Source organism: Lineus longissimus, chromosome 3 (genome assembly GCF_910592395.1).
Source record: "Lineus longissimus chromosome 3, tnLinLong1.2, whole genome shotgun sequence".
Lineage (NCBI taxonomy): Eukaryota > Metazoa > Nemertea > Pilidiophora > Heteronemertea > Lineidae > Lineus > Lineus longissimus.
This window is the reverse complement of record NC_088310.1, coordinates 17676227-17820405: the sequence shown is the minus strand read 5'-3', so window position 1 is coordinate 17820405 and position 144179 is coordinate 17676227. Positions and strand designations below refer to the sequence as shown.

Sequence of the window (144179 nt, the reverse complement as noted above, 5' to 3'; positions counted from 1 at the left end):
TTAATTAATTGGAGATTAACTCGAGCCATAAAATGAGTCAAACCATATTATGATCAGCTGCAGCCTAATCCTGCTGAATCAATAATAATAATCAGGACCTATACAATCGATGCACCGCCATGGGACCCAAACAGTAAACATTAATAATTCACACAGGAAACAAATGGCTCTTTTAATATGCACTCATTGCAAAATATGATTTATTGATCCCGATGTGTGGGTGCTCATACATTTCATGTCTGTTTCTGACCACGTTGCTCCATGAAATTGTCATTGTGACTTTGTTTTAACACCTCACAATGATTTGTCTCCAAACATAAAAGAAGACACGTAATTAAAGGGGTAGAACGTTTATATTTTACTGGTGGTTCAGGAAAATAGAAATGCAGTTATACACAATGCTGAAGTGCAGTTTTTATACTCATCCAGTCTTAAAGGGGGACTATAGGCAGGAGGAGAGGAGCTAATATGGCCATCTTCAAGTGACTAGTATACACAGTAAGGCCCTTGGTCATGTCAGTCACAGCACAAAATATATTCCTCGCACTAAGCGTGAATCCTTTCGACCTACTGTGAGATGTGAGAGACCCCTATTGGCGGCTTTGTGTAACTTTATCTTGCCTGCCTAGCTGCTGCCTATACTGTCCCTTTAAGGAATAGAGAAACAGGTCATCTGCAGGCCTCTCCAGAGATATCTGAGAGGAACAACACTAAGAAGGCGCCAAGCACTTCACGGAAGACCAACACATCCTCTCTTCTTGATGCGTTCAATATCCATACTTGTCATTCAAGCTTGTCTTCCCATCACCGCTCTGATCTGAAATGAAAAAGACACAAAGATTATTCAGAAAATTAGATTATTACAGCACATGTACAGAAGCACCTCTATTAGCAGACACCTTTCTATAAAGGACAACCTCTCTATTAAGGACACTAGTTTTGGTCCCAAATTGGTTGTTTCTATTCAATTTGACCTCTCTAATCAGAACACCTCTCTATTAAGGACAAACTTGTAAGTCCCGAGGGCGTCCTTAATAGAGAGGTTCTACTGTACATGTATATTGTAAGGCAGAACATACAGAGACTTGGACTTAGGAGGGACGCACCCTTAGGAGTATTGAACTGAACACAATTGTGTCCACTCTTCAAAGACTTGAAGCTCTTGTTGTGACATGGTTGATGACAAGTCCTCTACCGATGAATTCTTTCAAGTTTGATGTTCTGCTGCTGTAAGCTGCTGGCAGACGACTAGGCTTGGCCACTGACAACTTCTGCCCTACAAATTTAGCACCAGGCATCTGGGTAATCTATGATCAAGCTTGAAGCTTTTAAGCATGAAGCTAACATAGCTTCATGGTTCAAGTAAAGTGCAATCAAAGTACAAAAGAACCTGCCAATGCAGACATGTTCACCATGAGGACAATCTTGCCATACATGTACTCACAACATCTACCTAATTAGTTTGACAATTGCAATTCGTTTTGGTCGGAAGGGTGTCCTTCATAGAGAGGTTCTTCACAATGGATAAAGCCAGTTATTCAACATATCTCATTTGTGTATGAACAGTTTAAACTGGGGCATGCATTGGGACAGTGAAGAGATTTTATGAATACTGTTTCCACAGGCCACCTGAAGGAATGGATCAGCTTAAAACTAAAGGACAGTTTTATAGTCCCATTTGATAACAGACCTATTTTCAACCCTAGCTAGCGAACAGTCCCAGAAGGACATTGTCAACAGTTTAAGCCAATATTTACGTACAAGGCCTTTATAGAATTTTAGGGGGTGGGATGGGCTAATGTTCAGTCCTTTTCACATGATCACCATGCAGACCCCTGGAGTCCAGATTTGTAGATGGTGGAAAAGGACCCTATATCTCACCTTTTGGTGGCATCCATACAGCGTAGTCTGGGTCAGATTCGTCATACTCGACGGCAGGTTTTGATTTCTTCTTCTCAATTTTCTGAAAGAATCAAGACAAAAGTCTGATTAATGTAGATAAAATGTATATAGATATAACAGTATATTGGAAAATTTGTTTGATTCCAGCTCCAGCATATCTTCAAGGACCTTTGTAGCTTCAGCAGCCATCTCAAAGTTTGTGATCATCTGACGGTTTGATTTCAAAGTAGCTGAGGAATAGGAGACAGGAACACATTACAGTGGCCCTTTATAGCAGACACCTCCCTACTAAAGACACCGTTTCTACTAGGGACACTGAATTTGGTCCCAAATTGGTCAATTCCACTATATTTGACCTCTGTAAGTGTAATCAGGACACTTCAGAATCTGTCACGCCCGAGGGTGTCCTTAAATAGAGAGGTTCTACTTTGCCACTGAATTTAAGACAAGTTACCAGTGCCTTTGTCTTTGTGAGGACTCAATGCTCGCTATAAATATTATGTAAAGTGTCGTTGATCAAACTTCGAGGAGTCTACCTAATTTTGAATTCTTATTTCTTGCACTATATTCTGTTCTTTCTACTGCATTTTATTTAAAAACAGTAGTCTAGAGTAGGCCTGACATAATTTTCTTTCCACATTCGATTTATTCGAAATATCAAGGCCCCGATTGTATTAGGTTAAGCTGCCATTAGCCACCATTGAATGCTATTTTGGCTTTAACCACCCGTGAAGCTGTTTTTTTTTCGTTCTTACAATCTACTAAACTTCCAGCACCACATCATCGATTCAATTTTATTGCTATTACTATTTATTGTGGTGATCTTGTACCCATGCCACCAGCGACCCATTACCGGGTACAACATTAACAGCCATTCCCTAGTGATGGGCTATTCATGCCATTGAAAATTCACTGAAGTTACGCACCACCAAGCAGGTGAACTAATACAATAAACGAGTATCGGTGAATGAATAACATCATGACATTTGAGATTATTTGGTAAGGGCGAATACATTTTCAATCGATTGACTAACTACGTGTTTGGTTGAACTGATTGTCCCATCTCATCTCTTGTGGCTATGAACTATTGGCACAACTGTGTCAAAGTCACTTGGCCTTGTTGTAAGAAACTTTGCCTTGATTTGATCAACATTTTCAAACAAATGTGACCCGCTCTACCAAAACTAGGCGCTTGTCGCATCTGAACTTGGCAGGTTGATACGGACTTGTTGTTCATTTCCCTATTGTACACCTTTTGTGAAATGTGACCAAATCAGTTTGTAATAGATTTCACAAAAGGTCTACAATAGGGAAATGAACAACAAGTCCGTATCAACCTGTCGAGTTCAGATGCGACAAGCGCCTAGTTTTGGTAGAGCGAGTCACAAATGCCAAGATGATGACATCTTAAACTGAAATGGTACAACATTCCCCTTGGGGCCGAGACCCCAATGCCTACTAGTAAACGTTTGACACAAGTGGTGAGATAGGAGAATCATGTCAACCAATGTCATGAACTACTTATGCAACTGTGTCAAAGTCTGCTTGATCTTGTTATATGAAACCTTGCCTTTGATTTGATCAACATTTTCAGACAAATGCCAAGATATTGAAGTGGTATAACATTCCCCTTTGGAGCTGACACCTCAATGCCTACTAGTAAACGTTTGACACAAGTGGTGAGATAGGAGAATCATGTCAACCAATGTCATGAACTACTTATGAAATCGTGTCAAAGTCTCCTTCATTTATCATATTAAACTTTGATCAACATTATCAGACCACTGCCAAGTTTATGATGTAGGACATTTAAAGGGTACAACATTCCCCTCTGGAGCTGACAACCCAATCCCTATTAGTAAACAACCGAGTCAAAACACGTCCAGTCGAACCTCTCTATTAAGGACACCCTCGGGACTGACAAGTGCTGTCCTCATTACAGAGGTGTCCTGATTAGAGAGGTCAAATTGAATGGAAACAACCAATTTGGGACGTAAAGTAGTGCCCTTAATAGAGAGGTTGTCCTTAATAGGGAGGTGTCCGCTAAGGGAGGTTCCACTGTACTTCGGACCAGAGGTACTATAGGCCCTGTAATCAATATTGGACATGTCTCGCACAGCGAAACCAGGCGCATGGCGCACAGAAGATGAGCCTAAAGGACACCAGGAGATAAAGGAAGAAATTGATGTACTCAGATTTCACAAGGGGAGACAACAGTGAATTGACCAACAAGTTCGTCTCAGCCTGTCAAGGTTAAAGCAACTTGAGCCTGGGTTGTTGTGATAGGTCACATATTATTTTAAGATAGGCCTACTCCTGTTCCTGTTCCTGATGACGAAGATGCGCGATTACAAAACGATTATGTGAACCTGTCTGTCACCTGTCACTTTGTTAGATCACACAAATTAAAAACCTCCCTGTGATAATTTCCACCTCAGGTGTGACTTTCATGCATGTTATGACTAGAAAAGTGGACTAGAGGAGGAAAATGTTTAACCCGTTGGAACTCTGTCTTGGCCAAAATGAATATACAGTAGAACCTCTGTATTGAAGACACCCTGGGGACTGACCAGCGCTGTCCTTAATGGAGAGGTGTCCTGATTAGGGAGGTCAAACTGAATGGAAACAACCAATTTGGGACCAAAAGTAGTGACCGTAATAGAGAGGTTGTCCTTAATAGAGAGGTGTCCGCTAAGGGAGGTTCCACTGTAGTAATATGACAAGAGGAAAAGGGAAACACGTAACTTCCCAAAGGGCTCCACAAACAAACAATTTCTGCTATGGCGACCTGTGATGTAGTCATGGCAACTTAACGATCAGGATAGGAAAGAGGGTGCTGATTGGTCATGTCATAATCAATCATCATGTTGTGATGGTAACGTTGCAAATCACAGCAACAGAAATCGTACGTTTGCAAAGCGCTTAGACCATCCTTCTAAATGGCTTGAAATATGTTATCATCTGTCATATTTTGACAAGCACTCACTTAAATCATCCACTTGTTCACTTTGGTTAAGGTAAGGTCACGATAAAACCGCATAAACTATGATATGATAACCTGATTCTATTCAAACCAGTGTTTGATGCCATAACCTTGATCGGCATAAAAGGTATCATGACCCAGGTGGATTTGATAAGATTGTCAACACCTTATGACGCAGAATGATAGTAAGAAAATTTATACACATTAATAATTAGTTTATACAATGCACACATAACAAGGTAAAATAAGGATATGTAACACATCCATAAATAAATAATTAACACAAAATAATATGTTATATACATGTGGTTACATATTCTAAAAGGTAATGTAACATTGTTTTCAATACAAAATGCATCAAGACTTGTAGCTGCAATGGCTTTGGTGATGCAATTTCGGTTGGTATAAAAATAAAGGCAACAATGTAGTTCAAAGTGTTTTAAAATGTTTCCAAATGACCGAACACATTTTTTTTAAAGCACCCTCGAAAATGGCTAATTCTTTTGACCAAATAGTTCTGTTGTAGTATCAGTGTTCTTTTCCAAGGCAAAGGCCTAATTTCTGGACCACAATGCCTAAATGATGATGATGAAGGGATCTAATCATAAAACTCAACCATCATTGCTGCTGAATTTGTTTTGACCCTCAGTCAACCAGTTTCACTCAGTTTGAAAATAATAAACTAAATCTGGGGCTGAACCATACAGACTATCTCGGGACATCTGCCATCCCAGTAGAGAGGGGTTTAGAGGGTGATGAGCTACTTAGTAACATCTTAAACCCTTTAAGCTTAAAAGAGGTAACATCTGCCCCTGGGCCCAAGACAACTGTCCGCTAGTACTTAGTAGGCAGGAGAAATACCAAGACTCAGTACTAGAATTTATCAGTGCTGCCTTCTACCTGAAACTAGTGAATTTAAAATCAAGTCACACCTACCTTATCCATTCCTGGGATCAACGTTCTTTTCAATGCATTGGATGGCTTTAGTTCTGGCTTCTTGCCTGAAAGAGAAGTCGCAGGGGAGATGTGATATAATAATATAATAATAATAATGAGTCTTTTATATAGCGCAATTTCGTGACACTATAGTTCTCGCTCAAAGCGCTTTGGGATATCATATTAATACCCCGGTCTCCACAGAAATCAATCAGGGGTTTCAAGGAGCAACCAGAAGGTGCTCACTTGAACTCGACCAGTAGGGGAACTAAGCAGTGACTCGGCCGGGAGTCGAACCCACAACCTCCTGATCATGAGGCCGACTCTCTTCCACTGCGCTACCGCTGATCACTATTGATAAATTTATCAGCTGGTTGGGCGGTACCCATGGACAACAGAGCAAGGCTACAATTTTAGTGCTCTTTTCCTGCCTTATGGTTGTGACTTTGTCCTCAAAGGACCAAGTTAGTATATGTGGAAATTAAAATCAAACGCCACCATGGAATCTCTTCCTATGCAACACTGAAATGATGAGGATGACTTATTTAAGGCCTTACCACCGCACTAGCTGGTATCTGTACTAGAATTGGACTGGGAGAGTGGTGCGAAAACGTAGGCTCAAAACAGAAGTTTTGCCAAAGGTTACTGGCAAAAGTTTTAGCCCTATCTGACAATCTCGATTTTGGAAAACATCCTCCAAAAACTCACCTAAATACAATATTTTACTTTTCTTCATGGATGGCGAGGAATCCATTTCAGTGACAGGGGCAGGTGATATGTCTTTTTTCATTGTGGTGTTTTCTGCTTCTTTGTCAGATTCTTTCTTCATCTTGGCATCGTCTGCTTGTTTGATAGGTTCTTCATCTGGGTCTGATTCTTCATCTTCTTCTACGACGCTGTCACTCTCTGGTACAGCCGACACTTCTAGCTTTGGTGGTCCCTATCAAAATGAGGAGGTTGTTCAAGTTAGGGCTGAGTATTTATCAACAACAGGTTTACATTTCTCTTCTGTGTCGATGTTGGTAAGCTCAGTCAGTGGCAGCGACAATCATCATGTCATGATGTTGTTATCGTAGGTCACTGCAACTAAAATTGCTTGTTTGCATGGCGCTTCAGCGAATTCTCTGAAGATTGATGATGGGGTTCAGTTTTTCTCTTACTTACTTTTGGGGTAAAATATCATACTATTTTAGAAAAATATTATACTATTTTAGAAAAAAATCATACTATTTTAGAAATAAATCTATGACAGTGGCAAAAGAAAAAAGCAATAAGCGAGATGGAAGTGATCACAAATCACTTGGATCAAAGAGATGCCTCATAAGGTGGTTGCTGATCACAGAGAATGGGTAATTGGTGAGATGGAAGTCAATAAACACAACTCACTAAGATCACGGAAGGGCACAATTAGGGGATATGGGTAATTGGTGAGATGGAAGTCAATAAATACATCTCACCAAGATCAGAGATGGGCACAATTAGGGGGGTGATAATTGGTGAGATGGAAGTCAATAAACACATCTCACCAAGATCAGAGATGGGCACAATTAGGGGGGTGATAATTGGTGAGATGGAAGTCAATAAATACATCTCACCAAGATCAGAGATGGGCACAATTAGGGGGTGATAATTGGTGAGATGGAAGTCAATAAACACATCTCACCAAGATCAGAGATGGGCACAATTAGGAGGTGGTAATTGGTGAGATGGAAGTCAATAAACACAACTCACTAATATCATGGAAGGGCACAATTAAGGGATATGGGTAATTGGTGAGATGGAAGTCAATAAACACATCTCACCAAGATCAGAGATGGGCACAATTAGGAGGTGGTAATTGGTGAGATGGAAGTCAATAAACACAACTCACTAAGATCAAAGCACAATTAGGGGTGGGTGATCAAAGGGAAAGGGTAATTGGTGAGATGGAAGCTCATGCCGACTGAACTCAAGTTTCACTCCGGTACAAAAAAGACATTTTCTACATGAAACTTATTTGATCAAAAGCATGAAATATAGTTTAACATGTTTAAGACACTCCTCAGAATGAGTCAGAATGGTCATCGGTTCAAAGAGATGATGTCCCAATCTATGGAATTTCAATTGAAATCTCCCTCTGAAGCCAAATGCTAGGTTAATTTCAGTCCATATAAAACTGCCTATGAAAGGAAAAGAGTGACGAGGATTGGTATTGCTCTCAAAACTGAACAATAGTTACAAAAGAATGGGAAATAAAACTATTTTATGGGGTTATATGGACATGACTGGCATCTTTTTCATCATCATCATCATCATCATCATCATCATCATCAGTCGTTGCTTCATGTCCCTTCTGGGACTTTGCCGCCTAAGTACGGGTTCACTGTAATGAGTAGTTGTGCGAATTTGTGGTGGTGTGGCGTAATGTTAAATATTTACAGATATACAGCTATTTACAATACATGCAATACATCCAGTGTCCTTAGAGCTCCTCTAACGATTTAGTCTTATCCATGTGACCTTTTCAACTCTTATTGCAGAAATTTAAAGTCTTTTACTAGGAGTTTGGCGATACACATTTATATGCAACAATATTACCACGCATAAGTGTCCTTAATCCCTGCCCAGAATCCGTCGAGCCTTTTTTTGAATGACTCAACTGAAGGTGCCATCACAACATTTTTTGAGAGAAAAAATCCTTGAAAACTAGCAAATCTCAGAGTAGCTTTTCTCACCTTAAAGATAAAGATCTGATAAAATGCTTCAATACAGCAAGTGACTGGAGATATTTTCAAAATTTCACATAGATCATGATACGTAACTCTTATAAAAAATAAAGGAGATTTGAGTAAAAACAAAAAAAGGTCAAGCGACGTCTCGCGCAAATCATGACATCAGTTGTACTTATTTAACGTGTGCGTTTCAGAGGAAATGAACTAGCATGTTGAAATGAAAAAACCTTTCAATTAAACATTTTTAGAGGATTTTTTTTGATAATGTCAAAAAAATATGGAAAATCTTGCCAGTTCAAGTGACCAAATTCATCTAATTAGCACAAGAACAAAGGAGCTGTGATAATTAGTGAGTAGTGATCACTGAACACTTCTCACTAATATCAAAGGATGTTCTAATTAGAAGCAATTAAGATTGAACATTTATTTAATTGCTGAGAACGTTTCAGAGAACACTGTTCAAAATTTAATTGAATATTTTGAAATTAAGCAATCGACCAATGAGAGAGCATGAGATAATTGCCTGACCAATCAAATTGCTTGATTTCCAAGAAACCATCATCAGCTGTCAAAATGTCACTATAAAAGCAAAAGAATTGAGTGAAATTTCATACCAGCTTCCAGTTATCTGACAAGTGACAACCAACGACAAATCAAGAACCAAATTCTGCCAAGATGTCTACTCACAGCCAGATGATGAAATCGCTGACCCAGCTCGTCACTCACTCATCCGACTGGTCTGCAGACCATCTTCCAGTCTTAGCCAGTTTATCTGCGGAACCTCAAGACACAAGTCCAAGCAGCCCAAAGTCACCACTACCAGCCTTTCAAATCTTCCTGAATCCGTCGAGTCCAACCTTTCAAGACTGGTTTGAAGATGAGATCCGCAGCCCAGAAACCCCAGAGACGAACCTGGAGGACTTGGAAGCGATACTAGCCACACCAGAACCCAAAGCACCGATTCTTCTTGATGACAGTGGTTACTCCTCCCCAGCAGTTCAAGCCAAAACCATAACGCTAGAGCCTGCCTCTCTACACATCCTCATCCCAGAACCAAACACCAGTTCATTAGATGGCCCGGCCTGTACTTCAGTCCAGAGAAATTACGAGCCAGTTGCTGAAATTGTACCTGAGAGCCAACAGCCACCATCATCATCTACAGTCATCGGTCGCTTCTCCCAGGACCCAAACTTCCAAGAGCTGCACGACACGCTAATGAACGCCTGCCAGGGCGAGCCTGAACCAGTTACGTTGATCCAAAGCCAGGGTGAATCCACAACGGAACTCTCAATCCGAACGTCTGCTCTATCCATGCAGTTGACGTCACTTGAAGCACAAGTGGGACAGGTTGCTACTGATCTCCACAACTTCTACAAGTTCCAGATGTCAGGGCTAGAATCCGAACGCTTTCGAGAACTCTACATGACGCCTTGGAACAAAATCCTGATCAACGCATATTACGATAACTTACAGCACGAATTGATAAACCGAATTACGATAAGTGTCGACGTACTCGAAATGAAAATGTCACAGTGTCGTGAGATGAAACGCAAACGAGAAGACGAGCCCCAGACTTCATCGAAGAGACGTCGGCCGGTATTTTCCGCTCACGCTACCGCAGTACTGAACGAATGGTACAATGCAAACGTCAACAATCCTTATCCAACGCAAGAGAGTGTCAGCGTTCTGAGTCATGTCACGGCAATCTCACAAAATCAAGTCAAAAAGTGGCTCGCCAACAAACGTACGCGGAGTAACAATACGACTAAGAAAGACTAAGTAACGATGCAAAGAACATTGTAAACCAACACGCTACGCTCTTTTCAGCCTTCTGTGACATTTGTTTTGAGATTTTCTTGTGCTATGGAATATCTGTTGTAAAAGTGCTAAGATTAAACGCTTTCTGAGGTTGTTTTCTTTGAAAGTGTATGAATGATCTGCATTGACACCCACGGTGCTTTTCTGAAGCAACTCAATCTTGTGCTAATTTTTATAGCGTCTGCTGTAAATATTGTTATAATTGGTCATTTGTATCAAGTCGTAAACATGCTGTATATATAATAAATAAATATGTTTGAATAAAACAGTTATGATAGAATATACTTGTTGCTTTCCTCATTGGTAGAATAGAACAGGTTAGTGTTCATAGACAAGAGTTTATACTCACAACTGGTCCTACTTTCCTTGGGCCTGGTCCAGTGGGTCCTTTCATCTTGCCAAACATCGGTAAAGGTTTATGGGCAGTTGGAGCAGTGGATGAACCAGAGGATGGTGGCACTTTCTTTACATCTGATCTGTTAACAAGAAACAAACTCTTTGAAGTGGTATCATACGACTAGCCTCAAGTTCCTGACTCTAAAGAGAGATCAGTAGCAAATATTTTAAATCCACAAACCAAGGTCATGTCCCCTGTCTTTGGTAGGTGACATGTGTCTATATTTCCAAGAGTTGGCAGTCAAGTCTGTCCCAAAGTTTTGAATGTGGCCAACAATTGCATAATGACAGTCAGCGCAAAGCATTTAGACTGTGTAACATGGCGCTCTGAATAATACGATTATAAACTACAAAACGCATAAAAACTGGCCAATTGTATTTATAATTGCAGAGAGATCACTCTCATGATTCAAAACGCCATAGCATAATCCTGCAGACTGACCAACCTTGTACGAGATGAGTTTGCAGTGGGTAATTTGGTTTGGAAGATGGTGATACTTGACTTACTTGACTAACTGGGGCAATGATGCTGGCTTAGCGACATTGACAAGCCTTGTCAGTTTCTGTTCCTCCTGTTTGAGTTCAAACAAACGAGCTTTGAGCTTCATCCTCATGCTCTTGTCCATGGCACCTGACTTGATGGACGACATGTAGGCATCTAGGTCATCTGCCTCATCAGACTCTTGCTGTAAGGCATCTGAAGGGAACAGAGAATAACATGTACATGTGCTTGGTCTGTCATATGCGTGAGGGTGTGGAAGGGGGTTCAGCTGATGAGCTTTAACTAATCCTGCAATTTCTTCATCATTCTGACATTGGCTTGCAATCAAATATTTGTCTTGCTGTTATGAGCAGGTTGGTCTACGGTCGAAGTTTGTTCCCAATCCCAATATTAGTAGCTGGGGCAAGACATGGCGACTAGAGTGGGTAACTGTTGACCCACAAGTTCAACTACAGCAGAGATTCACTTGATCAACAATGCACATACCTTTTCTGGCCTTTTCCAGTTGGCGTTCTATAGACATGATCTCTACTTGAATGGAATTCAATTTCTCTACCTGCAAATAAACAAAGGACACACGCTTTAGTAGCAAATGTTATGCATTGAAAAGTTAGGCTAGTTCTTTCTTCGTTTTTCCCCCAATACTTTTCTTCTTCAAAATTACTCTCCACAGTTTCAAGACAAACACATCACATACAGAATCTATGTTTGCTGGACATACATTTGACACACATGGAACGACTTCCAGTAACCAGGAGGAAAGAAAGATTCAAGTCACAACCTAGAGACGAAGTCACAATCTCGAGACAAAGGCACAACCTTGAGACGAAGACGTGACGGAAAGGTCCACCCAAATCAAATACACCCATCTTACCAAAGTTTCATACGTCTCCACGGCAGACTCATGTTTGCCCGCTTTCTTCATTCTCTCCATTCTCTTCTTCTCTATCGTTCCCGTACGATCCAGGAACGTATCTTCATCACTATCGTAGTAATCGTCATCCGCCCAATTCCTAGCCTTCTTTTTGTGACTCTCTGGAAAAGAGAAACAAGCATTAAGTTAAGACAGTACTGTAAACCCAGAAGTTTTTGCCGCGGTTCTGTGAAATTGCAACACTTGCATACTTTAAACTAAGCGTTTTGACAAACTAGATATTCTTTTTTTGGGCCATAAATTTTTGCGATTATCTTCAGACAGAAAAAAGCAAAAATAATAGGAATGCAAATATTACCAGGGTTACAGTTTGTCTCTCCAACATTGCACACTGTCAACAATGGGATACATTCAGGAATCTTTCAAATATTGTTGTATAGTAATTGTAAAACCTTTCTCATGAGTAGCACTGTAATGTGTAATTCTTGGAATTAAGTGTGCGGGATTATTGGAATTGGGTTTAGATAAGATACCGGTGGATAATCGTGGAAAATTCCCACGGTCTACTTTTAATCCTGGATTCTCCCCAGCATGATCAATTACGTGATCAATTACGTCAGCATTGATGCGGCTCCTCATTGGATGGAGACGCATCAACGTTGCCCCCTGATTGGTGCAGACAAAGCTGCGCATGGATACAAAACAGCTGTCCGCACGCTCTCGGCAGAGAGAGAGAGAGAGAGAGGTAGAGAGAGTCCCGAGTATTTCTAATCATGTGCACGAATCGTCATCCCGACGAATTTTATCAATTATGACTTTGGTGTGTATAATTTTGTGAAGCAGTGTTAGAATAAAGGATCCGGATGTTAGAAGGCAAATTCAGCTTCTTACTTTTATAACCTGTGGAAATACGACAATATCAGCTACTTGAATTCTCTGTACGTACCATGTGTAGACTTCCTTAATTCTCCCATTCTGTCCAAGATCCTGCAAGCCTCTAAAGCACACTGTACCACAGCCTCCTTTTTCTTTCCACTCACAACTGCCTCAGCAAAGATGGGCTCCCCAGTTGGAGAGTCAACTGGGAGTCTAAAGATTAGAAAGAAAATCTTATGATTGGACATGAAATTAAGTAAATAAGTGTCAGTATCTCATTAAATTTAAATTCTTCTCCTTAAAACTTTGGTACTGTCGGATTTGAAAGTTCTGATTCTTTTCAGAATTGCCCTTTCTCCGACTGAACCATTCGCACACAAAAGCCGTAGTTTGCCCCCCCCCCCAGGAGATAGTTGTTGTGCAGAATTTAACTTACTCCACTTTGCAGTGTTGCTTCCCAAAGCCTGCTTCAATGAACTCATACTGTGGTATATCGAATCCTTCTCTTTCAAAATAACCTCTCAGGGCTTTCTTAGGGTCTTCAAGGTACAAGTTTTCATTTACGGGAGTTTCCACTGCAAATGGATTCTCTGCGTCAACTTCCCGCGCTTCCTCCATGTCTGAAAATACAATCGTTCAATATTTAGACATAGAACTTCCAGAAATTTCCCAATGCAAGGAAAGATTTGTTGGTGAAACACAAGCAGAAAGTTAAGATTTCCTCCTTGTATGAAAGACATTATCACAAATGTGACTCGCTCTACCAAAACGAGGCGCTTGTCGCATCTGAACTCGACAGGTTGATACGGACTTGTTGTTCATTTCCCTATTGTAGACCTTTTGTGAAATCTATTACAAACTGATTTGGTCACATTTCACAAAAGGTCTACAAAAGGGAAATGAACAACAAGTCCGTATCAACCTGTCAAGTTCAGATGCGACAAGCGCCTAGTTTTGGTAGAGCGGGTCACAAATGTCATTGTCTGGAACAACCAGGACTCCACGCAAATGATGAACTCGTGTTTACCCATAAACAATGGTGAAGACAAGAAGTTTCATAGGCAATTTACATTCAAATTTTTGTTCCTCCTGATCAACTGTCTGCTGGACAAAACGGGTCTCAAATATTCCATGCAGCACCTACACTGAAGACAACCTATTCACCCCAGTATCAAGTCCTACTTACCAATTCCCCAAGAACAAGACGTATCCTGTTTAAGGATTGTTTCCTTTCGTTCTCTCTCCTCCATCTCAGCTTGTCTCAGAACCTGAGCTTCCATCTTCTGTTTCTCTCTCTGTTCTTTCATCTCAGTTATCGATAGCGCTGCCTCTTCATCCTGGTCTTCTGAAGGACCCTGAAAAGCAATGGATAAAGGTAGAGAACAATTTTAATCTGAACTTTAGATTCTGAAGACTATTTCTAACAAGTGGGAGACAATATTGCAGGCCTACACTGGGATGACTCACAGACCGTCCCAACATTATGCACTCCATTTTCCATGAGATATCAGGCTTGTAAGTTATCCCCAGAATTCCTAAGAGAAGTTATTATCAAAGAAAACTATTCATTAATCATATCACAAGACTAACCTGTAATATGAAAAGTCTGCTGCTGCCTCCAAATTTCAGAACATGCCCAACTCTGACACGGAAGTATTCGCGAGGTTTTACTTTGTTCTTGTTTATCCATGTTCCATGCGTACTATCCAAGTCATACAAATACCAGCCAATTTCATGAAGACTGTTCTTTTTTGCACAATACTGCACAATAGCATGATATCGTGATAAGGAAGGATGTTCCATTGTGACATCACAACTGGGAAGTCGGCCAAAAACAAAAAAGGATTTTACTTGCAAGTCAACATCGTCTATTATTGTACCATTTTTCAACACTTCAAATCTGTAATCTCCTGTTTCACAAAGTCCTCCCCAAACTGGCTCCTTATACGGCAAACAAATTGAATTCTGTTTTAGCTGCTCTGCAGGTGAAAGACTAGACATTATTTGCTTGCGTTCTTTTTTCGGTTCCTCCTGTTTTGCATTCTTGTTGGCAACATTAATGTCTTTATCAGTTTCGTGTGACACTGCAGATCTTTGATCACTGCTTTTCCTTTTCTGTTCATCAGCTTTACCTGCCAACACATCTTGTACTTTTTTGTCGACCTTTTTGAAACCAGGCCTTGGTCCAAACATCATAACTGGCTTTTTAAATCCGGGATTAGTTGTGTTAGCGTCATGAAGTGCAATTGGTTCAAAAGTGCCAACGGCTGGAGTGGCTTGTACAGGATCAGTAACCATATCCACACTGCCAGGTGTGGCTCCTTTCATGCCATCTTCAGAACCTAAGCCTGCTGTGGAGCCAGCAGCAGCAGCAGTGGCAGTGCCTGTGCCGGCACAGCCTCTGGCATCCGATTCTGAATGGGGTTCAATTTCAACATCAGTTTTTGGGCCAACATTCTCCGATGCTACCTCAATGTTCAAACCTTTGTCCACAGGAATATTTTCCAAACTGGTTGCAACGTGTTGTTGATCCATTATTGAAAATTTAACCAACAGTGAACGTAAAAAAACAGAGTTTTATGTCGAAAAACTAGAAGAAAACGTTTTGGCTTCCATTACGATTCCCTTATAACAATGACAAAATATTGTTCATTAAAATCTAAAGATTTCTCAATATTCTGCCTCCCAAGTGAGGAATATAAATTGAAATTTCTAATAAAGTATATACTTTTTACCAAAAATGTAGGAAACTATGACAAAATTAATAAATGTGAGAACTTTTCTCTAGTATCATAAGCGGCACTAACCACATGTGGAAAAATAAAAACTCCACATGGATTCTGATAAAATGAAGCGTAAATATGATCAATTCAAGCCAAATCCTCATTCGACTAGTCCAAAAGTTGGAAGAAGTCGTTCCTATGTTGGAGACCCAAAACTTGTTTCAAGGGTTCACCAGGTACGGTTGATAATGTCCTTCAATTGCAGCCACCCACTGACTTTTGACTCTGACACTAGTGACAGGGTGTCCCAAAATGATTTGGTGGTGTCTTCATCTGAGGTCTCATGGCAGTGCAGTGATAGCGAAGTGCAGTAGGTTTGACTTTGTCTTTCTATAAAACATATTGGAAACTTTGGTGACGGTCGGCTGCCGTCCTCGAGCCACACCAAACCCTCTGCACGGATCCATTATACCACGCTGTCTTAAGTGGGACTGTAAACATAGTGAGTCCTTGACAGGTAGTGTGCCTCACTGCGAAGTGACAGTAGGCCTCGACCTTATCCATTGACTAATGTGTAACCATGCTAGTTGTGGGAGCTCAATCATATGAGTGGGTAACTGAGTTGTCTCAAACTTCCTGCATTGTATGGTATCAGTATCTTGTAAAAAGGTAAGTCTATGATTTTCTGGTTACGAGATTGAGAGAAACTGACATTAGGCTAATATAAAGTCTGCTTGTCTGTTGTAGTGATAACTATTTTCTTTTGTTTCAGTACCTTAAGGCAAATCAACAGAAGAAAGTCATCTCTGTCCCTCAGATGGCCTCAGATCTTCAGAGACAGTATAAGTAAGTTTTATCTGTCTGAGGTGAAAGACAGATTCACTAGGTCAATATACCCAATAGGCATCCAACCCTAGTGGCATAGTAGTGCTTATGAATCTAATAAGGAAATGGTATTTTTATGTAGTTCTAAAACCTAAAATCATCCTCATCATTGCTGTGTTACACGGAATGAGATTCTGTGGTGTTTGATTATGATTTCCACTTGTCCCAATTCTTTTGAGGACAAAGTCACAACCAGAATGATGTGATAATTTTACTCAAAATCTAGTGTCTCTCTGTTGCAGTGAGTACGGAAGGAAGAAACAGAATGCATTCAAGAAATTGGTAGAAAAGGGTAATCATTTTGTTTCGAGTCTATATTCCCTTCATTGAAATACAGTGGAACCTCCCTTAGCGGACACCTCTCTATTAAGGACTCTAGTTTTGGTCCCAAATTGGTTGTTTTCATTCAGTTTGACCTCTGTAATCTGGACACCTCTCTATTAAGGACAGCACTTGTCAGTCCTAAGGGTTTCCTATAGAGAGGCTCTACTGTACTTAGTAAGTTAGAGGCAGCACATCTTTCTAGTTGAATTCAAAGTCATAACTTCTTTGCTTTCTAGCATATGAGGTAGCAGTTGAAAAGATTCAGAAGCCAGTCGGTGATAGTGCCGTGCGACTTGAAGATGACTATTTGGCAAAAAAAAGAAAGACAGATGAGGAAGGGTAGGTCTGCCAAAAACATTGATCTGCAATTCTTCCACATTATCTGCAGTTCTCACTTATTTTCACTGATTCTTCAAGTATTGGCTAATCCCGCCATTATGAAACTTTTCTGTTGGTCCTACTTTGTCTATACTGCTGTGAAGCTATCCCCATGTTCTTTTCAATTTGCAGAGGCAGTGACAGTGACTCAGGCAGCCCAAGTTTCTCATCGGACAATGAGAATTATGTCGCTTTTGAGGTAAGTTGGTGTGGTGCAGAGCCGAATTCAATGCTGATTTTGTTGCCCTCTCAGAAAGGCAAGCTGATTTATATCATTAAAGCTGGTGAAAACCACTGTAGTCAACTAGAAAACTAAGTACATAGTACAATAGTAAACATTTTCATCACCCCATGTGAATTACACCAAAAACCTAGGCAAGCTGATTTATATCATTAAAGCTTGTCAAAACCTCCCTGTAGTCAACTAGAAATCTTAGTGCAATGTACAATGGTAAACATTTTCATTACCCCATGTGAATTACACCAAAAACCTACTTGGCCTATTACTTCATAGCAATAGGTTTTTACTTACACCTCATGACTTCAAAATCTTTCATTTCATACCTGCACTATTACTCAATTGTCTGTTTTCATTTCTTTTCCTCCAGGATAAGAATACAGTGAACAACATGATGACTAATTTATACACTATTTTCATTTCTTTTCCTCCAGGATAAGAATACAGTGAACAACGTGATGACTAATTTATACACTATTTTCATTTCTTTTCCTCCAGGATAAGAATACAGTGAACAACATGATGACTAATTTATACACTATTTTCATTTCTTTTCCTCCAGGATAAGAATACAGTGAACAACGTGATGACTAATTTATACACTATTTTCATTTCTTTTCCTCCAGGATAAGAATACAGTGAACAACATGATGACTAATTTATACAACAAGGCACCGAAAAAACTGCAGCAGCAGGGTTCCCAATCGCCCAGACCACAAGACCAACAGAAGCCAGTCTCGGCCAGGGATGATAGGGGATCTAGAGGTGCATGGGCACTATCTGAGGGTCCAACTCGACCTCTTTTTGTGATAGACAAAACACCGACGCCTGTTGTAGATCTAACTGCTGATGAAAGTGACGAGGTGAAATCTTTGTCGAGAGGAGAAGCTGACTCGAATAGCGATTGTATGAGTGGCAGAGGAACACTTGGTCAAGATGAGAGGAGAGGGGACACGAGTATTAGCCAAGCTGGTTGTGACAGTGGCGTGTCGAAACCTGTGATTGGTGAAAGTGGTGCTAATACGACGGTTCCATCGAGTACGCTAGAGTCAAGGGAAGCTACACCGGAGCCAGCTCAAAAAAAAAAGAAATCGACCAAAACTCCAAAGAAGATCAGAAGAATACGAGAAGAAGAAGAGGATGGGAAGAAGAAAGGTATGGGAATTTCTAAAACGTGGCGCATGTCTGAAATAAGAAAGGCACCCCAGAATTTGTAATGTTTGATTATGAATTTTATCCGTGTCAAATCAGTCCTTCAAGGACAAAGTCACACCTAGAATGCCAGTAAAACGTCAGTTTAACCTATTATCTTTTAGGTCCCGATATACAGAAATCTACAGTAACATTTGCAGACATTGGTGGAAATGAAGACACACTAACTGTAAGTAGCATGCTTTCCTAATTTATCGCGACATAAGACTTGATCAGAACTACATGTCTATCTATTATGTGATGATTTAGTTGATGTGGAAAAATTTTGTTCTGAATTGATATCCTTGTGACAGAGCTACCAGTGTGTACGTCATTGGCGCTACATGTATTTGCTGTGCTTATGCTGGTAAACGTCTGTATAAACAGTGTTGTACATCATTGAAAGAGTTAAAGGTATTGCATTATTTACTTGCAGGAAATATGCAAACTTTTGGTTCATATGAAACATCCTGAGGTCTATCAGCGATTAGGTGTGATCCCACCGCGAGGTTTCCTCCTACATGGTCCACCAGGATGTGGTAAAACACTGCTAGCTCATGCTATAGCTGGGGTAAGTTCATTCAGGTTGTGATGTTACAGTTATGTTTATAACTAATGTCTTGTAAGGGAGTTTGATGTGAAGCCTGGGCTCTTCTGTAGTGTCTCAATGTTCCTCACAAAAGCATTAAAATATGGGCCTACCTGGGAACAGGATTTGGGGCGTCCAAAACCATACGTCGTCATTATTATTGAAAAAATTAGTCCGTGTCACCACCACAGTGAGTTTGTGACAAGGTCATGCAGGTGGCAGAGTGAATGGGCAAAAAGTTCTAAAGGTTCTTAGGGTCTAAAGTTCGAGTCGAGTCTTCAGGAGTCCAGTCCAATTATCCATGCACAAAATTTGCCTCATAATCAGAATGTGTACGCTTATGTTTTAGGAACTTGAACTGCCATTTATCAAAATTGCTGCTACAGAAGTTGTGTCTGGGGTATCGGGAGAATCTGAAGAAAAGGTGCGAGAATTATTTGAGAAAGCTGCACTGTCTGCTCCGTGTATATTGTTTCTCGATGAGATAGACGCCATTACCCCAAAGAGAGAAACGGCCTCCAAAGATATGGAGCGGAGGATAGTGTCACAGCTGCTTTCGTGCATGGACGGTGAGTAGTGTTGCATTTCTGCGTAAGAGTTCAGATTCAAAAGCCGGCAAGCGTCATTCTGAAATTGACACGACTTAGGTGAAGTGTTAAGCTCACATTAACCCGAAACAGAATACCAAACCGTTTTATTGTGAATCCGAAAAATTCTATTGAAACTCAAGTAATAAGACATTGGGTGATATGAATAAAGACTAGCAAATGCTTTTACTTCAATTTTGTACAGAAAGGCCTAGTGTAAATATACATGGAGTTTTAGATAAAAGCATTTGCTAGTCTTTATTCATATCACCCATTGCCTTTAATTCAAAAACCATTGGGAGTCATGGCAGGAAGGTTTACTCAAAAAGTCGTGAAGTTGATTTAGAGGATTTTTTATCGAGAACAAACAAATGTGATTTGTGATATGTGTTGGCTATGATATATTTTGTCTCAGCTAATGAAAAGACCTTGCTCTTGATATGTCAGATAGTGAAATAAAACCAGAAAATCTCAATGAGGCTTTGATGTTTTTCAGATCTGAGCAGTAAAACAGACTCGCATGTGTTGGTCATTGGTGCAACGAACCGTCCAGATTCCTTAGATCCTGCCCTGAGAAGGGCTGGGAGGTTCGACAGGGAGATTTCTCTTGGAATTCCTGATGAGTCGGCGAGGAAAAGGTGAGGATTCAAGTATGCAGTCGAACATCTCTATTCAGGACACCCCTGGGACTGACGAATGCTGTCCTTACTAGAGAGGTGTCCTGTGAACATAGGTCAAATTGTGTTGAAGCAAGCAATTTGGGACCAAAATCACTGTCCCTAATAGAGATGGTGTCCTGCTGAGAGAGGTGTCTGCTAAGGGAAGTTCTTCTGTATATAGAGAATAACTTAGTTAAGATACTTAAGTGTTGATATGATTAGTAGCCTGGGAATCGATCTTGTTTCAACTAACAACAAGTAGTTAGGTGTTATCAAAGAGGAACATGAGATTTCCTTTAAACTTGACATAAAACTTAGTCCTCACATTTTTTTGTCGGGCAAGTCACTTGACCTGGGTGTCTTCGAATGAAGTCTGAAACTTTTCATTCATCTTTTCAGGATCCTAGAAGTACTGTGCAGAGACCTCCAGCTTTCTGATGGGTTTGACTTCTTATACCTTGCGAGGAATTCTCCGGGGTTTGTTGGGGCCGATCTGAGTGCATTGGCACGTGATGCTGCTATGACTGCGGTGAGCAGGTGAGGAAGCATGTCCCAAAATTCAGGAAATGAAAAGAGATTTTGGTTTTACAGCATTAACTCAGTGCAATAATTTTGTCCTATTGGGCTTAAAACTCCAGCGGTTGGATCAAAATATTAGATTCATTGGTGTGTGTGCTGCTAAAAATACATTTCCATATGGTGAGTTGGTATATAAAGTCTTCTTTCAATGGTGACAGATGTAAATAAGTTACTGGTGTAATTTCCGTTGTCAAAGGATAAAGCAGTACTCCTTTGGCAGGAGTAATACCTCATCAAGAAAATAAAAATAAAAATAATCAGCAACAAGTTTTCTATCAAAGTTATTTGATTTACTTCTTTGCCAGGGTGTTCAATGACTTACACCAACAACAAGTTCGACAAGAGGTTGAAAAGCCTGCTGTTGAAGATGGTGCACAAATGGAGACGTCTGTGACTGAAGGTCAGGCTGAAGCTGAAGCAGTGGAAAGCACATCTGAGTCATTACCCTGTGAGAAGGAAGAGGTGAAGGAGAGCACTCTTAAATCAGGTGAGCTGTTCTTGTGCTTGTGAAGTTGACAAAACCATGATACTTTAGTGTTTCTGGTGCTTATAGTTTGGAGTGCGAGTGTCTGTAGGTTATATTAGGCTGAAGCTCACTTCTGACCCTATTACCCAGCAAGGAGGAAGAGGTGAAGGAGAGCTCTCTTAAATCAGGTGAGCTGTTCTTGTGCTTGTAAAGTTGACAACACCATAATACTCAAGTGTTTCTGGTGCTTATAGTTTGGAGTGCGAGTGTCTGTAGGTTATATTAGGCTGAAGCTCACTTCTGACCCTATTACTCAGCAAGGAGGAAGAGGTGAAGGAGAGCTCTCTTAAATCAGGTGAACTGACTTTTGCTGAGAATTGTGGAGTTGATAAGTGTTTCACCATGATCCTATGATGGTCTATTGTTTATAGTTTTGTTGGTGAAGATATTGCAATACTCAATCTGGTTTCTGTTATCTGTACATAATGTAAGTTTCCGTCATTAAGTGAATTTGTAGCTGATGATGCTATAATTATTTCCTTGCCCTCATTGCAGTGCTCCATTGGTTGAAGGACCAGCCTCCACTAACTGATGAGCAGCTGGAGAGCCTGTCTATCAGCATGGACGATTTCCAGGTAAGTTCGCTTAAAATATAAATTTCTGTCTCAAATGAGAGTGATATGGCTAGGTAAAAGTGTCTCATGCAAGAAGGCAAATGGGGAGTTCCTGAAAACATTTGTTTGGAGTAAAATTTGCTATTTTTGTCTTATACTGGTTTTGTATCCACCTCTGCAACCTCATCCTAGCTCATGGTTTCACTCCGAGGTGTTGCATCAGTGATGTCTTCATATCATATGCATCAGCACGGTCAGTCACATCTGACTAGATTAGCAACAATGTGCTGGATGAATTTGAAAACGTAGCAGATTCTGAATGTTTCCCCTTGTGATCCCAGGAAGCCCTGAAGCATGTACAGCCGTCGGCAAAGAGAGAGGGATTTGCCACCATTCCTGATGTGACGTGGGATGATATTGGTGCTCTAAGTGATGTCAGGGAGGAACTGGAAATATCCATCCTTGTAAGATTTCAATTACGCTTCGACTCAAGTAATTAGACCCTAAATATGGATAGATCACGTCACAAGGTCATGATATGGTTAACTGATTCATGAAGTTTGATTTGGCCGTAGTGGGCAGTATTGCTAGAGCTGCCTGATATTATAGATGAATTCAGTAGGTTTCCGCTGCCAAATGTCTCCTGGCCCAAATGATCGATGAAGCAAAATCGTTGGTCTCAGACATTGCCCACACTATAGGAGTAGGCCCTGGTGTAAGTTTTTTTAATTCAAGTTTCCAAGTTTTCTATGATATTCTCCCATTTTTTCAGGCTCCAGTGCGCCATCCAGATGAGTTCAAGGCGCTTGGGTTGACCAATCCCCCAGGTATACTTCTGGCCGGTCCTCCTGGCTGTGGAAAGACACTTCTAGCAAAGGTTGGTCTGAATTTTATCAATTTTCAGAATATTTAAGTAGTTGATGTTCGCTGAGGTTTCCCATGGTACAAATTAGTTATATGCTGTATCTAAAGGAAGATTATATGTGTACCCCAACGCATACTGGTTTTTGCGTCACCTCGTAGCCTAGTGGTGAACACCGTTAGCCTGGGTTCGATTCGTTCAATTCTTCGGAGAACACATATTTGTATCTCGTGATGTTCCAGCGTGGATTTCAAGGATATAAAATTCCTTGCCCTGCCCTTTGGAGTCTTTCATATGAGACCTAAAACCAAGGTTCCCCGTACGTGTGTGTCTATGCGAGGGCAGGCTAGAGATCCCACACAAGGGTAAATAAATTTAAGCTGAAACTAAAGAGGCAGCTCTGATGTATCAGCTGATTTAGAAAGTTATTCTGATAACATTTCTCATTCATCTCTTATTTCAGGCTGTGGCGAATGAGTCGGGAATCAACTTCATATCAGTCAAGGGCCCGGAATTACTCAACATGGTGAGTTTGGAATCCGCTAGTTAAAGAAGATTGTAGATTGTGACTGATTGATAAAGGTAAAACCTGACCGAAATTCAAAGAATGACAGCCTAGAAACATCTTATTTGCTCCCATAGACAATTTAATGGTTATTCTTACAATATTAATTTCTTTTTCAGTATGTTGGTGAAAGTGAGAGAGCGGTGAGACAGGTCTTCCAAAGGGCCAGGAACTCCTCTCCATGCGTCATATTCTTTGACGAGTTGGATGCACTCTGTCCCAAGAGATCACATTCGGGTGAAAGTGGTGCTAGCGTCCGAGTGGTGAACCAGTTGTTGACGGAGATGGATGGCCTTGAGGCAAGGAAACAAGTATTCATCATGGGAGCCACCAATAGACCTGGTAAGACCATGCCAATCTTGAAATTCAGTCGTTCTCTGAATATCTAAACTGACAAAGATGGATAAGTTTTCGTATAATGATTGTAAATTCAAATGGGCTAAAGGTGTGGTACCTCATCCAACCCCCAACTTTTTGTTTGATCATCTCCCTGGTTGTCCTTGTTGTGCTGTACCCTCAGTTTCTGGGCTGTCTGAGGGGTGCAGTGGAGACATCAGCACCTGTTGGCTCTCGGGCGCTGAGTTCGATTCCCGGTTGGTTCTGGTATACTCCTGTGGTAGAGAGGGTGACACTCCAATAGTTTAGGTTTCTTGTGAGGTCTCCACAGTTTCTTCTTACTTGACATTACAAATCGCCGAATATCATATACAGAGCCAACAATGACCTGTTGACGGTCGGATCTCAACTCAGAGACTTTTTTAGAGTACCCTCAGTTTCATCGCTGAGCTCTCTACGTTCTGTTTTTCAGACATCATTGATCCCGCTGTGATGAGGCCTGGCCGTCTCGATAAGATCCTCTATGTAGGCCTGCCAAATGCTGTTGATAGAGTAGCTATACTCAGAACCATTACTAAGGTTAATAGCTACCATATTATTTTAGATCTTAATTTGGATGAAAGATTGGGTTTTTTTGTGAGCGTTACAAACTCAGACACACTGATGCATGTATATTTAGCATGAGCAGGGTATCAAGTGTCCAATAGTTCAATCAGCTCTGTTGAATATTTGACTGAAAGTCACAAAAAGTTGCAGCATTTGAGGCCAAGACTCTCTAGGTCTTGCCAAATCACGAGTTACATTTTATCAGATTGGAAGTAGTCTCCTGTTATCTTTTGCTTTGGAAATATAGTGGTGTTGCAATCAATATATAGGCAAGTCGTGCATGTTGAGCTTGGCCGATCGCGCATATCTGACTTGGCCTACTTTCCTTAGGTCAGACAAAATTTCGCATTATAAAGTATATTCTCTTTTGTAGAATCGAACGAAGCCTAGCTTGTGCGATGATGTTGACCTGGAGCAGATTGGAAATGATGAAAGATGTCAAGGACTTACGTAAGTTTCCAGATAACAATGGCACATATTAGTCGTTTATGTTTCCTTTCATCCTTTGTAGACAGATTATTTGTACCAACTGACAGAAGGCATATTGTATGATAAGCAGCTTCAATCTTTGCTGCTGCGACTGAACTTGGGACCTTGTTCGTGGTGTTGCAGCTTGTCCACCTTCATGATTTTGAGGGCTATGCTGGCGGGAGTTCTACTGGCAGATAAAACCATGCCAGATGGCTCAGGAGTAGACTTCAGACTTCAGCCAGCCTCCTGGTCCTCCAGGTTAGGGGTAGTGTGTGAAAATGGGTTTATACTCACTGCAGTCCTGGTGTTCCTGCTCCTATCCTTTGGGCCGGCCTGTGTTGCTTGTCTCCTTAACTTCCTACCCTTGGTATAAAGTTTACTCCTCCAGAGAATATATTAGTTGTCTACTTGACTCCATTACACAAACTGAACTGACCAACTAGCAAAGTCCACCTGTTGGTTCTCTGTAAAACTACACTAGTCTCACCACTTGGACTCAGGTGGTACTACTAAAAATTAACTGAATATGTTCCAATAACAGTGTGTAGTACAAACATTCCTGCCATGTAAAAACCAATCACCACAACAGAAGCGTCCTCATGGACAGTCTATGCTTCAGAGGGAGCCATTGGGTCAAGTGAGAGAGAAATAGCAACTAATATCATCAATCCAATGAGATAATGCCTTTCTCAATCAACTTGTCCTTCATTAGGGCTACATTGTCACAAGCAGCGTTTACTAGTCTGAAAACTGATGCGTCTTCTCTTTACCTTCCAGTGGTGCAGACTTGGCTGCTTTGGTTCGTGAAGCATCGGTCACTGCCCTGAAGGAGTTCCTAGGAGGCGAGGCCAAGTCGATTGGGAAACCGGTGCAAGTCACTAAACATCACTTTGATGTTGCCTTCAGTAAAGTCAAGCCGTCAGTCTCAGAAAAGGTAAGAGGAAGCCATTCTCTGATCTAACTTGTACAGTAGAACCTCACTAATAAGAACACCCTTGGGACAAAGGAATGGTGTGCTTAAAAGAGATGCGTCCTCATTACAGAGGTCAAATTGAATGCAAATGATCGATTGACCAGACCAAAATTAGTTTCCTGTAAAGAGGGTGTGTGCTGCTAGCCAGAGGTATCCATTAAGGGTGGTTTCATTGTATTAAATAATTCAATAGCGATATCTTCCAGGCGGGTGTGGTGCAAAAGGAAACTCAGTGAAAAAGGGAAATTTATGAAAGAAAAGTTCTATAAATTTCTCCTTTATTTTCAGGACCAGTTGATCTATAAAAGTATGAAAGAAAGAATGTCCAACAGATGATCTTCAAATGAGTAGCTGCTGTCTCAAGTATCGCGATTTCATATTTTTTGTATAAAAAATCTCAATAAATTATTATTTTTCAATTGACGTTATCCATTTGATTAGTTAAACACTCACCCAGTAATATAATCTAATTTCACCTCCCCCTATGTCCCATCATATGGGGACATCCAGTTCCAGTGATAATAGTGAGGACGCTACCCAGATTTTACACACATTGGGCGATATGAATAAAGACGAGCAAATGCTTTTATCTAAAACTCCATGTTCATTTACACTGGGCCTTTCTGTACAAAATTGAAGTAAAAGCATTTGCTGGACTTTATTCATATCAGCCAATATAAAGAAGTCTTGACGATAGTCGATAATGGCATAAGTCAAGCTAAGGAAGTTGTGTCTTCAGGGACATGGTTTCTAAAATGCGGTAAAGCAATTATGACGGCAGTGACTCCTACTAAAAGATCCAATTCTGTGAACGGACAGTTGTGAATCCCTCCATTGTGGCTTGTCTCTTGAATTCATTTTTTGACCACGATTGTGACTGTCTCTGAAGATGATTACAAGGAACTCCAATAATACCTTGGCATTACCCAACACTGGCAACCCTCTGGTATCTGGTATCTCCTGACGCATTTACCACCTAAAGAATTCCAGGCCGGCGCGAAGAGATTTCGTAAAGGAATAACAACTTCAGTGTCCTAAAACATTGCATCTGCTATATTTTTCTAAAAAAAGTTCACAAAATGCTTTTAGATAACAAAGAAAAATGTTCTTTTTGCAATGACGTTACAACCGTTCGACTTTAAAATGGTGTTTTATAATCAGAGATGCCAAAGATCTGTTAGCATCTAAAGCCAGGGTTGTGGCTATTGCTGTCAAAGCCAAAAACAAAATGGCAGTTACATGTACTTTTTGGATATCCTTTGTCACTGTTCAAACTGATTCACAGTCCATGTCCTCTCCAGTGTTCTGTAGGCTTTGTGTCCGTAGAGTGTTAGATTGTGACCTTTTCCTTGTTCCGTCTTCACTAGTGACCTTGTAACTGCCACACGGAAAAATGAACCTTTGTTTGGTCGATATTAGACATTCCAAGGGTTTCCGCCAGGATTAAATTTGAGGGGGAACAAAAAAAAAAAAAATTTAATTTTTTTTTTTTTTTTTAATTTTTTTTTTCTTAAAAAGGGTATATGACCCATCCAGAGACGTTTTTTGGCCCTAAAACCGCTACAATTGGCTCCCAAATGCTCTTATTTTACATATCAAATCATGAAAATTACTCATTTGACAGTAAAACAAACTTTAGTGCTTAAAATTAAGGGGGGGATATCCCCCTTGAAATATTTTAGGGGGGGATGAATCCCCCCATCCCCCCTCTGGCGGAAACCCTGTTCCCATTGGTTGTACCAGGGAACATGCTATGGAGACCATGAAAGCAACACCACAAGATCAAAAGAGAACGGCCTATGTGATGGATACACAGCCTAATAAAACAAGAAGCCCAGGAACTTCATCTTTCAAAACTCGCCCACTGGAGTCATTCATAGTCATAAAATTAACTACAGTGGAACCTCCTGTAGCGGACACCTCACTATTAAGGACAACCTCTCATTTAAGGACACTGGGTTTGGTCCCAAATTGGTCGTTTTCATTCAACTTGACCTCTCAGCACTTGTCAGTCCCGAGCGTGTCCTTAATAGAGATGTTCTACTGTACATGTACCACCCTTATTCGCATGGCAGTCATAATAGTTTCTTGGTCTTCCACCCAAAAAAATGTTTGAAAACGGATCTAATCCTGGACTATCTAGGTGTGTGTTGTTCCATCATGCGCAGTGGAGCGAGTATCTTGCTGTGGTTCGTCTCAATTATTCGTCCATTGGCAACCATCTCGTCCAGAATCATGTAGATCTTCTCGCAATGGCAGATTATCTGCAATCTTATTAAGGAATCTCAACATGGTATGATATTAATCAGGTTGTCATGCTGATCATGTGATTTATGATAAACCTATGGTTCTCATGATGGGCCTGATCATGATATAATCCTCAGTTGCACATACAAGGGACATGCTTTCATCTTAGGAACCATGTTTCACTCCTTGTGGTTTCTGCCCATTATGAAATTTGTGAGACGAGTAGCCCAGGACGACACTCATAACGGCAGAGACATGTATTCATCAACGACCGGAAGTGTGGCACAGTCACATAGAGCTTATCAAAATGTCAAGTTGTGGTAAATACATGGCTGGGATGGACCAAAGTGGAATTAATTCTCAATCTGTGGTTGATTCTTAATCTACAGAGTCAGGCCATCACAGAAATATGCTTTTTGATAATATATTTAAGAAAATGTGGTCTCACTGGTCAGTTTAGAACTTGTACTTTGACAGGGCCATATCAATGCGCCAGTGAAGTTTTGATGGATATGGTGTACGGAAATCTCTTTTTCTCAGGCAATCGGTATTGGAATGTTTTTAAACTTTATTATGCTATTGGCAAAGGGTTCTTCTTGACACATATAAAATTTTGTGCAGATTGATTGGTCCAATGTGTACTTTTTTTACCAACACTTATGCACAACAATGTACATGTAATGTACACAGGTTTTAATAGAGGTCTCTGGCCAGAAACCAGATCACCCAAGGGTTGGTTACATTTTTCGTTCCAACCACTAAGACTAGGACAACATTTTTCGTTCCAACCACTAAGACTAGGACAACATTTTTCGTTCCAACCACTAAGACTAGGACAACATTTTTCGTTCCAACCACTAAGACTAGGACAACATTTTTCGTTCCAACCACTAAGACTAGGACAACATTTTTCGTTCCAACCACTAAGACTAGGACAACTACCGCATAAGACGAAGACAGGTTAAGGTACCACTTCTCAGCAAATCAGGATCTTGGGAGTATGTATCAATTGAGAGCATATCCAGGAAATGTTTTCTCTTTCGAATTGAACTTTTAAGGATACGTCTTGCTCACACTGAAAAAAATAGAATAAGGTTACAATTACTAAGTTGGCTTGCAAGGAATTACATTGGGCTAGCTTACATCCAAGATTCTAATAAAGGTTACCAAGATATTAATGTCAAAAGTGACCTAAAGGAAATGCAACTTTGATGTTACAGTAAACAATAGCACATGCAAGAATTTGAGAGGTTGTCTTCCTTGAAAATTTGTGAGCTTCTCCTCATTGTGAGTTCATTCATAAAGGGTGTGTTCTCAGGAAGCAACAGTCGCCACAGTCTAAATTATGTAGGCCCTAGTGGTCTTTGAGAAATACTTACAACTTTCTCAAAATATTTATCCAAAGTTTCCACAACAAGATGGATGAATTCTAGTATACCCAACTCATTCTAAAAAGACAATAACATTTTAAAGATAGAAATGTGACGTGAAAAGCATAAAATAATATGTTCAATGTGTTTGAACTTTGAGCATTGATCATTACCTCCTTGAGATATCAACAACTAACCCTCCTTGATCCCATCATTCTGCCTCCCCCCTCCCCCTAAGACTTTGACATTGCTTAGACTTTCAAAGCTTTATGCTAGAGGGAATATGAGGTGGTTTGAAACCATGGGCATCTGGATGCAACTCTTGGAGACCTACACCTAATAGCATTCCGCGACGTTACTACTTATAGCTCACAATGTCATTTGAATAAAATCTTGATGACGTTTTAGTCACGTGACAGTCGGACATCGACACTTATTTCTACGCATTTGAGCTTATTTCAAAGTCAATTATCTTTGACCCTGCATTGTTTTTAGCATGAATGATACCATAGAGTCAGAGAGAGAAATATTCAGAACAATTATGTAGTATTTCCAACACTCGGACATGTGCCAGATTGAATCTAACTGCCCTAGTTAGAAAGCCTGAATCCATTACAAAACCGCATGTTTGTCCGACATTGCCTGTAATTCAGCGATGGGGAAATAGAGGGCAGGAGCTGCAGTGACGTCATCTTCGCGGAATGCTATTAACAAACCCTCTGCAATCTCATTTCAAGACCAATTCTTTACCTCTTCTTCATCCACTCCAATGATGAAGAACAATGTGGCATAGCGTCTGTAGATCAGCTTGAAGTTCCTGTACTCCACAAATGAACACTGAAAAGGGAATAAGAGAATTATAAACTTCAATTAAAACATTACCACCAAGAAACTTAACATTCTCTCATTGTAGGTCTCTTTAAACTTAGTAACAGAACAATTACATATTGTGCGTATAGTAACTATAGAGTAGTATGAGGCATTGGAAGGCCAGGCCTCCATGGAAGGCTGAAGCGTGACACTTGACCTGAACGGGGTCTTAACCTGACAGATCTCTATAAACATTTAACTTAGTGATCTGCATTGAGAAGACGAGCATAGAATGACAACTGAGTGAGAACATATATATAAAAGACAACATCAAGAGCAGCTATCCAAATGTATCAATGATGACTGAATTTGAATGCATCATGGGCTTGGCCGTAGGCCGGCCTTGACTACACTACAGGATCCTGAAGCCTAGTTAGCGGGATTATCAGGCTAAACAATGGGATAAGTACAAGTACCCTTTTCATAGCACACCTTTTCTGGCTTATCCCCTTGTTTAGCCCAATAATCCCACTAACTAGGCTTCAGGGGCCTGTGACTATACTTAGAAGACGTTAGACTAGAGCCGATAGTGACGATATTTTCTTCACACCTGATTGTCCCCTCTTGTCAAACATCTTCTTATCACTTCTCCTTCCAGCACGTCCTTGTCATCCTTTGTAGTTGGCTCATAGTACTGACCAACCCTTACTTGTCCCTGCTTATTCACAAGAAGGATAAATTTGATCATCCCTTGGCTTAATTGTCTCTAATTGATTGACAGGGAGCACCTGTCAATTAAATTAGTCTGCTAGAAAATGACAAAAATGGCCCTCTATCAAAAGGAGAGTTCCAAAAATAATTACTGCTGGTGTTTCAGACGATTACATGGGCTTTTGAGTGGTTCAGGGTGTCTATTTCAAGGCTATGCCACTGTACACACACGTATATCAGTGCAGAAATAGTGACTCATGCACAAGCAGAAGCTGAAAGTCTGAATATTGATGAAAAGACGACATTAGTACATTATCATTTTCCTAATGACGTCATGCTAGCTTGTAGCGCCCTCTATAGAAATTTGTTAATGGCGGCCATGTCAAGAAAATTTTCGAGATGATGGACGACGGTTCTTCTAATCACGGCGGCGGGCTTGGCCCTGGATCGGGTGGATTAGGACTAAGTGGTAAAATGATACATGATGAACAACAGTTACAGCGGACACACTATTCTATGCCCGGAATATTGCACTTTTTACAGACTGAATGGGCCCGTTTTGAGATGGAAAGATCGCAGTGGGAAGTGGAAAGAGCAGAATTACAGGTATTTTTGGTTGTTTTCTATGCATTTTACAAACTATACAATCTCATAACAGATATTTAGCCATGGCTGAGTATTCATTCGAAACCCGGCATCGACCACAATACAGGATCAGCCCTTGAATGCGGCCAGAATTCATAACAAACGTGCCTAAATGGAAAGAATTTTTATGCCAGGCAAAAGTATGTCCGCCATATTGAATTCAAGATGGCGACCTTGAATACATCGCCTTGTTTTATGCGTCACTAGCAGTGTTTTTGTTTCGATATCGCACCTAGTAAAACGCCTTGATTGATGCAAATATTTCATCACATTCTGGAAGAGGTAATCATGATTTTCCACCGAGGATTTTAATGCATTTATCATGTTTCTAGGTGTATTGTTTGTTAGAAGTTCAGTGTGAGTGGGTGAAAAAGTCAACAACAAGCCAGTCTCACTGTCTCTTGAGTCATGTCTGCAACTGCTACACCACAAGAACCAAAGCTAAAGTATTGACTCTGGTGGTTTTATATGGCCTTGTTTCAGCAGCTGCCATGGTGAAACATGTTGTCGATCATCAAATTATGTGCTGATGCCAGATAATAGTATATAACGAGAAGATCTACAAGTACAACAACTGATGAAACTGCGCAAATTCAAGTTTCAAGGCTTGGTGAATGCTGACAATGTAACGTCGCATGTCATGCGATACATCACCTCAGGAATCTGACAAGCCTTTTTGACAAAGACGAATCGGAGCCAAACAAACAAACCAAATGCACACACTCGGAACACGTCAAAAGGCCTAAGCCGACTTCAGACAATGCCATAAGCCACTGTGGCCCTTTGTTCCAGGTGAAATGTATGACTGTCACTTAGACTGATGTGTTCTGAGCGTGCGCCTTTGGCTTTGTTTTGTTTTGGCTCTGGTTTGTTTGTCAAAACCTTTCTTCCATCAAGCCATCTTGCTTGGGACCTACATGTACAATGTATCTTCTCTTGCCACTGTAGTTCAGGTTATATCTGAATAAGTGCAGTCTACAGTTTTACTGTGACAGACAATGTATTGAATACCATGGTAATTATCACAATCAAGAGCTGTCACAATTGCATCTAGAGCGAGTGTTGAATCATAATTGTAGACTACCAGCTGTCAGGCAGTCCCTGTTATCAGCGGTGACCTTGGCTCTCCCAACTATAGTATGAGGCCTAAGCCGACTTCCCAACTATAGTATAGTTCAACCATCCTGAACAGAAGCTTGCTTGTGACAAGGGTACTTGTTGGGGCCTGGGGTTGCTGTACTTGTGCATGTATATTGTAAACCCCTTTGATTTTACAAGCCAGTAATGTAGCAATTTTCTCATAACAAATTCAGCTGGACCTCATGTTACAGATGTGGTTTCAGAGGCAAATTGTATTATTGCTGACATTCAGATCTTGAAACTTAGGGTGACCAGTGACCTGCATTTATGTATTGGCTACAATTTTATGGCCTGGATGGTTGGGAATGCTATATTTGCAGAGGGTCCACCACACCAATTCAAAGTCCACAAAGATTTAGTAGACTCCCCTGGTGTATTTTCAAAAGTTTGTTTACCTTACATGAAGCGCACCTACTTACACATGGTCTTTATTGGGGCACGTATTTGGTTGGATTAACATTGGGGCAACTTTGTGTTGTGTTGTGGTTTAGTTGAGTGGTAGTTAGTACATAAACCATTCAACTGCATACCAAGTGAGTTGAACTGCGTAGTGCATGTATATATTAATTGATTGGGCTAATATGCTATGCTGTTCACATCACGCAATGAACATAAGGCTGCATATCCATCTACAAGGTGGCCCAGAAATATCTTCCCTCACACAATGGATACACAATAGAATTCCATTGTGCAAGGGAAAATAATTTTGGGCCACCCTGTAGAATGTTCCCTCGGGCAGTTTTTCCCTTTTCTGTGTTCACTTGTTACCTTGTGGCAAGCCACGCTCCAAACGCTTTTGAACGTACCATGTAATTGAGACAATGGAAACAATATCGCAAGTCCGCAAGTTGAAGGGAACAGTCTATGGATATGCAGCTTAATGTCGCTAGGGCTAAAATACTACCAGACCCTGTGGCAATCGCTTGGCACCTCGTGCAGTTGTTCGGTTTTGTCTTGACCGTTCAAATGGTCTCAGCATGATAATCAACCATGATGTATCTGTTGTCGGCAATGTTTTCACCCCTGGAGGGGATGACCTCGGATAACATGACTTGGTCTTGCGCAATTATTACCAGGACTTGAATTGGTCAGGTGCCGCTTGTATGTAGGCCTACCAATTAGAATTCAAGATTCAGTCACGGACATCATATTAATCATGGGTTACGATGTATTTAATTCATGAACACTAAGACATTGAGCTTTTCACTTAAAAGTGAGCAGAATGACAAAAGTATTAAAAACATCTGTACCAATTGTTAGGTCACCTCCCAACAAGAGAATCAATTTGATTTTTCGTTTGCTGAGCTAAATTGTAACTGATGCTACATGTACATACCTGGAGCTCTTGAAAAGTTTTAAAAATAATTACCTATTTTACATATTTTATAGACCTCCCTTTGGGTTCCGAATTAGTGTTTGAAAGTCGTCTTTAATTTAATTGTTGCCACCAATTAAATAAAGATGCGGGGCTGAAAATGTTGCCAGCCTATTTTGTTCCAGGTCTGAGTGAGCTGTAAACTTGGATTGTGGCCAATGTTCTCGCTATATTCATTGGTAGCCTATAGTATGATTGACATGATTGATGATGTTCGTACATGTGCAACCTTGGGCCGGGTTTTGCTTTCACAGAAGTAGCCAAGACCTGCGAACGTAGTGTTCTCACAACTGAACAAGGTTGGCATTGTAATACTCTCAACATTCTCTGTTCCCATCACGTTTCAGCTGACCTTTTCATAAGGGATCTTGCATTCTGAACGTCAGTTGCCGCGCTGAGGTTTTCCCTGCCTGGCTCACTCTGCCCTTAAAGAAACGAAAGTGAAATGATGTAGTTGAGTCCAAATGTGAGGGTCCTTTTACTCTAATTTATTAGTCTAATTGCTGCATTGTCGGTGAAAAAAGTGGTAAATTGTCAATCCACAGAAGTGTTCTTTGGATGGAGTCACTGTGCTTCATAGACTCAGGTGCAAGAGCAGAAAAAGTTGAGGGCATTTCGCCTGCGTTCAGCAAAGGTGTGGAAGCGTCTTGAACTTGTCTGATAGTAAAATAAGACATTCAGCGTAGCTTGGCGCCTGGCCAGGTATATCTGTATCTCTATGAATGATCAATCTCTAACCAGGTGCTTTGGCAGAAAATGTCATGCTCTGTATTCTGGTCGAGCAGGTATGCCAGGCTAAATGCTAGCTTGTCCATACAGAAATAAACCTGGATTACTAACTCTGAACTCCTACTCTCGCATTGAAGAATTACTAACGGTATCGCAAGATTCCAGACCTGTCCGCTCTGGCGTGTAGTTTGTTCAGGGAAATCTACTCGATTCACCTTTTGCTGTGGTTAGTTCATCTTCTATTTGCCAGAGGCTGCTCCTTGTCCTCTTCCTGGCCAGACGAGCATTTTTGCGTGCCACTATGGTTTCACAACTATTTGGAATCAAATTCTGTGTCCAGAGAAAGTCTCGGGTTAGGTCATTTCAACAGGCCTGCTTGAAGTTGTCAGTCCTGGATCTTCTGCTCCAGGTCCAAGTACTGCCTACCCATTTTGTGTACTTCATACTCATAGCATCGTGGTTGGTCAGGGATGTGAGTCTGACTTGCTCCGGTGAAGGCAGCCTCTGAAGGTTGTCTGAGGCTTGTGCTGTGGAACCAGTGCTAATATATCTACCTGAGATCATCGTGGTATCCATGAACATTCAACTTACATAGGACTTACCACATATTTGCATTGAGTCTGGTATCTATGTATGTACAAATCATATCTCTCTCTGAAAATAAAAATCTTCCCAGCAAAGCTGTACTTAGTACTTGATACTAGGCTTTATATACTACTGTGGCAGTCGAAACGAGAGAAGCTTGGGGTACAGTCTTAAACATTGGCTAATTAGCGGAGCAATTGACAAGGGTTCATGCAAAATGAAATATTTTTTTAATAAGTGAAAGGAAGACAGCCTTAGATATCTGTTTGTGATTACGCATGTGTCAGTCAGTGCATTGCAATACAAGGGGACTTGTGCCGAGCTGTTCAGGAATGGCACCATGACAACCAGAAGACTGTCGACTGCTCGATACGTTGAAGGCAACCAGTTGCCGCTACTCTTCTGTCATGTCTGTGATACAAAAAACAGAAACTCCTCCTCGCTTTTCACTATTTGGACTGGCAGGATGCTTCATGAAATTGCCGCTAACCCATCGCATTATGCCCTGTAGTTTCAAGGGCTGAAGTGGTTATATATTGGCAACCTGGCTGATGCACCTTTTGTAAAATTAGTTTGAGGACAGTTTGTTTTAAAAGTGCATGATACAATGGAACCTCCCATAACGGACACCTTTCTATTAAGGACAACCTCTCTATTAAGGACACTCGTTTTGGTCCCAAATTGGTCATTTCCATTCAATTTGACCTCTCTAATCACGACACCTCTCTATTAAGGACAGCACCAGTCAGTCCAAAGGGTGTCCTTAATAGAGAGGTTCAACTGTAATATATGGAAGAGAATTTCGTTGCATATGTTTATTTGATGTCAGTTGTAAAAAGTAAGTTGTCACAAGTTTTTCTCGTAACATCTTTTGCTTTTTGTTGCGATATTTGAGTGGGGGCGATTCTGGCTACCCAGGTTGACATTCATCGCATCAGTGTGCCGTTGTGCTACTTCCAGCATTGTACAGGCCCTTCTAAAGTACAGTGGTATGTGCACGGTAGTGCAAACTTCATGTAGGCCTGCTCCCTCTTCACTTCCATTTGACTTCAGAACACCTGCCTAAGCCAAACAGGTCCCCCTCCACCCTGCGAACCACCAGCAATATTTCACTGTACCGCAGCATCCTTCCAACAATCATCAGCTGCCCGCTTTGTTATTGTTTCCAATAATCCAATTTATAGATCTGGCTTCTTCTATATATAGGGTCGACCCCCATGGCTAGCCATCAATGATACATAGCCGGGATGAATCATTCACTCGATGTGTGGACCTCTCTGCATTCTGTTGTGCATGAGCAGCCGTACTACAACCTTGGCTGTTTGTATTCCATGTACATTGCATGCACAGTAGCAATGTGCCATATCTTTTGTTTCCTTTGATCTGTGGCTCTTAATTTGCGATCCATAATTCTCTGATCACATGGTTTTAGATGTAGCATCAGGATGCGGTCATTTGATCTGCATCAGTCATCAGTGTAACTGTTCAAGTATACATGCACACTCGTTTGAAAAACATTTTACGGAGAAGTGGATTGATTTATAAAGATTTAAGGTTTCATTATCACAGGTTGAAGGACCAAGACCTGTGCTCTCATTTTGGCGGGAGGGGGGAATGTGATAGGGACAGTGATGCTGAAAGGGTGGATGTCGTCCTGGGTGCTGACAAATGGTACCCAGGTGCCAGATCGACTGGACAATAAGCACCCTGGGTGCCATTACACTAGACAAACAGCACCCAGCTTCTTCTACACTTTTTCTATACCTATAACCGAGGTTGGCCCCACGCTCACGGAGGTCACTTGTCACGATAACCATCATTTTGCAAGATGGCGACCGTCCCTGTTTCCAACCGCGCTCTAAAAACCTTTCTTTCATCAATTCCATCTTATTCAAACGGGGTATTCGTCTCTAAGGGGAGAGAGATAAAGAACCTATAGGCCTAAACATGTTTTTTTCTGTTTATCTGTTCTTTTTATTTCGCGCACTGCTAATGCCGCAAGTACCACGGCGCGAGATAAAACGAGATTGCAAGAAACGTCCTCGTCCCTAAGATCTGTAAGCCAGGCAAAAAGAAGCTGGGTGCTATTTGTCTAGTGTAATAGCATCCAGGGTGCTTATTGTCCAGTCGATCTCGAACCTGGGTACCATTTGTCGGCACCCAGGACGACATCCACCCTTTCAGCGACAGTGATCTGCATGATCTGGGTGAACTTTGAAAATTACCACATTCTCATAAATATGTTCCGTTCCGTATGTAGAGAGATATCACTGACGTTTGTGTGCTTTCAGACAATGACATTACTGAAGTCCTCTGTATTGATCATCACGTCCTGCCAGAACGCTCCGAGTTGGTTCATTTCACCTGTGGGACTGCTTGTCGACGTTTCTCGTTCTTTGCCAATAGTGTGAATGAGAGATTCAACGAGTATGCTGAGTGTTCTTCATCAAGAAGTTTTGACATTTCGTTTTGTTCATTGAACTCTTCTCAATCAATTATGAAAATATCTCCCAAATATGAATAAAGGAGATAATTAAAATTGCATGAATGAATGAGAATGTGATTGTTTTGTTTGAACATACACATGTAACAAAAATTATACTAAATTTCCGTGTATCTTATTGCCCTTTGGTTGTTTTGTGTGGACATTTTTTTAAAGTGTACATAGGATTGGAAAGAACTGTTCTTTCAATCAGCTTGAAGTCCTCTCTAGTTGGTGTGTATGTAAGTTTATTCACATAGATACATTTATTGTTATGTTCTCATGGCATGTTGACTGTTGCAGGTCACAGTGAGAGAAATTACTCTTTTGCAGAATGCTTTCCTTTCAGTTGTCTATTTCAGCACATTTATGATTGCCATTCAGTTGTCTATTTCAGCACATTTATGCTTACCGTTCAGTTGTCTATTTCAGCACATTTATTCTTACCATACAGTTGTCTATTTCAGCACATTTATGCTTACCGTTCAGTTGTCTATTTCAGCACATTTATGCTTACCGTTCAGTTGTCTATTTCAGCACATTTATGCTTACCGTTCAGTTGTCTATTTCAGCACATTTATGCTTACCGTTCAGTTGTCTATTTCAGCACGTTTATGCTTACCGTTCAGTTGTCTATTTCAGCACGTTTATGCTTACCGTTCAGTTGTCTATTTCAGCACATTTATGCTCACTGTTCAGTTGTCTATTTCAGCACATTTATGCTTACCGTTCAGTTGTCTATTTCAGCACATTTATGCTTACCGTTCTCCTCCTTTTTCTTCCTCAGGCACGGATAGCATTCTTACAAGGTGAACGAAAGGGACAAGAGAATTTAAAACAAGATTTGGTTAGGAGGATAAAAATGTTAGAATTCGCTTTAAAACAAGAAAGGTGAGTGTGCCATCGCTCTCAGTGGTGAAGTTTGCTGGATTATATGGATACTTGAAACCGTGAGACTCAGAAACGGCTTGGGTAATCCCTCAATTGCTGAATTGTGTCTTTTGGAGCATAAAACTTGGCCCAGAATCCTTAATTTTGAAATTCTTAACTTACAATGTAAAAACATTTAGTTCAGATCTTGTCAAGAAACTCTAGCTCAGCCCTACCTCAGTACCTGGTTTGACTACAAAAACCCTGATGTACGGAAGTGCCGACAGACTTGGAAGCATAATATGTTGGCAATGCAGCGATATGTACTGTCATCCTGTGCGCAGATTAACAGCTTTTACAAAATCAATTGTATAATCTATAGATTTTCACGGATGACTGAACTTGGTAAATCCAATATCGAACAGCGTGGTTAGCAGCCAGCACGTTATCGATTGGGATCTGTGAAAAAGCTGTCGATGCCAATGGACCATAGGCCATGCATGTGTCGAGTCGACTAGAGCTGCCTCTGTAGTGAATTGGCCATGACTGATGGGCTTGTTTAAAATACATGGTTATCTGTAGCAGTCCATCATATCAGTTAGTTGCAGTCCATCATCGGGCTGTTGGAGTGGCACAATGGTAACATTAGCGCCTGTCACCTCTTAGGCCCTGGGTGTGATTCTTGGTCGGTCTGGTTCACTCATTTGATCTAGAGAGGGCAAAACTTTTCAACGGCGTAGGATTTCTTCCAACTAGGTCCCCGGTGTCAGCCTAGTTTAGAAGAGCCCCGCATCTGTGCAGTTGGAAAACTTTGTTTGTGTCAAATACATGTTTCACTTCTATTGGTTTCAGTACAACATTGACACATTCCATAGAGGACTGTAAATATATTTTGTTCTGTAACCCACTAGTGGTTGCTTTGATTACTACCCTTCCTGAAAGTGAAAGTGATGATTGATGTAAAGAAAATAATCCTATCGTTGTCTCTTTTCAGATCTAAATATCATAAATTGAAATATGGGACGGAGATCAATCAAGGCGACAATAGGACATCATTTGACAAAAAGGATGAAGGTAGTTACTTATTTACAGAGATAGGGATTCATGGAAGTGCCCTTTTTCAGCAAAAACTGCTGTGCCCTTTCGAGCCTGTACACATGTAAAATTGTTCAAGCTTTTATTAAGTTTCTTGAAGCCTTCGTGCTGTTCTTTTCACATGGAAATTACAGTAAATTGTTTTTACAACAAACTAAACTCTCTTGGATGAAAAGGCTTTAGAAGGAGTAGAACGGTGACAAAAGGGAAATTCCCTTCATGTTTACATACATGTAGGCCTATCATGGTACTACTAATGTTATAAATGAAGTTTCTCGTGATCATATATGAGCTGCGCTTACACCACGAAATATTGGTGGACCAATTGCACTTACACCACCACATTGCCGCGACAAATTGGTTCGGCAATCCATTGCCGATACAAATTGCCGAGCGAATTTGTCCCACCAAGCTTGATGGTCCAAATTCGCCCGGCTTGTTAAAAGTTCGGCTTTGTCGTGGTGTACGCGCAAATGGATCGGCAATTAGCTAGTTAGATGGTTCGGCTCCAGGCGGCGCTTTCGAAATGGCGCTTTCTGCCAAGGCTTTCTGCGTTCTGCTTATTGTTTGCGCGCCATCTGTAGCCGGATTTTATAACTAGCTGCAGCGCTGGTGTAAGCGCTTGGTGGATTTTCGATGGTGCGGCATTGGTTCCCGAACCAAGATTGGTGGTCCATTTTCAGGTGGTGTAAGTGCGGCTATTGAAGCTAGTGTTTGCTGTATGTGTATGTGGAATACAATGGAAAAAAAGTAAACTAGAAGAATATAAACAGTCTGCGGGCAAGACATGAATAGTAACTGGATACTCTTCATATAAACACAGTGTATTTTTGCTGAACCGTTTGCATATGGTGATACCTCAAAGTAGAGATATTTCTTGTTATGATTTTGTCACTTAGTTGAAAATCAGGGGCTAATGTTGATGAATAGGCCCAAGTTTTAACCCCATATTATCAACAAAGATGAGGGAAAAACAATGATACTGTTTCTATAGTACATAAACTGAAGGATTGACAACAATTGTACCTGCTGACTTCAGTTTTTTTTCCCCTGTCTGTCATGGTTCCATACATGTCCATGAACTATCATAGGTTGTCTGTACTCATACTGTACATACAAATGCGTTGCATCGCCTCAAAAATATTTATTGCCTTGTGTATGAATGTTTTTATTACAACCATCCTGGTGAGTGGAAAATTATGTTTACATTCGAGATCAATTATCTGAGTACATGGTCTGCCAGTAGCCTGCATGAATGTGATATTCTCCTATACAGTAAAGCAAGTCCAATAAATAATCTAGGTGAAGTTGTACAGTACAATTACATGAGGACTTGTATCGGAAAGACCCGAGAGTTTTTAAGTGGACAGGTGGTGATAGATGAAGGTTGAGATAGTTTTTTCATGGCACTGAAGCCATCCAATGTCAAGAGTTGCGCAAGGGAGGTTGTTGAACTTGATTGAAAAAATGTGACCCTGACATAGGAATTCTAGTACAGTTTGAGTATGGACTCGGACAAAAACCTATCAAAACATTTATTTCAACTTGATCCTTTACATGTAGGTCAAGGATTTTCGTCTTCATTTTGACATTCCTTTGAAATTTACAATGAAGTTACAATACTGAGGAAGTCCTCTAGGAAAAAACCCATCCTGAAATATTGTATTGTTTCCGTTTTGTGGTAGAGATAAGAGATTGGAGAGAAAACCTGATGCAGGGGCAGGATGCTGTTACTGTCATCCTGCTACACGAGTTATATTATATCATCTGAAGGAATGAAATATCTATTAACAGACCTACCTTACATACAAAGACTTATTTGCTCCTGTTGTTGCATGACTTTAAAAACGGATGTGAAAGAAACAACAAATTTTGTAACCAGGGGGCTGATTTGGCTTTTGAGTATCAGAAAACAATTTGGCTGCGACCAATGAGTCGTACTGTAACACTTGATTGAGACGCACTGAGATTGAGGTGATTGGTTAGAATGTACTATGTACAGTGTGTCTATACTTGTCCAGGTAGTGTTAAACCCAATGTACAGATTCATTGATTCCTTTCCTGGGTTATTGTGTGTCTATACTTGTCTAGGTAGTGTTAAACCCAATGTACAGATTCATTGATTCCTTCCCTGGTCTATTGTGTGTCTATACTTGTCTAGGTAGTGTTAAACCCAATGTACAGATTCATTGATTCCTACCTTGGTCTATTGTGTGTCTATACTTGTCCAGGTAGTGTTTAACCCAATGTACAGATTCATTGATTCCTTTCTTGGTTTATTCGGCTTGCATAAACACAGCTGCCACACAAGGGTTGTTCATACTATCTACCCTATCGTATGAACTATTTGTTACGGCTGGTTAATTCCAGCTTGAGTTTCCCAATATCACTGCCACCACCGATATGTATGCAAAGGCCCAAATCTGGGCAATGATACCTTTCATGATGATGTATGAATGAAGGACGTTAATTGAGTTTTCCTCCTCTGTTTTCAGATGACATGATTATAGACGGTGAATCAACAAGTTCAACGAATAGTAATGTAACATGGCGGCAGGGAAGACAATTACTTAGGCAGTGAGTATGTGCGAAAGAAACTGAGTGATGATGGTGACCTTTGGCAAGTTACTTTGCCTCTCTCATTGTTACAATCCTTTTGAATATTGCTCATTCTAAAGAGCATGTATATGTGACCTGATATTGTATAAAATCACCCTAAGATCAGTGTAAGACGCACGACTTCTTTGACCTTTCTGGAAAGAATTTTGATATATGTATCCATGAATGAAAGAACTTGTTGAGGCAGAGGCAATTTAGATGATTTTTGAGTAATGTTGATGGATCCAAACAATACAAGTCGAAAGAAAGGATCGACCTCAAGTACAATTGATGTACACTTTAGCCCAGCTTGTCCGAGTTTATAGTTAGACAATGATTAGTCCTGTGAATATATTTGACTTATCAATCTTTCAGATATTTACAAGAAATAGGTTATACAGACACGATATTAGACGTACGGTCGGCCCGGGTACGAGCGCTGCTTGGCCTACAGCCGTACAATGCAGAAAACGAAGATGGCGGCCACATGGTCAACGGTGAAGGCGGAAAAATTAGAAATAATGAAGGCCATAGCAGACGGTAAGGAAATGGGACATTTCTATTTCCAATTTGCAAAACTTGAAAAAATTTCAAGAAAAATTTCAAATTATACAATTTTCATTTTAATGTATTTCAAAATTTCTCTCGATTTTTCCATCAAAAAGATTTTTTTCTTCTCAATTTAAATTTTTCGCAAAGCTAGGCGATTGACAAAATCTGCAAAGATGAAATGCCTGCAACAATGAAGTGATTTACAGTATTTTTCTTAGAGTCATTACAATGGTTCCCTATCCCAGTTGACTGAATACCTACAAGCAGTGCCAAGTTTTGGGAGACTATGAATTCTAATTTGAACACCCAGCTCCTTCGCTGCCTTGAAACGGTTGCTTATGTCCATCATCTTCCATTTCAGGTCATCGGGTAAGAAGTTACCCGCATCGTTAGCAGAGGGCGCTCTCATGGAAAGTGAAGCATCGGTTCTCGCCACGTTTGACTTCCTCTCATCGGATAATGTGGACGATGATGAGGATGAAAATTCTAGGTAAAGCAGACTCAGTCTTGTGTTATGAGAAAATCTCGATTTGGGACACTCAAGTGTCGGTATCAAACTCTCGATGGAGCGGTTCCTGTTCGTTTCTGATTGGTTGAACATTCTCGACTGGGGAGTGATGAGAAAGTACTTACAATGGTAGCCTTGCTTCTGCATCAATGGATGAAGCACCTGTAGAATATGAAGAGGTTTCTACTGGGTGAAATCACATTGCCATTTAGCGGTTTTGCGTTCCATTCCAGCATCTACTTGCAGACGTAAACACTGATGTGAGAGTTTGAGTTCTTTGCCACTCGTTTCTACCTCATTTTCATTCAGCTGATAATCTCTAACTTCGATAATGTTTCAGTGACGGTGATGATGACGAGGCAGACGAACGCATGGAAACAAAACGGGCAAAGACTAAAGTAAGTACATAGCATTGCACTTTGGAGGAGCTAAATCCAATTACCTTTATAATATTGGGGGTGACAATCTCAGGGAGTGGTTGGTGAAAGTGCTTTGAAGTCACTTCAAAGCATTAATATCGGTGACATATGCTTACGAATAAGTGCTTGAACTGGGTAATGTTCGCGAAGCCGTGATTTCAGCGATTTGTTTTCATTTGGCATTGCCTTAATTCAACGTTTGCTGCCAACATTTAATGGTTGATGTGTTCGAGTGATATTTTCGTGAGATTTATCATTGCGTTTGTAACCCAAGTCGTGAGAAAATTGCAAACATAACTCAGTTTACCGTAATGAAGAATCTGTGCTTTTGTAACAGATGTATGTGTCTGTGTTCCAGATGACTGGTAACGAGAGTATGGCTGAAGACGTCGACCCTGAGACAGAAGAGGCGTTAGCTGAACTGGATTTTCTGGTATCGGAAACTGTGGAGGGTGCAGGTGAGGCCCGTAGTCAGGGTGACGGCACAGAGTGGGGTAAGCAAACCATAGGTTGCCGTTTGTGTTTGCACTACACTGTTGCACTTGACACTTTGGGCCGCTCAGGAAGTTTGTACGCAAAGCAGGTCTTCATTCAACCACCTTAGTGGATGCAAGAGAGCAGCGTACGCTTTGGGGAGGGGGATGCCGTACTCGGGTATCTGAGTGAAAATTTTGAAATACAAATCAAATATTTTGTACAGTACTTTTTTATGAGGGGGTCTGAAAAAAGTGTGCTCTGTGTACTCTTGTGAAAATGTTGAATAACCCCTCTGACATTATGCAAATCCAATTGTTTGTCTGTCAGGCAAGAAATATTGCAAGAACCTGCGATAAAATGCTAGTGTTTACTAACAACTGTGTACGTTATAGACTTCCCCCTGGCCTCCTGTTTGATTTGAATATTTCATCAATATTGAAGGTCACTTTGCTATGACCCTTGTTTATAACTGAACAACTAAAATATTCTGTAACACTGAACCTCCTCTCATTTGACAATTCTAATAATGCAGGCCAAATAAGCAAGCATTGATGAGACAATTCTGGGTGCTCGCCAGTGTGGGGAATTTATGATATATGTGAGATACTGTAGGCTGAATTGGCCTACTGTTTCTTAGTCTAAACACTTCTTAACATGTGTTTATGCCTGTCGGTCGGAAAGGATGCACTGGCCTGCTGTGCATGAAGAATTGTGGGTTGGCCTTGAACAAGCATAGTCAGTAGTCAATCACAGGTTTGGCTCAAATACTTGAATTCGGCCCTTGTTGCCAGATTTAACTTGGCCCTCTAGAGCAAGCAAAGCATAACAAATGCTGGTTTGGTTGCCAAAAGCTGGTTCAGGCATCGAATTCAAAAATCATTGGGACACCCGTTTTAGAGCCATTGGGGCCTTGGGTATTGAAAAATGTATAAGAAGATTTTTGAGGGCACGAAGGCCATTTTGGATGGCACTGACTGTCATGGCAGTGGTTGCCTGGGTTCAAAAATCTTTGGGGCACCTATTTTAGAGCCAATGGGGCCTTGGGTATTGGAAAATGTGGGTATTAGAAGTTTTAAGAGGGCATGAAGGCCATTTTGAAGGGCACGAAGGCCATTTTGGAGGGCACGAAGGCCATTTTGGATGGCACCGACTGTCATGGCAGTGGTTGCCTGGGTTAACTTCGAGCCCTGTTGGTTTCATCGAGAAGGCAGGTTGGATATTTCAAAACGTAAGAAAACAAGTAGCCTAATGTTGCCTTGTCTTGTACTGTTGCAGAAAAGAAAGCTTTATCACCCAGTGAAGAGTGGGGTGTTGATCAGCAACTATTATCAAAACTTAAAGAGCAGTATAAAAAGGAGAGGAAGGGCAAAAAGGGAGTGCAGAGTGAGTAACAAATGCTAATTGTGTGTTGTCCTGTCGAACCCATGTGAAACTGAAAGAAAATCTTGTCCTAACATTTTTGAGTCATTTGAATTTGCTTGGCTTAGAAAAGTGAGGGTCAGTGGTTTTTCATCTGATAAATATGTTGAAAATGTACCTAGGTATGGAATTTGTGAAGAACTCTTGGGGATGGGGATGCTATGCAGGAAAATTCTCTTGAAATTCATTATGAATGTGTTGAAAAATTGTGCTGCATGAAAATCACGTGTTTATAGATTGACAGATTTTCTTTCACCATCACGGGTTTATATTGTGTATCACTGTTAGTTACGTGTGCGCAGATACTCCTTCAGCTGGAAGATAACTTGCTAACTTATTAGTTAAATTCTGTTCAAATGATTGTTTGATTTGTAGAGTTGACGTTTGATTTAGTTGTCGAGATTTTGACTTCGAGGAAAAACATGGTTGTGTGAATTAAGGAATCGGTTGCCCTTCTTTAGTTCTCGTGTGTCTCATTCCAAAATCACCTCAAGGAATTTCGAGTAAAAAAAGAGGGGTTTTGGTATTCTATCAAAACTTGCCTGAAGCAATCCATCAGGCTGTGATATCATAGATATTGCTGAGCTCTCTTCCTTCCTCATCTCGGCCCTTCTCTCCTCTTCAGGGCCAAAACGGTCGACGTTACAAGCGATGCTAGCCAATTTAGGAAATGATGACGATCTCCCTGCATCACTGCTGTCAAATAATAACTCTTCTGGTAGTACAAGTCCACCAATGAGCAACACTGATGAAATTGAGGAGCGTAAGTAATCAAATATCACGTGATTCATAAATTTTCTGATTAGAATCAGAAATGAACACCACTGTATTTTGATATTTTGTTATCTGTTGTTGGATATGAACCTTCTGTACTGAGTGCAGGGTAATTTTTATGACTGCAGAACAATCATGACAGCAAGGCAGGGTCTGAATCCGCGATAGCTTTCCTGAGTTAAACAGGCTATGTGGTCAGATACAATTTACATCAACTTCAATCCAACGCCGGTGAAAGCTACACGGTTTCTTGCTTTTGCAGCAGTTTTCCCAAGGTTAATGCTTGCTGTGCTGGCTTCGATTGTTCAGTGGAATCTCGATTAGTGGACACCTGTCAGCAGGACACTACCTTTGGTCCCAATCTGGTTGTTTCCATTCAATTTGACCTCTCTAATCAGGATACCTCTCTATTAAAGACAGCATTTGTCAGTCCCGAGGGTGTCCTTAATAGTGAGGTTCCACTGTACTGCCAATAGATTTTTAGCTCAGCTGACAAAGTCAGCGGAGCTAGTAGAATAGCTGTTCAAATGGTGTCCGTCCTGCAATCCATCCATCCATCCAGGGACCCATCTGTGGACAAAATTGGACATTTCTGACCGGGAAGGCCTAGCCACTTCGTTGACGGTGCTAAATTAGGAGTTGCCCAAGGTGAACTCAAAAAACGAAAAATCAGCGCGATCCGACCTGTATTAAGAGAATGAGGTCATTTCGCGTTTAGATTTCTTTCCCTTTTTACCTCGGTCCACAGAGCAAATATTGTTTTCAAATGTGGCTGAATATTTTTAAATATTTTTTCATTTTTTACTTTTAATGGAATTAATATAGTTTTCACCACCAGTTTGCGCTGCAGGCACATTGACTGAATTTTGGCGATTTCAAATTTGGCGGTGGCTCAACTTTTTGCAAGCAGTGCCGCTGATTGGCCGATCGATAGAAGAGATGCCACCATTTAAAAATGGCGGTAGTCGCTGCTTCAATGAAGGCGAGTGAACTTTCTCATGTTCAATCGGTTGATACTCTTTTAATCAACATGACCATGTACCTGAAATTTGTTTATCTACTGAAAAGAGTCTATATAATTCAGATTTATCAATAGTTTTTTATAATATTGCGGAAATTTTGTGCACAAATTAGCGAAAGTTGGTGCTCGTCTCATGTCATTTTAGAGCGAGAAATTTGTTTCCGTCGATCTCTACCACTGAAAAATCGCTTGCATAGCTTCGAATTTTTGTGAAAATAAGTATCTGAACTTGGTTTCAAATAGTCTAGAGAGTTACCTTTGTGGTGATACATATGGTATGTGATAAATATTTGTGGAATTTGTGAAATTCGGTTTTCAAACGTGCCGATGATGCAAGCGATCTCGCGTGAATTTTGCAAGTCCTGATATGTCGACCGGGTGTCAAAAATCACTCGCCTAAATTCAATTCAAAGATCGAAAATAATATCTGAACTTATTTTCAAATAGCCTACACAATTATCATTTCGGTGATATATAATGCATGCATGTAATAATTGATTAATCTGCCTAAAACGCGCAATTAAAACGGCGAAAGATCTTGATAAACACTCTGGTGGCGGTCGCACTAAATAACGACCGGTAGGGCCCGGAGTCTGGCGGAGAAAATGAAATGGCCAGGGCCATTGTGCTCACCTCATGTGGAGGAAAGATGGATAAAGAGCATGGTATTGTGTCATGTAGTGTTAGGTTTGATGTAGGTCCAAGCAATTACAATTTCCCCAAAATGGCCAATTTACAGTACATTCGACCTCTGTGACCTTGAAAAGTAGGTCAAATCAAAGAAGACCCGGGTGACACATTGAATGGTTGTAAGAATTAGATGTACCTATGATATAAAATTGGTGCCAATCGGGCAAGTAATACTAGGAATAATGGCATTTTGAAGAATTTAGGATTTGGCCCCCTCCCTGGAGGCCAAACGGCAAATCAGATCGCACCAAACTTCGGTACCTGAGACCACCTGACCAAGGGGTACATGTGTACTTAATTTGTGATCAATAGTCATTGCAGATAAGAAACGTGCCATAGTTACGGCCCGACGGCCAATTTACGCCATTTGACCTCTGTGACCTTGACAAGAAGGTCAAATTAAAAACCTGTGTGACATATACTGTATGGTGGTTAGATGTACCCATGATATCAAATTGGTGGCAATCGGGCAAGAAGTTAAGGAATAATCACATTTTTAAGGTTTTTGGATTTTGCCCCCTGGTGGTCAAGTGGTGAATCATATTGGACCAAACTTCCCTGAGATTACCTGACTAAGGGGTAAATGTGTACCAAATTTGGGATCAATAGTCATTGCAGTTTAGAAACGTGCCATCGTTACATCCTAACGGCCAATTTACACCATTTGACCTCTGTGACCTTGAAAAGGAGGTCAAATCAAAAACCCGGAGGATATATGATGCACCTTTGCTAGAAGTACCTACCATATTTTTTTCAAAATTTCCCGACTACTATTAAGGGAGATATTGCATATTTTCACTTTTAACGTTTGGCCCCCTGGTGGCCAAACCATGAAACGAATCGGACCGAAACTTGGTCTCCAAGGTGTCATTACATAAGGGTACATGTGTACCAAGTTTCAACTCAATAGCTCTAACAGTTACGAAACGTGCCCTGCTAACGGACGACGGACGACGACGACGACGACGACGACGACGACGACGGACGACGGACGCCACGGTATGGGATAAGCTCACCTCTGCTAAGAGGTGAGCTAAAAAGGTAGCGCCCGGAGGTTGAAACGGGATTTTTATGCACTTTTAACTGTATATATATGTTGTTTAGATGTATTTCTAACAGTTCTGTAACTTTGATGACCAAGCTTGCACCCAAAGTTGGTAAAATTGATGCTTGTTTATGGACTGCGCTAGCGACCGGAGAATTTGCCGTCGGCCATTTTGGCTACGGTCCCTGAGTTGTTGTGGTTGGCAATTTTGCAACAAATCTCGCCATTTACGTTTGTTTTCTCCCTGTCTGGTCATTGGCCGTGACAACAATTATTTTAAAAGTCACATTATGACATCGTAGTCTGAATTCCACGGCAGTTTCGTTACGCAGCAATGCTCATGTTTTTGGTTTGCAATCCTGTACTGTCTGTACACTGCGCTGTGCATGGCTGTACTGTAGGCTGTAAAAAAGACAAAAACGATAGCCTAGCCCTATAGGATAGCAGGCTTAGAGTATAACTCAACAGGTCCTCATGATTCATTTGATGGACACCTTATTTGATAGTACCTCATCATTAAGTCCACTAGATCCTGTTCTGTCACATGTCGTAGACGATAGACAATTTTCAAAATGTAGTACACCACTCGCTCATCTTTAAGCCCAGCTCTCGGCTCACATCATGTGGGCACGGTTGGCTGTTGAGTGTTATGGTTCAGTCTGTGAGACTAATTTAAAGATGTTACACTTTTATTTTGGATTGGAAAACAGCCCACAGGACTGACTTTTCACTGAGTAATAAGTGTGCCCTTCGAAGGTTAAGTCTCTTTCTGGATTTGCTTCCATAGATGCCTTGTTCAGGATATCATCTGACCGATGCCTGATCAAGCACATACTGTATCTGGTGGTGTACATTTCCCCGTCTATGTCACCCTTTTTTATTCAGTCGGTGTTAATTTCTCTTCTTTTTTTTTACAGATTAACTGTTGTTGGTTATTGCAAGAGGAGTCGTTGGCACATTTCAAGTCCAGGAAAGCACTTGCTGTTCCCACATTCAGAGTAAGGTGTGCTTACTCGTTTTACTGCTTTCCATTCCCGGAGAGCGTTATCAAATATCTGCCGCAAGGCAACAAATATCTGCCGCAAGGCGCTTCAAATATCTGCCGAAAGGCATCAAATATCTGCCGCACCAATAAAGTTCATTTTGTTAACCAACTCTTTATCTTCTTTTCTTCACATACAAAAAAGACCGTCCTAATCATTTGGCTGCATCCACTTCATCAATGTCCAGACAACAGTCGGTTCATTTGACCATTGTAAAGCACCAGGCCCCACCTCACCAAATACACTGTAATAATTATGTACCTTGTGTCCATGTGCATGTTATTAGTTCCACCTACGCTGCATGAAGACAAGGACTCCACTCTTTGACGTCACCACACAACTCCTTGACGTCATCACACACCCCACTACTGCAACGGCAATAGAAATGACTTTACGTCATAATAGCAGGGTGACGTCAACTCAGTACTTCAGCATGCACTGATATGGCAAGAAGGTCTTTCGCACCAGCACTTCTGCGTGCTAGACATTATAGCTTCACGTTGCCTCATAATAACGGTACCGACACACACTTGGCCCGTGCCTTCACCTATCCATTTCAGCTGAGCGCCAGGCCCTTGGGCCTCTTGTTTCAGAACAGATGTGATACAGTGGAACCACCCTTAGCGGACACCTCTCTATTAAGGACACTAGTTTTGGTCCCAAATTGGTTGTTTCCATTCAGTTTGACCTCTCTAATCAGGATACCTCTCTGTTAAGGACAGTCAGTCAGTCCGGAGGGTGTCTTTAATAGTGTGGTTCTACTGTAATCAAAACAGATGTGATACGTCTCATGTTTTGTTGCAGATGAGCGTAAGCCAATAATCGGTGTGCCCGGTGAAGATGATGCTTTAGAAGCTGCATTAGGATTAGGGGATTTAGCGGGATTAACAGTCAACAATGAAGCAGATCCACTGTCTTATGATGTGAGTAGAAATAAATATGATTCTAAGTGTGCCATCAACTCATCAGGATTTGGTGTTCCAAATTCCTCAGCAAAAAGTATTTGAACAATCAACTTAATGCAATAATCTGATCTCTTGAATATTCGATACGTCAAAACTTTGGTGCTCAGATGATACTGGAATGAAAACTAACTGAATCAGTGTAATTTGTCATAAAATGTGTCTTTCTTGTCTCTGTCATTTTGACCATCCCAAGTGTAGGAAATAGTTGATATAGCCTCACTACCGATCTGTAAACATGTTGATTATTTTTCAGATTTCTGCCGCCAAGGAAGCATTTAGAAAAACCTGGAATGCTAAGTACACGCTACGAAGTCACTTTGATGGTGTGCGGTCATTAGCGTTCCATCCAGAAGATCCTGTCTTGATTACTGCTTCAGAAGACCACACCCTTAAGCTTTGGAATCTGCAGAAAACAGTGCCTGCCAAGAAGTGAGTGAAATCCAACGAATTTTTGCTGTAAATCCGTGTCTTCGATTGTGACTGTGATGATACTCACTTCTTTGGCCCAGTTTGATTTCTGCCTCAATGTCATTGTTGGACCGGCTTCTCATTGCTACGTCATTTGTATCTTAGCTTGTTGATAAGCTGTGTCTCTAGGTTCCTTTCATCGCATACTGGAGATTCTTTAAAAAAAACAACCCTAGAACCTGTGATGGAGTTGAGGCAGGGGCAATCTGTTATATCAGTTATATCAGTTATATCAGTTATATCTGTTATGTAATCTGTGGGGTCTGTACCAAGTTTGAATTTAAACTCGTGGGAATATGTGGAGAAAAAACAACCCTAGAACCTGTGATGGAGTTGAGGCAGGGGCAATCTGTTATATCAGTTATATCAGTTATATCAGTTATATCTGTTATGTAATCTGTGGGGTCTGTACCAAGTTTGAATTTAAACTCGTGGGAATATGTGACCCGTCACAGCAAAAGCAGGCGCATGTCGCTCTGAGCTTGGCAGGTTGAGACGGACTGTTTGTTCATTTCTCTGTTGTCTGCCTTTTGTGAAATTGGAGCACATCAATTTCTTCCATTATCTCCTGGTGTCATTTAGGCTCATCTTCTGTGCGACATGAGCCTGGTTTTGCTGTGACGGGTCACATATATGAGGACATTTCAAGTTTTCGGGTATATTTTTGTCTGCTTTGTTTACAGAACTGCCTCCCTTGATGTTGAACCTGTGTACACGTTCCGAGGCCATGTTGGGCCCGTCCTCTGCATAGCAGTCAGCGTGAATGGTGAACAGTGCTACAGCGGTGGTCTCGATTCAACCATTAGATGCTGGAACATACCCAGCTCAAATATAGATCCTTACGATTCATTTGGTGAGTTACGGAATTCAGTTTCTTATACGCAATACGCAAATTTGTTTGACATCGAAAGCCAGGCACCTAGAGCAGTATTAGTAATACCTGTGTCTTCTGTCACCAGTTAACGTTGGATAAAGAGAACTGCATCCAGAGTAAATCAGATTTGTTTGTTATTCCATTGGCTCAATGAGACAGTAGTTTCGAACTGCATCCAGAGTAAATCAGATTTGTTTGTTATTCCATTGGCTCAATGAGACAGTAGTTTCGAACTGCATCCAGAGTAAATCAGATTTGTTTGTTATTCCATTGGCTCAGTGAGACAGTAGATTCGAACTGCATCCAGAGTAAATCAGATTTGTTTGTTTTTCCATTGGCTCAATGACACAGTAGTCGAGTGTGAATTTAGAGGTACTGTCAACCTTCCACGACATCCTTTTTGCAAGCTTTAAGTGGCGACGTTGATTATTCAATGGCAAGGATCATGTAATCAAATAACTTTACTGATATCAATTTATGTTTCAGCAGTCTCTGGAGTATCAAGGAGTAACTCACTCATCTCTCTCTCGGTCTTGAATGTGGAACCTTCAGTAATAGCTCCTCTTCACTAACCAGTCATATATTAAAAACTTGTCTTTGCCACTCCAGATTCAAATGTTCTTCACGAAACGTTGGATGACCACACGGATGCCGTGTGGTGTTTGGCTGTCCACCAGTCCCGTTCCCAGTTGTTGTCTTGTTCAGCTGATGGTACGGTACGGCTGTGGAGTCCGGGTCAGACGTCGCCACTCCTGCAAACATACACTGTCGACAACGGTAGGTTATCAATATCTGCTGATACTCTGTGGAGTTGGCTACATGCTTGGGCCAGCTCTGCCCCTCATCATTAAACTCAAAGTTGATTCTCAAATGCTAGAGGAGTTGTTTCTTCTTCTTTTGCATTCTCAATTTTTGAGATGCAAGCTGGACAGTCAGTTTTTGGTAACACAATCAGTTGTCCTAGAGATTTCTGCCAAAGTGCCCCAGAGCTTTGTTGTCCTAGAGATTTCTGCCAAAGTGCCCCAGAGCTTGGTTGTCCTAGAGAGTTCTGCCCAAGTGCCCCAGAGCTTGGTTGTCCTAGAGAGTTCTGCCCAAGTGCCCCAGAGCTTTGTTGCCCTAGAGAGTTCTGCCAAAGTGCCCCAGAGCTTTGTTTTCCTAGAGATTTCTGCCAAAGTGCCCCAGAGCTTTGTTTTCCTAGAGAGTTCTGCCAAAGTGCCCCAGAGCTTTGTTGTCAGGGTGCTGTCCTTAGACCAGTCTTCCTCTCTATTATGGGAGCATGAATAGGGTCTAAACAGATTAACTTTGTTTATTAATGTGATAGTTTTACAATTCTGAAGTATTTATTACCTAAAAAAATTCTGATTTGGCCAAGATTCTCAATGACTGTTTCTCCTGAACCACTACATGTGAAAAGGAATGAATTTCCTTTGGTTGATGAACCCTATCATGTCAAAAGGAATTCATTTCAGAACATCCTAACATTACATTTGATGTAACACTTCCTTCTCTTCTCTTCCAGATCCTGGAGTTCCGACGTCTGTTGACTTTGTACGGTGTGAACCCAACCAAATGGTAGCTTCATATACCTCATCTAATACGTATATATTTGATGTAGAAAGCTCCAAAGAGGTCCTCAAGTTGGATACGAAACAAAGCTCTGGTAAGTGTAAGATGGACAGTGTTAAAGGACAGTTCTCGTTAAAACGCTTAAGAAATTGGTGTGCTATGAATGGCCCGGTAAAAACCTAAGGCGGGAATAAGCTTTCATTGATAAATCTAAGGAGTTTCAAGAACCCCAAATCACTAGTAAGGTTCATAGGATACTGGTCTGTCATTGGTTTAGGTCTCCTTATCATTTACATACTCCAATATCCAGAAATATAACAATATTTACGATAACTTTTTATGTTTTTGACATTATTTGCGACCATTATCGATAACGCGCTCCATGCGGATTCGTAAGGTACTATTATAGTATAACACCATGCCTCGTCAAGTTACCTCGCTTGCGGAGCCACCTGGGTGACCCACGTGCTTAGACTCATAGTAAACATTGTAGTAGAAATATGCTAATGACTATCCCTTATATGGAAACCGAAGTAGTTGAATATTTTCACTGCAGGTGTCTCTGATAGTCACGTGGATTGACGAGCAATCTCCTTTAATCTTGGAATTGTTTGACTAACAACAAGATCTGTCAATGGAGTTCTCTGCAAGTTCTCTTATTGTACTCATGATTTTTTTTCAGAATCAAACGTTGCCAATCAGATCAACCGGGTGGTCAGCCACCCGACCTTACCAATAACAATCACTGCACATGAAGATAGACACATTCGCTTCTTTGATAATAATTCTGGTAAGTTGGTGCATGTGGCTCTTGCACTAGATTGTGCGATGGTCTGCAGTCAATGCCATATAAAGTAATATGGTGCAATTTTAGCCTCGGTACGATCATAGTCTCCGTGGTCATGCATGTGTACTGCCAGTTATCATCTGAACTGTCGGGCCGAGAATTGTACTGTTTCTATATGGTAATTGTACCACTTTACCTTATGGGGCAACTTGAAACTGAATCTCAAGCATATACATGTAAGAGATCACATCTGGACAAGCATGATTTCAGTGGTTCTAACTTCAATCAATGCAATGAGGAACAAAGTTTTGATTTCGCAATGAGAAAATATTTTCGGACTTCTTGCAATTGAAACACCAGATTTTCTTTTGTCATTTGCATTAAAAGTTTGTATGGAAATGTAGTTATTTGATATCATTTCATGACTCTGTGTTTGATCTTTCAGGTAAAATGATTCATTCTATGGTTGCCCACCTCGATGCTGTAACCAGCTTAGCAGTAGATCCTAATGGATTATACTTACTCTCGGGAAGTAAGTACCTTTTGTCTTTTGCTTTCACTCCCGGACTTGGGTTACCCTTTCTGTGCAAAGCAGATGCTAAGATGTGCTTCAGAGATTTGATAAACTCTTTAGTCCATGAAAAGTGTATATTTATTGGTTGTGCTATGATTTCCTGGCATTTCCACTTCTGACTTCAAAATAATTCAGGTATCATTTTGGACGCCCCCTATCCCTGTGTAACCTTCTAGAAACGGGCACGGGATAGAACTGTCTGAAAGACATCAGCAGTGATAAAAAAGCCTAGATTTCTCCGCCGAAAAAAGTTTGTCATGACTATTTTCTGAACCAACTTGTTCGTTTTGCAGGTCATGATTGCTCTATACGACTGTGGAACTTGGATAGCAAGACGTGCGTCCAGGAGATCACCTCACACAGAAAGAAATTTGACGAATCTATTTACGATGTTGCCTTCCACCCATCAAAACCATTTATTGCCAGCGCCGGTGCAGACGCACTTGCTAAGGTGTTCGTATGATGATCCATTCAGACAATTAGGGATTTATCGAATTTTGGTTCGCTGCATGGAGGCTTAGGCGCCACCCGAAATGACGGGGAATTGAGCTGGGGGAGAGTCTTGTTGTTAGAAGTCCAATCTATGAAATTTCAATGGGGCGTTTGCAGTTGTGCAAAAACTTAGTCCGTATAGGGCGGTGTGGTTCAGATATTACAGTATCTGTAAGAGTTCTGTCCTGAAAGGTTTGGATCTCCCTTGGGAAGTTGAAGCAACGAATTACTGTGAGGATAACTTCTGATAGTTGTGAAAGCTATCATCGTTGTGTCGGTGCTAGGTGAGGGTGGGCCCTGAACTGCAGGCGATGTTGGGTAGGATATCCACGCATCAGGGCAGTTGGGAAGGCGCGTCTGCCTCGAGAAGAAATGGAAGGCAGTTGTTGAGGGCTAAGAATGTGATGGTGTTGAGTGGGGGCAGCGAGATGATTCGTAGTCATTGGTGTGTAGGGCCTGATTGGCGTGTCTAGCCTGCGAGATCCGTAGTGGTTCTTTGTGGTGATGTGGACTTGGACGTCCTCATAATATTTTGAGGTGGCCCCCTAGCCTTCATTGTGTATACACACTAATAGCTCTAGTGATGAAATTTAGGTTGTATATTCTACCGATGTTTGTATAGAATCAGGTTATTCTTAATATAATGATAACATTGTAAGAAACATTTCACTAAAACAGAAATTGTCGGCCATCTTTCTGAGGATATTATGGAGTGGAAATGCAGTGTTTGTGCTGTTCTGGTACAGTCATTGTCATAATTGTTGTCTGTTATGATTATCTTCTGGCTTGATGTAGAAATGTTGAGCATGAATCCTTCAGAAAAGATTGGAGGAGTTCGAGCAATGAGTTTGTCAGATATTCAAACGTCAGAAAAGCTGGTGAAGTTATTAAAAGTAATGAGTGGTCTGCTCTTTACAAGAGGGCTTTGACATTGGTACCAATTGGGGCTGCTTGATGAAATTATAGTTTACACACACTTCTTTACGAAGGAGGCTGCAGTTCCATGGGTCCTTGCAGGGTCACTGAAACTTGAATAGCTGTTCTCATAGTTTATAAAAATGAAATTGATCATGAAAAAGTTCCGAAAAATGGACCATGCACATTCTTGTGACACCATGATATTCCGACCGCAGGGGTTATAAGATTTATGGTCGGATCTACTGACTAGGTTAAATATGTGTAAATAATTTTCAACGACTAGTTTTTTACTGCAGTGTTTTTTCTGTTATCAACAAATGTTGTCAAGTTCTGTACTGTTCATCACGGAGAGCCTAGTTCATTCTTGTAACTGCGCAGTGGACGTTTTTAATGCTCTGGGTCAGTAGTTCAAACAGCTGTCTCAATTAGCAGCAGTCGCAAATAAAAACCCTCTTGAGACTTACAAATGCTTTCTTTGTTGCTGTAAACCGTGATATTCTTCCGAGTGTTTCATTTTCACACTTTTTGCGTCACGAAACTAAACTTCCAAAGCTTGAAGGAATAAACTCTCGTGCGTTTGCCATAAATTTGAGCAGCCACAGCAATGTTCAGTCTATTGCCAATTGAAAATGAGCAAATTTGAGCACCCAAAATTTTCACGGTTTACATTACGATTATAAAGGAGTCCAGAATACCGAGGTCGAACAGAAACTGACTTATTCTGTATTAAACCATTGTCTACAATAGAGAGTGTCTTGCTTATACAGAGGTGTCCATTATTGGTGAGGACGATGTATTTCACTGTTTGAACTGCTGGTCTGGATGACTTCAGCTTTGGACGGTTCCTTGGAGAGTTGATTGATTTCAGCTTCGATATGAAAATGTGGGGGATGTATAAAAAGTGGCATAATATCAAATCGGGTGTTCATTGCAATCAGTTATCAGCAAGACCTCATAGAGCCAGCGCAATTATTATTAGTTTGTTGCACGATGGGGAACTTCAGAAAAGGTTAAATGAGTGACATAAATTCATCATGACTTCATCGATTTATTCCATCAGTGTTTATGATGTGTATATATATTATATATATATATATGAATATATCACTTATATTCGAATAAAAGGGCCTGTTTGTAATGGTCATAATAACAATAATAGCAAAGGCAGTTGTCAACATTTGCCAAATTTGGGGTATTTTGTATTGATAATGAAATTTGTGTAATAACTGTCATACAAAACAAGGCTCGATGAGTGACATTTTATACCATGTGGCATATCATTCTGTGCAACTTGTCTTTGATGTTAAGTGACTTGTTCAAAACACACATCGGAGGCAGCTCAGCAAATTGGACCTTGGTTGACTTCAGTTGGTCAGAACACTCCCCAAACATCTTTAATAGCTACATCTATACACTTAAAAGTATGGATCTATAGTCCTTATTTTGGGTATGAAATGACAAATGCTGACTTCTGCATTATTTTTGAGGTTACCATTTTTACCATTAGAAATTTTCACCTGATGCCACTGGAAAAATGAAATTTGGCTTATCTGTTTGATATTCGGGCTGTGGGGTTTAGCTTTCTCTAATTAAATTTTTCGGTTTTGTGATTTAGCTTGTTAGCACGAAATATGGAATTCTTGCCTGGTGTACTTGAGGGGGAGTAATGTTCACTAAAACTTGTACAGACCGGTGAGTGTATCCCAGTCATTTCTTATTTGGAAGACGTACAATCATTTCACATTGAGAAGTCTTCTAACTGTCAATGTCTTCGGCAGTTTTGAGAAAACTTCTGTAAATTGATAAATTTTTAGGAAACTTCTATAAAGTAGATGAATTTTGTTAAAAAGCAAGTTGTCTGATATGCAGGGTTGACGGTATCGTTGGAAGTCTCGAGCAATCCCTTCCCGTGTGGTACCCTCGACTGCAGCGCTTCATAAAATCTGATTTGGTGATATAATCCATCTTGGCGTAGGTTGACTTGATGACATTTCTGGTCCATTGTCGGGCTGATGGCATGTTCCTTGGTCATGTAATATATCATGTGAATATTATGCGTGTGTAGCCTTTCCGATTTTTACGCACTGTATTATACTTATGACACAGCTAAGAGTTTCACTAATTTATGTCCTGTCACTCGTACAGTATGCGGGCAAAGTTTTTGACCGAATTCGGGCCGCTCGCATCGAACCTTTTGTAAATACAATATGATAAATATGTGTAATGTAGGAATGCTAGGTCAAATGTTAATGAAATGTTTTGTTGAATTGCTTGTGTGTAGAAGGTAAAACTCCCCCAGTATGAATTGGGCAACGGGGGGCTATCGGTATCAACTTTATTTATTTTTCATTCACCAGTTTTTGTTTACAATTGGTTGAGACCACAGTTTGGGTTTGAAAAGACATTGCGTCTTTGATTTCAAATAGTTGTCAGGAGGACACCGCTTTTTAAGGACGTCACCTTGTCTAACTAAATTCTTCACTATTTGTTCCTCAAGGCTTTTAAAATCGGAATTGACTGAGTTGGGAATGTCCACAAATCAGCTTCTAATTATCTTAATTACTACAGATTTAATCTGTATTAATTGAGAAGAGATTCTGTTCTAGATTAGAATTAGTAGTCTTTGCAATTATGTGTAACTGTGCCTCAAATAATCTGTGGTTATATAGCTAAGATTAGGACCTTTGATAATCATGTTGATTACATAAGTCAGTTGACTATGAGTACCAGTCCCCTGAAGGTGTTACCTTTCCTCTTATCGAATATATCGTAGTTAATTTGCTTGATAAAGGATCGTGTTCCAGCTGGCTTGGAATGATATCAGTAGAGCATGTTTACATACAAGTAATTAGGTACAGCACAAGGCTGTCAGTTTATAATCAATATAAGGCAGGTTTCGCAACCATAACAAGAACTATAAAACGACAAAGAACGAAGAAAGTAAGAGTATGACCAAGTAAGAGTACGGCCCTGTAAGAGTACGGCCCTGTAAGAGTTATTTCAATTATATTTTCATTTTTGCAGATATATTTGCAGTTGTCTGAACGCAAAAACCGCTAAGAACAGAGGCACACGAATATATCTAAGTTATAGTATAGCTGTCAAGTGACGATTGATTTGGCATTTCATTTGCTTGCAGACTATCACAAGTCCGTACATCACCTGTGCATTAATTATACTGTTCATCACTGTGTAATATTTGCGATGCCTAGAACTCACCGTGTACATAGATCTCCCTGAACATGCATAATTAAAACAGCTCTGTGTTTACATACAATGCATACGAACAACGATATTCCGGTGAGTTGTATTCAAGTTAGAAGGCTTCTGATCAGTGACAGTTATTATTCTTATCTGATCATGGCAAAGTCTCACTCAAATGTCAATGACAGAGTTAAGAAATTAAAGTTTTAGTTATTTGGATTTTACAATTATGAACACCTGCTTCACATCTTTGATTGAAAATCCTACTAGAAACAATTTGACGGTTTTTGAAGTGAGTGTATATAATATGTACAGGTTTGTAGAAGTTGGCTGAAGATTTCTCGTAAGTTGAGCGCTTTTGTCTGTTGGTGAATTCACTTCTTGAACACGTTGAAGGGTAGGTACAGAGAGTAAAGGTTTATCAAATGGGTAAGCCTCAAGTACTTGTTTCAAGTTTGTAAATTTAGCCATTCACTTTCTTCAGCTAAATACGCCTTTCGCTCATAACCAGTAAGGAATGGGTGTAATAAGGTTTGCTGTCTGTTCAGTGTTTTGAAATCTGTGGCCTCAATGGGGTATGTAAACACTGGGAAGCTTGATAAAAACAGAGCGGAACAGAACTTTCTATAACAGCTGGGCCAGAGTGAGAACCTATGTGCATAGAAAATGAGTGCAGATGAGGACTTGACCTCTCTCAGAAGTGTTTACCTACTTCATGGTTGCCCCTTTAGACCGCTACAGATAATGTGTCTCAGTGAAGGACTTGGCCCCTCTCTTAGTCCGCTACAGATGTAGTGAGTCTCAGTAAAGGACTTGGCCCCTCCCTTTAGTCCACTACAGATGTAGTGTGTCTCAGTGAAGGACTTGGCCCCTTCCTTTAGTCCGCTACAGATGTAGTGTGTCTCAGTGAGGGACTTGGCCCCTTCCTTTAGTCCGCTACAGATGTCGTGTGTCTCAGTGAAGGACTTGGCCCCTTCCTTTAGTCCGCTACAGATGTAGTGTGTCTCAGTGAGGGACTTGGCCCCTTCCTTTAGTCCGCTACAGATGTAGTGTGTCTCAGTGAGGGACTTGGCCCCTCCCTTTAGTCCGCTACAGATGTAGTGTGTCTCAGTGAAGGACTTGGCCCCTTCCTTTAGTCCGCTACAGATGTAGTGTGTCTCAGTGAAGGACTTGGCCCCTCCCTTTAGTCCGCTACAGATGTAGTGTGTCTCAGTGAGGGACTTGGCCCCTCCCTTTAGTCCGCTACAGATGTAGTGTGTCTCAGTGAAGGACTTGGCCCCTTCCTTAAGTCCGCTACAGATGTAGTGTGTCTCAGTGAGGGACTTGGCCCCTTCCTTTAGTCCGCTACAGATGTAGTGTGTCTCAGTGAGGGACTTGGCCCCTCCCTTTAGTCCGCTACAGATGTAGTGTGTCTCAGTGAAGGACTTGGCCCCTTCCTTTAGTCCGCTACAGATGTAGTGTGTCTCAGTGAAGGACTTGGCCCCTCCCTTTAGTCCGCTACAGATGTAGTGTGTCTCAGTGAGGGACTTGGCCCCTCCCTTTAGTCCGCTACAGATGTAGTGTGTCTCAGTGAAGGACTTGGCCCCTTCCTTTAGTCCGCTACAGATGTAGTGTGTCTCAGTGAAGGACTTGGCCCCTCCCTTTAGTCCGCTACAGATGTAGTGTGTCTCAGTGAGGGACTTGGCCCCTCCCTTTAGTCCGCTACAGATGTAGTGTGTCTCAGTGAGGGACTTGGCCCCTCCCTTTAGTCCGCTACAGATGTAGTGTGTCTCAGTGAAGGACTTGGCCCCTCCCTTTAGTCCGCTACAGATGTAGTGTGTCTCAGTGAGGGACTTGGCCCCTCCCTTTAGTCCGCTACAGATGTAGTGTGTCTTAGTGAGGGACTTGGCCTCTTCCTTTAGTCCGCTACAGATGTAGTGTGTCTTAGTGAGGGACTTAGCTTAGTGTGTGTGCGTCTCGTGGATTGTGTTTGTCAGATTACTGTCTTCTGTATGCCATTTCATTCTAATTTATTATAAGTTGCAGGTGTCATTCTTGTTTGCCAGTCTGCTTGGCCATATATATTGTGACTAGCAAAAATGTGTCCCACATTTTCCTGGGTCACCCTGTATGTACATTCAGTTAGCCTTGGTCATCCTTTCAATTATGGGGCAACTAATACTTTGTCAAAATGATGTATAACCTTGACATTCATGACAAGTCGACATCAATGTAACAGTGACTGTATTCTTCTAACAAAACCAACATTTTCTATATGTGCTATCTTAAATGAAATATCATGAAACAAACGGTTTATTTACCTTAAGGCGCTGTGCAAATGAGGTATATTTATTGCTGCGACTTTTGATGATTACTGCGGTGAATGACCAAAATTGTGCCTGTCTCTCATGATGATAAGATGCATGTGACAAAAGTATCTCATTTACGGAGCGCTTAAAGTGGTTTTATCCAATGTTCTGCTTATCAATAATACTCCCATTTTGTGTTGTTTCTAAGGAAACGTACTAGTCAACTATTCAGCCATAGTCATTGAGTAGTCACAGAGGTGACCCTGACTTGCTTGTGGAAAGTGTTTTCATTCTTTTCTCTCCAAATCTTGATACATTGGCCGTTAAAGTCTGTGCAGGATTGGAGGCTTTTGATGTAGTAATAGAAACCTTCCGGTTTATTCTGACAGTTATTTTGGGACATCCAGAATATCCATCAACAAACCACTACTTCAGTGTGTGCTCTCGATTTCTTGAAAAATCTCTGTGCCACGTTTCGTGAATTCCTTAACTATATTCTATCCGAATTGTTTGTATGGATTAGTGTTGAGATCCTCTTCCAATTGAGTAGACCAGCCTAAAAAAAGGAACCCAATTTGGAATCTTGCGCATTCTGGAAAAACTTTTTTTTGGGGTCTTATTCTGTGCTCTTGACCAATTGAGCCTCTGTTCTTAGAATTCATTCACTTCTATAATTTTTGTAGATTTTTGTAAGGCTTACACAGCAAAGGAGCACTGCATCGGGTGTATATATAAGGGCTCATGAATCGCTTGAACTTTGATGTGATTTAATGTAAACAATTATGAAAAATGATTATTACGCTGTGTAAAGATGGTGTCCCCCGCGAGAGCCCCCTCCCATTCTGTAATAATACCCATTGTTTTGCAATATATATACTTGTCAATAAACAATATCACAATGTTTAAATCCTTGCTGTATTCATCTTATGCATTTGAGTCTTGCCATTAAGTCCTTTTGAGGTTTTAAGAGCCTATGCCTTACATTAGGAACTTGTTTGAATAAGTTTCTGCTGGGGATATCGGGACACTAGTTTGACTATGCATGGTTGAGCGCAGGCCTATCCTTGTAAAGGTCTCCCAAGTACCTCCATCAACACAACACCCATCCTCCATGGAGATCAATGGCAGACTGGGTGTCAGGGCACCAGTTTTGACTATGCATGGTTCTGATGACATGACCATAGGCCTATCACCCGGAACTGTCTCCCAAGTATCTCGAACATATAATCTGTCCTCCATGAAGATCAACGGCAGACTGCAGATGACGTCAGGAGATCAGTTTTGACTATAGATTGTTGTGACGGCCTGACTGTAGGCCTATCACCGGAACTGTCTCCAAAGTATCTCTACCAACACAAAATCTGACCCCCATTGAGATCAATGGGGGACTCGGGACAACATCAGGGGACTAGTTTTGACTGTGCATGGTTGTGACGGCCCGACCATAGGCCTATCACAGCAAATGTCTCCCAAGTATTTTCACCAACATGAAGTCCTTCCTCCATGAAGCTCAATGGGGGACTGGGGATAGCATCAGGGGAATATTTTTGACTGTGCATGGTTGTGACGGCCTGACTATTGGCCTTTCACAGTAAATGTCTCCCAAATACCTTCACCAACACGAAATCCGTCCTCCATGGAGACCAATGGCGAACAAGGGACATTGGGGGACAGGAGACAACAGGTGATTATGCATGGCCTGACCATTGACCTATCACAGTAAATGTCTCCCAAGAATCTTCACCAACAAAAAATCCGTCCACCGTGGAGATCAATCGGAACAGGGGGCATTGGGGGACAGGATATAACAGGAGATTATGCATGGTTGTGACAGCCTGACCATTGGCCTATCACACTAAATGTCTCCCAATTTCTTCACCAACACAAAATCCGTCCTCCATGGAGACCAATGGTGAACAGGGGGCATTGGGGGACTGGAGACAACAGCAGATTATGCATGGTAGTGACAGCCTGACCAAAGCCCTATCACAGTAAAGGTCTACCAAGTATCTTCACTAACACGAAGTCCTCCCTTCATGAGGCTCAATGGGGGACTGAGGACAGCACCAGGGGACGAGTTTTGACTGTGCATGGTTGTGACAGCCTGACCATTGACCTATCACAGTAACTGTCTCCCAAGAATCTTCACCAACACAAAATCCGTCGTCTATGGAAACCGATGGCGAACAGGGGACATTGGGGGACAGGAGACAACAGGAGATTATGCATGGTTGTGACAGCCTGACCATTGACCTATCACAGTAACTGTCTCCCAAGAATCTTCACCAACACAAAATCCGTCGTCTATGGAGACCGATGGCGAACAGGGGACATTGGGGGACAGGAGACAACAGGAGATTATGCATGGTTGTGACAGCCTGACCATTGACCTATCACATTAAATGTCTCTCAAGTATCTTCGTCAACACAAAATCCGTCCTCCATGGAGACCAATGACGAACAGGGGACATTGGGGGTCTGGGAACGGCAGGAGATTATGCATGGTTGTGACAGCCTGACCATTGGCCTATCACAGTAAATGTCTCCCAAATACCTTCACCAACACGAAATCCGTCCTCCATGGAGATCAATGGGGACAGGGCACATTGGGCACTGGGAATAACAGGAGATTATGCATGGTTGTGACAGCCTGACCATTGGCCTATCACAGTAAATGTCTCCCAAATACCTTCACCAACACGAAATCCGTCCTCCATGGAGATCAATGGGGACAGGGCACATTGGGCACTGGGAATAACAGGAGATTATGCATGGTTGTGACAGCCTGACCATTGACCTATCACAGTAAATGTCTCCCAAGTATTTTCACCAACATGAAGTCCTTCCTCCATGAAGCTCAATGGGGGACTGGGGATAGCATCAGGGGAATATTTTTGACTGTGCATGGTTGTGACGGCCTGACTATTGGCCTTTCACAGTAAATGTCTCCCAAATACCTTCACCAACACGAAATCCGTCCTCCATGTAGATCAATGGGGACAGGGCACATTGTGGGACAGGGTCAGCAGGAGATTATGCATGGTTGTGATGGCTGATAATTGACCTATATCAGTAAATGTCTCCCAACAATCTTCACCAACACAAAATCCGTCCATGATGGAGATCAATGGGAACAGGGGACAATGGGGGACTGGAGACAACAGGAGATTATGCATGGTTGTGACAGCCTGACCATTGACCTATCAAAGTAAATGTCTCCCAAGTATCTTCACCAACACAAAATCCGTCCTCCATGGAGACCAATGGCGAACAAGGGACATTGGGGGACAGGAGACAACAGGTGATTATGCATGGCCTGACCATTGACCTATCACAGTAAATGTCTCCCAAGAATCTTCACCAACAAAAAATCCGTCCACCGTGGAGATCAATCGGAACAGGGGGCATTGGGGGACAGGATATAACAGGAGATTATGCATGGTTGTGACAGCCTGACCATTGGCCTATCACACTAAATGTCTCCCAATTTCTTCACCAACACAAAATCCGTCCTCCATGGAGACCAATGGTGAACAGGGGGCATTGGGGGACTGGAGACAACAGCAGATTATGCATGGTAGTGACAGCCTGACCAAAGCCCTATCACAGTAAAGGTCTACCAAGTATCTTCACTAACACGAAGTCCTCCCTTCATGAGGCTCAATGGGGGACTGAGGACAGCACCAGGGGACGAGTTTTGACTGTGCATGGTTGTGACAGCCTGACCATTGACCTATCACAGTAACTGTCTCCCAAGAATCTTCACCAACACAAAATCCGTCGTCTATGGAGACCGATGGCGAACAGGGGACATTGGGGGACAGGAGACAACAGGAGATTATGCATGGTTGTGACAGCCTGACCATTGACCTATCACAGTAACTGTCTCCCAAGAATCTTCACCAACACAAAATCCGTCGTCTATGGAGACCGATGGCGAACAGGGGACATTGGGGGACAGGAGACAACAGGAGATTATGCATGGTTGTGACAGCCTGACCATTGACCTATCACATTAAATGTCTCTCAAGTATCTTCGTCAACACAAAATCCGTCCTCCATGGAGACCAATGACGAACAGGGGACATTGGGGGTCTGGGAACGGCAGGAGATTATGCATGGTTGTGACAGCCTGACCATTGGCCTATCACAGTAAATGTCTCCCAAATACCTTCACCAACACGAAATCCGTCCTCCATGGAGATCAATGGGGACAGGGCACATTGGGTACTGGGAATAACAGGAGATTATGCATGGTTGTGACAGCCTGACCATTGACCTATCACAGTAAATGTCTCCCAAGTATCTATACCTACACAAAATCCGTCCTCCATGGAGATCAATGGCGAACAGGGGACATTGGGGGACTGGAGACAACAGGAGATTATGCATGGTTGTGATAGCCTGACCAAAGGCCTATCACAGTAAAGGTCTCCCAAGTATCTTCACTAACACGAAGTCCTTCCTTCATGAGGTTCAATGGTGGACTGGGGACATCATCAGGGGACCAGTTTTGACTGTGCATGGTTGTGACAGCTTGACCATAGTCCTATCGCAGTAAATGTCTCCCACTTATCTTCACTAACACAAAATCCGTCCTCCATGGAGATCAATGGGGAACAGGGGACATTGGGGGACTGGAGACAGCAGGATATTATGCCTTGTTGTGACAGCCTGACCAAAGGCCTATCACAGCAAAGGTCTCCCAAGTATCTTCACCAGCGAAAAATCAGTCCTCCATGGAGATCAATGGGGAACAGGGCACATTGTTGACTTGGGACAACAGGAGATTATGCATGGTTGTGACAGACTGACCATTGGCCTATTACTGTAAATGTCTCTCAAGTATCTTCACCAACACAAAATCCGTCCTCCATGGAGACCAATGGGGAACAGGGGACATTGGGGGACTGGGAACGGAAGGAGATTATGTATGGTTGTGACAGCCTGACCATTGGCCTATCACAGTAAATGTCTCCCAAGTATCTTCACCAACACAAAATCTGTCCTCCATGGAGACCAATGGCGAACAGGGGACATTGGGGGACAGGAGACAACAGGTGAATATGCACGGCCTGACCATTGACCTATTATAGTAAATGTCTCCCAAGAATCTTCACCAACACAAAAACCGTACACCATGGAGATCAATGGGGAACAGGTGACATTGGGGGACAGGAGACAACAGGAGATTATGCATGGTTGTGACAGCCTGACCATTGGCCTATCACAGTAAATGTCTCCCAATTTCTTCACCAACACAAAATTCGTCCTCCACGGAGATCAATGAGGAATAGGGGACATTGGGAGACTGGGGACAGCAGGAGATTATGCATGGTTGTGACAGCCTGACCATTGGACTATTACAGTAAATGTCTCCCAAGTATCTTCACTAACACAAAATCCGTCCTCCATGGAGACCAATGGCAAACAGGGGACAATGGGGGACTGGGAACAGCAGGAGATTATACATGGTTGTGACAGCCTGACCAAAGGCCTATCACAGTAAATGGCTCCCAAGTTTCTACACCAACCCAAAATCTGTCCTCCGTATGGAGATCAATGGGGAACAGGGCACATTGTTGACTGGGGACAACAGGAGATTGTGCATGGTTGTGAGAGACTGACCATTGGCCTATCACAGTAAATATCTCCCAAGTATCTTCATTAACACAAAATCCGTCCTCCATGGAGTTCAATGGGGAACAGGTGACATTGGGGGACTGGAGACAACAGGAGATTATGCATGGTTGTGATAGCCTGACCATTGGCCTGTCACAGTAAATGTCTCCCAAATACCTTCACCAACACGAAATCCGTCCTCCATGGAGATCAATGGGGACAGGGCACATTGGGCACTGGGAATAAGAGGAGATTATGCATGGTTGTGACAGCCTGACCATTGACCTATCACAGTAAATGTCTCCCAAGTATCTATACCTACACAAAATCCGTCCTCCATGGAGATCAATGGGGAACAGGTGACATTGGGGGACTGGAGACAACAGGAGATTATGCATGGTTGTGATAGCCTGACCAAAGGCCTATCACAGTAAAGGTCTCCCAAGTATCTTCACTAACACGAAGTCTTTCCTTCATGAGGCTCAATGGTGGACTGGGAACATCATCAGGGGACCAGTTTTGACTGTGCATGGTTGTGACAGCTTGACCATAGTCCTATCGCAGTAAATGTCTCCCAGGTATCTTCCCTAACACAAAATCCGTCCTCCATGGAGATCAATGGGGAACAGGGGACATTGGGGGACTGGAGACAACAGGATATTATGCATTGTTGTGACAGCCTGACCAAAGGCCTATCACAGTAAAGGTCTCCCAAGTATCTTCACCAACGAAAAATCAGTCCTCCATGGAGATCAATGGGGAACAAAGCACATTGTTGACTGGGGACAACAGGAGATTATGCATGGTTGTGACAGGCTGACCGTTGACCTATCATTGTAAATGTCTCTCAAGTATCTTCACCAATACAAAATCCGTCCTCCATGGAGACCAATGGCGAACAGGGGACATTGGGGGACAGGGAACGGCAGGAGATTATGCATGGTTGTGATGGCCTGACCATTGACCTATCACAGTAAATGTCTCCCAAATACCTTCACCAACACGAAATCCGTCCTCCATGGAGATCAATGGGGACAGGGCACATTGGGGGAATGGGAACAACAGGAGATTATGCATGGTTGTGATGGCCTGACCATTGACCTATCACAGTAACTGTCTCCCAAGAATCTTCACCAACACAAAATCCGTCCACCATGGAGATCAATGGGAACAGGTGACATTGGGGGACAGGAGACAACAGGAGATTATGCATGGTTGTGACAGCCTGACCATTGGCCTATCACAGTAAATGTCTCCCAATTTCTTCACCAACACAAAATTCGTCCTCCACGGAGATCAATGAGGAACAGGGGACATTGGGAGACTAGAGACAGCAGGAGATCATGTATTGTTGTGACAGCCTGACCAAAGGCCTATCACAGTAAAGATCTCCCAAGTATCTTCACCAACGAAAAATCAGTACTCCATGGAGATCAATGGGGAACAGGGCACATTGTTGACTGGGGACAACAGGAGATTATGCATGGTTGTGACAGGCTGACCAATGACCTATCATTGTAAATGTCTCTCAAGTATCTTCATCAATACAAAATCCGTCCTCCATGGAGACCAATGGCGAACAGGGGACATTGGGGGACAGGGAACGGCAGGAGATTATGCATGGTTGTGATGGCCTGACCATTAACCTATCACAGTAAATGTCTCCCAAATACCTTCACCAACACGAAATCCGTCCTCCATGGAGATCAATGGGGACAGGGCACATTGGGGGAATGGGAACAACAGGAGATTATGCATGGTTGTGATTGCCTGACCATTGACCTATCACAGTAACTGTCTTCCAAGAATCTTCACCAACACAAAATCCGTCCACCATGGAGATCAATGGGAACAGGTGACATTGGGGGACTGGGAACAGCAGGAGATTATGCATGGTTGTGACAGCCTGACCATTGGCCTATCACAGTAAATGTCTCCCAAGTATCTTCCCAAACACAAAATCCGTCCTCCATGGAGACCAATGGCAAACAGGGGACATTGGGGGACTGGGAACAGCAGGAGATTATGCATGGTTGTGACAGCCTGACCAAGGGCCTATCACAGTAAATGTCTCCCAAGTTTCTACACCAACACAAAATCTGTCCTCCATGGAGATCAATGGAGAACAGGGCACATTGTTGACTGGGGACAACAGGAGATTATGCATGGTTGTGACAGACTGACCATTGGCCTATCACTGTAAATGTCTCTCAAGTATCTTCACCAACACAAAATCCGTCCTCCATTGAGACCAATGGCGAACAGGGGACATTGGGGGACAGGGAACGGCAGGAGATTATGCATGGTTGTGATGGCCTGACCATTAACCTATCACAGTAAATGTCTCCCAAATACCTTCACCAACACGAAATCCGTCCTCCATGGAGATCAATGGGGACAGGGGACATTGGGGGAATGGGAACAACAGGAGATTATGCATGGTTGTGATTGCCTGACCATTGACCTATCACAGTAACTGTCTTCCAAGAATCTTCACCAACACAAAATCCGTCCTCCATGGAGACCAATGGCAAACAGGGGACATTGGGGGACTGGGAACAGCAGGAGATTATGTATGGTTGTGACAGCCTGACCATTGGCCTATCACAGTAAATGTCTCGCAAGTATCTTCACTAACACAAAATCCGTACTCCATGGAGACCAATGGCGAACAGGGGACATTGGGGGACAGGAGACAACAGGTGATTATGCACGGCCTGACCATTGACCTATTATAGTAAATGTCTCCCAAGAATCTTCACCAACACAAAATCCTTACAGCATGGAGATCAATGGGGAACAGGTGACATTGGGGGACAGGAGACAACAGGAGATTATGCATGGTTGTGACAGCCTGACGATTGGCCTATCACAGTAAATGTCTCCCAATTTCTTCACCAACACAAAATTCGTCCTCCACGGAGATCAATGAGGAACAGGGGACATTGGGAGACTAGAGACAGCAGGAGATCATGTATTGTTGTGACAGCCTGACCAAATGCCTATAAAAGTAAATGTCTCCCAAGTATCTTCACTAACAAAAAATCCGTCCTCCATGGAGATCAATGGGGTACCGGGGACATTGGGAGACTGGGGACAGCAGGAGATTATGCATGGTTGTGACAGCCTGACCATTGGACTATCACAGTAAATGTCTCCCAAGTATCTTCACTAACACAAAATCCGTCCTCCATGGAGATCAATGGCTAACAGGGGACATTGGGGGACTGGGGACAACAGGAGATTATGCATGGTTGTGACAGCCTGACCATTGGCCTATCACAGTAAATGTCTCCCAAATACCTTCACCAACACGAAATCCGTCCTCCATGGAGATCAATGGGGACAGGGCACATTGGGGGAATGGGAACAACAGGAGATTATGCATGGTTGTGATTGCCTGACCATTGACCTATCACAGTAACTGTCTTCCAAGAATCTTCACCAACACAAAATCCGTCCACCATGGAGATCAATGGGAACAGGTGACATTGGGGGACTGGGAACAGCAGGAGATTATGCATGGTTGTGACAGCCTGACCATTGGCCTATCACAGTAAATGTCTCCCAAGTATCTTCCCAAACACAAAATCCGTCCTCCATGGAGACCAATGGCAAACAGGGGACATTGGGGGACTGGGAACAGCAGGAGATTATGCATGGTTGTGACAGCCTGACCAAGGGCCTATCACAGTAAATGTCTCCCAAGTTTCTACACCAACACAAAATCTGTCCTCCATGGAGATCAATGGAGAACAGGGCACATTGTTGACTGGGGACAACAGGAGATTATGCATGGTTGTGACAGACTGACCATTGGCCTATCACTGTAAATGTCTCTCAAGTATCTTCACCAACACAAAATCCGTCCTCCATTGAGACCAATGGCGAACAGGGGACATTGGGGGACAGGGAACGGCAGGAGATTATGCATGGTTGTGATGGCCTGACCATTAACCTATCACAGTAAATGTCTCCCAAATACCTTCACCAACACGAAATCCGTCCTCCATGGAGATCAATGGGGACAGGGGACATTGGGGGAATGGGAACAACAGGAGATTATGCATGGTTGTGATTGCCTGACCATTGACCTATCACAGTAACTGTCTTCCAAGAATCTTCACCAACACAAAATCCGTCCTCCATGGAGACCAATGGCAAACAGGGGACATTGGGGGACTGGGAACAGCAGGAGATTATGTATGGTTGTGACAGCCTGACCATTGGCCTATCACAGTAAATGTCTCGCAAGTATCTTCACTAACACAAAATCCGTACTCCATGGAGACCAATGGCGAACAGGGGACATTGGGGGACAGGAGACAACAGGTGATTATGCACGGCCTGACCATTGACCTATTATAGTAAATGTCTCCCAAGAATCTTCACCAACACAAAATCCTTACAGCATGGAGATCAATGGGGAACAGGTGACATTGGGGGACAGGAGACAACAGGAGATTATGCATGGTTGTGACAGCCTGACGATTGGCCTATCACAGTAAATGTCTCCCAATTTCTTCACCAACACAAAATTCGTCCTCCACGGAGATCAATGAGGAACAGGGGACATTGGGAGACTAGAGACAGCAGGAGATCATGTATTGTTGTGACAGCCTGACCAAATGCCTATAAAAGTAAATGTCTCCCAAGTATCTTCACTAACAAAAAATCCGTCCTCCATGGAGATCAATGGGGTACCGGGGACATTGGGAGACTGGGGACAGCAGGAGATTATGCATGGTTGTGACAGCCTGACCATTGGACTATCACAGTAAATGTCTCCCAAGTATCTTCACTAACACAAAATCCGTCCTCCATGGAGATCAATGGCTAACAGGGGACATTGGGGGACTGGGGACAACAGGAGATTATGCATGGTTGTGACAGCCTGACCATTGGCCTATCACAGTAAATGTCTCCCAAGCATTTTCGCCAACACAAAATCTGTCCCCCACTGACCTCAATGGAGGAGGGATTTGGTGTTGGTGGAAATACTTGGAGAGGCATTCACTGTAAAGGCCTTTGGACCTGTCGCCACAACCATGCACCGTCAAAACTTGTCCCCTGATGTTGTCCTCAGTCCCCCATTGCGCTTCATGGATGAAGGACTTCATGTTGGTGTAGGTACTTGGGAGACATTTACCGTGATAGGACTATGGTCAAGCTGTCACAACCATGCACAGTCAAAACTAGTCCCCTGATGTTGTCCTCAGTCCCCCATTGCGCTTCATGGAAGAAGGACTTCATGTTGGTGTAGGTACTTGGGAGACATTTACCGTGATAGGACTATGGTCAAGCTGTCACAACCATGCACAGTCAAAACTAGACCCCTGATGTTGTCCTCAGTCCTCCATTGCGCTTCATGGAGGAAGGACTTCATGTTGGTGTAGGTACTTGGGAGACATTTACTGTGATAGGTCTATGGTCAGGCTGTCACAACCATGCATAATCTCCTGCTGTTCCCAGTTCCACAATGTGCCCTGTTCCCATTGATCTGCATGGAGGACGGATTTTGTGTTGGTGAAGATACTTGGGAGACATTTACTGTGATAGGTCAATGGTCAGGCTGTCACAACCATACATAATCTCCTGCTGTTCCCAGTTCCACAATGTGCCCTGTTCTCCATTGATGTCCATGGAGGACGGATTTTGTGTTGGTGAAGATACTTGGGAGACATTTACTGTGATAGGTCAATGGTCAGCCTGTCACAACCATGCATAATCTCCTGCTGTTCCCAGTTCCACAATGTGCCCTGTTCGCCATTGGTCTCCATGGTGGACGGATTTTGTGTTGGTGAAGATGCTTGGGAGACATTTACTGTGATAGGTCAATGGTCAGGCTGTCACAACCATACATAATCTCCTGCTGTTCCCAGTTCCACAATGTGCCCTGTTCTCCATTGATGTCCATGGAGGACGGATTTTGTGATGGTGAAGATACTTACTGTGATAGGTCAATGGTCAGGCCATCACACCATGTATAGTCTCCTGCTGTTCCCAGTCCCCCAATGTCCCCTGTTCCCCATTGATCTCCATGGAGGACGGATTTCGTTGTGGCGGAGATACGTGGGAGACATTTATGGTGATAAGCCTATGGACAAGCTGTCACAACCATGCATAGTCAAAACTGGTCTCCTGATGTCCCCAGCCCTATTGATATCCATGGAGGATGGATTTGTCTTGGTGGAGATACTTGGCAGTGATATCCATGTAGAACGGATTTTGTGCAAAGAGGATGGAATATGCAGCCCAAGATTAAGCTCTATCAAAAAGGCTCAAAGGGACTGGGGTAGTGTACGACGAATGTTTCAGGGTCAGTGTCCAGAAAGTGGCTTTTGGTCCACATTGTGGCTTTGTTTGATCTTTGCCTCATTACCATAACTCCACCTGAAAGTCTCCAGAAAAAATAAAGTGATGCAGTACCCCAGGTGGGCTTGCATTATTTGACTTAGGGATATCTCCACCAGCATGGAATCAGTCCATCGTCCAAGGGTCTCAATTAACCCTTTCAAAATCTACGTCCTGGACACTTCTCTTCTTTTCTGAAGGGCGGAGGAGTTTGTAGATTGGTAAATTCCTGGCTATGAGAGTCGACTGGTGACTTACAGGTAAAAAATTACGTCTCCAAGATTGAAAAGTGGCCACTGATCTTCTCAAGATTACGACATCAAAACGTCTTTTCAGAAGAAGCAGTGAGTGCAGGAACCAAAAAGTTGAAAACAGGCATAACTCAAATATGTGATTTATTCAAAAATAAAAGTTTACACAAATAATTTATTGATTAAAGATGGACGGTTTGTACTCAATTCAAAATGATGGAACTATCTGAAGTGAAAGCACCCCCCCTTCCTAATCAACCTGTTAAAGATTGAATGTTCAATCTGATAAGATTGATACAGTAAGCTACTGTACACATTAAACAGATACTAATTGACATTAGACTGACCACTGTCTTCAAATTCCATTATGTACATGTATACATGTATTATAAATTATTTACAAAATATGACTGACTAATATTTACATACATCTTGGACGGACTAACATAATAAAGGATGGAATCAGTATCATTTAAATTTTAAAGGTAGCATCTTATAAATAAAGACAATTTTTTCTGTCTTTCTTGAAGTGTCTCTAAAAGGATGATTGGAAATGAAGTTCAAGTTACTGAATAACAAAATTCCTTTTGCTTTCCTAGTCAATTTTTAACTCATCCCACCAATTGACAACAAAGTTGATCTGTGCACAGTGAATCACAGCCAAGAGATCAAGCTGACATAGTTTAGACTCAGCAGAGCCTTGCATAATATCACAACAGGTTGTTCGAAAGAAGCCTAAGTACTCATCATTGGGTGATATGAATAAAGACTAGTAAATGCCTTTTATCAAAACATGTACATTTACACAAGACATTTTGGTATTAAAGGAACTAAAGTAAAATCATCAACTAACAGTAGTCTTTAGTCATATCGCTCATTGACTTTCCCTGCTATAGATTTGGAACTGCTTTATATCAACAAGGACTTTGAGAGATCATGCCAAGGGTGCAAATATGTTTAGGTGGCCACAACCCAGTCCTCAGCAAAGCTAATGTTCATTCAGTAACTCATAGCTGTGGATTTCCAAAACCAACTTCCTCTTGCACTCGCTGGATTTCATTCAGCAGGTCTTCATCTTGGAGGTTCAACTGAAAATCAGGAGAAAATGGCTTTTATTACTATTTTTGACATGATACCCTTGCGCTGCACTGTCAATTTCTGTCGCATCCATTAGCCTTATACACCTTTCCAGAAATGGGGCGCTGATGCTTTCCCCAGTACCCCATTGAAATAGTGAAGTCATAAGGGGAAACTAGTCCTTATGGTGGAGGGACAAAGGAGATAGTCATGGTTGACCAACACACTTGAATGCCTTTCATGACGGACAAGGGGGAAAAAGTTAGTTCCAATGCAAGCCACCAATTTCGGGAAGCATGTATAACTGGATTTACCTCAGATACAGGGCTGCTTAGTGCCCCCATTTTGACCTAGCATACTTAAGATAATTATGACTAGTGGGTTTGAAATACTGTCAGTGCTTTTTACCAACCAAGCTCGGTCTTCTTTTTCTTCTTCTGCATTCTCAATATCTGTCTCAAAGCACTTCAAAACCACATGCCAGTCATTATTATTGGTCTCTACAGAGGCACGAGTTGGTTAAACAGCGCTCACTGTGGCTCAATTTGTGAATGACAGAGCGTCGAGCAGACCAGAGTTTACAAAACTCATGGTCTTATAGTGAGAGTCAAACAACTTAAGAAGTACATCAAGGCACTTCACCAGTTATTTCAGATTTAAGGACACCATAAAACTGCCCTCACCTTGAGAGCATACTTGTATGCCTGCTCAGCCTCCAGCTCCCTGCTTGTCTTGAGACATACGAGCGAGAGATAGCTCCACACTTCAGGGTCGTAGTTATTCAAGATGTTGGCCTCTGAGAGAGCGTCTTCAGCCTCTGATAACTCATCAAGCTGGAAAACAAGAACACCAATCAGAATCGAGTGCAGATGCATCAAATAGCTTGACCTGATCTGTAAAGAATGCGGCCCAACTTTAAGGAATAAGTGAAACTGCTTATTTCCAGACTGACTTCTGCTCTTTAAGGGTAACTCGTGTCAAATTTCACCATATAATGTTTTAGCTGTTTTTGATAAATGACTATGTCACTTTCTCATAAATCGGTAAGGTTTTCGAACCGAAATGCACATTTTCTAGAAACTGATGGTTTAATCCCACCCGGATGGCTCGCTTCGATGCCGTTTTCGTTGATGACGTCACAACATGAACATTTTCGCGGTCGCAGTGGTTTACATTCAGCGATTTTATAATAAATCGAATCAAAAATGGAAAATTTGAGCTTTACATTTGTGATCAACAATTAAAAACGGACGCATTTCCGCAAAGTTGTAAATCACATCATAGTATCACTTTAAGTCATGTTACCTCCTGGTTTACCTAACATTTATATAACAACTTGTGAAGCTATCACTGATGCTGTGGTGTGATAGGTTAATAACAAGAGGCTGAGACTTTGATAGTCTGCTTATACCAGCAATGCCATTGAGCAAGTTCCTTCCAACCTGCAGGGAGTATGAATAAGTTAATGAGCTGGCAGACGTCAATGAATCAAAAACAAGAATGAAGGATGGACAAGCTCACCCTGTAGCATGATGCAATTTCAACTCCTACCCACTTGCAGGATGTATGTACCGGTAAACGATTACAAGCTGGCAGACGTCAATGAATCAAAAACAAGAATGAAGGATGGACAAGCTCACCCTGTAGCATGATGCAATTCCAACTCCTACCCACTTGCAGGATGTATGTAAACGATTACAAGCTGGCAGACGTCAATGAATAGAGAATGGAGAATGACCAAGCTTACCCTGTAGCATGCAATTCCCACTCCTAACCAAGACACACACGACGGAGAATTCTTACAGGCCATAAGGAATGTATTTTTGGCTTCTTGGAACTGAAATGGAGAGAGATATGCGGATTGATTTCTGCGAGTGAAACATTAAAAACAAGAACCGCCCAATAAAAACTCCAAGCATACATCAAAATGACGGTTTTACTCTTGCAATACAGGGTACAAAACACCGCCAAGCCAATATTTTCTATTTTTGAGGAATTTTTGTTTCCAATTAGTATCTCTATATGTCCTTATGTGTTCAGTCAAAACTTCAAAACAAGCAAAGCCTAAAAACAAGACTTTACAGTTATTGACCACCAGGCCAGTATCAAAGTCCCCTGACACATAGGCTGTTGTCTACCTAGTCTAACTCTTACCTTGGTTTCATGTAAGTAGATTGAAGCAAGTCTCAGATATATGGAATGCATCTCCGTTGCGTCACTCAGGAAGGAAAGGGTCCTCTCATAGCAATCCTTTGCATTGGTCGTGTCACCGAGCATGTACTTGACATGACCCATGATCGACCATGCATCCGCATTCTAAAAACATAATACAGAAATTATGTTAGTACCTCTCCCCACAAGTATTTTGCGCTCGGCTGAAATTTCATTACTGCCACTGTGACAACTGGTGTAGAGGGCCTGGTCTAGCATAGAGAGGGCAAAATTTTTGGCTGCAGTTGGGCTGTCAATAAAATTCACTACACAATCTCTGCTGTCTCCCTCCTTTTCCTGACCAAAAACCGAAAACGTGTCTGTTCTGCTCATTTGGAAATCACTCTCGAGTGCTATTGCATCACATTCAGTACAGGTTTTTCTCAGGGTAGGGTGATAAGTTTTGCCACTGTGCAACAAAAGGCAGGGTGGTCAGCAGCCACCCTACCTTGCTGTAGAATTTGGTAACGATTTTCTCTATAGAGCCACCCTACCATAATTGCGGTTAGTTGCTCCCTATCAGTTCAACCCCTGACAAAATTTCTGAATGAATTTATAGGGTCGAATTAGAAGTTATTATTATATTATTTTTTTCCGTTGCTTTTTTTACCCGTTGTCTTTTTTACCTAGATTGTTGCTTTTTTCCATTGCTTTTTTACCTGTTGTCTTTTTTTCCGTTGTCTTTTTTACCCGTTGTCTTTTTACCCGTTGTCTTTTTTACCGTTGCTTTTTTACCTGTTGTCTTTTTTACCTAGATTGTTGCTTTTTTTCCGTTGCTTTTTTTACCTGTTTTTTTTTTTCCGTTGTCTTTTTACCTGTTGTCTTTTTACCCGTTGTCTTTTTTACCGTTGCTTTTTTACCTGTTGTCTTTTTTTCCGTTGCCTTTTTTACCGTTGCCTTTTTACCGGGCTTTTTTTCCATTGCTTTTTTTACCGCATACCGACCATACCGCTCCAAGGTAAGGTGGTAGCTACCAAGGCAGGACAGGATGCCCTGACAAATGGCCTTGTGGCGAACACAGCAGTAATGTTTTGATCAAAATGTTAACTTCTAAGTCTTCCACCAACGAGAGGAACCATACGTACCTGGTAGTCAAGCTGCAAAGCCTCATTCAACGAATCCTCAGCATCCTCAAACTCTTTCTTTTGTAACTTCAGCCTGGCAAATGCGATGTGATAGGCAGCTGTAGGCCCACCCATTGGGTCCAGCAACTCATGGGCTAGGGCACGCTCAGTGAACTGAAACCAGAACATTTTGAGGGCTGTTAGTTTGGACTTTCAGAGATCATACAATCAAAGATACCTTTCACGTTTCTCTCAGGACGTTGCTTCAGAAGGATTGGAGTATTACACCCAATGATAAATAACGGTCCCCTGTGAGGAAAAATGAAACATAGCTCATCAAAAGATGATCGAACATTCTCTTAATATTTATAATACAGCAGAACCCCTCCACAGAGGACGTTCTCAAGACGTCTCGAATACAGAGATTAAACTGTATACAAAATGACCCATTGGTACCAAAAGTCTCTGTTCCAAACTGAGAGGGTGCCTTGCTAACAGAGGTGTAATGTCTGCCAAGGGATATTCAACTGCACTTGATTTCCCCCTAATTAATATTTATGGGCATCTTGACCCCTGGGTTTTGAGATCACTAAGTCACTCACCCAGGGATCCAACAGTGGTGACTCAAACGCACGAGAGTCAGGATGAGACAAGGGTAAACTGTGATGACTTCCTCATTCAAAGCAATGAACAATGAACAATGAAATGAACTTACCGGCATAGCCTTGACTTCCAATAAAAACTCAACAGCTTGCATAAAGATGGATTGAGTTGGCACCGGCGTGGGCTCCCTGACAGCTGGCTCCTCCTCCACCTCAGGCTGAGGCGTCACACTCACACTCCTGGTACCCTTTTCTTTACTACCCGGACGGATGGAATTGACGCTGTCATTGCTACGTGTCCGTGCACCGAGACCTCCACCGACCTTTTTCGTGTTGGACGGTTTCTTATCCGAGCCTGGTTTGCTACCGGGGTTAGGACTTTTCGACTTATCAGCACTGGTGGAACTTCCTGGCGTGGCTGCATTGTTCTTGATCTCAACACCCTCTGATAAGGATAAGAAAAAGGATTTTCATAAGCACCGAAATACATTTGTTAAACCATGAGAGATGGATTACACACAGGGCGTCAGCAAAAATGATCAACACCATTTGACATCTAACCAGATTCCTCCATTTGTTTTCAATTCAAATTCATCCCTGTGTGGCAAGACTGTTCTTTTATTTGTAAACACCAATACAAATTTTCATTACTGACCAAAGTCTTTAAAATTTCACTGCTCGAGGAGGAAAATATTATTTTAGGAAATACCTATTTTTGAATGGTGAAGGCCCCAGCACCAGGGATGAAGAGGACTAAGTAAGTAAGGAAGTATTTTTGAATATGTGGGTCCTACCTTTGTGACTTTCTGATGTAGTATCGTCCCTTGGTGACCTGTCCATCTCCTCCTGATCTCCGATGCTCTCTGCATCTTTAGCAGCCTCCTCCTGCGGAGTATCCGGCTTCTCTTCTTTCGGTTCCACCACAGGCGCAGGCCGGTTAGCCTTGGCTAAAGCGGCTGCTGCTGCTACATTTAGCTTGTTAGCCTCCAGGAAGGCCATCTCAGCACCAATGTCATTGCCGATACCATCGTAAAATAAACCTGGAGAAGATGTCGAGAACTTTGAATTTAGTTTTGCTTATTATAACGTAGGGAAGAAGATTAATTTCACAATATCGGCATCATTGAGAGTATGTCCTGCCATTTGAAGGCCTATGCTGTTTGTTAAAAATTTGAAATTTGTAATTGAATTTGAAAATTGCGTAAATATGAAATGAATATAAATTTCAACACCGTCATTGTGTACACAGATAGACAAATTACTATAAACACTCAATTTCAGCAAATCTGCATGCACGATAAATGCACTACGGCATTGTGCAAAACTGCATTTCTATTTTCCTAAGCCACCAGTAAATACGAACAGCGTGCCCCTTTAAAAGTTTACCTGGGATAGGGCTGTAAATTATTTACTGATTGGAAAGTTTCTTGAATGCTTTTCAAATTGAACATCACTCGTCATGTTAAACTTACCTAGCATCGTCAGAGCTAAAATGCTTTTTGAGTCGACTCTTGTGGCGCATTCAAAAAACGTCTCTGCTGCTTCATGCTTCTCCGCCATGGCACAAACAACACCATACAGAAGTAATCTGAAATAACAAATGCAAATTAGAATGAGGACCTTGTTTCACCAGTTTGAAGACTTCCAATCAGTCAGTCTCCGTGAGCTATACATGCTTCCCGAAATTGGTGGCTTGCATTGGAACTAACTTTTCCCCCCTTGTCCGTCATTAAAGGCATTCAAGTGTGTTGGTCAACCATGACTATCTCCTTTGTCCCTCCACCATAAGGCCTAGTTTCCCCTTATGACATCACTATTTTGGACACTCAGCGCCCCATTTCTGGAAAGGTGCATACGTTTTGGGTTCAAAGGCTGATATCAACTGTGATTGTGTTCATCATCTGACTTATCCCCTCTAAATTGGGGAAAATTTTGTTTGTCAGTGATTTTCCCCTGAACTCTTCGGCAGATCTCCACAAAACTAGTATGAAGGTATGTCAAATTACGTCACATTCTCTGCTGCTCGAGTCATGGAGTAAATTCTACGTCATGACGTCATTACCTCTCCGCCACAAGCCTTGAAAACATAGGCACCGCAGAGAGTGTCCTCCTGAAAAATTGCCACAAGCAAATCCCCCAGCAATTGAAAAATTACCACAAGCAAATCCCCAGCAATTGACAAGTCAGTTGACTAATACATTGAAATAAGTTTTGGGTTCAAAGGCTGATATCAACTGTGGTTGTGTTCATCATCTGACTCAAACCCTCTAAATTGGGGAAAATTTTGTTTGTCAGTGATTTTCTCCTGAACTCTTCGGCAGATCTCCACAAAACCTGGTATGTAGGTATGTCAAATTACGTCACATTCTCTGCTGCTCGAGTCATGGAGTAAATTCTACGTCATGACGTCATTATCTCTCCGCCACGAGCCTTGAAAACATAGGCACCGCAGAGAGTGTCCTCCTGAAAAATTGCCACAAGCAAATCCCCCAGCAATTGACAAGTCAGTTGACTAATACTTTGAAATAACCCCAGTCTATCCTTAACCAACCTACTCACCCATTTAAATGTTTCTGATCAATTGCAACACACTCCTTGAAGCATTCCTCAGCCTTCGTCAAGTCGTTGATGTACAAGCTAAATGTACCATAGTCAAACCAATGTTCGGGGTCATTCCTATTCCGAGCGATCCTCTCTTTATAATATTTCGTTGCCCATTCAAAGTTCTCATTGACTTCTGCCTCGCGAGCAAAATGTTTGAGTTGTGCGGAGTCTGTGAGGGGTTCAGGTACGGGAGTCTGATCTTCTAGGGAGAGGACTTTGCCCAGGGCTACATGCATCTGGTCGACAAGGTAGACATACAGCTCACTCAAGAATGCCTGGAATAGGAAATTACAAAAATCATCACTGGGTTCTCCACAGGGTTTTCTCAAGGGTAAGACGAGGTAGGCGCCAGCAACTTAAAGTGATACTATGATGTGATTTACAACTTTGCGGAAATACGTCCGTCTTTAATTGTTGATCACAAAATGTAAAGCTCAAATTTTCAATTTTTGATTAGATTTATTATAAAATCGCTGAATGTAAACCACCGCGACCGTGAAAATGTTCATGTTGTGACATCATCAACGAAAACGGCATCGAAGCGAGCCGTCCGGGCGGGATTAAACCATCAATTTCTAGAAAATGTGCATTTCGATTCGAAAACCTTACCGATTTATGAGAAAGTGACGTAGTCATTTGTCAAAAACAGCTAAAACATTATATGGTGAAATTTGAAACGAGTTACCCTTTAATGTAAAGTGACCCTTTAGAAACCCTTTACAAAAATAAAATTCGAGAGCAAGGTAGGGTGGCTTTTCCAAAGTAGGGTGGTATTAAGCTGCCAAGGTAGGGTGGGATGCCCTGACAAAAAAACCTTGTGAAGAACCCAGTATTAGAAACCTTCCCTACGTACTAGGATGCACCTGAAGTGGGACAACATTGCCCTGTCACATTAGTCTAGACAACACCCTAACTAGAAGAAGAGCTGCTTCAAACCACAAAAGTTTTCCTCACAAAGACATTGACATTGTAATCAAAATCATACAAAAATGTATCTAATGTTAGAAATATCTGCATAAAATGGTGATCACAACAGTCAACACAAAATTATATTCACCTGCAGCTGATCTTTATCCTCAAAGTTTGTTGTCTTCAAGTATTTTTCTCTGACGATCTTGACTACAGCATTCTTGAGTTGTTCTTTGAAGGCAAAGTATTTGCCCGATTGGTTTAATTCGAAGATTAACTTCTGCCGCCTGGCTTCCATGGCTTTGGCATCCTGGGACATGTCACCCTGACGTAACTCTTCGCCGTAGAGGTCTCTGAATAATGAAATAGTCAACATTTAAATTTTGTTCTTGACAGGGAGGTATCAATTTCTGCTCTTTAAGGGCAGAGACACCAAATTTGTCTAATTTATGGATTCGAATAAAGCTTGACAGTTCAGTGAGGCATTTCGGAGATTTAAAATTTGCCTTTCCAGTGAAATTGTTACAAAATATTCATCCATCTATAGCTTGAATTGAATGTTTGCCCAGCCATAAACTCTTTGCTGCTAATTGTGACCCGACACAGCAAAACCAGGCGCATGTCGCTCTGAGCCTGGCAGGTTGAGATGGACTGTTTGTTCATTTCTCTGTTTTCTGCCTTTTGTGAAATATGAGCACATCAATTTCTCTTCCATTATCTCCTGGTGTCATTTAGGCTCATCTTCTGTCCGACAAGCGCCTGGGTCACAATTAAGGTGAAAAGAAATATATGTAGCAATTCTCACCTGAATTCATCCAGTACCAGGCTTGCCACTGATCCAATCTGTGAATGGTATTCCTCCACTGACTTCTGAGCTCCGTTCGTCCTCTTGGGGAACAACGGCCGAGGTGGGATGTACTCAGCTACTCTGAAATGAGTCGAATGAAAAATCTGTATTGACGATTTCGACCACACATACTCTCATAAATGTCCAATTGAAAATATTGCCCTTCCCACAAATGGACCGGAGACAAAGTTGAACTCGTCACTTGAGACACAAGAGTCGCAAAAGATTAATAACACACGTTTGACTCCGAGATTGTTGTAGAAATTCATAGTCCAGCTGGGTTTGAAAAGGATAAAAGTACAGTGGAACCTCCCTTAGCAGACACCATGCTATTAACTTAAGGGACGCCCTCTCTATTCAACGCCACAACTGACAGATGTCGGAACATCAAAGGCTGTGCCCACTAGTCGGCCATTTTGTTGCTCCACAACAACTCCACTTGTGGTTTTGATCAGGACAGCGGCAAATTACAAATTGCAAATTTCACAACCACATACAACATCTTTCATGATAAAAACTCAAATAAAACTGAGAGCAGAAGATATGTACCTCAAAATATCTTACTTTTTTGCGAGTTTCTCTGGTGACTCTTGGGCACCAAGCGACGAATACTGTTAGACGGATTTAAATTACAATATACGACTTGTTCTAAAAATTATCAAACCAAATAAAACAGAGTGTATCTCAAAATATCTTACTTTCTGGCGAGTTCCTCTGGTGGTCTCTTGGGCACCAAGGGACGAGTTAGGCAGATCTCAATTACGATATATGATTTGTTCTCAACGTATTGCTGTCCCTCCACGTTGACAGGTGCCTGGTCCGCTTCTGATCCGGTGTCGGTTGGTTTCAGCATGGCAGATGCCTGGAAGAAAGAAGGGAATATGATGAAAGAGTTATCAAGTTGCAAATGAACTCGGCACCACTGTGTCATCCTGAACCTCAGGCCAACACTCGGCACTAACGACCAACGTTATGTAACGTGTGCAAGGATACGACTGACTTTGGTTTTCCAGGATGCAGAGGCATCTTGGAAATATCTGTGGCAGGGATTTTGAGGTGTGGATGCGATGATGTCAAAGATTTGTCATGTGTCCTCTCACGAGAAAAAATACAAATAATGAAACTAGATGAAACATCCATACTATAACTCCAGGCCTACTGTCTCCATAATTTGTAACACAAAAAATATCACCAGGCATCATGGAAGGAGAAGATTAATGGGAACATGGCTAAATTCATGGGCGGAGTGCGACAGATTTTAAAAATTTCTACCCCGATGAAATACTGTGCCATTAGAACTAAATACTAGAGGGTTGCCTCGAGATATTATAATGGATGTGTATCACTACATATCTGTCCCAGCAAGTCATCAACTTCAGCTTGATCACGACACCACCCTTAACCCAACAATTGTTTTTCCATTGATACCAAAAAACCAATATGTCAAATTTTGTGTAAATGATCCAGACACCACTTCTATGTCCAGCACAAAACAAGGATGCAGGGTGCAGACTCTGGACCTATGATCTATTCTAAGGTGACACATATCTACTGTAAACAGTGAATTTTTTTGCAAACATTTTATTTTCGTGATTTTCGCGAATGCACCATCGAACGCAAACTTAAAATGTTCGAAAATAAATTCAAAATACTGTCAAATAAATGTTGACAGTAAAAAACAATATTTTATCCATTGCAAAGTGAAAATGAGCAAATTTGCCAATTTTAGCATCGCAAAAATGTCATGGTCTACAGTGTCGTACCAACCTCCTCGCCCTTCTCTTTATCACCCTTGCTCTAAAGAAAGGTCAGAAAGGAAGAACAAATAAATAGAATAGAAATAAACGAGGTCGAAGCTTTTAAGGAACTGAATAGGAGATATCGGATAAAAGCTGAAATGAAACGGGATAAAATAACAGTTTATGTGTAAAGCTGAGAACAGGTGACTGCAGTACCTCATGAGTAATGGATGGTGAAATGGTCCAACCTGACCATGAAAGCCCTGGCTTTATGCATATTATGTTCTCAATTAAACTGGATGGGCAATTATCAAAGCAAATCAAAACAAGTGAATCAAAGAAAGAGGATTTATTTGCATCCAATGTCGAAGAAACAATCTTTTTTTCCAACTCTCAGACTCTCTGGAAAACCATATTATAAATACATGTAAGAGTGTTTTGAGAATTGACACAACAAGCTGCATTACACTTCCGACACAAAACAGATTTATACAACGTCCAAAGCAAGGATAAATGGTCAAGCAAGCATGGTCCATGGAGCACAGCTGATTGAGTCATAAAATGGACAGATCTAGATATTAAAATTATGATGATATTAAAGATATTGAAGATATTCGAATTCCGAAATGTTCAGCAAAAAAGATTGGGCAGACTGACTCATCGGAGTAAAGCGCATCACAGACAGATTCACCAAAGGAATTTTAATTTAACTGACACTGGGACAACAAAAAAATATGCATTTATAAGGTTATAAATGAGGTAGGATCTAATGCATTACATCAAGATTATCGTGGTATTATATGTAATGATACTCCTGGTTCCATGTAAGTCTCATGGTCTGGTCGTATGTGAACCAGATATTAGGCTGTGAGCCAAATCCAAAACTCTGTCTTTGTGACAACATTTCAAGTGCACAGCGAAAATGCTTTAATTATGATACATTAGGTGATCACATCACATAACAAAAAAGTTCCCACAAAAATATTTGCACATTAACCGGATATATTGACAATAATCACAAGAATATCTCAAACACCTGTTGTTTTAGTTCACCTACTGCCTCCTAGGTAGCAAAAACCTGTTCCATTCAATGCTGCCACCTAGTATGAATTCATAAACTAACAGTTCCTTTCACTTAATAAGCTCAGTTGACCGAATTTTTTTTGGTTCCCTATGTCAAAATATCTGGTTTTGGAGCAACTATTTTTGTCAGTTAGTTTGTGATGTTGGCACCTTACTTAATATCACAATAACCAGGTAATAGCTTATTTGCTCTTCCCCCGAAATGTTGTCACAAATTCAAAAATTAAGTGCCTTTTTTGATTCGGCCCACAGCCAATATTATTGTACAGACATCCCCATGTATATCCGTGGAAAAGTGGGACTTTCTGTTGACAACATTCACCAAACATTACCTCCAAACAACCGACTTGACTGAAACAGACGACAAATAGACCGAATCTTATTCAACCATACCTTACTGGACAGTTGACGCCAACTCTGTTTACGACTTTGACAATCTCTCTGTTTCAATTATCATTATAATCATTAGCTTACGACCGTCTGCAATGTGCAATTCTAATCTCAATTTGATTCAGTCGTGGATACCCTGACTACACTCCTGAGGTTGAGGATTTCATGCACATCAATGGGGTTCATCTAATCAGGATTACCGATAATGTGATGCACCACAGGATGAGGGAGGGAAAGACGGCAAATACTCAGAAAATCATTCCAAAACTAATAAAATGCAAAATAAAGTCTCGAATCAAAAATAATATTAAATTAACGAAGCACTGTACAATTCTGCATGTAGTTAAAATGTCTTACCAGTACGACTTTAGAGGGCGCTGGGACATTCGCAAAAGACACTTGTCTTCCCAAAGTCATTGCCTGTTGGTTAGATGTTACGAAACACAGTGTTGAAGGTGGGTACGAATGTATGACTCATACATTCGTACCCACCTTCAATACTATGAGTAGGCCCATATCAATTCAACAGTTAGGTTCACCGGTCTTTAACCCTTTCAGTGACAACTGGTTTGTGGTCGGATAAGGCCTTGGGTCACCGTGTGCCAACTACGACCCCAGTCATTCTGGACAAATGACTGACTAACATCGTTGAAGGCAAAAAATCCAGATTCCAGCATTTGACGAGAACAACTGAGAGAATTTTAGCAAAGAATCCAATTTTTTGTGTACTCAATTTTCTCCAAAAGATCGAGAATAAGATGTACATGTACTACAACTGCATCTATCTAAATTAGCAGTAGGCACACATTCGTAGGAGGCAGATGGGACAGATTAAGTTTTGATACGTCGCTAATAGGTGCCTCTATAATCTTCCAGTAAGTTATCTTGAGACCATCAATAATTTTGGGCGCTATGAGTCTGACTCTCATCACCCCTCTTTAATAAGTACTTTTAATTAGTAATAACACATCAACCAAAAGCGCAGTCTAACTCATATAGATTTATACTATTGCGATGTAATGCAAATGTATAGCTGACTGAAGTTTACAACCAGTTATGATAGAAAATTGTGTGGGTGCAGGAAAAAAATTATCAATTCAAAAATAAGCCAAATTCTGATAAAAAATGGTTAGTGATATGGGATGAATCCGAAATCGACATTTATTGATTATTGAGAAGAAAAATGAGATGGCCTGAATAAAATTGGGAAACATTTGTCTAATTAGTCTTTGGACACTCAGATATTCTCTGAGACAAATTATATTCCTCCCGTTTGTATACTTACTCCTTTCTTAGCTTCCTTTCCAGGTTTGTCTCCACCTTTTCCTTCCCCTTTCTTTGGGAATGGCGAGTTGGCGCTACGACTCATCATGCCACTAGCGATCCTTGCAGCCTCCTCCGCTAGGGTGCCCTTCCTCTTTGTCTGAAATGTACAAGAACAGCTTCAAAACATGTTGCGATTGTTTGGAGGGACACATTTTCAGATGCGCGACACAAAAGTATAATTCTTTCAAACACTATAATAATCGACATACAGTTATCTGCTGGACAGGAACCAAAAACTAATTTGAAATTTGACTATGCTTAAAACTTTGCGCCATCTCCAATTATTCATTTTAACGAGATGGAAATACCAGATTTTCTTTGAGCTACGGTAAGCTTTTTACAGCCACTAACCTTCTCAAAGACGTCATTTTCATTGAAAGCTGCAACTTTGTACGCTCCACGGATGCGCTTAACTGAAAAGACAATTTATAAGTTCATCATTTACTGACCTTGAATATTACACCTATAAACTACCAGGGAGCTCCTTATTTTTTCGGGCTATCTGTTTCTTTGACTCCTACATTTGCAACTAGGTGGTAGGATGACTTTTTTAAACAACATTATCAAAGAAATTACTAATGATGCTAAATTCATTTTTATTGTAGCCAAGCGTACGCACCTCCGGGGTAAAGTAGTGGAGCCATGTTAACGTATGCCACTCCATGGAAGCTGATGCCATTATCGTCATCCTGAAATCAAAAAAAATATCTATGTCAATACCACTACCAGATTGCAAAATCATTACCCGGTAATTTGGACGCTTTCAATTGATATAAATACTGATTTCAGACAGTCATAATGCCTGTAATTTCAGGAGAAAGGAAAGCATGAAAGATAAAGGGCCTATCAAAAACTTTGAACTTTAAGTTTAACTTCAGAATCAGATGCAGGTCCATCCGGAGCAGAATTCTGGGGGCTAACCACCATATGTCTGACCCCCTTCCCTATGTCCTACAGGTGAATCTCACCCCTTGGAGTTCATTTTCGCCCCTCAACATTGAAAACACTTCCAAATTAGATGAAATTACAGCAGAAATAAAATGAGGAATTCCCTTTCTAAGTAGATGCTTAGGAGACATCTGAGTCTTACTGCAGGCAATGTACATACTGGAAATTAACATTGGATATAGATCGTCGCTACAGAGACGATTGCCTGCAAAAGGATTAACTTCTCTTTGTATACAGAACCTAGCTATTCCATCTATGCAACCCACAAGAAAGACAGGACGACCTATCACTGATCAATTGAAGGAAAGACAACTATTGGTCAGACTAGTGGTATGTTTCTAGAGGTGTGTTTCTAAAAGTGTATCTGACTTGTCAACTACACAAGAAATCTCCAACGTGTGGGTCTAACTCTCAAGTGCTTTTTACATATGTGGATAGATCAGCAAGCAAAGTAGAGCTCATTTAACCAATACACTCCCATCTTCCCAATTGGACTCTTCCAGTGGTTTACCAAGAGAAGTCTGTACAACAGAGAAATGGGGGTGAAAAGGTTAACGGTGAAGAGCAGGCAAATTCTCAGCTACACTCTGACGAGGTCAGAGGTCAGAGTGTAGACTGGCTGAGTAGGCCAAGTAGGTTGGCTGGCTGGCTGAGTGCAGGCTGTACAAGACAAGAGTTCAGATAGTTCAGGGTTGTGTACAGCTCCTTCAGACAAGGGGGTGGCCCCCTTCCTGTCCATGACAACCACATACAACAAGTGCCTAACGAAAACATGGGGTGATATGAATAAAGACTAGTAAATGATTTTACTTCGTTTTGTACAGAAAGGCCTAGTGTAAATGTACATGGGGTTTTCAGTAAAAGCAATTGCTAATCTTTATTCATATCACCCATGGACTCAGCAATGAGTTTCATAGCACTAGCATTAGATGTTCCTGTTATCCCAGCCTATTAGAGCAAGGCGGTACATCACATGGCCGAGAAACGACAGAGAAGAACACTTTTAGGCAGAGCAATCTATCAAATCACAGTCGAACACAATACAGACCCATCTCTCCAAGGTGCACAAAATGAAAAGTTAATCATGCAAGTCAGGACATGTTAGTAATGACAGAACATCAGGATATATTTGATTTGGGTGAGAATGTTTTGCTGCCACAGTTGTGAAATATATGCAAGAAATATACATGCATACATCCGACTGATGGACCAGTGATGTACATGCAGTGCAAGCGATAATAGAAGCAAAATGACTGAAAGGGTCCTATTTTGAAATATATTTTTTATGAAGTAAGACAGAGCAGAAACAAATAATTTGTGACATAACTTTTTCACGTTCTTCGAGTGACTTAGTAGACAAAAATGTTTAAAATGTTTTTGTCGTTAAATTTTGATCGCCGAGTTAAGATTCTCACCTTCTTGCCCTTGCCACCAGTCGGAGCTGCAATCCTCATCACCTCAACTGGCCAGTACCTGTTCTTGGCAATCTTGTCTTGGAGGCTGAAAGCACAAAGATGAAATAATGTAGCGTTACATATCGTTCAACAACTGATAGCTTTTGTACAAAAACCACCAGATGATTGCCTCTAGATTTGACGTCAAATATTATGGGTGCATATTTTTAATTACTTTTTCAAGTCACACATCGGTAAGGAAGATGGGCAATGTCCTGACCCCCATTCAAACTCGGAAGCAATTACCCTCCCACATGTGCCATCACCAGCGGATGTGGGGTTTCCTGTAAGGTGAGCCAAGACGTTGAAACAACCTGACGGCTTCCAAGTTCCATCTCGAACTTAGAGTGACAGTCAGGATAGTGCACACCTCCTTAATATCATTTAGCACCCAAACCAACCATTTCCAAAGACCCCTTTGCTTATTCGGTGAATGAATGAATACCTTTTGCAAGCTGCTGGTTCGAAGTGGCTTCTCCTCTCCGAGTTCCATACCAATCGATTTTTCTCCTGCTCAGCAACGGCCCGATGATCTCTGTCCTCCTTGGCTCTGTAATCACCATCTTCATCTTCAATATGGTCGCTGGAGATGAAACTGAAACAAAACAAAACCTTTTCAATTTTCAATGTTAAGATAAACTAATGTAGAGGTATGCTGTTCGTTTACATTATATTTACTGTTGGTCCAACTATATCAATTTCGTATTTCAAATACCAGGCAGTGCCAATAGTCAGTCAGGCTTGTGTGATATCTGTATACAATTGGTGCGTGTATCAATTTTCCCGATCGCTACATGATAATTAAGCATAAGTGTGGACTCAGTTTGTCATATGCCAATACTACATGTACTACAAGGTAGGTGTATTGTTTCAATCATCTCAAATCTGGCAAAAACAGCAAGTTTTATCTGGTGCTGGCGCGGCACTGTCGTGTGTCATTTGCATGGAAAAGGGCATACTCACCTATCAGGCATAAGCGTTGCATTTCCTTGTGCAGACCCGGGCATCAACCATTTCTTCTGTTTTGTAGGTGGCTCCTTCTCAGCTGATGGCTTCAACACACCGTTCGGGAAGACGATGGTGTTCTCTTTCTGTAAGAGGAAAGAACTAGAAATTTTGTGTTTCTTTTCTAGCGTGATTGAGAGACTATATGTATGAAAAACGTCGCATATTTCCAAATTTCCAGTTTATTGGTCTATCAAAGGCCTAGGCCATTTGTTAAAAATTTAAAATTTAATTTGAAGATTTCAAATTGTGTAAAAGTACTGAATATAAATTTTAATTATGCCGTTGTGTAGACACATACACCAATATTATAGACACCAAACTTCAGCTAATTTGTATGCATTTCAACTGCACTACGACAGTGTGCATAATTGCATTTATTTTTTCCTGAACTAGTAAATACTATTATGGTGTCCCCTAAAATATCTAGTGTATTGGTCTTCCAACATACCTCAGCAGTGATTGGTATAGGCAGGGAGACAGTGTACATATGCTGGGCACCGGTCAGCTGCCAGGACTCCGGTGGTGCATACAGTGACTCGAGAGTCAGTGTCATTAGGTTACATTCCTCCAGTTGGGCCTCTGTGAGTAAGGGATCGTTGACCGAGATGCTCACGTCAACTTCAGCCTGAAAGAAAAAGGAAGGATCAATAGACATGATACAAAGTGCCTCAAACGTGGAGAGAAAATTACTTCTTTATAACACAACAGAGGGAAAGTTTACCTGATTAATTAATAGTCTCGATTATTTTTAGACTGTGGCCATCTTTTGGTCTTGGAGTTACATTCCAACAGATTTTGACAGTACTTGGCAGAAGTGATTTACAAATATACACAATTTGATGCATTTTCTGCCAGACATCATGTTCTAAACTTGCAGTTGCATGCATAGCAAGAAATGGCCAGGTCACCAATGGATATTCTACCCGACATTTGCCCGATCCCATGTAGGAGTTGAGGCAGAATGCTAGACCCAGTACAAACTGATGGCCTAGCTCAGGGCAGGATAAGCTTGGTCTAGTTAAAGCTTTTGGTCACATGCTGCGTTGTCGACTGATGATGATGTCTCTTCCTCTTACAAGACATAGTTACTGCAGAGTCAGAGATAAGCTTATGACATGTCATGCTCATTAGAACACTGACTCAAATGATAGAATTTACTCACAATTGGTAGGTCTGGAGATGCATTTTCTAATGGTGATCCTGAGAGGGGATGAACTTGTAGGGTGTATTTGTGCTTCACAGCCCCTATAAAAATATAGCAAGGTTTTAAAAATAAGTCTTAGAGCATAATTTACAAAACCCACAAGAATTTTAGATAAAATACCAAACAGATTTTACAAAATTAACCATTAAGAAATTAAACTATGGATTATGGCTTTAAAATAGATTTTGGCATTATAATATTCCTTTTGGTTAAAAAAGATAATGCATAATTATACGACTAGGGCATGCAACGTTATTTTTTGCTTACTTACCTTTTACCAATGGCAACAGATCGAAGGTACATTGGCCCAAAATCACTGTCTTCTCCTCTTTCTGCTTTTTCTCTTTGGGTAAAACTTCTGTTATTGTCACTAGAAATAAAATGAAATGACTTTCAAAATGAATAGCAAAATAATGATAGCTGTAACAGATTTAGTTCTGGTAGATTTTTTTCTCTCTCATGATATGAGATTTATGATAGTTTGTTAAATGCTATGTTAAAACACTGTAGTAACTGCTGAACTTTTATCAAAAATATATCCTATTTTTCCCCTCCAACAGGGATCTTCATCTTCATCTTCATCCTTACAATGATCAGGTTCCTTTCGGGACGTAATTGATCATATGGTGCTGTGTGCATTCGGAGCGAAGTGGTCCGACTTTGAGAGATAGAGTCCACGCAAGCTACTCATGTTTCTCACTTGGTGGGGTCTAAGCTTGCCCTGGCATAGACACCAGGTACAAGGAACCTCGGTTTTGAGTCTCATTCGAAGGACTGTGAAGAGCCAGGAATTTTAGTTCCTTGAAAGCCACGCCGGTTCATCCAGACATACGATCTTGGGTTCTCCCCGGGATCGAACCCGGGCCCTATTGCGTGGTGGCCAGCAGTGTAAACCACTAGGCCATGAGGCTCCCCAATATGGAATATGTGAATGAAGACAAAGAGATTACCTGTGTTTAACTGAGTGTTAAAATAGTCTACTTACATACAACAGGTTTACAGGCTAGTTCATCCAAAGCCAAAGGATCTTCAAAGGTGCAGTTAATATTTGTCTGATAGTTGTATTCTGCGGGGACTTCGGGAGAACATTCAACTTTTGGCGACTCTCCCAAAGTCTTCTCGCCAAATTCTACCCTGACAACTGCCTGGATGTTGTCACCCTTGGAACCTCTCTGAAATAACAGAATAAGAAATTAACTTGAAAGATGATTTCAAATGTTTTGACTGAATTGGGGCACATGGAGGATGAAGACGTAATATCTGAATATTCATTCTAACTGTATTCCTCAACTTACCAGATTTCTTGCTCTTATGACAGTGATGTTGATGGGCTCAGGTGCCCTCACTTGCTGTGGCTCTGGATCAGCCATTCTGCCTGAAATCCAGAAAAAATTGTTGTAAAGTCATATCATGTTACTGAGAGTAACAAACAGAAGAAAATTATGCTGGAGTTGAATGCAGATGTAGAACTTAAAGGGAAGCTATGGGAATAAATTGATGCAGCAAAATCAAATATTTTTTTAAACAAATACATGCCAAGTTACATGACAAACAAATACTCTACACCAAGGATATGATGAATATTCCTAGATAGTGCAGAAAATTGCATTTGATAAGCAGTTTGCGGGGGTAGCCATGTTTGTTCAAATCTCCCGGGTGAATGACGTCATGGATGCAGTGGGGTTTTTCATCAAGGCGAGTACTACTCGTTTCCACTAAGTTTCCAGACCTTTTTCTGCCCTGGTACCTTGGCTCAAACGCATAGGGAACTAGACCTGCTCGTTCTTCTGCTGATGGACGGTTGTAATCGAAGGATTCATCGCCGGACGTCGACGAAGAACCCGAAGAACTGTCATCTGTCATTCCAAGCATTCGCCATTGTTCGAACAGCTGATTGTCACAATGGCTGCATCCATGACGTCATTGGCTCTCCGTTTGGAGGAGAGACCAGATTAAAATCCACCAAGATGGCAGCATACTTGATTCATAAATAAGCAATTAAAATCATCCATTTCACTCATTAATGTTTGTTTATTTATAAAACCGAGAGCCACAGTTGTTTTTAAGAATACGCAGTTTACGTAGATGTTAAGGTTGTAACTGTTGGTCGAATAATAATAATAATAATAATAATATATGAGTTCTTATATAGCGCATTTCCAGGTTCCCTGCTCAATGCGCTTTTGGGACTACATTATTATCATCCCGGTCTCCACAGAAATCAATCTGGGGTTTCAATGAGCAGCTACTGAGCGCTCAATTGAACTCGACCAGTAGGAAGTTTCTAAGTGGCGACTCAGCCGGGAATCGAACCCACGACCTTCTGGTTATGAGACCGGCTCTCTGCCATTTGCGCCACCGCGCTTCCCATAGCTTCCCTTTAAAGCCAAAGGCAAAGGAGAGTCAAAGCAGAGGAACTATCCGCTCAGGCCCTTAATAGCCTAGCGCCAGACCTGGAACTACATCTCTATAATTTCTATGGCGATGATCCTGCATGGGCAACATGCTTTAAACAAAGGAAACATTATTTGCGTCGTTGGCAGCCGTTTCCTCCAAGGCTCCATGATTAAGGGGCACAGCTGTAAGCGATCTAATTGTTGATCTTGGCTGTGTCCCTGGCCGTTATTTCCACTGTTAAAAATCTCGTACATGTACTTTAATCATTATGTTGGCCAAATAAATTACAAATTACAAATTACGACCTAACATTGTCAACACTAACAAGTCCTCTGGCCCACCACCCATCAATCAAATTCCATGGCCATCCATGCAGCCAATCTATTCCCTGTTTTTAAATGAAACGTGTCAATATTTTACTATGACTGTATGATGGTTGAGACATGTATGTGCATCACCATGAAAATCACACTTTCTCTATGGACAGTTTCGACAAAGACAAATCAAAGTCCAAACAAAACCAATGGGCAAATTCAGAACAAGTCATGCCAGAAGGCCTGAGCCGAGACAGATTTGATTCGGAAGATGCCATAATCCGCAAGCCACTTGTCTTTGACCCCCTTTTTCAAGGGGAAACGCATGACCATGATGACTGGGGGACGACTCAGTGTCAAAAACACAATTTCTTGAAACTGTCTCCCATCCAATTCCAAGTCCATGACATGATGACCAAGACAGAGAATAGATAGACCAAGTCCAAGACACGCGGGTGCCTGGTTTCCGTTTGGCGTACTGTAAACCTGGCCTAGCTATGATGCAGATGTAGCTAAGCTGTGTGTGGCTGTACGTACGACTCAACACTTCAACGCAGATCACACTACACTAATTACAGTCAATGCATCAGATCATGTGCATTGTCCATTGGTCTGGATTCATTTGAAAATTTCAGTTTTGACATTTCAAATGACTAAATACGTCGAACAAAGGGTAATTTACAACACTCAGCTTCATTTAGAATAGACCTAGTGTGCAAAAAGGTAATGAAAAAATGTTTGTTTTAAAAATTATTTACCAGAATATCGTTTTTAAGGGCAATCTATCTCTGTAATGAGATGAAAATATTGCAGACCATAAAATTGGTAACTAAGGAAATGTCGCTTTCGCATGCGCAGAACAGCGGGCACCTGTTTCCGCTGGGTGTGTATAAAAAGAAGAACTGAAAACGGCACCGCGACGTTTCGCGGGCTTTGTGAAGCGGGAAATTCAAATCGCATGATCGCGTGGACCTGCGCTGGAGTGAGTACACTGTATCTATAAATACCTTTAGATGCCTTCATACATACATGAATAGTTGTCTAAAGTAATAGGCTGTTGCAAATTAAAGTATCGTGCTTTTATCAACATGATCAGTTGTTAAAAAGAGGCGCCTTTTTGCGAGTATATAATATGAGGAGAGTGAGACAAATTTAGAGCTCCTCAAACAAGGCATTTTGTAGCCATGGCACTAATGCGGCGATTGATTGCGATGATTTAACCAATGCAATTCATTTAAATTTACATCGGCAGCCGCTTTTTCAACAATCGTATGAATAGGATGCGCCTTTGAATTTCTCTCCACAGGCCAAAAAAATCTAATTCATTTCTTATTCATGCGAACTGCGAGGATCTTGCCAAGTCATTACTTTCATCTGTTTGAAAATCAAGACGGCAACCATTTGTGAATCCCGTGGGCATTTAGATGGAAATACACTAACGAAATGTGGTCGGGGATCAATCCACGAAGATTAAGAACCCGCGGTGCATTCATAGGAAAACACTAAGGGCAAGCGGTAATATTCGTGAGTGGATATGTCAGTGAAGAGAAGCCACATCACTCATCAGCTACTACAGACTATAGCTGCGATTTCTCTCGCCTAGATGGCAACGTCGGTCACAGGTAAAACCCGATAGACCGACAGCTGTGTTCCAGAACACAATACACTCACCAGAAGTAGTCCAAAAAAAGTTAAAGAAAAGCAAACGGGGCAAGCGTGACTTTGAATATCATTGGAATATTGAATAAGCTTATACATGAAAGGTCTCGGCAAACTAGCAGAAGAGCTGTTGTGTGCCGATTTTATGTAAATGTTTGATATTGCACAATACTGTTCAAACATCAGTTCACACAGACGGGACTGGGCCCCACTGCAGCCACAACATTTATCCCGCACCCCGAGCACTTGCGCAGTCATCAATTACCGTGTCTTTCTCCAGTTAGCATCAATAATGTGTATCTTGAATCATCAAAGATAAATTCAACGCATCCGAGAGTTTGGGCAATTGAATTTCACGGCGTGACGGACGCTTAGATGGTTGGTAAAGATGTTTAACTAGCGTAGGATTAGTGGTATCGAGTGTTTATAATGAGTTTGGCAGCAAATTATGAGTGGTTGGCATGCGTCATGATGGTTTACTGCGTCATGAAGACGACGCCATCAGTGATGATGTTCAGGAGTTTCTATTAGCCTGATGTTGTATGTTGACTATCAGACATGGTGTTAAAGAGTTTAATCTTATCCTGGAGTTGTATGTTGGCTTACAAATAATACGCGTATGGTGTTCAGGAGTTGATCTCATCCTGGAGTTGTGTGTTGGCTATCAAATACGTGTAGGCCTATAAAATAGTGTTCACGAGTTGATCTGAACAGAAGTACTTTTACACAATGTATATAATCTGACGTCATTGGCACTTTGGCACAACTCCATGTTACATGTAAGAACTAACATTGGCTCGGGACTGAGACACTTTAGGCTCCCCGATGGGGAAACCTCTGCCGTTTAATTGATTTCAATTTGGACGATGACCCAGTTCAGTGGAGGTTGACTTGGTCACATAGACAATCACTGGCCCATGGCACAGATCAAAACAATCACACAGTATATGTTCAACATAAGAAAACAAGCAGGAAAAATATCGTTACAAGATGGGTTTATTTTGTTCAGGCGGAGTTAGAAAAATAAAGGTAAACGAGAGACAAACAGAAAAGCATCGAGGTTTCCAGTCGCGCGTATTAAACTTGCATCCACAGCAAATCAGTGAGTACCAAGGAAGCGTCTGCTACAACTGAAATCGATTAAGCTTGAAAAAAGAATTTTCTGCCCGGATTTTCTGTTTATCGGAATGCAGCAAGCAGTCGACCTTGACATTCCTGTGATAGGAGAGATGACTCGTCCTCCCCGAGGCTCATCCAGTGAGATTAGAGAGTGATTGGGAGCTAGTTCAATAACCCAGTCTAATTCTGTGCTTGCCTCAAGCGTGAGCTGCCTGTGATACCGCACATCAAGGCTCCAGCCACCTTGTTTATTAATGCCTGGGTTCTATGATGAAGAGAACCTGTTGAGTTGGTGAAAAATGCTGAAAAAAGCTCATTGAAGAAAATATACAAGTAATAAATATGTTTACCGCTACTAATCGCATGATAGAAAGTGGATCTGGAGGTAAAGTTTTTCCATGCAGATCGAGTATACCAGGTCAAACTGCTGGAGGAGCTCGTGGATTCTCAGTGGGCCAATGGAGAGTTGGCGCGCATCTTTTAGAGATGGCCGAATATCTATTGATATGCGCGTCAGTGGTTAACCTGCAGTCAATGGTGACTGCAGCATCGACAAGCAAACTGACATAATAGTGTTGGTATCGATCTTGTAATCTTCGGAAATGCAAAATTATTACAACTTGGAAACTATTTTAATGACATGAACCATCTGATCCGTTGATGAACCGAGAAAAATAATAAAAACCGACAGGTAATGACAAGATTAATAAAGACCATGAGTATATAAAATCACGCCAAGGATAGACTATGCCGAGTACGAGTGTACAAGTTCTTTTTCACTGTTCGTATAGGTTGCAGACGAACTGCTGTCAGGTATTGGTAATTGGTTAGAGCAGACGACTACAAGTTGGGCTGATGAAGAGCGAAAGGCGAGTATCACGTGTTCACACATAGACCCACGTGATCACAGCGTTTCGGGTTCAGACTGTGGCCAGATGTCTTTGGTTTCAACGTCTTGGTTTTCTTGCTGCAAGATGCCTTCGGTTCTCACGTTGCCACCTGACCTCGCGCTGTTATAGCAAGTTATAGGCTACCATCTTTTACCATCTGGATGGTAGACTAGACTAGTACCAATGGGATACTTAAAAAAAAAACTGTTCGGCGAATACACTTGCTGCATTCGTTAAGGTTTAGGTGATTCATATTTGCCATCTGACCTCGAACATCATCTGGTGGAACAGATTGGAGAAGCACTCTCAACCTGCGCTTCCCACCGCGCTGATTACAGGAATGCTGATAAAGCATTCTCCCCAGAGAGCCAATTCTGGTTATCAAAACTAATGAGCTCAGAGATACCATTCTCTATTCGTGGTCAGAGAAATGGGTTTACCAGAAAAATGGCTATATACCATGTTGGATTCTACTGTGTCTTTTCCAGACTTTATGACTTGGACAATTCTCCCGAAATGCAACATCACGCATGCACCCAAAACCCGATTTGACCACATTTCTTTGTGACATAATATACAACCAGTTACAGCGACACCAGCAGAGAATACATGTCGAGATACCTCTCACGTCCTGGAGATAGAATACGGTAATGAGGTAATTTTTGCGCACCCCTGATCTCCCGAAGGCATCCTTCACAGCCGGCTGCGGAAAATTCAATTGCGTGCCGTGTCATTGCTCATAGTCCACGAAACATGGCCTTCAATCTTCTAGCAGGTTGCATGACACATGGCATAATCCTTCGGGGTCATCCCTTAACAAATTAACGGGTGAATAAGCTATTAAAAATGGATGATATGGAATGCTGTGTCCTTAAATGATGACTTATAGCTGCATACCGGATCTGGTTGATGCGGCAATATTACAGCATTGAATGTCGTTAAAAGCGCCAAATGACAAGGATGCACCTTGCGATGGTGTGGTAGGAACGATAAAGTGCCGTTTCGCCGAATCCAGGCGCTGGTGGTTGCGGGAGGACTTTCTGACAAGTGCGACCAAAATGCAGGTATTGGCGCAACTCTAAGATCACTGTTTGTAGATGTAAAGCCTATGAATGATAAGATGCTACCAATTTGCAGACTATACTTGAATAACGTTGAACGTACCGAGGCAACGTAACAGAAATGTATTTTGTTATGCACATTTACCTTATCATTTCCTACTACGAACCAATTAATCAACAGAAGTGATGTCAGCGTGGATGTTCTTCGCAGACGAAAAGCATTGGTTTCCATGGGAAGAGGAAGAGATGGTGACATCCCTGACAGTGTCAATGATGAAACCATCCACGTATATTGCAGTTACTTGTCTAAAGGTGTGAGATACGATTGTGACTTCCGGTGTAACATCTGTGGTTGTTTCCCATGTGTCAGTGTTTCCAAACAATAGGCAGCTAGAGAGACCACGACTTTTCAATAGGGGGATACACAGAAAAACTTGTCAATCTATTTTTGAGCGTTCCCAAACAATGAGGGGAAACACTCAAAAACAGAAACACTCAAAAACATTACACCGGCACCGTTGGCAAGGAAAGAAGCCTCATTTGTTTCTATCGTAGGACGCCAGAAGCCGGTTAGTTGCATGAACAACTCTCTGATTGCATAGTTAATGGTGATGGCAAACTTATTAATCAATATTATTGACACTGGAAAAGAATGTGTCTAATGTGGCTGACTGAAGCATGTACTGAAGTTGTTGCATAAGCTGCAAATATCCATTGAACAACTAGCGATGTAACGTAAAATTTAGGATTGCTGCAGGCGATCAAGTTGTCCAGCCGCTAAATGGTCAGATGCACGTTCTATGTAAAAGGCGCCTATCTGAATCAAAACGGGTTAACATCATCAATTGATGAGGTACATCATCCAGAAATACGACTTACAAAAAAGCATCGTGTAAACCACACTGATTCTGTCTGATAGCCACATCCACAGGCTGATATAAAGCAACTGTTACGGGTTTTTTTGCGTCGGACTTGGCAGAAGAAATGACGGGGAATAAAGAAACGGTAAATCAGGAAGTCAGGCAGATTGAGTAACAATACTATTAATCACCCTCCGTCATAGACTAACAAAATTGTATTACGTTTTACAGACTCCGCCTCTAGGCTAAGTAATCAATGATGCAGGTTGCATTCATTGAGAAAGGAGTGTGAGGCAATGGTGATAAGATGAAGTTTTTATAAAATTGTGGAATTTTCTGTTCACTTTTGGAATAGTAGGCCAAAATCGCGCCGGAATAACGGGCTGTCGGGACAAAAAGACTGGAGTTCACGATGACTAAGGATTCCGCATGCCCTTTAAATCTTTATTAGTGAAGGACACTTTTTCCAGATGGTGATTTAAGGCTGCTTCATCCACTGCTCTTGATGGATCAGTCTATACGCCTCGTGCGCTTAACTGTTGACGTGTTACATGATTAGCATGCAGACATTTTGATGGAACGTTTGATTTGTTGCAAGCTATGCGTCAATTCCTATGCTAGGCTGATTGCTGTTTGCGTTGGCAGTGGTAAATGTATAGCAACACTGCTCCAGAACATTGTAATGGTGCTTGTGATAACGGCATTAGCAAACTAGTCTTGCAAAAGGTACAATTGAAGGTGTTGAATACGCAGGGGCTTTCGATTTCGATTTCAATTTCTATTTGGCTGTCCAACCATTTGATTATGTAGGAGGAAACCGCCAAGTTACTCTTGGATTACACATAGGGCCTACGTTTAAACTTACGTGTGATGTTTTTATTTTGATAGTACCACCATTGTTTAAGGATGTCTTGCTTGAAACCCAACAGCCATATTGCACATAAACTAATCGATTCCATTTTTAGTGTGGTGCTTTAATAAGATGACTCAGGCTCTTAACAAGTGTGTTAATGAGTTCGGTGACTTTTTAAAGTATTGGAGTGGGTATCGGATGGCAACCCGTACAGGCGTTGTTGACCCACAGTCTAGGGCAACCTAGAGGCTTAGATTTCAATTTTGCCTACGTGGAGTACTCGTCGAGCGCCCTAGTTTAAATGGGGCATCATTCATTATACGGCTTGGCGGACGGAGTATTTAAGTCAACAACAGTTTAGGGCCTATAGGGAATTGTATAATTATACATGGATGTAACGTTACAGTGACATAGATAAAGTTGCGCTCACCTACTGAAGGCTTGTTAGTTTGCCGCCGCGTTGGATTTTTCGTCGCGTGGCTGATGTGAGTGGACCACATTTCTCTATGACTCTCACGTCATTGTTGAACAACATTTTGATTCTTTGGAGGGAAAACTTTCTGGAATAAAACATTGGACAAGCTTTGGTCCGAGGATCCGTGGTCCCAGGAATCGTGTGGGTCATAAGGATAAAACAAACGTCACAGCATAACGCGAGATGAAAGGAAAGCCTCATAAGAACCAAGGATAAAAACGTCATGAAAGTCTTTAAAATGTGCAAATTAGAGACCGTCTTTGAATTTCACTTGGCTGTGCTAATACGCTAATGGGTTTGGAGTGGTACGTTGACGTTGTGGTGTAGGTCCGGTCGTTAGAAAGGGATTGGTGAAAGGCTTCGTCCAAATAGCCGTTCATTCTGGACTGGTCGATCGAGCGGTGAACTGCTAGTCCTAGCGTGTGTAGTTTCGTTATTGATTACAGTGTTCTCGTCTGCTCGTCACGTTTGGAAATACCACAAGCGTCATGTGGCAAACGAGCCAATAACGCCATTGATGGAGTGTTATGTCGTCTGCTTATAAGGATCATGCACACATTCCGGAATACTGTAGAGAAATCAGTAAAGGAGTATATACTTCAGACTGGTGCCAGCATTTTCTTTTGATCCTGACAGCGTGCCTTGACGATATTTTTGGATTAATGATTACCGGTAGCACACAAAAATAGTTTCAGTATCGGAGAAAGCTAGGTGTACAATAGGCGAATTCCGTTCTAAAATTATAGCAGTGATTGCGAGGCTTTTGTGTGCTCGATATTGTTTAGTCACTCATGGCATCGTCAGATAGATGGATAGGTTCACATAGAGCAGCAACATTCTTGTTGTTTTTATGCTAGAATAAGAGATCGTTAATCATATTTCGGATACATCACAATATTAATCTGGCCATGGCTTCTGAACCGAGCGTTCATTACATTCCGATCCAGCACATCTCATCAGGCGAGCCGCTTCACACATGCACAGCCAGTACCATCTCCCTCCTCTCAGATGATACGCTTTTTGACGGCTGCAGTTTGCGCTCGGTGTCGTCGTGTGACTCAAGCACGGCGGGCAGCCTCCAAGATCTCTACCATAGCCGTCTACTGATGGCGGGGAGTACACCAGGATCACGGGGTTCTACCTTAAGCAGGGACGGATCAATGGCTTCCAGGGATAGCCCAAGGTCTTCCCGATCTAATGTGTCAAATTCTAGCTCCAGCAGTACATTCACAAGGATCGTAGTCCAGCGGGGTGACACGCCGACGCGGAATCCTAAACCTTCACCAAGACCCCCCACGCCGCAAAGGGTGGTACGTTCGTTCCTCAGGAGTGAAGAATCCAGCTCAAGTGGACAGGAGAGTGAAACATTGAGTAACTGTAGCACCCCTACCAGTGGATATATATCAGATTTAGGGAGTCTTGGCGCCAGTACACCCACTCCATCAACAACAAACAGTTCATTCGGCTTCCTTACCAGCAGCTCAAAATTTAAAGTGACCAATCTTCCCGAGGAGTTAGCTCAGAGACAACAGCAACATGTGTTGGATGTGTCACAGCAGTTGCAGCAACAGATGGCTGTGCTGAAGTCACCAAGGAGGAAACCTAGCACTACCGCCACAACGCTAGATGGCAAGCTTTTACAACTTAGGAAAGAATTGGTGAGTATCCTTTCTTTCTTACAAGTCAAATATATATCGTATACCACAAGTCATCCCTCCCAGGGCCATCTTTGTATAGCAAATCAGGTATATCTAAACAAAATGCTGTAAAGTGGGTAGCGAAATCTTTTTTATGAGCAAAGGCTTCAAATAAAAGAAACGAGTCATTTAATATATATATTGTTGCTTGGTTGCCTACCTCCTGTAGCTTTATATCAACGTTATACGTCGGTATGTATATAAAACCAGCTACATAGACTAAAAATGCCGTATCATTCCTGTTTTATGTTCTTCTTGACGCGTCTCTAGGTGCAACTTTCCATCCTGTTAGGATCACATGTTGGCTACACAGGTGATAACACTGCTGTAGAACATGCTTAACAATGATGTTTATTACATTTGCGAGCGAAGAAACCCAAAATATTACCTTCAACCTGGTTATGTTTGACGGCGTTCAGAGTTTTTCTGATCTTTTTTGCCTGTAAGTTCATGATATCGATATAGAAACTGCCAGGAAGTTATCAAACATTCATAGTTACCTTAGACATAATTTGAAGGTCAAGTCATACGAACCCGTCAAATACAGCAATATATGCATCAAATGCGAATATTTCGTACATCATTCAAACTACCAATCATGAGATATTACTGCAGAATCTGTCGGATGCAAGCCATTATTTATAAACGGTGCCATCAACACATGGTACATCACACCCAATTACAGACCAAACCCATCTGACCTACAATTCATCATGTTCATTCCTCGTAGTGGTTGGTCTTATGAAAGCTTTCGAGCAATTGCAAATAGCGATACCACTGATGAATTCCATCATTTCATGTAATGCTATTACCCTTCATTGATATTACATGCATCATCTTACCCATCACATCATACAAGCTTCCTCTCATCAGCAGATCTAAACCTATCCTTATTATCTGCAGTTATTATTTTCAAACTGGTGAAGAGATCAATTTATGAATGTAAGTAGACTCTGCACTGGTCGATATGATAGTATTCAATGCCATGATGGGGCTATTAAGTGGTAATTTTGGTAATGACGACGAATGTTGGTGACATTTTTCGACTAGGTCAAAGTTAGGTCAGATTGATGTCTATGCCCGACTAAATGACCGTGCCTTCATTAACCTCAGTGATTCCAGTAACCTCTTGAAGGTCACATTTTCACCATTTTCCACGCACAATGGCTTGAGGACTCACGTTGTTCATATTGGATATATATTAGAAGTTAAAAACTCCCTTGCTTGATAAATTACCCCATTCGTTCTCCACTCGGCTATCGGAGAGCACGTTCTGCGCTTTCCCTGGGTAACCGGCGAGAACAATGTGGACACAATCTGGAACCCTACCATCTGCCTAATCAAGTGGCATGACCATTTTCTGGTCAGTGGACACTAGACACATTAATTCCCTCCTGGGACAGGAGCTCTAGCCGAGTAGCCAATATCTGGGTGACCTACTGCATATTGCTTGATGGATGGCTGAATCAGTCAACAGTAGTGCGAATAGTTAGCTTACCTTCGATTAGTGATGTTCCGACCAAGAGGGTCCTTATCTGCAGGATCCGATCTGATATTCAGGGTATTGTCACAAAAGGATGAGCTCCGGGGATGAACATTGGAGGGAAGATGGAATCATAAAGATAAATTTCTAGATTCGTCATGCAAGTTCATCTGTTAAAGATCTGTTGAGTCAAAACTGTTACGTTTTTTGGCTGTTCCCCATATTTCAGTCAGTTTCCATATACAATAAAGAGACGGCGAGAGGGACAATGACATTTTAGAGAGAGAAAACACAGTAAAACGTGCCAATCTATCTTTCAGCGTTCCCAAACAATGAGAGGAACAGTTAGAAACGGGAACACACTCAAAAATGATGCATCGGCTGACTTTTATAACAGGGGTGGTATTGAACGTTTAAAAACAACCAGACAGTGTCAAAAGAAAAAGAACAATTCTACAATTTGAATAAGCTTTTTGGTAAAAAAAAGCGAATTGCCTCTGTCGACCTCAGTGGCCGAAGACAGAAATCTACCTCTTCTCCTCATTGCGCACGACCGGAACTCTAGTTATTTATTGACGTCGATGTTTGAATACTAAGTCTGCTATGAAGAATGCCTCCTTTTTCAGTTAATTTCTCTTTTGGCCGTCTTGATTCTTTCCCATTCAATGTGTTTGTCATCAATCATGCTGGCAATTAACCGATATCAATCATAAACGATATTTTGATTCCTTTCTGCCTAGATATCAATTAGTTTTAATGGTAATGATTATAGAAGTTCTTCAAAGATAATCCATCTCTCCTTGTAACCACTTTCCTTTGTCGGCTAATGGTTATGGCGTTTCTTTGACAACCAAAATGGTTGCACCAGTGATAGTGTTTACATAACTGATGAGAGCGTATGCATGTGGATCGATGAGAGTGTGCGAGCGAGTGCAGGGAGAGAGATACGATATCAATTAACCATTGAGACAGAGGGACTATCTTCGCGTTCACGTGTGTAGGCTCTTGTATAGTGTCTCAGTGTGTCAAAGCCCCCGGATTCAAGACTTTTATAATCAAACAATATTTGACATGTCTTCGACTTTCAGAAGCCAATTTATTTCTTGTTTGTACATTGTGTGTCTTTAGGCCTATAAATATCCGTCTGAAAACACAATGTTCACATTCTCTGTGTAATTAGAAAGCATTCCAACCACTTCAACATCTCAAATAAATACTGTACCGGGTATCTGCATGGTGTCTAAAAGGTCATGACTTAGTCCTAGACCTCATACAAAGATATTTCATGCCGCGAGGAAAAAGCTGAAGTCAATTTTTACGTGCCTTGGCAGATTTGTAAACATATCACAATATTGACAAATATGGGTAACGCACCATGTGCAGTGTGTGGATAAGTATTCTTTGACTTGCCTTTTGCTTCTTTCCCTGGTGCTACCTTATAATAGAGAGGTTCAGATTTTGATCCGAGACAGGGTTTCCGCCAGGATTTTTTTCATGGGGGGGGGACAAAAACAAAGAAAAAAATTTTCGATTTTTTTTTTTTACAGAAAATGACCCCCCTTAAGCCTTTTTTGCACCTGAAAACGCTTAAATCTGCTTCTTAGTGTCTTGAAATCCCACTTTAGACTTAAAAACATAAGTCCCCCTCGGTATGAAACCCTGAGAAGGTGGGTACATACCCACCTCCCACCTTTTTGAAGCAAAGGTGGGTATTTGTACCCCCACCACCCCCCCGCTGGCAGAAACTGACCCTGGGAGAACGAAAACGAGGTATCGACGACAGATATCGTGTTGTCTGCGATGCAATGAACAAGTGGTATGCCTGAAATACAAACAATCAAGATGGCTTGAAGACATCAACCAGAGAAAACCTATAATCTCGTTTTCAGATGAAAACTGAACCTTTCTATTATTCAAACACAGGAACAAGGACGATCGTAGGGAAAACTCATGACAATGAATTGGCCTTTCGAATCCCTACACTGGCAGCCAGTCCGTGCTTGCAGAACCAGCGTTCCAAGTGAACGTGCATGATAATACTGTACTAGTATCCGACTTACTCTATATTCTTCTGTGACACTATATACCCTGCTTGCAGACATATCGTGCTCAGTAGTAAGAGACAGAAGGAGAATTGTTGTCACCCATTCTTGGATACTACAAAGGATTCATCAATGATTCATCCCTAATGAAACCTTGATACTACACAGTTCAACGGAATGACAGTTTACTATAAATCTTTTACTAAGTAAATCCATACCTGGTTTGTCAACTAATGGTTCCCAAGAAAGACCCTAGTAAACCTAGCAAATGGTTGAAACGTCGCGAAGAATCGCTACATCTCACCGTCTTCTCCACGTGAAGCAGATGGCCAAAACTTTCCTTGCATCTCTCCTGTATTTCTTCCCACCGAGCACATAAAGATAGAAATTAACAGCATGGTTCATCTCAGCAAAGTTTCCCATCGTCCAAAATATCACATTTATTCTGAGAAGCCAATAGATGTCGCTGTAATCATACTCTGACATCACATCCGGTATAGTGACCAACACCTCGTAAATCAGATACGGCGAGCAGAGAATGACAAAGGCCAAAGATACCAACACTAGCATCCTCGTCATGTGGGCATTTTCTGTGTTTTCCTTTTCATCTCTGACAATTTTGCCCCTCTCAGATGCCGCGCGTTTGACATTGGTTAAGATCAAAATATTTGATACAAGAATGGCCGTGAATGGCAAGATACCGTTTGCTGTTGAGTGATAGACAGCCACAATCACCCCAAGCCATGGATATTCCTTGAACTCGGTAATGACAACAGCGAAATCGGTTCCTAAGAACTGTATTTTGAAGCCAAAGAAACTGCTGACATCTAGTACAGCCGGAATTGTAGTCAAAATGACAACTGTTTTCTTGGCCCGTGAAGCTGAGCAAAGGCTCCTGGCCTTCAGCGGAAATAGAACAGCGCATGCACGATCTACCGTCATAGCGGCAAGCGAAAATCTCGAAGCTGTCCCAGATGCGAATATCATGTAAAGAACTGCTCTGAAATGAGATGGCCGGGTAGTTAGCGATTCCACTATGAATTGCTATCTTACCTGATCTACTACTGAGACATCTTGGCATACAGAAAGACACACTTGCTAATGCATGCATTGATGTGGCCACTGCACGTGCATGGGGTCCAGAGCTACATGTAGTTGTACATGCATTAATGTAACGGTGTACGATTAATCTACGGTGTCTCAATGAAGCCCTCACCCTCCCCTCTAAGTGCATTTGAAACAGTTGACAAAAGCACTCTCTTTGGATTCTCCCAACAAAAAAGTACACTTACGTGGCCAATTCTTCAATTTGTTCAAGCTTCACTCCCAAGCCATGGTTTATCAAAAGAATATACACCACAAAGTTAATCAAATATATAGTGTCCAAGACAGCAAGAGCAGTCATGTATAAGCAGGTACTGATGTGTCGATACTCTTTCTTGGTGGTTATACGTAACGAGATTGCATTTCCCAACAAGCCCAGGAAAGCAATGATCAAAGGCGTCCACTTCTTAAGAATAACCAGGACGATCTTAAGCTCCAAGAACTCGTTTGCTGATCTTATTTGTTCAGTTGTGCTGAAAAATGATGTCGATGTGAAATTCTTTCCCTCCATTTCGTCCCACCGCGGCGTTATGTTAGTTGTGACCAGATACAAAACCTCGGCAGAGGAAGAATCAATGTCTGTGAACTGGCAGAGTCTACAACATGGAGGTCTATAACATCATCGCTTTGAGATTGTGGCTAAAACATGAGGTTGTCCCTTGGCGAAGAGGCCTGTCCACGATCTTCAGTTTTCAAAAACCCTCAATCGTCATTGTGGAGATGTTTAAAGAAGACATTCTGTGATGTAAGTTACGTCGATACCCATTTGTCATGAGCGCAAATGATGAAGTCAGAGAGAGAATAGTGGTGAACATGAAAGGACTTGTGCATTATTCGTGTTTCTGGTGGTTTTATGTCACAGACAAACAACCGCTACTCTGGAATTCGACTCCATAATGTGACAGTAATAATCATTACTTTGATTACAGAAAACGTGTACGTAATAGAAAAAGCAACAGTTTGTAAATGCCATAACGGTTTGTAAATGCCAGATCGTCACCTTGGTCAGGGAGCAGTGGCGCAGACTGAGAATTGTATTGGTGAAGTCAAGGAATGGGTGCTGGTAAATAAGCTATCTCTTAATGCCCCAAAGACCGACTTCATCAATATAGTCCCCTCCCGTAAATCTGGCACTGCTCCCGAGATTACAGTCGATGGTGTTACAATCACCAGTTCAGACTCAATCCGAGACCTTGGAGTCTTGTTTGACGATGCAGCCTCATGTGAAGAAACTTTGCCAGGCCGCGAATTTCAGTCTCTATAAGATAGGTAGAATCCGAAAGTATACCTGGAAAAGACTAGTACGGAGCGGTTAGTTCATGCCTTTGTCACATTGGATGGGAACAATGGTATTCTTTATGGATTACCAGCAAAGACAATTGCTCCCCTTCAGCGCATCCAGAACACTGCTGCAAGAATTATCTGCCGCAAACGCAAACGTGACCACATTACCCCCGTCCTCAAGGATCTCCATTGGTTACCCGTTGCATGCAGGATCAAATTCAAAATCCGTTTACATACTTTGTTTTAAATCCTTGAGAGGTATGAGAGGTATGTCTCCAAAGTACCTCCAGTCACTGTTAAGGGTGGGGACTAGTGTGCGCCTTACCAGGTTGTCCTGCTCCGAGCGCCTTGTTCCTCGTAGATCAAAAACCAAATATGGAGATCGGGCTTTTACAACTGCTGCCCCTACACTCTGGAACAAGCTGCCGAGCAACATCAAGGCAGCAAACTCAATTAATCACTTCAAAACCCTTCTTAAATCATGGATGTTTCAAACATATTTCAATTAGTCAGTTTTGAGGAGAACAGCGCTTTGGGCAGGGTAACCTAGAAAGGCGCTATACAAATATATTATTGTATTATTGTATTGTATAATCATCTCGCAAGCGCTCTAGTATTACATGTAGCACCTCACATCTTTCAGAATGTACGAAAATTTCAGTGTGTATTTATAATTGTGTTGCTTTCTGTAATTTCAATTAAAATAATCATAACACCTGAACAGAGATAAGATACATATACATTCGATCCCGCTGCCAAAACGATGAAGGGGGGGGGAACGCACACGCTCAAAGAACAAGCTATCCTAGTGAATGTGCATGATATCCCCTTTAAAACAAAGATATTGCATTGTTTCCAAGAACAACCCTTGTAAATGTAATGAAATCTTGAAACGAAATAACGCGCCATTTCAATGCCTTCTCCACATCAAGCAGGTGGCCAAAACCTTCCATGCATCTCTCCTGTATTTCTTCCCTCCGAGCACATAAAGATAGAAATTGACAGCATGGTTCATCTCACCAAAGTTTCCCAGCGTATAAAATATCACATTCATTCTGAGAAGCCAATAGATGTCGCTGTAATCATACTGTGACATCACTTCCGGTATAGTGGCCAATACCTCGTTAATCAGATATGGCGAGCAGAGAATGACAAAGGCCAAAGATACCAACACTAGCATCCTCGTTATGTGGGTATTTTCTGTGTTTTCCTTTTCTTCTTTGGCCATTTTGCTCCTGTCAGATGCCGCGCGTTTAACATTGGTTAAGATTAAAATATTCGATATACGAATGGCCGTGAATGGCAGGATACCGTTTACTGTTGAGTGATAGATAGCAACAATCACCCCAAGCCATGGATATTCCTTGAACTCGGTTATGATCATAGCGAATTCGGTCCCTAATAACTGTATTTGAAGCCAAAGAAAATGTTGACATCGAGTACAGCCGGAATCATAGTCAAAACGACAACTGTTTTCTTCACTTGGCCCGTGATGCTGAGCAAAGGCTCCTGGCCTTCAGCGGAAATAGAACAGCGCATGCACGATCTACAGTCATAGCGGCAAGCGTTAATCTCGAAGCTGTCCCAGATACGAATACCACGTAAATAACTGGTCTGAAATGAGATGGCAGGGTAGTTAGGGATTCCAGTATGAGTCGTTATCTATCCTAATCTACTACTGATACGTCTTGGCATGCAAATTTTAAAAAATACACTGGCGAATGCATGCATTGATATTGCACTGCACATGAATTTGGTCCTAGCGTGCAACTGTGACTGGCACAGAACTAGTAGTATATGTGGCAATGTAACGGTAAACGATTAATCTATACGGTGTCTCAATGATGCATTACATGTACTATCTTATACTTCAGCCCTTACCTCGACTGAGAGCATTTGGTACATTTGGTGAAATGATCCTCTCTAGGTTTTCCCAACAAAAAATACACTTACTTGGTCAATTCTTCAATTTGTTCAAGATTCATTCCCAAGCCATGTTTTATCAAAAGAATATACACCACAAAGTTAATCAAATATATAGTGTCCAAGACAGCAAGAGCAGTCATGTATAAGCAGGTACTGATGTGTCGATACTCTTTCTTGGTGGTAATACGTAACGAGATTGCATTCCCAACACGCCAAGAAAAGCAATGATCAAAGGCGTCCACTTCTTAAGAATAACCAGGACGATCTTAAGCTCCAAGAACTCGTTTGCTGATCTTATTTCAGTTGTGTTGAAAAACGATTTCGGTGTGAAATTATCTCCCTCCATTTCGTCCCGCAGCGGCGTTATGTTATGCCGACTTACCGGCAGTGAATGTCAATCCCAAAGTCTCCTCCATACAAGGATGGATATACGCAAAACGACGGTAGACTGGCATGCGTTATGTAGTTGTGGCCAGATATAAAACCTTGGACAACATTCAACAGGTGGAGAGTGGTTTGTGAGTCTAAGGAGACCAAACGATATACTTGTGGCCAAAATGCAACATGATTGCTGATGAAGAGAATTCCATTGCGGTCCCTGGGACAGTGATGTATGACAATAGACCGCGAATTGCCCCACTCTCATCTGAATCGATTGGAAAAGTGCTTTGATTTCATTCCTCCACCGGTATCGTTTCCTAGCATATGAGGTATAACAATGGCTTCCTAGTCGTCCAAAGAGGAATCACTGAGAATTACTGTGCACAGACTTATAGATCTATCACTGGTTTCTGATGCTGGCTGAACAATAAGGTTTTACCTTGGCGAAGAATCCTGTTCGTCAGAGGAGGAATCAATGGGTGATATGAATAAAGACTAGCAAATGCTTTTATCTAAATCTCCATGTACATTTACACTCGGCCTTCCTGTACAAAACCGGAGTAAAAGCATTTGCTAGTCTTTATTCATATCACCCAATGTCTGTAAAGTGGCAGACTTGGAGGTCTTTTACATCACACCTTTGAGATGGTGGCTAAAACATGAGGTTATCCCTAGGCGAAGAGGCCTGTCCACTGCCTTCAGTTCTCAGAAACTTCCAGTCCTTGTTGTAAAGTTGTTTAAGACACTTTATGATGTACGTTGCTATGGTACTCATTTGAGGGCAAATGATGCAGTCAGAGAGAGAATAGTGGATGTGTTGTCCATGACAGGACTTGAAGATCAAGGTTCATTCGTGTTTCTGGTAGTTATCTGACGCTGACAAGCACCGTATTTTGATTCTATAATGTGGTATAGTAATAATCATCACTTTGATTACTGAATCTGTTCTCGATAGAAAAAGCGACAGTTTCTTGTAAATGCCATAGTTATCTCGTAAGCGCGAAATACGATCAATGCAACAATTATCTCTACCGCAAACATATATGGACGTCGAGTTAGTCCGAAGTTCGCACGAGAAGCGGAGTTTTGAGGAATTTTGGAGTTTTGAAGAACAAAATTCAACCTCCCGCAGCTAGCGCTGCCTTCGAACTTTCTTTCGAATTAGTAACAAAAAAGCGATCACCTTACCGGACCATTGAGAGGGCCTTCGTGGCCGTGGGAGAGCTCTGGATGAAGAAGAATAAGAATGAAGACAAAGGTTTTGTTTTAACCAAGCGAGTCAGTTTCTCTTTCCCGTAAAGCACGTGGTCAAAACCTTTATTGCATCACTCCTGTACTTCTTCCCCCCAAGGACATACAGGTAGAAGTTGACAGCGTGGTTCATCTCAGAAATTGCTCCCACGGTCCAAAATATCACATTCACTCTGAGGAGCCAATAGATGTCGCTGTAATCGTATTCCGCCATTACTTCCGGTATGGCGACCAATACCTCGTAAATCAGATACGGTGAGCAAAGAATGACGAAGGCAAGAGATACTAACAGGAGCATCCTCGTTATGTGGGCATTTTCTGTGTTTTCCTTTTCTTCCTTGGCCATTTTGCTCCTGTCAGATGCCGCGCGTTTAACATTGGTTAAGATTAAAATATTCGATATAAGAATGGCCGTGAATGGCAGGATACCGTTTACTGTTGAGTGATAGATAGCAACAATCACCCCAAGCCATGGATATTCCTTGAACTCAGTTATGATCATAGCGAATTCGGTCCCTAATAACTGTATTTTGAAGCCAAAGAAAATGTTGACATCGAGTACAGTCGGAATTATTGTGACAATAACAACTGTTTTCTTGGCCCGTGATACTGTACAGAGGCTCTTGGCCTTCAGCGGAAATAGAACAGCGCATGCACGATCTACCGTCATGGCGGCAAGCGTTAATCTCGAAGCTGCCCCAGATGCGAATATCATGTAAAAAACTGCTCTGAAATGAGATGGCCGGGCAGTTATTAATAAAGGGATTCCACTTAGAATCATTATCTTAACTGATATCCTACTGAGATATCTTGACATACAAAAAGACACACTTGCTAATGCATGCATTGATGTGGCCACTGCACGTGCATGGGGTTCAGAGCTACATGTAGTTGTACTTGCATTATGCGGCATTGTAACAGTGTACGATTAATCTACGGTGTCTCAATGGTGCATTACTTATACTTAAGCCCTCCCCCTCCCCTCTGAGAGCATTTGATACAGTTGGCAAAGGCGCTCTCCTTGGATTCTCCGAACAAAAAGAACACTTACGTGGCCAATTCTTCAATTTGTTCAAGCTTCACTCCAAAGCCATGGTTTGTCAAAAGAATATACACCACAAAGTTTATCAAATTGAAAGTGTCCAAGACAGCAAGAGCAGTCATGTATAAGCAGGTACTGATATGTCGATACTCTTTCTTGGTGGTTATACGTAACGAGATTGCATTTCCCAACAAGCCAAGGAAAACAATGATCAAAGGCACCCATTTCTTAAGGATACCCAGGGCGACCTTAAGCTCCAAGAATTCGTGTGTTGATCTAAATTCAGTCGTGTTGATGAAAGATTTCGATGTAATTTTTGGTTCCTCCATTTCGTACAGAGTACAGCGTTATGTTACTTGTGACCAGATGTAAAACCTTGGAAAGCATCGACAAGGTTGAGAGTGGTTTGTGCAAACGAATACTTGCGGCCAAAATGCAACATGATAACTGATGAAGAGAATTCCACTGTGGTCCCTGGGACAGTGATGTATGGCGATAGACCGTGAATTGCCCCACCCTCATCTGAATCCATTGGAAAAGTGCTTCGTTTTGATTCATCCATCGATATAATTTCCTAGCATATGAGGTATAACTTGGCTTCCTGTTCGTCTAAAGAGAAATCACTGAGAATTACTGCGAATAGGCAAAGGTCTATCACTGGTTTGTGATGCTGGCTGAACAATAAGCGAAGAGCCCTGTTCGTCAGAGGAGGAATCACTGTCTGTGAACTGGTTTTGGAGGTCTTTTACATCACTCCTTTGAGATGGTGGCTAAAACATGAGGTAATCCCTTGGTGAAGAGGGCTGTCAACGGTCTTCAGTTCTCAGAAACCCCAAATCGTTGTTCTGGCGTTGTTTATAAGACATTCTATGATGCACGTTGTTCTAGTTCCCATTTCAGAGCAAATGATGCAGTCAGAGAGAGAATAGTGGATGTGTTGTCCATGACAGGACTTGAAGATCTAGGTTCATTCGTGTTTCTGGTAGTTATCTGACGCTGACAAGCACCTACAGCACTGTAATTTGATTCCATAATGTGATTTAGTAATAATCATTACTTTGATGACAGATAATCTGTTCGCAATAGAAAAAGCGACAGTTTCTTGTAAATGCCATAGCTATATCGTACACGCGAAATACAATCAATGCAACAAATATCTCTACCGCAAACATACATCGACGTCGAGTTAGTCCGAAGTTCGCCCGAAGAACTGAGTTTTGATTGAGAAAATTCAAGCTCTCGCCGGTACCGGAACCTTCGAGCTTTCTTTCACATGAGTAACAAAAAAGCGATGAACGTTTCACCGGACCACTGCGAGGGCCTTCATGGCCGTGGGATAGCTCTGGATGAAGAAGAATAAGAATGAAGACAACGGTTTTGTTTTAACCAAGCGAGTCAGTTTCTCTTTCCCGTAAAGCACGTGGTCAAAACCTTTATTGCATCACTCCTGTACTTCTTCCCTCCAAGGACATACAGGTAGAAGTTGACCGCGTGATTCATCTCAGAAATTGCTGTCATGGTCCAAAATATCACATTCACCCTGAGGAGCCAATAGATGTCGCTGTAATCGTATTCCGCCATCACTTCCGGTATTGCGACTAACACCTCATTTATCAAATACGGCGAGCAGAGAATGACGAAGGCAAGAGATACTAACACGAGCATCCTCGTCATGTGGGCATTTTCTGTGTTTTCCTTTATTTCATCTTTGGCCATCTGTCGCCTGTCAGATGCCGCACGTCTCACGCTGGTTAAGATTAAAATATTCGATATAAGAATGACTGTAAATGGCAAGACACCGTTTGCCATCCAGTGGTAGGCAGCCACGATCGCTTCGAGCCAGGGATGATCATTGAACTCAATTTCAACCACGGCGAATTCAGTCCCGAGAAACTGAATTTTGAAGCCAAAGAAAATGTTGACATCGAAAACAACCGGAAATTATTGTTAAAATAACAACTGTTTTCTTGGCCCGTGATACTGTACAGAGGCTCCTGGCCTTCAGCGGAAATAGAACAGCGCATGCGCGATCTACAGTCATGGCGGCAAGCGAAAATCTCGAAGCTGTCGCAGATGCAAATATTATGTAAAGTATGGTTCTGAAATAAGATTTTCGGGCAGTTAAAAACATCTTTTTCTGCAAATGCAAAAAAAGATTGAACTCTGGTTTAAGATATACTATATATCTTGGACTAGCTTTCGACGGCACTTCTGGAACCTGCTAAAGACGCGATCGAAAGCTAGTCCAAATTACTTAATTATAAACCTAAGTCCCCCCTCGGTATGAAACCCTGAGAAGGTGGGTACATACCCACCTCCCACCTTCTTGAAGCAAAGGTGGGTATTTGTACCCCCGCCAACCCCCCGCTGGCAGAAACTGACCCTGGGAGAACGAAAACGAGGTATCGACGACAGATATCGTGTTGTCTGTCGTCAGCGATGCAATGAACCAGTGCGTTGTAAATGTAAGTGGTATGCCTGAAATACAAACAATCAAGATGGCTTGATGACGTCAACCAGAGAAAAACCTATAATCTCATTTTCAGATAATAACTGAACCTTTCTATTATTCAAACACAGGAACAAGGACGATCGTAGGGAAAACTCATGACAATGAATTTCAGTAATAAAATGGATAATATTGATAAATTGGCCTTTCGAATCCCTACACTGGCAGCCAGTCCGTGCTTGCAGAATCAGCGTTCCAAGTGAATGTGCATGATAATACTGTACCAGTATCCGAGTTACTCTATATTCTTCTGTGACACTATATACCCTGCTTGCAGACATATCGTGCTCAGTAGTAAGAGACAGAAGGAGAATTGTTGTCACCCATTCTTGGATACTACAAAGGATTCATCAATGATTCATCCCTAATGAAACCTTGATACTACACAGTTCAACGGAATGACAGTTTACTATAAATCTTTTACTCAGTAAATCCATACCTGGTTTGTCAACTAATGGTTCCCAAGAAAGACCCTAGTAAACCTAGCAAATGGTTGAAACGTCGCGAAGAATCGCTACATCTCAACGTCTTCTCCACGTGAAGCAGATGGCCAAAACTTTCCTTGCATCTCTCCTGTATTTCTTCCCTCCGAGCACATAAAGATAGAAATTAACAGCATGGTTCATCTCGGCAAAGTTTCCCATCGTCCAAAATATCACATTTATTCTGAGAAGCCAATAGATGTCGCTGTAATCATACTCTGACATCACATCCGGTATAGTGACCAACACCTCGTAAATCAGATACGGCGAGCAGAGAATGACAAAGGCCAAAGATACCAACACTAGCATCCTCGTCATGTGGGCATTTTCTGTGTTTTCCTTTTCATCTCTGACAATTTTGCCCCTCTCAGATGCCGCGCGTTTGACATTGGTTAAGATCAAAATATTTGATACAAGAATGGCCGTGAATGGCAAGATACCGTTTGCTGTTGAGTGATAGACAGCCACAATCACCCCAAGCCATGGATATTCCTTGAACTCGGTAATGACAACAGCGAAATCGGTTCCTAAGAACTGTATTTTGAAGCCAAAGAAACTGCTGACATCTAGTACAGCCGGAATTGTAGTCAAAATGACAACTGTTTTCTTGGCCCGTGAAGCTGAGCAAAGGCTTCTGGCTTTCAGCGGAAATAGAACAGCGCATGCACGATCTACCGTCATAGCGGCAAGCGAAAATCTCGAAGCTGTCCCAGATGCGAATATCATGTAAAGAACTGCTCTGAAATGAGATGGCCGGGTAGTTAGCGATTCCACTATGAATTGCTATCTTACCTGATCTACTACTGAGACATCTTGGCATACAGAAAGACACACTTGCTAATGCATGCATTGATGTGGCCACTGCACGTGCATGGGGTCCAGAGCTACATGTAGTTGTACATGCATTAATGTAACGGTGTACGATTAATCTACGGTGTCTCAATGAAGCCCTCCCCCTCCCCTCTAAATGCATTTGAAACAGTTGACAAAAGCACTCTCTTTGGATTCTCCCAACAAAAAAGTACACTTACGTGGCCAATTCTTCAATTTGTTCAAGCTTCACTCCCAAGCCATGGTTTTTCAAAAGAATATACACCACAAAGTTAATCAAATATATAGTGTCCAAGACAGCAAGAGCAGTCATGTATAAGCAGGTACTGATGTGTCGATACTCTTTCTTGGTGGTTATACGTAACGAGATTGCATTTCCCAACAAGCCCAGGAAAGCAATGATCAAAGGCGTCCACTTCTTAAGAATAACCAGGACGATCTTAAGCTCCAAGAATTCGTTTGCTGATCTTATTTGTTCAGTTGTGCTGAAAAATGATGTCGATGTGAAATTCTTTCCCTCCATTTCGTCCCACCGAGGCGCTATGTTAGTTGTGACCAGATACAAAACCTCGGCAGAGGAGGAATCAATGTCTGTGAACTGGCAGAGTCTACAACATGGAGGTCTATAACATCATCGCTTTGAGATGGTGGCTAAAACATGAGGTTACCCCTTGGCGAAGAGGCCTGTCCACGATCTTCAGTTCTCAAAAACCTTCAATCGTCATTGTGGAGACGTTTAAAGAAGACATTCTGTGATGTAAGTTACGTCGATACCCATTTGTCATGAGCGCAAATGATGAAGTCAGAGAGAGAATAGTGGTGAACATGAAAGGACTTGTGCATTATTCGTGTTTCTGGTGGTTTTATGACACAGACAAACAACCGCTACTCTGGAATTCGACTCCATAATGTGACAGTAATAATCATTACTTTGATAACAGAAAACGTGTACGTAATAGAAAGAGCAACAGTTTGTAAATGCCATAATTATCTCGTAAGCGCTCTAGTCTTACATGTAGCACCTCACGTCTTTCAGAATGTACGAAAATTTAAGTGTGTATTCATAATTGCGTTGCTTTCTGTTATTTCAATTAAAATAATCATAACTCCTGAACAGAGATAAAGATACATATACATTCGATCCCGCGGCCAAAACGATGAGGGGGGGGGAGCGCACACGCTCAAAGAACAAGCTATCCTAGTGAATGTGCATGATATACCCTTTAAAACAAAGATATTGCATTGTTCCCAAGAACAACCCTTGTAAATTTAATGAAATCTTGAAATAACGCGCCATCTCAATGTCTTCTCCACATCAAGCAGGTGGCCAAAACCTTCCATGCATCTCTCCTGTATTTCTTCCCTCCGAGCACATAGAGATAGAAATTGACAGCAAGGTTGATCTCACCAAAGTTTCCCAGCGTATAAAATATTACATTCATTCTGAGAAGCCAATAGATGTCGCTGTAATCATACTGTGACATCACTTCCGGTATAGTGGCCAAAACCTCGTTAATCAGATATGGCGAGCAGAGAATGACGAAGGCCAAAGATACCAACACTAGCATCCTCGTTATGTGGGTATTTTCTGTGTTTTCCTTTTCTTCTTTGGCCATTTTGCTTCTGTCAGATGCCGCGCGTTTAACATTGGTTAAGATTAAAATATTTGATATAAGAATGGCCGTGAATGGCAGGATACCGTTTACTGTTGAGTGATAGATAGCCACAATCACCCCAAGCCATGGATATTCCTTGAACTCGGTTATGATCACAGCAAATTCGGGTCCCTAATAAATGTATTTTGAAGCCAAAGAAAATGTTGACATTGAGTACAGTCGGAATTATTGTCACAATAACAACTGTTTTCTTTGCCCGTGATACTGTACAGAGGCTCTTGGCCTTCAGCGGAAATAGAACAGCGCATGCACGATCTACCGTCATGGCGGCAAGCGTTAATCTCGAAGCTGCCCCAGATGCGAATATCATGTAAAAAACTGCCCTGAAATGAGATGGCCGGGCAGTTATTAATAAAGGGATTCCACTTAGAATCATTATCTTAACTGATCTACTACTGAGACATCTTGACATACAAAAAGACACACTTGCTAATGCATGCATTGATATGGCCACTGCACGTGCATGGGGTCCAGAGCTACATGTAGTTGTACATGCATTATGTGGCATTGTAACAGAGTACGATTAATCTACGGTGTCTCAATGATGCATTACTTATACTTAAGCCCTCCCCCTCCCCTCTGAGAGCATTTGATACAGTTGGCAAAAGCGCTCTCTTTGGATTCAAAAAAGTACACTCACGTGGCCAATTCTTCAATTTGTTCAAGTTTCACTCCCAAGCCATGGTTTGTCAAAAGAATATACACCACAAATTGAAAGTGTCCAAGACAGCAAGAGCAGTCATGTATAAGCAGGTACTGATGTGTCGATACTCTTTCTTGGTGGTTATACGTAACGAGATTGCATTTCCCAACAAGCCAAGGAAAGCAATGGTCAAAGGCACCCATTTCTTAAGGATACCCAGGGGAGACAAGACCACTAATGAATATTCATAGGTTGGAGATTAGACGAGTGCATGTTTTTTACTCTCAAGTACATATTTGGAGAGGTATTGAAAAAATATTTGTTGTGGCAAGTACAGATATAAAGAAATTATTTGATGAAAAAATTAATTTCGAATTTTTCTAATTGGGTAATAGGGGGCGTGTTTTGAGTTTTTCTGCCAGTGGAAATATCAAAGTCTGTCTAATTTGTCGATTATCAAAAAAATTCCGTGGTCAATCACCAGTTTATTTTTCACCATTTACTTGCCCGACTGCCGGAATAACATAATCTAAATTTCAGATTCACAACACCACGCATTCTTTGATGCGTCGCGGTCAAACATTGACAATTTAACTGCTAAAAGGCTTAAAAAATCAATTGTGGTCTTTTCTCAGGGCGACCTTAAGCTCCAAGAATTCGTGTGTTGATCTAAATTCAGTCGTGTTGATGAAAGATTTCGATGTAATTTTTGGTTCCTCCATTTCGTACAGAGTACAGCGTTATGTTACTTGTGACCAGATGTAAAACCTTGGAAAGCATCGACAAGGTTGAGAGTGGTTTGTGCAAACGAATACTTGCGGCCAAAATGCAACATGATAACTGATGAAGATAATTCCACTGTGGTTTCTGGGACAGTGATGTATGGCGATAGACCGTGAATTGCCCCACCCTCATCTGAATCGATTGGAAAAGTGCTTCGTTTTGATTCATCCATCGATATCATTTCCTAGCATATGAGGTATAACTTGACTTCCTGTTCGTCTAAAGAGGAATCACTGAGAATTACTGCGAATAGGCAAAGGTCTATCACTGGTTTGTGATGCTTGCTGAACAATAAGCGAAGAGCCCTGTTCGTCAGAGGAGGAATCACTGTCTGTGAACTGGTTTTGGAGGTCTTTTACATCACTCCTTTGAGATGGTGGCTCAAACATGAGGTTATCCCTTGGTTAAGAGGGCTGTCAACGGTCTTCAGTTCTCAGAAACCCCAAATCGTTGTTCTGGCGTTGTTTATAAGACATTCTATGATGCACGTTGTTCTAGTTCCCATTTCAGAGCAAATGATGCATTCAGAGAGAGAATAGTGGATGTGTTGTCCATGACAGGACTTGAAGATCTAGGTTCATTCGTGTTTCTGGTAGTTATCTGACGTTGACAAGCACCTACAGCACTGTAATTTGATTCCATAATGTGATTTAGTAATAATCATTACTTTGATGACAGATAATCTGTTCGCAATAGAAAAAGCGACAGTTTCTTGTAAATGCCATAGCTATATCGTACACGCGAAATACAATCAATGCAACAAATATCTCTACCGCAAACATACATCGACGTCGAGTTAGTCCGAAGTTCGCCCGAAGAACTGAGTTTTGATTGAGAAAATTCAAGCTCTCGCCGGTACCGGAACCTTCGAGCTTTCTTTCACATGAGTAACAAAAAAGCGATGAACGTTTCACCGGACCACTGCGAGGGCCTTCATGGCCGTGGGATAGCTCTGGATGAAGAAGAATAAGAATGAAGACAACGGTTTTGTTTTAACCAAGCGAGTCAGTTTCTCTTTCCCGTAAAGCACGTGGTCAAAACCTTTATTGCATCACTCCTGTACTTCTTCCCTCCAAGGACATACAGGTAGAAGTTGACCGCGTGATTCATCTCAGAAATTGCTGTCATGGTCCAAAATATCACATTCACCCTGAGGAGCCAATAGATGTCGCTGTAATCGTATTCCGCCATCACTTCCGGTATTGCGACTAACACCTCATTTATCAAATACGGCGAGCAGAGAATGACGAAGGCAAGAGATACTAACACGAGCATCCTCGTCATGTGGGCATTTTCTGTGTTTTCCTTTATTTCATCTTTGGCCATCTGTCGCCTGTCAGATGCCGCACGTCTCACGCTGGTTAAGATTAAAATATTCGACATAAGAATGACTGTAAATGGCAAGACACCGTTTGCCATCCAGTGGTAGGCAGCCACGATCGCTTCGAGCCAGGGATGATCATTGAACTCAGTTTCAACCACGGCGAATTCAGTCCCGAGAAACTGAATTTTGAAGCCAAAGAAAATGTTGACATCGAAAACAACCGGAATTATTGTTAAAATAACAACTGTTTTCTTGGCCCGTGATACTGTACAGAGGCTCCTGGCCTTCAGCGGAAATAGAACAGCGCATGCGCGATCTACAGTCATGGCGGCAAGCGAAAATCTCGAAGCTGTCGCAGATGCAAATATTATGTAAAGTATGGTTCTGAAATAAGATTTTCGGGCAGTTAAAAACATCTTTTTCTGCAAATGCAAAAAAAGGTTGAACTCTGGTTTAAGATATACTATATATCTTGGACTAGCTTTCGACGGCACTTCTGGAACCTGCTAAAGACGCGATCGAAAGCTAGTCCAAATTACTTAATTATAAACCTATACTACATGTAATAAGTTGGTTTATTTGAAGAATAGACGCGTTACATAATCTACTTTATTTCTGTTACTATATTGAGAAATTTCATTACGTAACGGAGTCTTCTGTCTCTAATATTATTATAGGGTCTTGAGGTTGACCGACTGGCCATACTGAACTTCCAGCGCTATTGCCTCCGTATTCCCGTTGTCTGGAAGTTGAGCTTTGTCAATACATTGATGGTCAAGATGCGGACTGGCAAATTTGTGATCTCTCCTCAAGGGTCCTTCCACCCGCTTCCCAAGACTTTATTTTGGTATTTCACCATCTTCAAATATACTATAAGAGACTCCGGGAAGCTTGGATTCTTCTAACTAATATTCCCACTTACGTCGCCACTTCTTCGATGTATTCCATCTTATCTCCCAGGCGGTGGTTTATAAAAAGAATATATAACACCAAGGTCATCAAATAGATCGTGTCCAAGACAGCAAGAGCCGTCATATACAGACATGTACTGACACGTCGATACTCTTTCTTGGTGGTTATTAGTAACGAAATCACATTTCCCACCAAACCAAAGAAAGCTATAATCAAAGGAGCCCATTTCTTCATGATGCTGAATGCGATCCTCAGCCCTAACGTATCTGTTGATGCCATTGTGTTGGTGAACCATTTCGATGTGATATTGTCTCCCTCCATTTTTTCGTCAGAGCGCACAGTGGCTGATGTGGTCTCAATAAATATAAGAGCTTGGTGTACGCTGAACATGGTAGCCCAGTGGCCTTAAAAGCGGCTTACAGTGAAAATGAACGTATCTTTGCTGCCAAAGTACACCATAGCCTTGAAGGGCAACCTGATGGCTGACCCAAGTCCACAGTAAGGTTCTTTCCACACCCATAAGAATCAATCGGAACATCTCCGGGAGTACTACAGTGACTGCAAAATGGTGACAAGAGACCGTGCAAGAGAATTTCCATACATCATCTCCTCTCTTCCAATTATTGTTTTCTGTCGACAGGTGACTTTCGTTCAACTGACCAGCATTTACAGCACTGAATACCATAACGTGGTAGCAGTAACCGTAGCAAACACATCATCAGAAGAAAAACGACAATTCATATTCATTATAAGTAAGCTCGAATTGCCATAGGCTGAACTCATTTTCCTAATCTTGGACGCATGTCGATGTGTTAGTAATTACCTTATTTTGTATAATTTCGAGATGTTGTTAAAAAAAGATGAACAATGTGTGCTCGTGGTTCGTGTTACCATGATGATGGGAATAGCTATGATAATACGAATCTGCCCCAACATGCCAAAGTCTCTCACGAGGTTTTACTGATAGTACTGTGAACATTACTCAAGGTAGCATTTCAATGTTCAAACAGACAATAATAGTTAGAAAGGCAGATATAACCCCTACCGCCAACATATCTTCCCGGGCAATAATATGTACATGAAGCTTTCACACGTTCTTCCAATCATCTCCGTTGTACACTGCCGGATTCTCATTAGCAGACATAACTTTTTAACTTTCTGAATGGAATTTGTTTAAGAACTGAAGAGTATCAAGTCTAGGTTGATCACCTGTTGGTAATGCTTGCGGTATTTGGAATTTGTCTATAGAGCTAACTGTTGATTTCAGCATACGTATAACCTGTCAGTCTGGCTGGCTTCAATACTATATTGTATTGATGCGCAAGTTGCATCGGATCCTAGCATAGCCGATGGTTTCCAATATATATCCCATCCTGAACATCATGCTCTTATACTCCCCTTAAACGTAGCCATCCAAAAACCTATGTGACGATTAGGATGACGAAATGCACTGCAGAGGAGTCGGTCTAATGCCGAGGCGATGAGCGTTATCCTTTATGGAAATGGCAGAAAGCTGTCCACGGTGTAAAGAAATGCACTCCAAAATCTAAAATGTTCATCCCACGCCGGCAAATATACTCAAATAATGCAGTAGGACTGTCAACTGAATTTTCATTTGGGGACCAGAACGCATGCATCTGTGGTTCAGTTTTGCAAAAAACTGTGATTGCTCCTTCTAAATTTCATTTTTAATCTCACCTGGGTGAGCTTATGTCGTCACGTCTTGTCCGTCGTCCGTCGTCTGTCGGGCCGTCGGTCCGTCCGGCGTCCGTCAACAATGGTGGCACGTTTGCTCACCATTGAGTCTAGGAGGTTGAAACTTGGTGTGTGGATGTCTTATGACAGCATGACCTGACATACCGAAAATCATTGCAATTTGACCTACTTTCTGGGCTCCAGGCGGCCATCTTTGAAAACCTTATTTTGTCAATATCTCATGAATGCTGACAGCTAGGATCTTGAATTATTTTCTGTAAATACCTCTGAAGAGACTACATGACATAATACCCGGGTTTTTGATTTGACCTACTTTTCAAGGTTACAGAGGTCAAACTCTATAATTTCACCGCAGGTGGCACGTTTCGTCATCACTTGTTGTAGACTCTTTAAATTTGGTATGAAGACACTTATTGAGCATCTCTACATGTTGACCAAAAAAGTAGGCCAATGTGACCAACACTTTTTGGCTCCAGGCAGCCATCTTGGAAAACCTTATTTTGTCAATATCTCATGAACGCTGATAACTAGAACAATGAAATTGTTACTGTCAATAGAGACTACATGACGTAATATGCGGGTTTCTGATTTGACCTACTTTTGAAGGTCACAGAGGTCAAACTCTAAAATTTCAGCGAAGGTAGAACGTTTTGTCATTAATTGTCCTAGACCCTTCAAATTTGATATGTAGACACCTATTGGGCATCTGTACATATTTACAAAAACTCAGGTCAATGTGACCTACTTTTCAGGTGTAAATAGGTCAGGTCATAACACTCAATGTCAGTTATATCAAGAAACCTTCACTTTGTGATCTTCAAAGGTGAATTATTGATTGATATGATCAAGATTGACATAGAGCTTGTAACATTTAAACCTTGACCTAGTTTCCAAGGTCAGAAAGGTCAAACTATAAAATTCCACTTAAGTTGATATATTCACTACTATTTGAGATTCTTCTTATTTTATATGGTGACACCTAATGAGATCTGTACAAGTTGACCCAATTTAGGTCAATTGTGACCTAGTTATCAAGATGCAGAAGTCAAACTCTAAAAGTGTCATTGACGTGCCACATGTTTTCATATCTAAAAGTCAATTTAACCTCCATATGTCATTTCATCTGCAATTTAATGATTCCCAGGTGAGCAGAATGTGTAAACATTGTGCAATTTTAATAACATTGATCGATATACGTAATTGGTGTGAATTTTAAGACCTCCTTCAACGGATTTTTTGATTTAAATAGCTAATCACTTCTTGTTTTGACATGAAAACAAGTGCGGTAATCTGAACAGTGATTTTTCGCCAGTCTCTGAACTGTGCTTCTCCCTCAAAAGGAAAGGCAGATCTTTCTTTAATGAAATGTTGGAATATTGACTTGATCCTTGGATCCGATGGAGAGCTAAGGTTTTAAGCCAATTCCAATTCATACTATTAAAGATCACACATACACCTAGAAATAAAGGTTTTTGTGTATCAGAAGCATGTTTTAAAAAGCCTCATTTTAATATGATAATTATAGGAAATGACATTTTTAATTGGTTTCTATCGAAATCAAGGCAAATCAAGGCAAAATACATAAAAAGTATCGTTACCTTCGAGGTTTCTTTCCCAGTAAAAAAAGTGAACGTTTCACCGGACCAGTGTGAGGGCATTCCTGGCCGTGGGCGAGCTCTGGATGAAGAAGAATAAGAATGAAGACAAACGGTTTTGTTTGAACCAAGCACATCAGTTTCTTTTTCCTGTAAAGCACGTGGTCAAAACCTTCATTGCATCACTCCTGTACGCCTCCAAGGACATACAAGTAGAAGTTGACAGCATAGTTAATTACTGCCATGGTCCAAAGTATCACATTCACTCTGAGGAGCCAATAGATGTCACTGTAATCGTATTCCGCCATCACTTCCGGTATGGTGACGAACACCTCATTTATCAAATACGGCGAGAGGAGAAAGACGAAGGCAAGAGACACTAACACTAGCATCCTTGTCATGTCGACATTTTCTGTGTTTTCCTTGATTTTATCTTTGGTCATCTGTCGCTTGTCAGATTCCGCAGGTCTGACGCTGGTTGAGATTAAAATATTCGATATGAAAATGACTGAGAATGGTAAGACACCGTTTGCCATCCAGTGGTAGACAGCCACGATCGCTTCGAGCCAGGGATGGTCCTTGAACTCAGTTTCGACCACCCCGAATTCAGTCCCGAGAAACTGAATTTTGAAGCCAAAGAAAATGTTGACATCGAGAACAGCCGGAATTATTATTGAAATAACAACTTTTTCTTTGCCCGTGATGCTGCAGAGAGGCTCTTGGCCTACATCAGCGGAAATAGAACCACGCGCATGTACGATCTACCCTCATAGCGGCAAGCGTTAATCTCGAAGCTGCCCCAGATGCGAATATCACGGGGATTCCCGAGTGACACTGTGCATATCCCATTTTACGTTGACGATAGAGTATTGGGGGTGAATGGCATTCGTCAACGAGAAACGAGAGATGACAAACTAAACAGAAGGAATAAAATGAAGGGGGGGGGGGGCTAGAAATAAGGCTAATGGCAAAAACGTGCCTAGTGCCCAGAATATTATATCAGTATACCCCTATCCACGACACCATCAGTATTTCGAACCATCTCCCTCTGTCTTTAATTCCACCACGGCTTCTACCAAACAAGTGATCAACGATCAATTCTCATTGCGCAATGTCACTCGTGACCGACAACTGAGACATCTTGACACTACAAAAATACACACTATCTAATGCATGCATTGATGTAACCACACATGGGATCCAAGAGTGAAACTGTGGCTGCCACAGAGCTACATGTAGTACATGTATATGTGGCAATGTAACGGTTTACGATTAATCTACGGTGTTTTAATAAGCCATGCATCGTTGAGACACCGTAGATTAATCGTACACCGTTATATTGCCACATATACATATACTACTACATGTAACTCTGTGGCAGCCACAGTTTCACTCTTGGACCCCATGTATGGGGGGCAGTGGTCACATCAATGCATGTATTAGCTAGTGTGTATCTTTGTAGTGTATAAGACATTATATGATGTACGTTGTTATGGTACCCATTTGAGGGCAAATGATGCGGCTTGTGGTATTCGACTCGATGACTCGACGACGCGATGGCTCGATGACGCGATCGTTGCTATGGATTTTGCTAAAATACGGAATCCCATGATCCTGGTCTCCGGGCTACCGCTGCAACAGCAGAGGTTTTAGCTCGGCCTCCCCATACCCAGCTACGGTATGTAGAAGGATGTGCCCCCCCCCCCCAGCCATGGCCACTGAAGATTGGTCCCCGCGATTGATTTTGATATTTAAAGGACTCGCGGAAGTTTCATAGCATGCAAAATGACCGGAGATTTAATTGACAAACAAGCTTCTAGTGGCCAATATCAGATGTCATGTGGTAGTCTGTCAACAATCGGAATTTCGCAGCATATGTGCAGTTTTTTAGACTCAGTCACTCAGTCCCTCTTCCGCCCCTTGACATCTGCCCCCCCCCCCCCCCCCCCCCCAATACATCAGCCCCTGTACATGCTTTCCGAAATTGGTGGCTTGCATTGGAACTAACTTTTTCCCCCTTGTCCGTCATTAAAGGCATCCAAGTGTGTTGGTCAACCATGACTATCTCCTTTGTCCCTCCACCACAGGCCTAGTTTCCCCTTATGACATCACTATTTCGGACACTCAGCGCCCCATTTCTGGAAAGGTGTATAGGACATTTAATATTGCCGTGCTGAACGGATATCCAGAGCCAACCTTGTCTCCAGGAACTCGCGTGTCATTTTAAGATTGGAATTTCTGCTCGTAAAGAACCTGGGTAGGAGGTTGATCTGAACCAGCTATATTTAGGTGTATTCAGCTGTATTGACGGTAAGCTTGCATAGCAACATGGCGCATGGTTTTATCAAAAATGCGAACTTGTAGGAAACGAAAAATGGTCGGATTAGATACGGTGAAAACAGCTGGAAAGGGGTTGGTAATGATCGGTTCTTTTTTATTTTCCTCCACTTATGATTCTATGTATAAATTACAGTCCAGGCAGTGATATTCTTTAAAAAGATTCCAACTTGATCGCGTCATCGAGTCATCGCGTCGTCGAGTCATCGAGTCGAATACCACAAGCCAATGATGCAGTGAGAGAGAGAATAGTCGATGTGTTGTCATCCATGACATGACTTGAAGATCAAGGTTCATTCGTGTTTCTGGTAGTTATCTGACGCTGACAAGCACCTACAGCACTGTAATTTGATTTAGTAATAATCATTACTTAGACTACTGATAACCTGTTCGCAACCAAAAGAGCGAAAGTTTCTTGTAAATGCCATAGTTATCTCGTAAGGGCGAAATATGGATCAATGCAACAAATATCTCCACCGTAAACATACATGGACGTCGAGTTAGTCCGAAGTTCGCACGAGAAGCGGAGTTTTGAGGAACAAAATTCATGCTCCCGCAGGTACCGGTACCTTCGAGGTTTCTTTCTCAGTAAAAAAGCGAACGTTTCACCGGACCATTGCGAGGGCATTCCTGGCCGTGGGCGAGCTCTGGATGAAGAAGAATAAGAATGAAGACAAAGGTTTTGTTGGGACTAAGCACGTCAGTTTCTCTTTCCCGTAAAGCATGTGGTCAAAACCTTTATTGCATCACTCCTGTACTTCTTCCCTCCAAGGACATACAGGTAGAAGTTGACCGCGTGGTTCATCCCAGAAATTGCTCCCACGGTCCAAAATATCACATTCAGTCTAAGAAGCCAATAGATGTCGCTGTAATCATATTCCGCCATCACTTCCGGTATTGCGACTAACACCTCATATATCGAATACGGCGAGCAGAGAATGACGAAGGCAAGAGATACTAACACGAGCATCCTCGTCATGTGGGCATTTTCTGTGTTTTCCTTTATTTCATCTTTGGCCATCTGTCGCCTGTAAGATGCCGCACGTCTCACGCTGGTTAAGATTAAAACATTCGATATAAAAATGACTGAGAATGGCAAGACCCCGTTTGCCATCCAGTGGTAGGCAGCAATGATCGCCTCGAACCAGGGATGATCATTGAACTCAGTTTCGACCACCGCGAAATCAGTCCCGAGAAACTGAATTTTGAAGCCAAAGAAAATGTTGACATCGAGAACAGCCGGAATTATTGTTAGAATAACAACTGTTTTCTTGGCCCGTGATGCTGTACAGAGGCTCCTGGCCTTCAGCGGAAATAGAACCACACATGCGCGATCTACAGTCATGGCGGCAAGCGAACATCTCGAAGCTGTCGCAGATGCGTATATTATGTAAAGTATGGTTCTGAAATAGATTTTCGGGATGTTAAATACATATTTCTCTGCAGATGCAAAAACGATTTAACTCGTTTAAGATTTACTATAACTTGCACTAGCTTTTCGACGGCACTTCTGGCCGGGACCTGATAAAGACGCGATCGAAAGCTAGTCCATTAATTCTCGTCCATTGATTTTAAGCCTATAATAATAAGTTGGTCTATTTGAAGAATAGACTCGTTACATAGCCTACTTCATTTTTGTAACGATACTGAGACTGGCAGAATCTTAGTGTGGCAAATGGCATTACGTAGCGGAGTCTTGTGTCTCTAAATCATAGGGTCTTGTGGAAGAGGATATCAGGATGATCGACTGGCCATACTGATCTTCCAGCGCTATTGCCTCCGTATTACCGCCCAGGCTTCCCCGTTGTCTGGAAGTTGAGCTTTGTCAATACATTGATGGTCAAGATGCCGACTGGCAAACTTGTGTTCTCTCCTCATGGGTCCTTCCACCCGCTTCCCAAGAGTTTATTTTGGTATTTCACCATCTTCAAATATGGAAGCTGCGATAGCATAATTATAAATGAAAAACTGCAGGAAGTTGGGGTTCTTTTAACAAAAATTCCAACTTACGTCATCACTTCTTCGATGTATTCCATCTTTTCTCCCAGGCGGTGGTTTATTAAAAGAATATAGAACACCCAAGTTACCAAATGAATTGTGTCCAACACAGCAAGAGCTGTCATATACAGACATGTGCTGACACGTCGATACTCTTTCTTAGTGGTTATGAGTAACGAAATCACATTTCCCACTACACCAAAGAAAGCTATAATCAAAGGAGCCCATTTCTTCAAGATGCTGAATGCGATCCTCAGCCCTAACGTATCTGTTGATGCCATTGTGTTGGTGAACCATTTCGATGTGATATTGTCTCCCTCCATTTTTTCGTCAGAGCGCACAGTGGCTGATGTGGTCTCGGTATATATTACGTATAAGACCTTGGTATACACTTTCCAAAATAGCCCATTATTGGCATCAAATGCGGGTTACAATGGAAATGAACGTATCTTCGCGGCAAAAATGCATCGTGATGGCCTCACAGGGCACCGTTGTTGCCCAGGTCCAACGTAAGGTTCTATCCGTACCCATCAGAATCCCTCGGGACGTCCTAAGCAGTACTGCTTTGATGGCAAGAGACCGTGCAAGAGAATTTCTTCATCCTCTCCTCTCTTCCAATTATTGTTTTCTGTCGACAGGTGACTTTCGTTCAACTGACCAGCATTTACAGCACTGAATGCCATAACGTGGCAGCAGTAATCGCAGCAAACACATCATCAGAAGAAAAACGCCAATTCATATTCATTACAAGTAAGCTCGAAATGCGATATGCTGAACTCATTTTTTTAATCCTGAACGTATGCCGATGTGCTAGTAATTGCCTTATTTTGTATAATTTCGATATGTCATTCAAAAAAAGATGATGCAGTGGGACTGTTAACTCAGTTTTCATTTGGGCATCTGTGGTTCAGTCTTGCAAAAAAATGTGATTGCCCCTTAGACTTCCTTTTTAATTCCGGGCAGTGTAAAAATGAAGATACTCGTCACTTTGGGTTATAGACTATTGGGCCTTTGAAATATTGCAATATTCTCTGGAACTAAATATATATGTTTTCCCATTTAGACCCTGGACCTTAATGTTGCATATACAAATGTATATCCATGGTGTATATTTTTTCCCACTGCTTTTTATTTCTATTCAATTTAAAACAGATAAGGACTTTAAAACGCTTTTTTATATATCGATTGCAATTTTAATACCTTTGATCTATATACTTAATTGGGGTGAATTTTAAGACCACCTTCAACGGGCTTTTCAGTGCGCATTAATTTTTATAGCTAATCACTTATACAATACGGTAATCTGAAGTGTGCTTTTTTCGCCAGTTTCCTCAAAAGGAAAGGCAAATCCTTCTTTAGTTAACTGTGGGAATATGGACTTGATCCTCAAATCCCATGGAGAGCTAAGGTTTAAGGCCAATTCTGTTTTCAAACTTTTAAAGATACACACACACTCCTAGAAATAAACGTTTTTGTGCTTCTGAAGAACCTTTAGTAGTTTTTTTTGGTCGCACCCCGAGAGGAGTTCCGGCGAAGTGAAAAGACCTCTTTCCGCTGTTTGACCACTTGCCCCTCAATGTAGTGACATTGCTCAGCTTCCAGACTACGCGCGTCATGGGTGGAGGCTACGGAGGCAATATCGCTGGAAATTCAGTATGCTGTTTGACTTAATAGTGTGTTGGTATCGATATTTATTGACAAGCCAATCGAACATGCAGTGCAAGTTCCATTCACAAATACATGCATACATCATGTAGCTACACAAGGATATTTCCTGCGATATACGGCTCCAGTAATCAATATATTACATTTTTGTCCATTCATAATATAAACTGTTTGAGTAGGGTATAGATTTGGGTATTTGTTGGCCCCCGTGATTGGGATGCCTATCCGTGCACATACTTCTCCCCCACGGCCGAAGACGAACAGAATACTGGACACGAGATCTCTAGTAGGCCTACCGGTGTGACAGGGATTTAACACCTTTTGTGTAGTATAGTCCGATATTTCATTGTCCCATCATGGTCTGAGGCTTAGGTCTCTCTTTCTATATGCACATGTAGCTAAATCTGCATCACTGAACAATAGAGGGGCAGGAGGAGGGCTAAGTTACTTTCATAATGGCAGTGTTATCATTACTTTTAAAGTCCTATACTGCTGCCCGCGTGCAAATTTACCATCAGGGCCCATATTCACGACTGTTGGTGGTTTTCAAACCCCCACGCCGAGTATTGCCCAGGAGGCGCGCACCTGAGAGTCCGTATTACTACATGTAGAATCTCTTTGGACGTATTCTCCGATATGGTAACTTGTTGGTGTGGCAGACTGGGTGTAGACATACATTTACAACTGAATCTGTATCGAGTAATTGTATCGATGGATTTTCGATATGCCACGCCAATATAGCGTTTCTGTCAGATTTGTTGAACAGTGATTAGATAGAGAGTGGTCACCAAATCATGAATTGAACACCTGTTCTCAATGGGGGTAGACAATAATTAAAAACGATACCAAAAGGAGACCCACGATGTTCGGTATGTGATAATCTGTTCCGGAATATCATCACCAGGTAATTTTCCAAAGCGGACATGATATTGAGGCATTTTAGAGTTCCGGTCATGCGCTTGAGGATGCGCCGAAGTCTGCCGTAGATGCACATTATTTTCATCAACTCTGAGAAGATTAAATCCAATACAAACCATTTTTGCTACATGCACCAACGTCTTATTATGGTAAACAGCTTTTTGCAACCAATGTTCAAGAAACCTATCTCTTTAAAGGAAACACAGAGATTAAAGCGACAGACAAACACGAAAAATGTCCAATTCCAATGTATCATAATATCATCGTCATATACTAAGTGTATCAGGGGAAGGGTTTTAATGATGCACATTATACGGAGGGACCAATGCCACTTTTGACCAAGGGCGACAAAGCAATATTGCTACACATAGCACACCGAGGGACGGCAAACATAATCAAATACCAAAATATGTCTCATCACTGATCAAATAGATTTTGTCCTCGCGCGTGCATGGTTGAGTCAGTGCTTTCAGACCCTGAGGGTCGGCAATAAGGTTCATTCCAAGAAAGCTGGATCCTTATTCTGGAGAAGTCGGATGTTGTATCGGCTTTGATGTGGGCAATGTTTGTCGTCACATAGCCAACGTATCACAAGAACATCGTTCTTATCTCCCCATGTATTAGTGTAAATCTTTTTTGAAACAAATCTTCTTACAATTAGGGAATCTGTTAAAGAAATGGTTGAAGAAACTGTTTAAAGAGGGAAAAACCTGTTATTAAACAAATACTCTTGGAAGAAATCTGTCTACGCATGACAAGAGTGTCAGGCGGCTATGGAGGGAATCTGGAAGTTCAGAGTGCAGATGATATGCTCACATTACCTGAAACACATTACGATCGAGCTTCAATCATGCCATGCTACCCTGTCTGTCAGCGAAATGGAGTATCCTTTCTCTTGGCGTTGCAGATCATCATATTGTCTAAGAAATACACTAATTGACGAGATAGCATGTCGTCATGATGGCTCTATCATCAAATTGATATCGATAGTATCAATTAGGCTTACTAGAAATACTGAAGATGACAAATCAAATATATTGCTAACAATGATACAACACCAACAACGACATTATAGTCTGCTCTGTCATCAAAGTTTACTTAACAACCGCACATCATCTTTTAATCATTATTGATATCTTTGACATGGTTCTCCTCGAAAACCTTCAGAGCCATACCTCGTCTCATTCCCGGAACTAGATCCTTTTACTGTGAAAGAGACGTTGGCGTCGCTGCACCTGTTGTGTCTTTATTGATGCGGCACATCAATGAAGGTTGAGGGATTACAAACAGATTTGACAAGGATTACGTTATGCTTAGTTCCATGATTTGTCTGATCAAATATCAAACCACTTAAGTGAACTAGCGAAGTAAATAAAAGAAGCCAATCTGTCTCGTGGTAAAGTTAAGAATATGTTTTCGGTTTATCTTCGACCTTGGAGACAAAATTGCCCAAGTTTCCTGCAAAAACATATCATTTCCAATGATGAAGGATGCTGTTTTGTTGAAAATTATCTCATATTTCCTGGAAAGCAGACAAAGAAACAGTCCACTGTTGATTGCATCATCATCCCTGGCTTTCTTTTCAGATGACATGAGTCACAAGGCCATTCCTTCATTACAGGTACTGTTCTTTCAGATGTGACCATATAAGTAACCGCCTTCCACCCTTTTGTCCTTTCAGTTAAATCTTCGCCAGCTAGACATCACTCTTCTTAAGCAACTGTGGGCGCTAGGAGACAGCATCAAGGATTATAAGACAATGGTTAGCGAACAGCAAGACAATGTTAGTTTCGACTACTCGTTCTCGGATTTATACGGAATGTGCGGGGATGAAAACAGTATAGGGACAGGAAGTGACGTATCTATTCCCATCATGTTTCAATCGCCGGAGGATTTAGACTCATCTTTGCGACCTCGCCGCCATGAAAGACATGGCAGCAGCGGTGACGAGGTCGTTCAACGGAGAAGGAACAATAAAGCGGAAATGTCGACAGGGATATCTAAAACGGAAATGTCGACAGAATGGATGGTGTAGTTACAATGGTGAAGTGAGAAAGTGTGGTTGAAAGTGAGATGCCAGAGCATGAGGTTGATAAATGCATGAAATAGTGATCTATATAATTGCTGATACGCTCAAAAAATATTGAATGGAAAAGGATGATTAAAATATCTACAGTACAGCTACTGTACATGCAACAAGAGTCAATGGTAATGACCACTAGGCAATTAAATAAACTTATTAGCTTATCAACCAGCATGACTGCATGGGCCTAAAACCAGTCATTCCCGGTCTTTACCGGTTTTTTTGTGTGGTTCAGTCTATCTGTCCGTGTGGGCGAAGAAGATAAAAAAGCTCAACACATTTTGGATTATGTTATTTGATATGAAAATAAGGAGTGCGGCCCTGGCATTGGCTGTGACATTAGCTGCATAAGATCGTTTCTAGGTTTAATTGTTTGGTCCAGTTTAAGCAAATCAATCAACTTTATATCCTGAAATTGAGATTCATGAAACCAGTCATTTTGTAGACTCTGATGTAGTCAGGTGGCTATTTCGTCTCTTGTCATGTACCAGGCTAAAATCCATTAACTGGGAACAGCCATTACGTCAATAACTGTGCTCTAGAAACGCTGGCGTTTCCAGGGAACTGATTTATTGTACCGTCAATTGTGGAGATTACCTCCCATACCAGACAAACATGAGCTGTTGCTATGGCAACGCCAGACAGACAACTGTTGCTGTATTTGGTATAATTTTCATCATAGAAATATTTAGAAGGTTATTAGAGGAGAACAGTTTCGAAGCTCAGAATTAACTTATAATTGGTGCTGTATTGTTTATCAAAGATCTCCTGATTTGATTGTTGTACGAAAATCAACACTAGGCAGGTTTCGCAATCCTTACGAACGTACGAAGGACGAAGTACGAAATAATACGAAGGTTCATGGTGTCGTCACGTCCGGCGCCAATTAATTTACGCGACAATCGTAATAGCATGAGAAATCGGAGACCCGTCGTCGATAAAAAACGGTGCATATTTGTACAACGTCCTTTGGAGAATGCGTCGTCCGTAGCTTTTCGCAAAACCTCCCTAACTGTACTATAAACTTATCTGTGGCGAGGCAAACACTCTGCTGGCCGACAGCAACTTGAAAGTGGTGCCGGCAGCGCGTAGTTATCTACTGTATCCCCTGTCTCACCAAATCTCACGCAACTCTTATCCGGCAATTGGACCATGCCGATCATCATTCCCAGCGCATTCTGATGAAAGAGACCGCTTTATCAATTGCTTATAGTTCATGTACCTTTGATAGAGCATCTGAAGGGGATTGTTGAGGGAGCACAACGATACTAACATTGACGTTTACCAGGCCTTGCCGCAGGCGTTCGACCTTCTTGGGTGAGCAGGCAGCATCAGAGTACATGTAGCCGCTCTTGGCCGGGCTCTTCTGAAGGGAAACCCGGCATGGCTATCAACAAACCATCTTGACATGCAAGGCTCCGAGATCTCAATGTTCCTACGAGCACTTTATTGGGTTTGGGTGTGATGTCACCAAACTGGTCAAAGAAACTGCTCGACACAGTGGCAGTAGAACATCTGTCTTGCGTACGTGACCGTCCGGCAGGCAATAACCACCTCATTCTCATTGGTGATGTTCCTCCAGGCCAAGTTTGTACGAATCCCATTCCGCAAAAGCAATTCGCGATGCTGCCGCAAACCGGCAGAATCCCTTGCATATGCTACCATAAAGGAACAAACATAAAGGTCTCACTAAAATTACGCTGTATTCACCTTTCCTTGTGATTTCGCCAATCGGTTTGCGATCTTCTAAAAAACAAGCGCGTAAGTTTTAGCGCCGAGACCACCATTTTCATCTCATTATAATGGAACTGATGATTTTTTTTCAATAGTGATATACATCCCGCGCCCAGAGACCTTCTCTCGACACTCACAGCTTGTAACGTGTAGCGTTTGCGAGGGAGGACTATACAACTGACTATGGAATTCGAGGATGATGGATGTAGGCTCTAATGCCAGTTTTACTCAAAAACATCCTTTAGTTCTTTTCATTCATGAAGGTTTTTTTATTCATGAAATCCATATTTTCGGCTCACTGATCTAACTGATTGTTTGTGAACAAGCCATTACGCTTTCTGACGTCTATTGGCTAAATAATGTTATTGAAGATCGCCAAGGGAATGGTAAATCGGCTCAGTAATGATATTATCGATAGTTTCGAGGTGATTGGTTGATTAAAGGTTGGAGGTGATTGGTTAATGACGTAACGGAATGATGTTAACGACCAATAAGAAAGAGATATTGGGGTAATCGATTACTGATGCCATCATATCAATGTTTTATTTGATTGCCTATTGCCATGTGTCAACTTTGATTACGAGCTCATGCAATGTCTAAAGGTGAGATGTCTTGAGAAGAACGATGTTAGTTGAATGGTAACGTTAACGGTCCAACAGGCTATGAGAGCCGGGACACGCCAATTTGTAGGCAAGAGCCCGCATTTTGGATGTTACGTGTCAGGAATCAGAAAGCTAGCCAAGAGACACATGTCACCCTGTCTTCTTTATAGCACGTTACTTTTTGTTTGGGTTGGAGGGCTTGACTAATTGGTGGATTCCCGAGGCAGCACATAGTCATCCCAAACACGAATTTCCGCTCTGGGAGAGGGACGATGCCGATTCACTAGGGGCCTTCGGAATCGGTCAGAATTGGTCAGTAAATCACTTGTATTGACATCGGTGCCCAGAAGCCAACCAATCAATCTCTAAAGTATTGACGGTCACTGCCTCGACATACCATCAGCCGTCAGAATACAATAGGGCGGACACTTTTTTCGGAGGGACATTATCTACTTTTACACCGGCGTGCTCACCTTGCACGGCATGGTTCATTCAATTTCCTTGGCCAGCCCTCTGTGTCATCTATAGATAAAGAGTCATGCCTTAAGTCTCACGCCGAATATGGGGGTCGAACCAGGGATCTCTTGACCAGTAGCTGAGAGTTTGAGTCACACCTCCACATTGGCTCCTTACCGACGAAAAGGACGCATTTTGTAACCAATGCTCATAATGATATGTAATGTAATAAAGTAATGCTTTGTAGATGCAATGTATCTTTCAATTTTTCAATTAAAATTTGTAATAAAGGTAAAGTGAAATTAACGGCCTGGCATCTTCTTATATGTTTTGGTCCTTGGAGGACCTAAGACAACTCTGCTCTGGTTGTCTTACTCGGGTGCAAGATAGGATGTCCATAACCCATATGCCATCTATTCATCAGGTAGCGAATTGTCCTGCTCACAGACACATTGCGGCGACACAACGTATTCTCGGAATGCATGCCAATTCAAGGATAGAACAATCGGACCAAGATGAATATCATAACCCGCTTCGGGACAAGTTGTCGCTGACGGTCTGGTTGTGACAAAAAATCGTCACAAATAGTCGATCACAGTATGAAGGGACAAAACACTGCCGCAACGTGTGAGCTCGGCTTAGGAGTCTCAACTGTCCCTCCGGGAGAAATAACGACAATTCTATTCTAGTGACGGATTCTCCGCCAGGAAAGCCATTGGGTGATATGAATAAAGACAAGCAAATGCTTTTATCTAAAACTCCATGTACATTTACACTTGGCCTTTCTGTACAAAATTGAAGTAAAAGCATTTGCTAGCCTTTATTCATATCACCCATTATCATGACTACAATAGGATCGGGGACAATCATCATTTAGTCCTTATGGCCGACTCATGATACTGATCAAAGAGCTGTTTAAATAGCTGTTGTGTATGTCGGTCTCGTTGTGACATGGATTGGTCTCCAGTTGACCACATCACTAAGAGACTAAAAGCTGCCATATGGACTATCAGGTGTACTAGCAGTCACTTGTCACACTCACTTGACTACAGCACTAAGGGACTTAGGGACTAAAAGCTGCCATATGGACTATCAGGTGTACTAGCAGTCACTTGTCACACTCACTTGACTACAGCACTAAGGGACTTAGGGACTAAAAGCTGCCATATGAACTCTCAGGTGTACCAGCAGTTACTAGTCACACTCACTTGACTACAGCACTAAGGGACTTAGGGACTAAAAGCTGCCATATGAACTGTCAGGTGTACCAGCAGTCACTTGTCACACTCACTTGACTACAGCACTAAGGGACTTAGGGACTAAAAGCTGCCATATGAACTGTCAGGTGCACCAGCAGTCACTTGTCACACTCACTTGACTACATCACTAAGGGACTTAGGGACTAAAAGCTGCCATATGAACTGTCAGGTGTACCAGCAGTCACTTGTCACACTCACTTGACTACAGCACTAAGGGACTTAGGGACTAAAAGCTGCCATATGAACTGTCAGGTGTACCAGCAGTCACTTGTCACACTCACTTGACTTCATCACTAAGGGACTTAGGGACTAAAAGCTGCCATATGAACTGTCAGGTGTACCAGCAGTCACTTGTCACACTCACTTGACTACAGCACTAAGGGACTTAGGGACTAAAAGCTGCCATATGAACTGTCAGGTGTACCAGCAGTCACTTGTCACACTCACTTGACTACATCACTAAGGGACTTAGGGACTAAAAGCTGCCATATGAACTGTCAGGTGTACCAGCAGTCACTTGTCACACTCACTTGACTACAGCACTAAGGGACTTAGGGACTAAAAGCTGCCATATGAACTGTCAGGTGTACCAGCAGTCACTTGTCACACTCACTTGACTACATCACTAAGGGACTTAGGGACTAAAAGCTGCCATATGAACTGTCAGGTGCACCAGCAGTCACTTGTCACACTCACTTGACTACATCACTAAGGGACTAAGGGACTAAAAGCTGCCATATGAACTGTCAGGTGTACCAGCAGTCACTTGTCACACTCACTTGACCACTGGGAATAAGAGTTGTCATATGGACTGTCAGGAGTAGTAGTCTTAAATATCCCTTCGGAGGAACCGAAGACACTACCTTTCCAATAACCGATTCTTTGACATGAATGTCACATAGGTGACGTCAGTATGACTACAGTCAGACCGGTAACAATCAGGATGTTGTCCATGGCAGATTCATGATGACTCCCATGTGTTTTAGCACAGATTGCCTCTGGTTGTGACAAGGGCCCATCGCAATCTGTCGACCATAGTATGAAGGGACATAGGCAGTCAGGTGGACCCGGAGTAGTAGTCTTAAATGACCGTCCGGTAGAAACGACGACGCTACACCACTTCGAGTGACAGATTCTCTAACATGAGTGCCTTATGGGTGGTTCTGTTATGGCTACATCAGGCCGTTGGCTATTATAACTATGACCCCAGTTAGACATACATGTATTGCTAGCCACATTGCCGACTTAGTGTTGATCTGGTTATCTGGTTGTGACAAGGACCCATTGCAATCTGTCTACCATAGTATGAAGGGACAAAGGCTGCCAGGTGGACTTGGAGTCGCAGTCTTAAATGCCCCTCCCTGAAAAACGACGACACTACACCATTTCGAGTAACAGATTCTCCACATGAGTGCCTATGGGTGGCCTTGTTATGGCTAAATCAGACCGCTGGCAATCATTATTATGAACAAAGCGACATAATGCTAGACATATTGCCAACTTATGATGACTCAATGATGTTTCGAGACCGGTTCGTCTCTGACGGGCTGGTTGTGACAAGGACCCATCGCAATCTGTCGACCATAGTATGTAATGACAAAACGCTGTCATGTGGATTCAGTGTAGCGGTTTTAATTGCCCACACTAAAACGACACTAAAACGACACTATACCATTACAATGACAGATTCTCTGACATGAATATCACATGGGTGGTACTATTATGACTGCAATCAGATCAGCGACAGTCACTATTTCGTCCATATCATGGCCGACTCATGATGAGTGACTGATGTTTCAAAACCTGTTATTTTACGGTCTCGATGTGACAAGGACCTGTCGCAACCAGTTGACCAAATCACTAAAGGACTTATTGTTGCCATGATAACCGTCAGGTGTAGCAGTCTTAAATGTCCAAGGACAAAACCGACCACATTATGCCTTTTCAATGACAAATTGCGACATTACTATTCCAGTGAAGATTCTCGGACATGAATGCCTCATTGATGGCGCTGTTATCGCTGCATCCGACCGTTGACCATCATTATTTTGTCCATAGCAGATTCGTGAGATTGTTGTTTCGTGATCTGTTGGCTCTGGCGGGCTGGTTGTGACCAGGACCCATCGCAATCAGTCGACCATAGTAGCTGTCATGTGAAACCGGTGTAGCAATTTTAAATGACCCTTCGAAAAAAACGTCGACACTACACCACTCCAATGACAGATTCTCCGACATCAGCGCCTCTTGGGTGGCGCTGTTATGGCTATATGGCCAACTCATGATGGCTGATTTCGAGACCTGGTATCTTTGTCAGTCTGGTTGTGACAAGGACCTGTCACAACCAGTTGACCAAACACCAAAGGACTATTTGATGTCATAAGGACTGTTAGGTGTAGCAGTCTTAAATGTCCCAAAGGGCAAAACTGACGACACTATACCTTTCCAATGACAGATACTTCTCACGAATAGGTGTAACTCTCACTCGTCCATATCATGGCCGACTCATGATGACTGATTAATGCTTTGAGACTTGTTGTGTCTTACAGGCACGATGTGACAATGACTTGTCACAATCAATTAACCGTTGAATGTAAGGACATAAGCTGTCATAGCGACCCAGTGCAGTAGTCTTGAATGTCCATCCGGGAAAAACGATGACACCACCCTTCTGTTGAGAGATTATCTTACATGGACTATTGTGGCTACATCTTGCCGCTGACAATCATCATTTTGTCCATGGCAGATTCGTGAGATTGGTGTTTCGAGACCAGGTCATGGCGGTCATGTTCTAACGAGAACCCGTCACAATCAGTCGGCGATAGTATGTAAGGACAAAAAGCTGTCACTTGAAACCGGTGAAACAGTTTTAAATATCCCTCCCTTAAAAAACGACGACACTACACCATTCCAGTGACAGATTCTTCGTCATGAGTGCATTATGGGTGGCGCTTTTATGGCTACATCAGACCGTTGGCAATCATTATTATGACCACAGCTAGACATATTGCTAGACATATTGCCGACTCAAGATGACTGACTGGTAATACGAGACCTGTTGTCTCTGACGGGCGGGTTGTGACACGGACCCGTCGCAGTCAGTTCAAATCTTTTACATTCTAGCAGGGGCACAGCCGTAAGCGATTTAACTGTTGGTCTTGGTTGTGTCCCTGGCCGTTATTTTCACTACTGTTGTAAACTTCATATTGGAATTATGTTGGCCAAATAAACTTACCGAGGACGTTACACCTAATACCCCAGTCGACCAAGAGGTTTTCAATAAACTGATGCTCGACAGATTGTAATGGGTCCTTGACACAACCGGACAACCATAGGCTAAATT

At 41.7% G+C, this 144179-nt stretch overlaps 6 protein-coding genes across 10 annotated transcripts in view; 3 read left to right on the top strand and 3 right to left on the bottom strand.

Moving 5' to 3' along the window:
- Positions 1–15608, bottom strand: part of LOC135484061 (kanadaptin-like) — a 16096-nt gene extending 488 nt beyond the window's left edge. Inside the window, exons 1-12 of the mRNA XM_064765153.1 lie at positions 14589–15608; positions 14185–14353; positions 13435–13618; positions 13069–13211; positions 12123–12283; positions 11735–11804; positions 11254–11443; positions 10700–10826; positions 6530–6761; positions 5822–5886; positions 1882–1963; positions 1–817 (exon numbers count right to left, since the gene is read on the bottom strand). The exon at positions 1–817 is cut by the window's left edge and continues 488 nt beyond it. Of these exons, the coding sequence (XP_064621223.1) occupies positions 768–817; positions 1882–1963; positions 5822–5886; positions 6530–6761; positions 10700–10826; positions 11254–11443; positions 11735–11804; positions 12123–12283; positions 13069–13211; positions 13435–13618; positions 14185–14353; positions 14589–15533 (2418 nt within the window). The 5' untranslated portion in view covers positions 15534–15608 and the 3' untranslated portion in view covers positions 1–767. The remainder of the gene's footprint in view (positions 818–1881; positions 1964–5821; positions 5887–6529; positions 6762–10699; positions 10827–11253; positions 11444–11734; positions 11805–12122; positions 12284–13068; positions 13212–13434; positions 13619–14184; positions 14354–14588) is intronic.
- A 198-nt stretch (positions 15609–15806) lies between these two features.
- On the top strand, positions 15807–26442 carry LOC135485011 (nuclear valosin-containing protein-like). 2 transcript variants are annotated; one of them, XM_064766737.1, is made up of 22 exons: positions 15807–15957; positions 16494–16567; positions 16849–16898; positions 17167–17269; positions 17441–17507; positions 18173–18701; positions 18863–18927; positions 19174–19308; positions 19676–19895; positions 20410–20551; positions 20972–21109; positions 21457–21613; positions 21948–21972; positions 22173–22252; positions 22573–22695; positions 23004–23108; positions 23557–23619; positions 23778–24000; positions 24467–24573; positions 24974–25050; positions 25849–26005; positions 26333–26442. In XM_064766737.1, the coding sequence occupies exons 1-22, from the start codon at positions 15832–15834 to the stop codon at positions 26378–26380; spliced, it is 2814 nt and encodes a 937-aa protein (XP_064622807.1). In that variant the 5' UTR covers positions 15807–15831; the 3' UTR covers positions 26381–26442. The 2 variants fall into 2 exon arrangements, with proteins under 2 accessions (XP_064622807.1, XP_064622806.1); XM_064766736.1 differs by lacking the exon at positions 21948–21972 and having other exon boundaries at positions 21457–21638.
- Positions 26443–27076: 634 nt separating this feature from the next.
- Positions 27077–31470, bottom strand: LOC135484825 (uncharacterized). The gene is made up of 5 exons (XM_064766513.1): positions 31082–31470; positions 30412–30498; positions 29671–29739; positions 29273–29366; positions 27077–28328 (listed from the first exon to the last, which is right to left on the bottom strand). Exons 1-5 carry the CDS (start codon positions 31217–31219, stop codon positions 28180–28182), a joined length of 537 nt encoding a protein of 178 aa, XP_064622583.1. The 5' UTR covers positions 31220–31470; the 3' UTR covers positions 27077–28179.
- Positions 31471–31507: 37 nt separating this feature from the next.
- On the top strand, positions 31508–63692 carry LOC135484060 (striatin-3-like). Of its 2 annotated transcripts, none has more exons than XM_064765152.1 (18): positions 31508–31788; positions 38926–39029; positions 40003–40082; positions 42599–42680; positions 43077–43241; positions 43615–43743; positions 44102–44159; positions 44539–44638; positions 45933–46040; positions 46702–46839; positions 51454–51572; positions 51868–52043; positions 52766–52935; positions 53566–53733; positions 54476–54616; positions 55205–55312; positions 55755–55841; positions 56177–63692. In XM_064765152.1, the coding sequence occupies exons 1-18, from the start codon at positions 31582–31584 to the stop codon at positions 56344–56346; spliced, it is 2310 nt and encodes a 769-aa protein (XP_064621222.1). In that variant the 5' UTR covers positions 31508–31581; the 3' UTR covers positions 56347–63692. The 2 variants fall into 2 exon arrangements, with proteins under 2 accessions (XP_064621222.1, XP_064621221.1); XM_064765151.1 differs by having other exon boundaries at positions 44539–44674.
- Positions 63693–75139: 11447 nt separating this feature from the next.
- LOC135484059 (cilia- and flagella-associated protein 70-like) lies at positions 75140–97016 on the bottom strand. Of its 3 annotated transcripts, none has more exons than XM_064765147.1 (25): positions 96948–97016; positions 94774–94853; positions 94464–94650; positions 93750–93848; positions 93437–93519; positions 92723–92899; positions 92230–92357; positions 91712–91861; positions 91228–91312; positions 89484–89553; positions 89216–89277; positions 88824–88961; positions 87896–87958; positions 85025–85188; positions 84285–84407; positions 83628–83832; positions 82526–82845; positions 81439–81554; positions 80761–81006; positions 80080–80411; positions 79386–79538; positions 78244–78405; positions 77837–77926; positions 76773–76922; positions 75140–76100 (listed from the first exon to the last, which is right to left on the bottom strand). In XM_064765147.1, the coding sequence occupies exons 2-25, from the start codon at positions 94846–94848 to the stop codon at positions 76020–76022; spliced, it is 3459 nt and encodes a 1152-aa protein (XP_064621217.1). In that variant the 5' UTR covers positions 94849–94853; positions 96948–97016; the 3' UTR covers positions 75140–76019. The 3 variants fall into 3 exon arrangements, with proteins under 3 accessions (XP_064621217.1, XP_064621218.1, XP_064621220.1); XM_064765148.1 differs by lacking the exon at positions 87896–87958 and adding an exon at positions 86094–86123; XM_064765150.1 differs by lacking the exon at positions 87896–87958.
- A 6102-nt stretch (positions 97017–103118) lies between these two features.
- On the top strand, positions 103119–139873 carry LOC135484058 (uncharacterized). The gene is made up of 2 exons (XM_064765146.1): positions 103119–104764; positions 136387–139873. The coding sequence occupies exons 1-2, from the start codon at positions 104015–104017 to the stop codon at positions 136738–136740; spliced, it is 1104 nt and encodes a 367-aa protein (XP_064621216.1). The 5' UTR covers positions 103119–104014; the 3' UTR covers positions 136741–139873.
- Positions 139874–144179: the final 4306 nt, after the last annotated feature.

Bases quoted from the DNA above. Each gene is read 5' to 3' on its own strand.
- LOC135485011 (XM_064766737.1), top strand. From the start codon at position 15,832: ATGGATTCTGATAAAATGAAGCGTAAATATGATCAATTCAAGCCAAAT. The intron at 18,702-18,862 runs GTATGGGAATTT...ATTATCTTTTAG, and splicing joins AGAGGATGGGAAGAAGAAAG to GTCCCGATATACAGAAATCT. The intron at 26,006-26,332 runs GTAAGAGGAAGC...CTTTATTTTCAG, and splicing joins AGCCGTCAGTCTCAGAAAAG to GACCAGTTGATCTATAAAAG.
- LOC135484825 (XM_064766513.1), bottom strand. From the start codon at position 31,219: ATGATCAAATTTATCCTTCTTGTGAATAAGCAGGGACAAGTAAGGGTT. The intron at 29,367-29,670 runs GTAAGTATTTCT...TATTTTTTTCAG, and splicing joins ATAAATATTTTGAGAAAGTT to TGTGAGCAAGACGTATCCTT. The intron at 28,329-29,272 runs GCTGAGAAGTGG...TACCATGTTGAG, and splicing joins TACTCCCAAGATCCTGATTT to ATTCCTTAATAAGATTGCAG.
- LOC135484060 (XM_064765151.1), top strand. From the start codon at position 31,582: ATGATGGACGACGGTTCTTCTAATCACGGCGGCGGGCTTGGCCCTGGA. The intron at 43,744-44,101 runs GTAAAGCAGACT...ATAATGTTTCAG, and splicing joins GATGAGGATGAAAATTCTAG to TGACGGTGATGATGACGAGG. The intron at 46,041-46,701 runs GTGAGTAACAAA...TCTCCTCTTCAG, and splicing joins GGGCAAAAAGGGAGTGCAGA to GGCCAAAACGGTCGACGTTA.
- LOC135484059 (XM_064765147.1), bottom strand. From the start codon at position 94,848: ATGGCTGATCCAGAGCCACAGCAAGTGAGGGCACCTGAGCCCATCAAC. The intron at 94,651-94,773 runs GTAAGTTGAGGA...CTGTTATTTCAG, and splicing joins TCATAAGAGCAAGAAATCTG to AGAGGTTCCAAGGGTGACAA. The intron at 78,406-79,385 runs GTACGTATGGTT...TTATGTTTTTAG, and splicing joins CTTTGCAGCTTGACTACCAG to AATGCGGATGCATGGTCGAT.
- LOC135484058 (XM_064765146.1), top strand. From the start codon at position 104,015: ATGGCTTCTGAACCGAGCGTTCATTACATTCCGATCCAGCACATCTCA. The intron at 104,765-136,386 runs GTGAGTATCCTT...TTGTCCTTTCAG, and splicing joins TACAACTTAGGAAAGAATTG to TTAAATCTTCGCCAGCTAGA.